The 144,179-nt window shown below is 36.9% G+C and overlaps 8 protein-coding genes and 1 long non-coding RNA gene across 9 annotated transcripts; 8 read left to right on the top strand and 1 right to left on the bottom strand.

Annotated features, from left to right (window-relative positions):
* The first annotated feature begins 15,149 nt into the window (after nucleotides 1–15,149).
* LOC115928532 (transmembrane protease serine 9-like) lies at nucleotides 15,150–18,034 on the top strand. The gene is made up of 4 exons (XM_030995826.1): nucleotides 15,150–15,342; nucleotides 15,784–15,982; nucleotides 17,118–17,386; nucleotides 17,868–18,034. Exons 1-4 carry the CDS (start codon nucleotides 15,150–15,152, stop codon nucleotides 18,032–18,034), a joined length of 828 nt encoding a protein of 275 aa, XP_030851686.1.
* A 324-nt stretch (nucleotides 18,035–18,358) lies between these two features.
* LOC115928813 lies at nucleotides 18,359–19,316 on the bottom strand. Its single transcript, XR_004066229.1, has 2 exons — nucleotides 19,130–19,316; nucleotides 18,359–18,441 (listed from the first exon to the last, which is right to left on the bottom strand). It is a non-coding gene; the product is annotated as an uncharacterized LOC115928813 (long non-coding RNA).
* Nucleotides 19,317–20,196: 880 nt separating this feature from the next.
* On the top strand, nucleotides 20,197–28,083 carry LOC105446325 (tolloid-like protein 1). Its single transcript, XM_030995827.1, has 6 exons — nucleotides 20,197–20,276; nucleotides 20,962–21,350; nucleotides 21,543–21,926; nucleotides 22,280–22,393; nucleotides 25,438–25,551; nucleotides 26,331–28,083. The coding sequence occupies exons 1-6, from the start codon at nucleotides 20,197–20,199 to the stop codon at nucleotides 26,333–26,335; spliced, it is 1,086 nt and encodes a 361-aa protein (XP_030851687.1). The 3' UTR covers nucleotides 26,336–28,083.
* A 3,939-nt stretch (nucleotides 28,084–32,022) lies between these two features.
* On the top strand, nucleotides 32,023–49,595 carry LOC115928533 (low-density lipoprotein receptor-related protein 12-like). Its single transcript, XM_030995828.1, has 3 exons — nucleotides 32,023–32,134; nucleotides 48,708–49,067; nucleotides 49,477–49,595. The coding sequence occupies exons 1-3, from the start codon at nucleotides 32,023–32,025 to the stop codon at nucleotides 49,593–49,595; spliced, it is 591 nt and encodes a 196-aa protein (XP_030851688.1).
* A 4,047-nt stretch (nucleotides 49,596–53,642) lies between these two features.
* On the top strand, nucleotides 53,643–56,875 carry LOC115928534 (chymotrypsin-like elastase family member 2A). The gene is made up of 3 exons (XM_030995829.1): nucleotides 53,643–53,899; nucleotides 55,185–55,456; nucleotides 56,856–56,875. Exons 1-3 carry the CDS (start codon nucleotides 53,643–53,645, stop codon nucleotides 56,873–56,875), a joined length of 549 nt encoding a protein of 182 aa, XP_030851689.1.
* Nucleotides 56,876–58,950: 2,075 nt separating this feature from the next.
* On the top strand, nucleotides 58,951–59,376 carry LOC105442203. The gene has a single exon (XM_011674111.2). The coding sequence runs from the start codon at nucleotides 58,951–58,953 to the stop codon at nucleotides 59,374–59,376; it is 426 nt and encodes a 141-aa protein (XP_011672413.2).
* A 426-nt stretch (nucleotides 59,377–59,802) lies between these two features.
* On the top strand, nucleotides 59,803–71,364 carry LOC578210 (fibropellin-1). The gene is made up of 11 exons (XM_030996460.1): nucleotides 59,803–60,174; nucleotides 60,367–60,750; nucleotides 61,089–61,202; nucleotides 62,029–62,148; nucleotides 62,556–62,663; nucleotides 63,631–63,750; nucleotides 64,476–64,586; nucleotides 65,251–65,364; nucleotides 66,196–66,324; nucleotides 67,124–67,322; nucleotides 68,959–71,364. Exons 1-11 carry the CDS (start codon nucleotides 60,096–60,098, stop codon nucleotides 69,017–69,019), a joined length of 1,539 nt encoding a protein of 512 aa, XP_030852320.1. The 5' UTR covers nucleotides 59,803–60,095; the 3' UTR covers nucleotides 69,020–71,364.
* A 3,771-nt stretch (nucleotides 71,365–75,135) lies between these two features.
* Nucleotides 75,136–114,966, top strand: LOC582746. Its single transcript, XM_030995830.1, has 29 exons — nucleotides 75,136–75,287; nucleotides 81,144–81,239; nucleotides 81,903–82,259; nucleotides 82,680–82,787; nucleotides 86,444–86,562; nucleotides 87,705–87,939; nucleotides 89,210–89,411; nucleotides 95,000–95,268; nucleotides 96,147–96,286; nucleotides 96,776–96,935; nucleotides 97,394–97,753; nucleotides 98,392–98,769; nucleotides 99,320–99,433; nucleotides 100,838–100,960; nucleotides 102,034–102,393; nucleotides 104,757–104,864; nucleotides 105,234–105,352; nucleotides 105,888–106,122; nucleotides 106,552–106,750; nucleotides 106,930–107,198; nucleotides 108,011–108,150; nucleotides 109,053–109,212; nucleotides 109,937–110,296; nucleotides 110,483–110,866; nucleotides 111,205–111,318; nucleotides 112,146–112,265; nucleotides 112,880–112,987; nucleotides 113,955–114,074; nucleotides 114,800–114,966. Exons 1-29 carry the CDS (start codon nucleotides 75,284–75,286, stop codon nucleotides 114,964–114,966), a joined length of 5,628 nt encoding a protein of 1,875 aa, XP_030851690.1. The 5' UTR covers nucleotides 75,136–75,283.
* Nucleotides 114,967–115,574: 608 nt separating this feature from the next.
* LOC115928667 (fibropellin-1-like) lies at nucleotides 115,575–117,678 on the top strand. The gene is made up of 3 exons (XM_030996340.1): nucleotides 115,575–115,688; nucleotides 116,520–116,648; nucleotides 117,448–117,678. Exons 2-3 carry the CDS (start codon nucleotides 116,615–116,617, stop codon nucleotides 117,648–117,650), a joined length of 237 nt encoding a protein of 78 aa, XP_030852200.1. The 5' UTR covers nucleotides 115,575–115,688; nucleotides 116,520–116,614; the 3' UTR covers nucleotides 117,651–117,678.
* Nucleotides 117,679–144,179: the final 26,501 nt, after the last annotated feature.

Below are 144,179 nucleotides of genomic sequence, written 5' to 3' on the forward strand. Positions count from 1 at the left end.
CAAGTATTGTAAAAGTGTAACCCCGGCCTTGAGCATTTTGAAGTGCGCGATAGGGATTACCATATAAGTTGTAGACAATGTACACAATATACAAAAATCAAATTGCGCTTCAGATGTAAAATTCACAACGTAAACATCTATTCCAGTATAGAAGCAATATCATCTACCTTTCCACTTCCAAATGGCATTGGATTTTAATGCACAGCCACCATATATCCTTGGCTTCGAAAAAAATGATTAAATTCGGGGTTGTCGTAAACCCCGGTCGTAAACAAGCAATTATTCACATGCCGGTACGGAAATTATAGTGGTTTCTTGACATTGGCAAGCTTACGTTACCGAAGGTTATAGATAACCAGCTTCCAGACCAGCTTTAAATTCGGAGTCGGTATCTAGAAAAATACCGCTAAACGCGTACAGCAGTATTTTGAAAACTACCCTTCTTCTTGAAAATTGACGTTTTTTAACCAATTAACAATCATATACAAACACCCCTTCATACGCGTTTTCTTGGTCACGCATGATTACAGTATTTATATTTGACTGAGACCTCAGGGCAACAAGCTACTGAACCACTGCAGGAGCCCGTTTCATACAACTTTTTATCTATAACAAATGCTAAATTTCTATGACAAATTTGGTCTCAGCCATTCAGATGCGGCCATGATTTCAGAAGCTTATAACAGTAGCTTGTAACTTGTTATGGATATCAAGTTTATGAAACGGGCCGAACTAATTCAACCTTAACTTTACTATAGCACATATGAAACTTTCAGCACGATGTGTTACCCCGTGCATAATATTTACGAAACTGTCAATAAATATATATCTATATCATCACACAGATCCTCAGTTAAATAATGACCTAGGTACTTAGCCTCTTTACAAACATCATGTTTAGCAATACACAAATACAAATCTGGAAATACCAACTTACAATGTTCTTTACAATTCACAATCATAACGTGATTCTTTTTCGCATTACATTTAACATCATTTTCTATACCAAACTGAGAACAAACATTTAGCAAGCTCTGTAAACCTGCAGATGATAGACTAAAAATTAAACGAAATCATTATAAGCATACATTAAATGATTAACTTTGGTACTTCCAACAGAACAGCCAGTACCACACTTATTCCATTTTACAGATAAATCATCCAAATACAAATTAAATACGTGATGAGACAAATATACCTCCTTGCCGAACACCATTATTAACCTGAAATGTGCCAGAGAGATAGTTACCCCCATTTCACCGGGATCTATTCGCTATTCGTAAGGACCGTTATTCATAAGGACCGCTATTCATAAGGACCGCTATTCATAACGTGGAACTTCCTATACCTGCAGGTCCGCTATTCATAATGGGAGAAGAGGGTCGCTATTTTTAATTCATATTGAGTGTCATTAATCGTAAGGACCGCTATTCATAATACGAAATTGGGGTCGCTATTCATAATACGAGAAGAGGGTCGCTATCCATAATTTATATTAGGGGTTACTAATCATAAGGACCGCTATTCATAATACGAAATGAGGGTCTCTATTCATAATATAAAGAGAGCCGGGGTCGCTATTTATAATACGAAAGGAGGGTCGCTATTCATAATACGAGTAGAGTGTTGCTATTCAAAATAGGAGTAGGGGGTTGTTATTCCTTTTCATAATAGGAATAGAGGGTCGCTATTTATAATAGGAGTAGAGGTTTGATTTTAATATACGAAAAGAGGGTCGCTACTCATAATACGAAATGAGGGTCGCTATTCATAATAGGGTCACCATTCATAATACGAAATGAGGGTAGCTGTTCATAATAGGAGTAGGGTGTCGATATTCATAATAGGAGTAGGGGTTCGCTATTCATAATAAGAAATGAAGGTCGCTATTCATAATAGGAGTAGAGGGTCGCTGTTCACAATAGGAGTAGAGGTTCGAAATTCATAATATGTTTTTGTAGAAAGTAGCTTTTAGTAGGTTTTTATTTTGGAGTGGGATATCAAGCCCTCGTAGCAACAAGGGGGGGCAGGATACAATAATAAATACAGAACAAACACAGGAAAAATACGGTATGTTAACATAAATATTAACCATTAATTAATTCGAGACATGGTAAATTCAAAGCAAACACAGAAAATAAATGTAATATTCATTCAAGTCGATATATACACGCTTAAAGGTTCACACACGAAATATAAATAATCAATTACTTTAAATAGCCAAACCATAATAAGAAGAAAAATTAAATAAAGGGATCAAATAGAACGAAAATTAAGGCTGGTGTAAGTTGTCATGAAACAAGATAGATAATTACAGAACAAACACATCATAATATACCTGTTGTCAATTCATCATACACATTGAGAACAGGAATATATTGTTTTATTTTTTATTTTTATGTTAACCCTATTAAAACTTTATGGAATCTAGTATTGTAAAAAGCATTATATATTGTCATCCCATACTCACTGTCTCCCACGAGTTTGGAATAGTGTCTTATTGTCGGGTTCATCTTGTAAGAGAGGTTGAATATTCATAAAGCATATACTTTATTCCCCCTCTCCTCGACTCCCCTATAACCTTACCTCAGCACGATCACAAAGACTTGAAGAAAAATAATCAAACCTAGGGCAGTCGCACTATTGCTTTACCAATATATAGATTATAACTCATCATTGTCATATTGAAATGCTTCAGTAGGTAATTATCTCAAGGCTATAGAAATTGCCTTTGGTCAATTGACTTTTATTTGTTTGAAATAAAGTTTTGCCATCATGTTCCTCCCTTTTTCACATTCCATTATTCTTTAGAGTCATGTCTGTCTGTCTGTCCATCTCTTTTTCCAGCTTTCTCCACTCTTTCTTTCTACACACCTCCCTCTCTCTGCTCATATATCCCTTTCTCTATTCTTCAATTTCATCCTCATTAAGTGATCAGTATTGGAGTTGGAAAAGCTGAATATTTACTTGTTGGTTCCCAAAGTCATTTTAAATGTTTAAACAGAGAATTCTCTTTTGGCTTTTGGAAAGCTTGCTAAACTATATGTTGGAGTTGTAAAAGTATTACCTGTAATATATATATATATATATATATATATTACAGGTAATATTTTTACAATATTTGTTCCTTTCTTTATCTTTTTTCTATTCAAATAAAAAGGAAAACAAGGAAAATATATACGACATGACAGTAAGACAATATATAAATTGAATAGCGACCCTCATTTCGTATTATGAATAGCGACCCTCATTTCGTATTTAGGAATAATGACCCTCTTCTCTTATTATGAATAGCGACCCTTACGAATAACGCCCCCGATTTTGTATTATGAATGGCACCCTCTTGTCATATTATGAAAACAGACCTCTTCCCTAATTATGAATAGCGTTCCTTATGAATAATGAACCTTATAAATAATGACCCTTTTCACAAATTATGAAAAGCTGTCCTTATGAATAGCGGTCCTTAAGAATAACAGACCTTATGAATAACGGACCTTATGAATAGCGGTCCTTATGAATAGCGATATTGACCCTTATAATGCACCTAACAAAATAACACATAAATATATGTTATGGATAAAACGTATAAGGCGCCATGCAAAGGCCTACCACCTATAGGCGAGTGCCCCCCCCGCAAGCCTCAAACTGTTCAGGGAACTGCAACAGCTAGGGGCAGTTAGCCCCCCCCCCCCCGTCGAAATGGCGTACCTTTATGTTCTTCTTCTTCTCCTTATGGAATTCTTAATACTTATTCTTCTTATTATTATCATTGTTATTATCATCATTATTGTTAATATTATCATTATTATCATTACTATTATTACTGTCATTACTATTATCGTTATTATTATTTTTCTTCTTCTTCTTCTTCTTCTTCTTCTTCTTCTTCTAGTGAGTTTAATTCATATTTCCTGCCTCCTCAAAATGCATGCTCGCGCTCCTAATTAAGCCCCCCCCCCCTCCCCTTGAAGCATTGACACGCATCACTGAAACCAGTGCACACCTCAGCTCCTCGTGCAGCGTGCTTCGTGGAAAATCCCGTAATATATCTCTACATCAGCTAGGTCCGCCTCTAATGTAATTCATTCCCATGAGGTAAAAAATATCTCAGTGAGAGAGAGAAAGAGAGAGAGAGAGAGAGAGAGAGAGGACAGAGAGAGAGTGTGTGCGTGTGTGTGTGTGTGTGTGGCGGGGGACTGGTGTTAGTCTGCAAGTACAGACCCTAATTTGACACTCTATCAAAAATCATTGTGCCTTGATAGAAGCCTAGCCCAGCTATCTACTGGTTGTGTCAGAAGCAGCTATAGTACATGGCCTATGGTAGTCTTATAGTGCAGACTCTCTTTTACGACTGACCAGGGTTTGTGCTTGCAGACTAGAATGGTGTGTGCGTGTGTGAGCACGCGCGCGTGCGCGTGTGTGTGTGTGTGTGTCCTTTCCATTTTAATCGTGTTTGTCAGTCGTCGCTATGCAGAACTGATTTACTCGATCGGTTTCTCCTTCTGCATGTTGGATGTCCACCTCGGTTGCTGGTGCACCCATCGAGATCCGTGTATTCGCAGGCTCTTGCTCGGCTGTACAGACCCCTTTCTGGTTATGGGTAAGTGAATAAGGCATGATTGGACATATAGTTGGGTTTCTTTCAGCTAAATCTTGTATAGCTTGGCGGTAAAGTTGAACAAAATTGCACTTTTGTCTAAAATCACCAACTTTGGCACATTTGTGCTAAAAATTTGAAAGAATTTTTTTTTTTAAATTAAAAAATTGTTATCACTTTTGTTTTAATTTTTATTATGAGTTTGAAGTAATGAACCTGTTTAATGTAAATTTGAAATTTGAAATTTTGATAGGGCCCTTGGAGCCTCAAGCCATGTGAACCAACAAGCTTTGTTTTTTCTTGTGGGTTCCTTAACTTAACTTGGTCTTTGATTTACAAGTGAATATAAACAAATCAGTTGACTGAATATAGTTTTTATACTTGAGTTTTTATCTAAAATACCTTTTTTCTTACTTAAACAAATAATAATTTCCTCTTCAGAGGTATTTATTCGGGTATAAAATATATTTAACAACAAATAATTCAAACAAAGATATACATTTTCTTTACACCTCAAATCTTGAAATCTTTACAATCAGATAAAATCAAGGGGTATAATGTTGAAGGGCATTTGATATAACATCTGAAATGTTATCCAAACACAGTAGTTTTAAAAACATGCCATATTTCAAGACTGTTGTGCGTTTTTCCTGAAAGTAGTACATTTGATATATTGCATATTGTGCATATGTAATAATGACGTTTATATCTTTAGTGTTTGAACAATTAGAATCTGCACCATCAGTCAGGTATTTTTTAGTTTATTATCAGCGTTTCTTTGAAGATATAACAAATAAATGCAACACCGTGTTTCCAGAATAATACTTCTTCGGGGCATTCTAAAAGAACATGATCAAACGATTCAGTTACTTTGCAAAAAGCACATGAGTTTTCATTTACAATTTTCCATTTACATAAATTATATCTGAACGGTAAAATTCGATGAAGTGTTTTAAAATTTACTTGCTTCACTTTATTGTTTTTCATTGTTTTAAACTTAAATTTCAATATCTCTTACCCGTCAAAATCAATTGAAAGGTGAAATTTTTCTTCCCAGTGTGTTAATACAACTAAATCACTTTTCCTAAGATCACTCATTAAACTATAGAAATGTTTCGATTTTATTGTTGACAATCTAATGACATCACCTGTTTTAATTTCGCAGAAATCATTGTCATAATGTTGTATAGTATCTCTATCGTCATCTGCATGCTGGTTGACTTCATGAATTCGTTTTTTCCAAATTTTAGGGATCGTCTTTTTGAGATCGTATACATAAAGTCAACCAATAAGGAATTCGAACCAAATACATTACAAATATGATCTTACATTACAAATATGATCTCCTGACGACGGATAGTCAACCTGTTCGAAACGTCGAGCCACTCCCGCCACTCATTCTATCCAAGCTAATATAAGAAAGATAACCAACAGTCTTTTTCAAGACTACAGAAATAGTCCTTTTCAGGACTACACACCCTCAAGAAAGATTACCGAGAGTCCTTTTCAAGACTCCACAATCATCTCTCTCTCTCTCTCTCATGGTGCACCCGCAAGCCTACTGTAAATATGATATCGTGTCTTAAAATGACGATTTTCTACAATATTATTAACTAGTACGATACCATTTTGAAACCATTCTTTAAAAAAGGGTTAACTATCAAATTGTATGTTACTGTTGTACCATAACACTTCATTTCTAACATCTTCGACATGCAAAATGTCAATATATTTAAGTTCACTCCAGCATACGAGACAATTAATATAAAACTCAGGTAGATTGTGTTTTGAACATAAAATCAAAATATCTTTGCGAGAACAGTTTGATTTTAAAATCAATGACAACGGACATATTTTCTCCAATCCAGAATTTAAACATACATTTCCATGGTGTATCATGGAACTTTAGAACTTTGATAACCATGCTAAATGCAGGGATTGGAACTTGGAATCCAAGACTTTCTTAGGCTTGCATTTTCAGTTGCATTTATTAAGACTGATCTCTTTATCTTGTCTCTTTTTGAATTCCAAAGGAAATTATAAATCAATTTGTTCAAGTCAACAATTAGTTTGTGAGAAAAAGGGTAATACCGAAGCAACATACATAAATTATGAAATTATAAGTGATTTAATTATAACAACTTTACCATAAATGGTTACATTTCTTATCTTCCAGATATTTAGGATAGATTTAACCTTTTCAAGTTTCACTGACCAGTTCAATCGTTCACATTCTTTTTTAATTTCTAGTTAGGTATATACCTAAATACTTGAGTGGATTATAATTCCAACTTAATGCTTGTTATTGTTATTGCATTTGTTTTCATAACATTTAAGCTTGGCCCAGCAAAATGTCCAAACCTTCTGACTTCTTCAACTTAAATGTTAGCAGATTCAATGGAATTAAGTAAAAGGACAGCGTCATCAGCTAATTGCGATATTTAAAAAACTTTCGACATACCATTATTTTCAGAGACGACCATGATACCATGTATTTCATTATTTTGCTTGATTTTTAAGGCCATTACTTCAACAACAAGGATGAATAGTAACGCAGAAAGCGTCTTTTACCTAACACCTTCGCTAAGATCTTGTAGTCAGTGTTCAGTAACGATATTAGTCTCCAGTTGTCCAAACTCTGTTTATCCCCTTTCTTACATAACAAAGTTAGTATAGCTAATCTTTGGGATTCAGATACTTTCTCTTGTTGAAAACCCTCATTTATACATACAGTCTTATAGCATATATTTTACGTCGTTCCCAAAACATTTAAAAATTCCACAGATAAAACATCACTGCCAGGTGACTTGTTGTGTTTCATGGATACAATAGCCTGCCGACATTCTTCTTCAGTAACCAGTCCTTCACATGACATTATATTATAAACATATACTTAGTAAACAATCTGATATTGTGCAATGTGGAATATAAAAATAAGTCGTAACTGAAACGGGCACAGAGCTGAGAATGTTCTCTCGATGTTGTGCCGCAACGAATAAAGGATTACAGTCCTGAAGTAGAGTCTCATTGAAAAAAATTAGTATGGTCTATTATTTATTTAGCTTAATATAAAAATTGAAGGCTAACCCTGGTGTTCGACAACACACGTTGTTGGATAAATACCCGAGTGGTGTTGAATTCTCCATGGAGAGCCCACTACTATGCCTCTTTAACTTAATCGTTATTCCTTCTCTGTATTCCTTTCTCCCCCGATCCCTCCCCACAGTGAAGGATGATTTTGTTTTTCAATCTCAATGTTGATTTAAGAAATATACTATACTATATCATCTCCCTCTCTTCCTTATCACTCTCTTTTCTCCCATATATATATATCTATTATACCCTTTTCCCTAATGTACGCACATCAGTCGCATATACTATCACCGTAAGTTGTTTTGCAAAGCCAGGCTTCAGAGCTAGAGTACACTGTTTAAAAACAAACCCTCACTTCCAAGATCAACAAAGAGGAAACAAACGTTCGAAGAGAAAGTTCCTTTCTTCGCTTGTTTGACAGGCCTTTATATCTCCTTCCAATATATCTGATGGACCGATGTCACCCATCCCCTCACAATTAGTCCCTTGTATTAAATATTCCGCGTTTGTCTTTTTGCTTTGAACAAGAATGTGGTTGACTAATTGTTTATAATAAATCATTTCTTTTTAATTACTGCTTAAAAACGTATTTGAAAGATATGGTCTCACTAATTTTATTTGCCGTAAAATGAATGCGTTTCGCAAATGTATACTGTGTAAATTTACAGGCATTAAATGCCGAGTAATTGTAACTATTTTTTTTGATAAATTAAGCTTAAGCATCGACTATTCGCTCCATTGCAATCCTGTCATATCACGGTAGCTTACAGGCCCTATCTCACTGAGCTGCGAATGCTTGCGAGGGTAGCGAATTTTGGATTCGCCAACTTTTCTGACGAATGTTGGCGAAAACTAGCGACTTTTAGCGATGTTTAGCGTCGATTAGCAACATTTGAGAGAATGTTTGCGAAAGGCAGTTGGTGTCTATTAGCGACTATAAGCAAATGTTAGCGACAGTTTTTGCGAAGATTAGCAACTATTTGCCAATTTTTTGCCACTAATTGTGAATGTTTGGGACCTTTTGCTAACTCTTGGTAAGCAATGGATCGATTTTGATATAGGAACCATATGGTAACGTGGTCGCTAGCATTGGCGAATCAAAAAGAACTTCAGCGACACCGTCTTACAACCGTTTGCAAAGGCTTACGACTGTTTTGCAAACGCTCGCAACTGTTTGCGGAAAATAAAGTCGCAAAGAAATTTTGAACGTGTTTAAAATTTCTTTACGACAATGAAAACTGTTTGCAAACTCTCTTGCCATCTTTTACGAACCCTGGCGAACCCCCAAATTCGCTACGTTTGCAAGCATTCCCTGCTCAGTGAGATAGGGCCTTTACCAATGTCCCAAAGAATCCCATCAATACCACTGGAGTACATGAGTAAATTGGCAAAAATATCCATGCAGAACCAAAACAGGTGCTGGTATAGGCACAGGCCTTACCAATCCAATGCTGTCAGGCTTTACGAAAATTGCATACGTTTTCTCAAAAAGGGGCTCGATTGCTGGATAGTTGATGATCTAAATGGCAAGATTTGAAGAAAAAAAGGAAGGTTTCACCAAGGGTAGAACAAAAATTGAAAACCTTCTTCTTCTGCAGAGTTAAATATATGGTATCGATCGAAGTGGAAAGAGTGGGAGGAATATCTATTGTAATTTTTCTTCGTAATGACATTACCAGAGATTGAGAAAACCTTTAAACGCCAAGAATTCATCATTACATCATACAGTATTGTTTAGTTACTATTTGGAGTTTATATACCAAGTTGGGGAGAAAAAGTTCTATATGGAGGTTAATAGTTATAATATACGCCTGAATGCCTCTTTTCCTGAGCGTTTAAAGAATATTATATTGTTTGTAATGGTTGTTTAGGCAATTAATGTAATTTTGCGGTGAGCAGCGTTATCTTTTATATTTTTGTTTTCGTTGTTGTTGTCGGTTTTCGTTGGTCTCCATTTGGGGTGCAACTCCGAGAAGGGCACTTTTCCAATCGTGGAGAAAATGAATCGAAAGTGGGATTTTCCTGACCTATCCTCTATTGCAACTTACTTAATAACATTATTTGTACCATCTCCACTGATACGATAATCATTTTACAGCATGCCCTTGCGCAACTATACAGTGCGTCCCAGAAAAAACGAAACCGAGAATTATCGATGATTTATCATAACTTAATCACAATTATAATTGATAAATGACACATATTTGTAGATCTTAGATCCACCTCTTTCATTTGATGCAACTCATATATATAATGCATATTTCGCGCATGAGTGATTAAAATGAATTTGAAGAGAGGGAACCAAAAATTAACTTGGCGGACGGTATCTAAATTGAAAAAAATGAGCTAGTAATAACAAAGTTCTGTTTGTTTAAAGTAGTGCTTGCATTTCCATAATTTTATTACACGAATTCGTTTTCACTGGCTGCCTGCCGTAGCAACAAACGGAATTATCAAAAGACATAACTCCGTTTCGTTGACAATCAGCCGTAGACGAAAGAATGCATGCATGGCTTATTGTCAACGAAACGGAGTTAAGTATTTTGGACAAATGACTTTTTGGTTTCCTCTTTTCAAATTGATTTTAATCACTCATGCGTGAAATATGCATCATATGAGTTGCATCAAATGAAAGAGGAGGATCTAAGCTCCTCTAGTATGTGTCATTTATTAATTATAAATGTGACTATTAAAGTTATGATAAAACATCGATAATTCTCGGTTTCGTTTTTTCTGAGACGCACTGTACTATGAATCATTAGAAACTTTTACACGATAATCAAACATTCTTTTATTTTCATAGGTGGAGAAGTTTCACGAAGAGAAATGGGGATAATGTTCATCGTGTTTGGGTTATTGGCTGTCTCTGTTCTGCCGTATACATCTGCACAAAATACAGGTAAGATCATTCTTGAACTAGTATTATTCCAATTCAACTGACCAATGAAAACGATATGCTAAATTGCTGAATGAATAAGTATTTCGTCGTCAAAATGTTTCTTAATTGGACACATTAATATTTTACTTACAAAATGTCATGTAGTTGAAACTTGATAGAGGACAAATTGCAACAAGGAATTTAAAATAAAAAAATGTATAAATATTGCTGATTTGAAGTTATTAAAGGTAATACAAAGTTTTGGTATGGGGTCATGATTTTGGTTCAAATGAACATATTGGAAGCGTATGCGATCCCACAATATTCAGTGATCGTTGTCGCGGTTGAAATCGAGTCTAAAGTTATGAAATTATAAATAATAAACTCTTTTTGTTGTATAGCTCCCTCTCAAGGTCAAGATATTAATTAAGCTATCAAACGATGTTTCTTGACTAAAATCGACCGATTAGCTATTCCCGTTTGGAAGTTATATATTACAACTACATATTCAGAAATGTTCATGTTCGCAGCTACCATTGTACGGCCGTAGGCGCTATTTGAAATTTATCAAAATTTACCGGGAGCACCGGTAAATGTTTATATTCAATTTTTCTCGAAAGCAGAAGTGTTTTAGGGGCTAATTTTTTTAGTGCTTATAATACCTCCACAGGGGCATCCAAATACATCAAAATTGTAAAGAATCACTATCCACCCAATTTTCAAAATTTCCCAAAACTTAGTATTACCTTTAATGCGTACTTCGTAGAAATGATTAATATCATACGCATTAAAACGTGTTCTTCGCTATTGTGGATTTGGTATACATTGAACTTAATAATGTCTATGTATCTGGTCATTGTTTATGAAAAAAATAGCATATTTCATATAAATTTGAATACATGATTATATTTTACAACATAAAAATTGCACACAAACGTTGCATTTTTTCAAAACTTAACTCCCTTGGGGATCATTCCGGCCAGGCGACATTTTACAGACACAATGATGAACAAATTACAATGTGTATCTCATATACTTAAGGGCTACACATTTGACCTGTCGGCTAAAACAAGAGTAGTACTTAGTGATGGTTCAGTGGTAGAGCAGTTGTCTCGTCACCTGGAGGTCACGGGTTCGAAACCAAGTCGACGCTTGTGCTCTTCGGTAAGGTATTAATCCTCATTAGCAAGTATCTCGGAGAGGACTTAAAGTCGGCGTTTCCCTGGTTCCCTACTTACAAGCATACACATACTTTCTTAGCAGTCAGGTTAAACAAAACAATTGGAAGTTATTGAGGAAGAAAATATTATTTATACCCCGTCCTTTATTGCGGTAGACTTTTTAATTTGTGAATATTTTGTACATGGATGAGGATATGAAACGGCATTATTACAATTTTTTGTCATGGGGGGGGGGGGGGGGCAGGAATTCGATTGAATCTAGTCATTCCTTAGTTTCCTGTTCTTTATGCATGAGACAATTTTGCCTAATTAGCGGGATTGCAAACAGAATATTAGGCGTTTCACTTAAGTTACAGAGCTACAGGAACCTTTTTCGTATCTGTATAGGTAAACATGGAACTGGGAGGACTTTTTATGCTTCTTGAATCTGCGAATTAGGTCCGCCCTCTTTAAATACGTTTTAGAGATGTCTCTCTCCGTTTCATTTCCTTTAGATATGCTTTTATTCAATCCATACAAAATAGATTTGACTTCCTTATTGCTATCAGATCACGATGAATGTGGTGGGTTCTGCAATGGAGGATCCTGCAACACTGATTTCGGATATATCTCTTGCGAATGCCCCGAAGGTTTTACGGGATACCTGTGTGAGAATAAAGTTGGTAAGTTTAAATGTTAGTATATATGTTTGGTGGCCGTACATTATTGCTAACCTCAGATGGAAATAAGTATGATTGTACATAGGTAATATCAGACATATGGTTTTGTAACGGTTTCATACTTTTGTAGGGTTTAAAGTGATCTAATTAAACTCGTTCAAGTTCTGAAGTACATTACACTTCATTTCCTAGAGATGGGATGGGTAGAGAGTTCATGAAATGGAATTTTAAATTCCTGGCTGTTTTGTCTTCAGTGTATGTATCGTTGTGAAGAGGTTCTTTCACTTAACTCTTTTGGATTGAGGGTTCAAACACCAGCCCATTACTCCACATTTGCCAATCTCCGCCCAGCTGTAAACGGGTGTCTGTCAATTCTATATATCTATCAAGATATCTTCTCTCAGCTTGGAGGCTGATTGTAACATTTTTACACACATCTCTGTTTTCTGCTATCTTTGTATACTCTCGCATTGTCATCGCACACCATGTCGCAATGTTCCCCTTCTAGTTACTTTAACTGTTTTCCATCTTAGTCTGGTACCTTCTACTTTTCCTTCAAAAAATCTTTCACGATTCTGGCAATTGCTGGGATAAGAATAATTGCAGGGCTCTTAGGAAGAACATCGTTTATGCCTTGGCTTCCTTGGCTTCAAGATATTATTACTTTTTTTAATTACTCTTGTACCATTTCAATATTATTTTATTATTTTCATCGTTATTATTTCTATTACTATTATTATTATTATAATTATTATTATTATTATTATTATTATTATGAATTCATTGCACAGATACCAGCATCACTGTGATAGAAAGTGAATGGAACGGAACCACCGTCATATCTTCACCCGGCTATCCATCCTACTACGACTCGAACCTCGACCTTACTTGGGTACTCACGGCTCCAGAGGGTCACATCCTCCAGATACATATTCTAGACCTGGCCGTAGAGACGGACTACGACTACTTGTTCATTGGTTATGGGCCTGGTCCCAATGAACCTGGTTCTTGGGAGCTTCAGAAACTGACTGGGTATAACTATTCCAGTGACCCCGCTACACCCGGTCACTCTATGTGGGTCAGGTTTACCACGGATGTCTCAAGGGGAGATATTGGCTTCAGTCTTCGTGTCACAGCTATACTAAACCCTGGTAAGATCATATTAGCCATAGGTTCTGCTTCTTAAGAGGTGTCGTGGTCTTGTGGATATGTCACCAGGTTTGCGTTTCGAGTCCCACCGAGGCACTAATGCCCTTTGGCAAGACATTAATATACCTTTGTTAATATCCTTCCAGACATAGTAAATGGCAATCCTGTAGAAATGTATTCCTTGAACACTTTGAACGCCTTTGAGAAAGGGCAACTGGGCTAAAGCCAGGGTAATAATATTACTTTGTAGGCGCCTTGAGCTTCCTCTGGGATGAATGAGTGTGTAATATAAATGTAGCTATCATTCTTCTTACATTGTTATTCAAAATCTATCAGTTAAAGTACACGATAACAAATTGTTTACTATAATTGAGATTATCTATAATTCGATGCTTTAAATACTTCATGACAGAATGTAGCAGCGGTCAAATGCAATGTTCTAGTGGACTGTGTATCAGCGAATCGGCAAGGTGTGACGGAAATAACGACTGTCTCGATTTCTCAGATGAGGAATACTGTCGTAAGTTTTGATTTAACGTTTACATTCGCTTCTCAATTAATTCCTATCGTTATACATGTAGTTACATAACATTTACATTTCCTTAAATTGAATTGTACACCTATCTATGAACTTCTATGTTATATCTATATATTGAGGGAGTTTTACACTTCTTGATTTTTACTTTAGAGATAGGTTTTTTTCTTCCCTGAGTTTTTGTTTACCAGTTCCCCCAAAACATTAAGCCTTTCATGACCTTCAGCGGTTGAATTATTTTGATGTCTCTTTTTGTTGTTGCTGTTAATGTGTCTATATGTTGTCTGCGTTCATGATTTCTCTGACATGTTATCGCTGTTTTTCATCCTTCTTTGATCTATTTTCTCCTACCCAGCGTACTGCGAACAAGTTCAATTTGATAAATGTAGACAGAACCTGGCCTACAGTGTGACGTTTTTCCCGAATGGGAACGCAGAGACAGCGGACGCTGCGGCAGAAAGCTTTACAGAAATTGTAAGCATCGGAGAGTCTTTTCGATGCTTTATTTTAAAAATATTTTTCAGTTGATTCTTTATTAATGGTGGGTTATGTCGAGCTTGTTGATGATTTTCATAGATAATGCCAGGAACGATTAATTAATTAGTTTTAACTTCAGTAAAACATTGCCTTACTACGATTATTGACCTGCATATCAACCAATGAATTTGGTATTTGTTAATACGCATTAAATAATTTAGTTTTTTGTGTGAGTGATTCTTTTCGAGGGGATATGCATGGTAGTAAGGGCAATCACACAGAAGAATGTATATTTCAGAGACGTAACGACTGAAAATATGTTGAAGATCTTTTTTGATGTAATATTTATTGTGTGTCTGAAAATACATAATTTATGTTATATTTGTCGGCACAAGTGTGGTCCACCCCCACCACTTGCAAGAGCTGCTGGCTACACTGACGTTGTTGATGTACCATACACATCTACGTTGCAATTGCCTTTGACAATCCTGACGTGAAATCCTCAAAGTTTATACTTTCTAATGACCTACCATAGGAAGCTACTATATCATCGTGCCATGATCACCTGATCCCCTTCATGTGCTCCGTTTACTATCCGGAATGCACCCATGACGGCCCCACCCATCGGGTGTGCTACTCCGACTGTTTGGCAGTCACTGATGCCTGCAAGGCATCCTTTGAGCAACTCCTCGACCCTCCTTGGCCCGTCAACTGTTCCATGTTTACCGATGAACAGGAGGAAGATGGGAGCTGTTTTGGCCCTGCGGGAGGTAAAGACCATGCAGCCATATTCATGTAGATGATATCGAGTTAAGAATATGATTGGACTTAAGAAGATGCACTAAGTGTTTATATATGATAGTTCATAAAACCGAAGAAAAGATGTCAGCATGTTCTATTGAATTCATCACATGTGACAGTGGCGTGTAGCTATAAGATGGGGATGGCGGCACTGATCTTACTGCCAAGTGGGTTTTTAGAGAAAAATGAAAATCAGCATCCAAAAAGGAGGTGGATTGGAGGGTATCCAAAGGTGGTCTATCATCTTCTTCGGGCATCCTTTTCCCTCCTCTTTTCATTTTATTTTCGATTTATGCTTTGTTTTGTTTCATTTGCTTTGGGGGAGGCAAAGGGGTGCTATTCGAATTGGGTGGATGTCCCTTCCCTTCCCGTCGTTGTGCCACTGACTTGCGACTTTATCCCTCCCCCAGATATTTTCGATACCAACATATGCGGGACACGCCCTGCATACGCACCAGACCAATACAGGGTTCTTGGTGGTACCAACGCACGCCAAGGGGAATTCCCTTGGATTGGTTCACTCCGCATCGAAGGATTGGATTTTGGAGGACATTGGTGTGGGTCTACCCTGATCAACTCTCAATGGGTTCTTACCGCCGCTCACTGCGTGTAAGTATGATGCCACTATTAAATCGTTTGCTCTGTGGAAATGAAAGCAAATTGACACCTTACCTTCCCACGGATATTTACTTAGTTTAATTTATATAGAAGCGAACGTGTTTACCTCTAGAGTGCATGTACTACAACTAAACAAATTATGCACTGAGTTTTCGTCTAAATAATCATAGTCATGAAGATATATATATATAAAGTATCACTAGTAGTCAATATCTGTACACCCAATTATATATCCGTTCTTTAGAACAGATCAACCCATTGGCAATTACAATATCATGTAAAAGGCATTAAGCAACATTTTATTGAACTTTGCGCTATATGAAAAGTAATTGTATGTATGTATGAAATAAATAGAAAAAGTTAACCCAAAGCATAGCATCCCCTTGCAGGGTATAATGGCCTAATACGTCAGAACAAGTTACCTCCATTAGAATATACTATTATATTATTAGGCAAGGAAGTTAACCACATTTTCGCATAACAATTATGTATTTTCGCATAGAGTTATGACCATTCAACATTGACCTACATACTCCGAAATCGAACTTAGGCTGTATTTTCATGCATGTACCTTCATATCAAATTTCATTAAAATCCGTAAAACATTACTAAAGTTATCGAACGGAAACCCGATTCGCATATTTAATGAGCTATGAACTTTGACCTACATACTCCGAAATCGAACTTAGGTTGTGTTTTGATACCATGTACCTTCATATCAAATTTCATTAAAATCCGTCAAACATTACTAAAGTTATCGATCGGGAACCAGATTTGTTACGGAAGGACGGACGGCAGCGTTGCTATACCCCCTCCGACTATAACTACCAGATGACGGGATTTCACTTCAGTGTTGTTACAGAATTATGTTTAATTTAGAGACTTACATTTACATGACCGTATAACGTCTGATGTATCAGGAGCTAGTTAATTCCCCTGTGAGACATAGCAGATACAACGTTTGTAATATATAATGAAATCATGATGTACATGTATGAAACTACAGTTAATATATAATATATATCATGCTCAAATAAATGCAGCTCCGTTGAGATGTCCTTTTGATATACATGATTATATTTCGCCCTAGTAAAAATCACTGATTTAAATCCACTATCATTTATAGTGATTACTACGTCGATCGTGTGGTTTTTGGGAACGCACACTTGACGGATGACTCCGACAACGAGGTAGCGGTTGAGGTGGCTGATATTTTCGTCCATCCCGAGTACGACTCTTATTGGCTCTTCAACGACATCGCTCTGATACGACTTGCTGAACCAGTGACATTCAGTGACTACGTTAGACCCGCGTGTCTGTCGGAATCCTCGGACGAACTCAAGGACTATCGTCGCTGCCTCGTCGCTGGATGGGAAACTACACTGGATGGCCCACGTATGTACTGCTTTACTTATATTTGATAATAATAATAATAATTACATTAATGTATATAGCGCAGCGACTCTACTGCTCTGTAATGAAACAGTGCTACTAAACAGACAAACAATAATGAATAAACCTTTAGCCAATCAATTCTCTAGGTTATCTGATTGAAAGAAATGTGATATCCAAAAGGCCTCTTTCAAACAGGGAAGCTTTGAACATGCCCTTCAGTAGTTCTTCTTCACGTAGATCTGTAAACTTATAACCAATATGATTTCATCCACCTAACTTGATACCCTTATTCACCTAATTATTATTAATTAATGTATTTATTGGATGGTTTAAAAATTAAAAATCATGCTAAATAGCAGTGCTGAATCCATTATACCTTTCTATAGCTCTTTAAATGGTTTCAAACGTTTGATGATAATTTGACTTGAAATTCGTTTGCTTACAGAAGATGTAAACGATGATTTACTTTAATATTTCGCAGCGTTGACGCCAAGCTTGAAAAAAGCAGTGGTGAACCTTCTTGACCAAGACTGGTGCAATTCTGAACTTTTCTACAACGGGTCTCTGACAGAAGAAGATATATGTGCTGAATATGCGCCAGGTGGAATTGATACTTGTCAGGTAACTGCTATCTATGGCGTAGCCTGAGTTTAGCCATGTGTGCGGGGGGGGGGGGGACATGTGTCATGGGGGCGGGTATCGGACACAATATGAGGTTTGAATTAAAGCGAATACTACTACTACTTCTACTACTACTAATACTACTACTACTACTACTACTACTACTACTACTACTGCTACTATTTACACTTCTACTACTACTACTAAAAATGAATATAATGACAAATCTAGATTTATACATGGATAGTGCTTAAGACAAAATACCGTGTCTAAGCGCTTTAAAAATATTATTATCCCGGACACCGGATTCATTCATACGCAAAATGTGCGGCATCTCCACTCTTTGGGGAGTGTGACTTCCAAAACACCTCGACACCATCGACGACAGAACTTGACAAACCATGAAGATACCGTGCAAACAATGCAGGTTCAATCTGCAATTTAATGTAAACATATAAACATTTGTTTAGTCATATGTCGCCATTATTCATGAAATAATATATTTCTAGATGTAATAAACTCTACCTCAGTGAAACACAATACTGCAACCCTAGTTCACTTGTTTGTATTAATTTCTATTGTTATTTGCTTAAACCAAGATAAATTGTCATAATACTCTGTGGGTCTTTCCACACTTGTTACAATTAAACAAACCATTAAATTCCTTCATCTTATATGAACTGAATAGATTGTGATTAATGTAGAAGTCTACAGGCCTATACCTTCATAATCACAACCTTGACATAACAAATCAAATCATGCACTGCACCAATGTTTCTAGTGCTGCATGGTAGTAATTTTGTCTCCCTTTTGTAGAGAGCATGCACACTTATAATTATCCAACTGAGCTACAAAACTCCATAATATGCCTCTTATAATTTCATATCATTCATCTTTACTTTGATAGCTAAACAATACCTAAACGTAAATGCCCACATACGCCTGATTCATTATCAAAGTGCATTACACGTACTGACAAGTACATTACATAATACATGCACACAAACCCGTGCACTTTCACATACACGTGTACTCTCGGCCTTTCATTTATAAGGCATCACAAATGTCACTTAAAGATACATTAATGCTTTAAATTCAAGATAACATGCATAGTTTACTCACATCATTGGGCTTGTATCGAAATTAGACAAATATCAATGGCATCTCCGGTTAACATAACATTTCCAAAACAGGGAAATTAGCAGCACGCCTAACAGCGCCTCCAAGCGGCCAAATCAATACTAGCTTCTTATTTATCGGTAGTGACGTCACAGTCTTGCCTAAATCTAACCAAAAGGGCTTTCTACACACGACAGGGAGTATTCCTACCACAGGGTCACCGTTAGGGCATAACGAAATAACTATCACACAGGCTTCGTGCACCTACAGTGTCCAAATTCAATCCTGGGTATGGAGTGGCAGATGTAGATTAATGCCTTGTCAAAGGACATCAGTGCCGTGCCGGAGTCAAACCCATGACCTTTGAATTTCCAGTATAGCGGTTAAACCTCTCTACTACGACAGCATGGAAGGAGATAAGGGCATAGGATTGAGTCATTACCTTTTACTTTAACCCAAGTTGCTTTTCTGCTCTCCCATCATATTTTATTTTCATTAGACCGATTATTTGGGCTGTACTCCCGTTTCCCTCATAACTGTGACACTGACTGCAGTGGTATTTTGTTTTACTCAGTTATTTTCAATTTTATATCCTTTTTGTCTTTGTTTCAGAATTTGGACACACTGACTTACACACCCCTTTAATATATATCAAACTGCCATGTTCCGAATACATGTACTTTTTCGAAAGATACACATGTGTGTGGTCCTATGTGCAGGCCCGTAGCCAGAGTTTGATTTTTTTTTTGATTTTTTTTTTTTTTTTTTTTTTTTTTGGGGGGGGGGGGGCACATACATGTAATCGATCGAGGTAAAAAAGGGGTCTAAAAAAGTTCAACCGATCTTGGAATTTTTTGGGGGGCACGTGCCCCCCGTGCCCCCCCCCCCCCCCCCCCCGTGGCTATGTGCCTGCCTATGTAGGATATTTGTTTAGTTTGCAAGTCATCCAATTCAATTTTATTATCTCGTGTTTATTATTACAAAAATTAGGGAGACAGCGGTGAGCCTTTGACCTGTGAAGGTGATGATGGTCGATGGCATCTGGTCGGATCAAGAAGCTTTGAAGGAGGATGCGCAAGACTACGCTTGCCCAGCGTCTACACCCGAATCTCACAGTTCCAGTCATTTATTACAGCTGTAGTTTCAGGAGGTGAGTACACCTGTGCAGGAGAATCATGATCGGAAGACTTTCAACAACAACAACAACAACATAAAAAACAATAGACGGCAATTTTAAAAGCCTTTGTTCACCACCTACTGAAATGTGCTTGCATTACAATGGCGTATTACAAAATACAATGATTTTCTACATGCCATTGAAATTGATGAGGAGTTGATTCTTCGAAATATTTTGGAATTTTATGGAGAGGACTTCGGCTAAAGGTTAAACCAATGAATGTATTTGCGACTGGCAAATCATAGCTTTCTGAAGCCTTCTGGTTCCCATCATTGTATTTGATCAACTGGCCCCTTTGACCGTGTATAATGATCATAATAATAATAATAATGTATCTATATAGCGCATTTTCCATATACATGTTCAAATGCGCTTTACAGTTATATTGTTAACTGAGATTGAGACAATTTTTGAAGGTATTGACAGATTGGTGGTTACGAAGAGATCGGTAGGTTATTCCACAGTTTGGGAGCAGCATCTGTGTAGTGAAGTGGCCCTCTGGCCAGCACATCAACCTGCCCTTCGATAGGAGTCCGAATTCTTCCGATTATAAGTTCACAGTAGTCAAACTTCAAGGTTAAATTTTCCGTCTTGAAATTGTGGTCTCAAAAATATGTTTTGGCGTTATTCATTGGATTAAACAAACAAAAATCGTAAGTATTCTGGTTACATTTATATTTCTTTCAGCAATAACACCGGGTGTTACTGAAATCACCCTTGAGCGTGCCGTCCCAGTGAACATCACTTCTCCAAATTACCCTTCCGACTACAACATCGGCGATAACATCGTCTGGAAGGTATCAGCCCCTGTCAACCACAGCGTCAGGCTGGACATCGTCGACTTCGCTACCCAATTGAACTTCGACATCTTGTTTGTGGGCGATGGACTGACGCCACTGAGTTACACAGAGCTTGCGAGGCTCACGGGCTATGGGTTAAGGTCAACTGTGACGTCACATGGCCGCCATATGTGGCTCAAATTCACCAGTAATTTCGGAATTATTGACGTTGGATTCATGGCAACACTGAACGCTGTGGATCCGAGAGGTAATAAGATTCGTCTTTGTACCATGGTGAAATTCTAGGGATTTAGGAATCTTCAGAATGATCAGATGATTTAAAATTATTTCACAACAAACATACAATTTCTTAATATATTTTCGTATGTCTTTTTTTGTAGAAAAAAAACATGCCAGTATTTCAGCCTCATTTAGTGTTATAATGTTTTTGTTGTAACAGATGACAATCCTCTAATCTTGGTGAACGAGTCTACGGTCCAACAGCTCCGCTCACCAGACTTCCCTCTTGATGCAAGCGACAGCGTGCACGAGATTTGGCGGGTAATGGCTCCTCGGGATCACAGCGTGAGGGCGCGTTTTGACTTCTTTAACCTCACCGACGGTTCTTCGCTTACCGTGGGCTACGGCTCGAGTCCTTTAATGACCACAATCCTAGTGGAGTTGACTGGAAGTGAATTGCCTGAAGATATTACCTCCCCCACTCGAGAATTGTGGTTTAGATTTGTGTCGGATACTGGGGACTCCAGTAGAAGGAAACGAAGAGCGGTCGGTTCGCTTATGGAAAGTGGATTCTTGGTGAATCTAACAGCAGAAAGGACTGAAGGTGAGATATGTATCTTTTTCTAACTTTAAAACATTAATAAACTTAATCATTAATCTATAAAAACGAACATGGAAAACTCTTTTAACCTCGAAATACGTTGAAATAGTTTTAAAAAGGAAGTTTTCTGACGAAAAAAGCACGACAGTTAATTGATTAACAAATAAGATAAACAACTAAAACATAATTGATCTTTATCACTTCATGAAAGTTATGAAATCCACGAGGTATTTTGCAAATTTGTGGCTTTTCTCCACCAAATCACCAAAAACTAATGACAATATTATAGCCATCTTGAGGTGAAAGAATATCAATATTTTCAATACTTTCACTAATTGAACAATGCTCCTTTCCAGATATCAACGAGTGCCTGAGTAACCCTTGTCAGAATGGAGGCACATGTTCAGACATCCATGGAGGTTTCCAGTGCTTCTGTCCCGAAGGCTTCAAAGGAGATTACTGTCAAACAGGTATGTCTCCACCCTCATACTTACAATATTAGTTTTCCTTTCTTGTAAATCGTGTATCACATAATGATAGAACCTCTCTATGCGCTCTTAAGGGATACTCTTTGGATAGTTTTACCCCTTCTTTAGCTCCGGAAAATATAGGCGCTCGGTGCATTCAAGGAATAAATCCTACCAGGTATCCACTTCCTACACAGTGACCTTGGTCGAATGTAGATAAATGTCTTGCTTAAGTACATTTGTCCAGCAATAGGCATTCGAAGCCCGTACGTTATGGTTCACAGTCCGGAAACACCAAGTACAACACAACATCTCTGCTAACCGAGCTCTCATAATTTTTACCTGAATATAAATATATGTTTATATATATAAATAATTTGCAGAAGTACCTATTTCAAAATTAAGACCAACATTTTTTGGCAAGAGCACTATACGATTTTGTGTGCGATGTGTTTGCTTACTTATGGGTGAGGGTCTTTTCAAACGGATAGCACTAAAAATATTGATAACATTTAATGCTTGAGTGAGCACTGGCTAATTTCGAAAAGCTCGTGAAAATTGGTCTGCGCAAAAATGTTTCAGTCTTGATTTTGAACATAGTTCTGTTTTCCGAGTTACACTTTCATCGTTTTGTACAGAAATGTCACACAAAGTCTCATTTTTCTCACGTTGACTGTGCAAGGATGACTAAATCACTTATTAAGTGATTACAAAATATAAAACTTACGACTCTCATTTTCAAGTCGTGGAAAGCACCGTTTTATATTTTGTACATATCTTTATTGTGACCTTGTTCTCTTCTCCAACGTTCAGGTTAGGACAAAACAAATGGACTCAATACCCTCAAGACATAGCACCACGAAGAGATAGCTAGACAAGAATATAATAATTCAGTTAGGCAGTGGTGTAGCGGGGGCCTCTGGCATTACTGGGATTTGGAGTAATTTTATTAGATGGATGAAGTATAAATTGTCGAGGCTACCTACGAGGGGGAACGAGGCAGGAGACTTTATTTACTTCTTTTCACTTTTCCTTTCCCTTTCGTTTTATGTTGTATACATCGTGCCCCTTGCATCTACTTCATTGGAGAGATTTGTTCTTCAAAGTCATGAAAAAGATATTGAATACGGGAAACGGGATACATGTGTATATTAAACCTTTCTATTTACCACATGAAAATGTGGCAGATCTCTAATTGGCTCAAAATACTGAACCATAACTTGAATGATAATATTTTGTTCACGCTGTTTGTTATAATAGACATTGAATAGAACATATCAAACTAGTTTACCCAATTCACATGAGCTACAATGATGAAACTTGGTCAGGTTTGTTTTCCCCTTCAATACTGACATTATTACAACATATTGCTTTTTCTATTACGGTAATGGGGTTTGGTCCTCTCAACAATACGTCAATATGTCAAAACATCTGGAATTGAATAGAAAATATACGAGATAATACCGAAATTTGTCTATCAAAGTCCAAATGTTTTTGTTTTTTTACATATCCCTTACAAGGTATATGTGCATTTGTATAGATGAAATAAATCAGATGAAATAATGATGTATTCCGGGGCCTACTAAACGCCCACGAACTGTTTTTGTTGTAGGTCTGCTGGTTTCCAAACACGTCAAATTCCCCTGTTCTTTTTGTTTGTTTGTATTCTCTTATATAGAAATTATATATTAAATGTTTCATATTTGTGGTGATAGAGAAATAATTATAACATATATAACAAATAATATTTCTATATGTAGTCTAACACATTCAGGCTGCACTCGTTGTTTTGTTTTTATGTTAAAGCCAGGTGATGTTTATCACTACTGGGAAAATTAGATTTGTATAACTTATTTAAAGAGAGTAATCTGAAATTAGAGTGTGGTGAATTTACACTTTCTCCTTTAACAATTTTAATGTGTATGGTTCATGGTTCATGTCCTTGACTTTGAATCGGGAGGTTGAGGGTTCGAATCTTTGCCGGATGCGTACACTGGCATTTGACTAGGCATTTGATCAATACTTGCCTCTCTCGACGTTACTATGAACATGGCACATGTATAAGGAAAACGATTACATGTCGTTTTTTTTTATTTTTTTAACGAAGGCTCATATTCACAAGTATGTCGATGTCACATGAATGTGTTATCGAGCTTTATTTTGTGTGTACAAGCTTTATTTTTTGTGTACTGGGGGCATATTTAACTCTACTCTCGATCTATTTTTCGTTATTTCTTTGATATAATCCCCTTGATCCCTTTTCTTTTTTTCTTTTTCTTTCCCATCTGTACATATACCATATATTCCTACTTGACATCTGCACTCAGAGAGCAATAACTCATTGATGTCTCGATTTGGTGTCAGCTTGGGTTTGTCCATATTAGATCACCCTCCCATGGGCGGGTTGATTTTTGCTCATATGATACATATTTTCACACATACGTTGAGTTTGTTAGCTCACCCGGTGTGATGGGGATGTGCGCATCTTCGGGTGTACTTGTTGTAGTCATCCATGCTGTGGTCGATGCATCGTTGAGTAGTTGTTCTCTGAGAGTATTTTGTAAATAGCTTTATATATTCCATATTTGTTGTTGTATTCATGAATCAGTTATCTTTGTCACATCACATGAGGGGGCCTTAACTTATATCAAGCTGTGCTTCAACCAAGGTCTCCTCGTCTTTCTTTATTATACTTTGTACTGTTATGATTATACTCTATTATATTTTTTCACATGTGTTTTTCTGGATGACAAATAAACTTGATACTTGATGCTTGATACTATGAACATGGTATATGTATAAGAAAAACGATTACATGTCGTTTTTTAAATATTTTTTAACGAAGGTTCATATTTCAGAATGCTCGTTATTCCTCAAATTCATTCCGAAGGTTCGTTTTTCCCCAAGGTTCGTTGCTCCAAAGTTTCGTAATTCAGAAAAATGAAAGAGGGCACACAATTCCGGAGGTTCATTATTATAGCCATCTTGAGGTGAAAGAATATCAATATTTTCAATACTTTCACTAATTGAACAATGCTCCTTTCCAGATATCAACGAGTGCCTGAGTAACCCTTGTCAGAATGGAGGCACATGTTCAGACATCCATGGAGGTTTCCAGTGCTTCTGTCCCGAAGGCTTCAAAGGAGATTACTGTCAAACAGGTATGTCTCCACCCTCATACTTACAATATTAGTTTTCCTTTCTTGTAAATCGTGTATCACATAATGATAGAACCTCTCTATGCGCTCTTAAGGGATACTCTTTGGATAGTTTTACCCCTTCTTTAGCTCCGGAAAATATAGGCGCTCGGTGCATTCAAGGAATAAATCCTACCAGGTATCCCCTTCCTACACAGTGACCTTGGTCGAATGTAGATAAATGTCTTGCTTAAGTACATTTGTCCAGCAATAGGCATTCGAAGCCCGTACGTTATGGTTCACAGTCCGGAAACACCAAGTACAACACAACATCTCTGCTAACCGAGCTCTCATAATTTTTACCTGAATATAAATATATGTTTATATATATAAATAATTTGCAGAAGTACCTATTTCAAAATTAAGACCAACATTTTTTGGCAAGAGCACTATACGATTTTGTGTGCGATGTGTTTGCTTACTTATGGGTGAGGGTCTTTTCAAACGGATAGCACTAAAAATATTGATAACATTTTATGCTTGAGTGAGCACTGGCTAATTTCGAAAAGCTCGTGAAAATTGGTCTGCGCAAAAATGTTTCAGTCTTGATTTTGAACAAAGTTCTGTTTTCCGAGTTACACTTTCATCGTTTTGTACAGAAATGTCACACAAAGTCTCATTTTTCTCACGTTGACTGTGCAAGGATGACTAAATCACTTAACTCATTTTCAAGTCGTGGAAAGCACCGTTTTATATTTTGTACATATCTTTATTGTGACCTTGTTCTCTTCTCCAACGTTCAGGTTAGGACAAAACAAATGGACTCGATACCCTCAAGACATAGCACCACGAAGAGATAGCTAGACAAGAATATAATAATTCAGTTAGGCAGTGGTGTAGCGGGGGCCTCTGGCATTACTGGGATTTGGAGTAATTTTATTAGATGGATGAAGTATAAATTGTCGAGGCTACCTACGAGGGGGAACGAGGCAGGAGACTTTATTTACTTCTTTTCACTTTTCCTTTCCCTTTCGTTTTGTGTTGTATACATCGTGCCCCTTGCATCTACTTCATTGGAGAGATTTGTTCTTCAAAGTCATGAAAAAGATATTGAATACGGGAAACGGGATACATGTGTATATTAAACCTCTTTATTTACCACGTGACAATGTGGCAGATCTCTAATTGGCTCAAAATACTGAACCATAACTTGAATGATAATTTTTTTTCACGCTGTTTGTTATAATAGACAATGAATAGAACATATCAAACTAGTTTACCCAATTCACATGAGCTACAATGATGAAACTTGGTCAGGTTTGTTTTCCCCTTCAATACTGACATTAGTACAACATATTGCTTTTTCTATTACGGTAATGGGGTTTGATCCTCTCAACAATCCGTCAATATGTCAAAACATCTGGAATTTAATAGAAAACATACGAGATAATACCAACATTTTCTATCAAAGTCCAAATGTTTTTTTTTTTTTTTTTTTTTACATATCCCTTACAAGGTATATGTGCATTTTTATAGATGAAATAAATCAGATGAAATAATGATATATTCCGGGGCCTACTAAACGCCCGTGTACAGGTTTGTTTTTGTAGCTCTGCTGGTTTCCAAACACGTCAAATTCCCCTTTCTTTTTTGTTTGTTTGTATTCTCTTATATAGAAATTATACTTTAAATGTTTCATATTTGTGGTGATAGAGAAATAATTATAACATATATAAAAATAATATTATTTTATGTAGTCTAATACATTCGTGCTGCACTCGTTGTTTTGTTTTTATGTTAAAGTCAGGTGAAAATTTGATTTTTATAACATATTTATAGTGAGTAATCTGAAATAAGAGTGTGGCGAATGTACACTCTCTCCTTTAACAATTTTAATGTGTATGGTTCATGGTTCAAGTCCTTAACTTTGAATCGGGAGGTTGAGGGTTCGAATCTTTGCCGGATGCGTACAATGTACCCTCTGAATAGGCATTTGATCAATACTTGCCTCTATCGACGTTACTATGAACATGGTACATGTATAAGGAAAACGATTACATTTTTTTTTTTTTAACGAAGGCTCATATTCACAAGTATGTCGATGACACATAAATGTGTTATTAAACTTTATTTTTGGTGTACTGTACCATATTTAATTCTACTCTCGATTTATTTTTCGTTATTTCTTGACTTTGACATAATCCCCTTGATCCCTTTTCTTTTTTTCTTCTTCTCATATATTCCTACTTGACCTCTGCACTCAGAGAGCAATAACTCATTAATGTCTCGATTTGGTGTCAGCTTGGGTTTGTCCATATTGGATCGCCCTCGCATGGGTGGGTTTATTTTTGCTCATATGATACATATTTTTAAACACACGGTGAGTTTGTTAGCTCACCCGGTGTGATGGGGATGTGCGCATCTTCGGGTATACTTGTTGTAGTCATCCATGCTGTGGTCGATGCATCGTTGGGTAGTTGTTCTCTGAGAGTATTTTGTAAATAGTTTTATATATTCCATATTTGTTGTTGTATTCATGAATCAGTTATCTTTGTCACATCACATGAAGGGGCAGGCGCGTACGCAGGGGGGAGGGGGGGGGGTTGTGGGTTGAACCCCTCCTTCGGTTTTTTGTATGTGTGTATTTTGGAACACACCCCCCCCCCCCCCTTTGTGATTTTGTTTTTTAAATTAAAAAAAAAAAAAAAAAAATTATGCCAATGGCTGACCTAAAAAAGGTGACCTCCCCCCCCCCCTAAACGGAACAAAATGTCAATTTTTCAAATTTCGAGACCATAAACAAAAAAGTGTCCTCTTACCCCCCCCCCCCCCCCCCCGCTTATTCAGCGGCTGGCTAAGTCGTTGCGAAATTTTCGGCCCGATTTAAAAATGTTAACCCCCCCCCCTTGAAAAAATCCTGCGTACGCTACTGTGAGGGGGCCTTAACTTATAACAAGCTGTGCTTCAACCAAGGTCTCCTCGTCTTTCTTTATTCTACTTTGTACTGTTATGATTATACTCTATTATATTTTTTCACATGTGTTTTTCTGAAAGACAAACAAACTTGATACTTGATACTTGATACTATGAACATGGTTCATGTATAAGGAAAACGATTATATGTCGTTTTTTTAATTTTTTAACGAAGGTTCATATTTCAGAATGCGCGTTATTCCTCAAATTCATTCCGAAGGTTCGTTTTTCCTAAGGTTCGTTGTTCCAAAGTTTCGTAATTCCGAAAAATGAAAGAGGGCACACGATTCTGGAAAGGTGATAGAAGTATAGAACCATATGTAATCTTTGGAATCATGAACCCTGTATATTTCATTTTCAGAATTATAAACCTTGTTTAATTTCCCAATTATGAAGCTTAGGAATTACGAACCTTCAGAAAAATGAGCCGTCGGAAAATTGCGCGCCATCTCTCCCTCTAGAAAACCATGATTCTTGTAAGTGGTTGAACTTGAGTATCCTCCATTGTGTCCTCTTTGGCAGGACATAAAATCTACATTTGCCACTCTACACCAATGGCAAGTGGGTAGTTGTTCTCTGAGAGTATTTTGTAAATAGTTTTATATATTCCATATTTGTTGTTGTATTCATGAATCAGTTATCTTTGTCACATCATATGAGGGGGCCTTAACATATTAACAAGCTGTGCTTCAACCAAGGTCTCCTCGTCTTTCTTTATTCTACATTGTACTGTTATGATTATACTCTATTATATTTTGTCACACGTGTTTTCTGAAAGACAAATAAACTTGATACTTGTTACTTGATACTTGATAAATGGGTATTACCTTGTAAAATTCTTTCATTCGAACACATAAGTATGAGCCTAAAACGGTTGCCGTAGCTAATGCCGGGATACTTTTACAAGGTAATTTTCTTAGAACTTGGAAGCGCATATAAACGGAATATTGTAATGTGATATGCGCCATATAAAACGGAATGATATCATTGATGTTATTACTACGTAATAATGTATTGTCTTTGTATTGATATTCCACATAATTATGCCTTTTCAATTGTGTTTGTTGAATACTACTTGTTTTTCTTTTCTGGGAAAAAATAAAGCAATTATAAACAGCTGATTGCGTTTTTGTCCATTGTTTCATGATTACAATATCACAATTTTTGGTATGAAATGATTTAATATATTGTACAGTTTAAATAATATTGAATGAGGCAACTTAATGGGTAAAGAAGTGGCGATATAATATTTTATGTATAATTCTTTGTGTGCTCAATTATAATATATTAGTTGGATAGGGGAAATGCAAATCGTTAAAAAGTACAGTTTACATTACAGGCGATAGGTCTCAGTTTTACCTAAATCCTTAAGGTAAGCCTCAAGACTTAAAGTAAAAAATAAAGCCAATCATCATCACCATCATCATTACCCTTATCATCATCATCATCATCATTATCATTATTATCATTGTTATTATTATTATCATTATCATCTTAATCATTATCAGCATTATCTGCATCAGCATTATTACTAAAACTATACTGCTAATACATGCGGCTGCTGTTGCTGCTACTTGCTTTTAGTGTTGTTCTTACTTCTTCTTCTTCTCCTTTTCCTCCTACTTCTTTTTCTTTCTTCTTTTTCTTCTTCTTCTTCTACTTCTATCTTTTCTTCTTCTTATTCGTCTATTTCCTCATCTTCTTCTTTATTTTTCGTCCTCTTCTTCTTCTTTTCTTCTTCATTATCTTCTTCTGAAAATCTCACTTCTGCTTCAAAGAGTCTTGTCTTTTCTTGCAAATAATTAATTTATTACATCCAATTCTCTGTTTTAAAATTGAGACATCTAATACATACATAGAGATCGACATGTATGTGAGATCTGTGAATAGATGACATCGTCTTGGACTGACTATGTAAAGATGGGTCCAATTTTCCATTTTTCATTTGATGCATAAGTTTATCTATTTTGTAACACAGCATTACAAATAAAATGTAGCTCACTTATTTATCGTAGCAACAGGCAGTTAATATCTTTAGTATAATTATGACTTAGCCCAAATTAACTTGCTGCGCCTTTACTCAGTAATGTGATTTTGTACAGTAAACAAGGAGTGGCATTGGTATTCAATTATTATTCAGAAAAAGATGGATGGTTAATCGATCGCATGTCCAGACCTTGACCTCGGGAGGAGCAATATTTCACAAGTTTATACTTTAAAGAATCCACCTGTGTCAGGGTCTTGCTTTGCATTAAGGGGTGGGGTATCACTCGTAATGAACTATTTTGATAATTTCCTGAAAATCCTTGCAGAAGTCAGTGTTAATTGACATCCTCTTTCACTGTCTTCATTATAAAATTGAAGATAATTTTTGCCTTCAATTTTTGGGGGCTCTTAACACTTTAGAGAGGCTTTAACAAGATTTGATTTGAACATGGATTATTTATTATAGGTTTAAAATCAAGGAGAAAGTATGCTTCACAGAGAGAAATGAAGATAGGGGAGATGGAGAGATGAAGGATGGAGAAAAAGAGAGAGATAGAGAGAGATATGGAAATAAAGGAAAGGTACGGAGAGAGAGTGACACATTGAGATGGAAGTGAGGGACGGAGAGAGAGAGAGAGAGAAATTGAAATAGAGGAAGAGGGGCAGGGAGTTAGAGAGAGAGAGGGGGCGTTGACTGGAGAGAGCATGAGGGAGAGAAAGGCGGAAAGGTAAAAATGGATGACATAGGGGGAGAGGAAAGGGATGGAGAGAGATTGAGCTGGAAGAGAGGGACGGAGACAGAGAGAGAGAAATTGAAATAGAGGAAGAGGGACAGAGAGTTAGAGAGAGAGAGAGAGAGAGAGAGAGAGAGAGAGAGGGGGGCGTTGAATGGAGAGAGCATGAGAGAGAGAAAGGCGGAAAGGTAGAAATGGATGACATAGGGGGAGAGGAAAGGGATGGAGAGAGATTGAGATGGAAGAGAGGGACGGAGACAGAGATAGAGAAATTGAAATAGAGGAAGAGGGACAGAGAGTTAGAGAGAGAGAGAGAGAGAGAGAGAGGGGAGCGTTGAATGGAGAGAGCATGAGAGAGAGAAAGGCGGAAAGATAGTAAGGGATGGGAGGGGGAGAGAAAGAGTGAGAGGAAGGGCGGCGGTGGATGTTAATTTGCAGACATGACGGTAAAGCACAGACATGGGGAGAGAAAGAAGTGTCGGAGACCAAAAAACAGAATCGTGGAATTAAAGAGGGTCAGAATATAGGAAGGGGTGGGTTGGAGAACAGTGAGCGAGGTCAGATATTTGAACAGGGTTAGAAATTATTTTAAACAATCTCTAAAAATGTGTAGTTACCTTAATTCCTGTCTTTTGAAAATGGTACCTAGACCTCTGAACGAAATAACAATTATCGTGTATTTTGATTTTGACTAGTAGTCCTACGTTCCACCTACTTTATGGCATCAATTAGAGGTCACTTTTGCCATTTTTACCAGTGGTAAACTTTCTCATTTATTAACAGTCCTACTCTGCACTTACCTATGACATCAGTTAGAGGTCCATACCCATATAGTTCCATCCTCAATACAGGAGACCGTGATTGGTCTTTGGATGGACCCGGAAAGAGCGTCCAACTAACGGCCTTGCAAGCGTGTGAGTCACATGGCTATCATTCAATGGGAATGATCTTAAGTAATATTGCAAAGAAAAACTCATTCTTAATGAAGCTAATCGTTAGTCCATAACTCTACACGGCCTGTGTATTAATGCAATGCTGACTGCACACATTGTGGTTATGAAGAGCCAGTTATGATAATCATGGCAATCGGCTTTTTCTCGTTTTTTCCGTCTCATGGCCATATCCATATGTCAGTATCCTGAGCAGTAATGTCTAAAATAGCGAAGAGCTATCCGAGCTCCTGCGCCCGGGGTGGGTAGAAACTTCCCTATCTGCATGGCTGGATCAACTAAGATGTCATTTTCGTAAGTTGTGATTCATGTTTTTCATAACTCATTTTGAAAAATCCTTATTAGTTTGTTAGATAAACAAAGGCCTATATCATGTATATTGCTATTTGTATTCTTCTTCTGCCAATTATACTTTTTTGTCACCTATTTATATACATAAAAAAAAAAAAGGAAGTTCCTTTTCCCTCTTTCCTGTTCCCCAGTTTTAGAACTAAAACTAAAATATGGCACTATGTAAACTTATTGTTCGTAAAAAAAACACATGTTAACTTAATAATTTTGTATCTCCACGTGAGAGAGGCGGTATATAATTTTCTGCATGTTATTGATAATAGAATATGAAGGATTTTTTCTTTCTTTTTGCATCTGTATAAAAATCCCTCTATGTTACACTGGAAAATTCTATCTTTATTTGGTTGTATTATTTTTTTTATTATTAAAAAGAAAATGAATTAATAACAGTAATATAAACAACAGTGGGGCCTCGTTATTTCAAAACATTGTTTTATAAACTTTTACTTCAGCAAGAGACTCCAAATGATTTTTATTCCTTAATAATATATACCGTTTTTTTTTTTTTTTTTTTGTCAGCCCTGGCACAAATAAGTTGTATTATAGCGATCAATTTTCCAAAGTCCCATGGAGTTCTTACGAAGTTACACTGTATATTTCTGAACATAAATACCACTGATTAATTTTTGTTAATGTAAATGAGGAAACCGCGGTTTTGTATTCACCTCAACTGATCCAGAGTAAACGTTCAAATAATCAGTCCAAGCCATGTTGTCAAAACTAGACGAACAAGTGTATGACGTCACCCACTGACCAACGTTATTTCTACCCTGAGTAGTATACGACCGTTACAATATAACTGCACTCAGATTGGACCTGCATCCATGGGTTTTGGTCGGACAAGTATGTGATCCAGGCTGTGTCATCGTTCAGGCGGCCAAAACGGCTGCAGAAGGCCGCCGAGTAGCAGGATGATTCGGAGAAAGCCGAATCGGGAAGAGCACCACTTTCAAGGCCGAATGGTTGACCAGATATATTACACGGGTTCACTCTTGGAATTAAAGTCAATAAATAATACAAACATATTACAGAGGCATAGAAGTGCAAATAAAACACGAGAGTAAAAATTATATTTCACACCATACACAAAAAAACAAGAACTCCCAGTTTCGAGTAAAACCCCAAACTCATATAGTCGGGTGAATTGCAGTTCGAAAATGTGATTTTTACACCTAAACTGGAGTACATGACCAAGCATCACATTTGTTACCGCCTTGGTGAGTTTCATTTTACTCGATGATATATAAACAAAAATCACTTGAACGAGTATTCTCAACTGGTGTAGAAAAAAAGTGAGAAAACATTCTCAGTTGTTGATGAAAATTATGTTAAATTAGTAAATCTACTGCCTAGTCAGTAAACCAAGTCATTAACGCATCACTGAGTTTTCATTAAACTGTGGGATATTTACTCATTGACTCGTTCTTCGAAAACTTCCAATACCATCAAGTGAGTGATCTCACTCATTTCATGTGTATAGGATCTAGCGTCGGAGAAAATTATTCACGAATCTGAGTACGACGGCCACGTGCGTGAGCTCGCGCATGCTAGCGCCAAGCAATGCAATATACATGCAATATATACTGCAATGCAGAAGAATAGACTCCATATAATCTATGGCTGACGTGGGAAGAGCGAAGACGTAAGTAAGAGTTTGTTTCGTTTTTATTTGAATACCCGTAAGTTTGTTTGATGTTTACGTTTTTAGGGGAAAAAAAGACGTACTTCTAATTGATAAGTGAGCACTTATTCTAACACTGCTCCGTTTACTATAAGTTAATGAAGTCTCATTTGTTTGTTTTTTCTTCCAATTTTTGTTTTGTTCCACTCGAGTATTTTTGTGTGATCAACATAAGGTACCGTTGCTAAAATCAAAATTATATAAGCTAACCCACTTATACATGGAGATAAGCATATTTCCATGTATAAGTGGGTTAAACAAGATTCACAATCATGAGTATGTTGAAGAATACTCATGAAGAATACTCACTTGTGTGTCATTATAGTGTCAATTGTAAAAACTCACTTTATCTCCATTACAACGGGAACTAACATGGTGAGTACCAAGAGAATAAAAACTAAATGGGATGAGTAAATTTTACTCATTTAGTGTATCATTATAGTGTCAGTAAATTAACACTTGTTTATGTGCAAACTTACACGAATTTTTGTTTGTGTGCGGTCTCCTTGATGAAATACATCATAAGTATCACCATGACACCATTGCCCGTAAAACGATGACACCACACCACACCTCAGCTTAGTGCTTTGGGGAAAATCCCGGAATCTATCTTTACTACACGTCCGCCTCTTAGTCAATTCTTTCTCATGAGGGAAAAGTGAGAGATAGAGCGAGAGAGAGAGAGAGAGAGATATATACAGTGTGCGTGTGTGTGCGTGTGTGTACGCGTGCGCGTGTGTGTGTGCGCGTGTTTGTGTGAGGGAGGGGGCAGGGAGGAGCAGGCATTGTACCGGTTAAAACCCCACTGCACTACTTATAGCTACTTGCGCCCTCTATATAGCAAACAATGCATAATCGGTGACCGTTGGTCCATCATGGTCCCATTTTTCTTATGTTAATTGAGAGCCGATTTGATGAGATAACCACCTGTCAGTGACCATGCAAGGAGGTCTAATCCCTCCTGGCCAAACTAGTGCAGGTAGGCTTTAAATAACCTCCAGATTTTTTAAAATTATAAGTGAATAACATTTACAATTGACATATGAATTATGTTTACTCTGGCGCTAAATTATATAAAGTATACTGCAAATTATATTTTTCTTTTATTTATGTTTATGTATAAACAAACAATTATTGAAAACGTTTATTTTATTCAATTGTATGTTTTCGTTTGTATTACACATTTGGAGGAATAAAAAAATAAATTACTATACAAATTTAAAACAGTTTTTTTGTGTACGTGTGTGCGTCTGTGTGTGTGTGTGTGTATGCGTGCGTGTGCGTGCGTGTACTACAACCCTAGGCATGCTTGCCTGAAGTGAGAAGAAACATTTCTTTCAAAACATGCTTATTCAGTATATTGACTATTTCATTATTTTGCAACGCAAGTCTATGTAAATTCAGATAGAGGGGTAAATGTATGGATGGTCTGTTGGGGATTTGTATTAGTAATATTTCATTTTACTTTGTTGCTTTTAAGGTATTAAACATGTTGAATAATTAAAAGTTAGACAGTACCACCTGTGCGCTTAGAAACATCTGTATAAAGCGCCCTATAAATGTTATTATTATTATTATTATTTCACGATATTTAAGTACTTTGTTGTAACGCGTATTTATGCAAAACATAATATCTGGGTAACGACGGCTCTTGGTATTACAATGAGCTTTATTGCTAGGTACTTTTCATAAATCTTTGTTAACATAGCATTACAAATTCAAATGCAAGGCCACGTCTGAATTGAAAGGGTTCTCGGACTGGCGTTAATGGTTTTAATTCGGGTCTCGGAAACGCCCTTTCTTTTAGGGTATGAAATTATGATTGGTGAGAGGGCCTGTCCGTTCATCATTTGTAACTCATGGTATGCAAATTATATAACTTGGTATAATGGTAGAAAATGGTAGCAGGAATCCTAAGCACGTCTTAAGTGAGAAGAGACATTTCCTTCACAAGGTGCTTATACAGTATATCGACTATTTCATTATTTTTAAACACAGTCTATGTAAATTCAAATAGGTTGGTAGATGTTTGAATTCTATTTTGAACGTCCGCTTTCTTTCACGATGTCTACTGCAACGCCTTTATACAATGCCATGGTATCTGGGTAACGACGGCTTTTTTTATATTACAATGAGCTTTATTTCAAAGTACTATTCAAATACCATAGTAAACATTGCATTACAAATTCAAATGCAAATGCAAAGCCATGTCAGAATTGAGAAGGCCCTCTACTTTCATGTGTTGCTATCGATAAGGCAATCTAAAATTCACATATCTTAGTAAATGAATGATACATGTTTAATTGTTTTCTTCTGTAAAGTGAAAACAATTTGAGTATCTAGATAATGGTCCGATCTGCTCACCCAGCAAAAACTTTTTTAAAGCCAGGTGGTGGTGTGATATTTTGAGAGGGAGGAACGTGTTGGGATCCGGTATGCATGCTTGCCTATCATTATGTCGGGCGGATGTTTGGTGTTCTTTCGAGTTGTCGGAAACGCCCTTTGGGAGTTTGTAGGGAGGTGCGTGAGCCGGTCTATTCATTTATTGGTGAGGCATATTATGCAAATTATATAGCTTGGTAAATGATAGCAACTTTTTATTACAATGTCAAGGCACGCCTTGAAGAGAGAAGAGACTTTTCTTTCACGTGGTCTTTTCTTTGACCGTTGTAAATCCATATATTTTAGGTAAATTGGATTTTGCAGAATCAAATGCAAATGCAAATCAGATCAGATATGGGGCGAAAAGGCTCTTTTCAGAGGTATATGCATATAGTTAATATTGTTATGCAAACTCTATCTTAGTAAATTACATCATGCTCTGTCATACATTTATACATTTATTTATGAAGTGGAGACAGCCTTTTCTATCATGAGATCAATATCTTTCGAGTATTGACCGTTTTGCTCACCCAATCAAAACTCTTGTCTTTGAGGCCTGGTGGCGGGGTATTATTTAGTGAGGGGTTGACAGTGCTTTGGGTTCGGTTTGCACGAACAGTTTATTGCGATGCCGAGCTAGTGTCGTTTTTAGGGGAATTTGGTTTATTGGGATCGTGTGTTTATTTTAATGAGAAGGTGCATATTGTGATCAGGTGCGCGGGCCGGTCAATTCACTGCAATGCATTTTAAGCAAATCATTTAACTTAGTTATGACAGAGAGTTCCGTATCACAATTCAAGGCATTTCTAAAGGGATAAAAAGTACCTTTGTTTGTCTTTTTTCTTCTTATTCTTATTCTTTTCGCCAGATGCATAAAGTAATTATATTTCTTTAATTATATTACGGTTATTTAACAATAAAAATTATTTCGCATCAACTTGTGAGGGAAGAAATGTTTAGAATTAAGATAAGGAGTTCTATCATTGGTCTAGTTAACTGACAGGGAAAGGGGGAGGCTCTTGCACTCGGTTTTACATACCGAAGAGCAGATTTGGGTTGTTCTGTGTGGGGATGTTGTGTGTGTAGTGAATATGCTTGTGTGTATGAATGCGGTGGGTTGTGTGGTACGGGGTGGAGTCTGTTTACATTTTTTTTAAAATTTAGTTCGACGATAAGTATACATGTATGTTTGGCTGCAGATAGTTTTCTCAATACATTTGCTCACGGGGGAAATAGATTATGTGGAAGTTTCTTTAGAGTTTATGGATGTAAGGTTATGGATACAATTACACATACAATAACATGGCAGTGAAATTATCTTTCATGACATTAAATGTTAGAGGAATAAGAGATAGGTTAAAAAGATTGAATATTTTTGAATGGTGCAAAAGTAAAAAGAATAGTATAATTTTCTTACAAGGAACATATGGTACAGTAGAGATAGAAGAGCGGTGGAAACAAGATTGGGGAGAGCCAATGTTTTTTAGTCATGGGTCAAACCATAGTAGAGGGGTTCTTATTTTAATTTCTAATTATTTAGATTTTGAAGAAGAAAAAATTAAAGTAGATGAAGAGGGTAGATACATTATTTCTAAAGGTGAAATACAAAGGGTTAAAATGATAGTGGGTAAAGTTTATTTTCCAACTAGGGATAAAGAAACAAATTGAATTTTTGAAGAAGTTAGATGAAAGTATTTTTGATCAGTGTGATCGAGACTATTTAGTTTTATTAGGAGGTGGTTTCAATAGTACATTGGATGGAAAATTAGATTATATGGGGTCAAAAACACATGTGAAATCTCGGGTTATTGATTTAACTAAGGAATTTTTAAATAAATACGATTTAGAAGATATATGGAGAAAAATAAATCCGAATGTAAAGCATTTACTTTTCGACAAAAGTGGCCGTTTGTGATTAGATTATTGGTTTATACCTTGTAGTGTTGAAAAATTGGTGGGTACGTGTGAGATTTTGACATCTATTACGCCAGATCATTCTGGCGTTAGGCTAGAATTTAATTATTTGGTTGATAAGTTTGTTTTGGGGAAATCATATTGGAAATTTAATGGTAGTTTATGTATGGATAAAGATTTTGTTGAAGGGATGAATAAGGAAATACAGGAATTAAAAAAATGAATGGTCATTACAGATTTTGAATAAATTAGTATTTTGGGATTTTTTTTAAGATGAACAATGAGAGAATTCATTTTAACATACTCGCGGAAAAAGGCAAAAGTAAGGAGGGTTGAAATAGAACTGTTAGAGAAACAAATTAAGGATTTAGAAGGCGAACTGTTAGTGGGACCCACTAAATATATTGTTAATTGTATTGAGGATGAAAGGGATAAATTAAACAAATTGCACGATTTTCTCGACAGGGCATTAAAATAAGATCAAGAGCAGCTTGGTTTGAAGACGGAGAAAATAATACGCAATATTTTGAACAGTTGTTAAAATCGAATGAAAGGAAAAGCGTAATTAGGGAGGTGTATAAAGAAAATAAAGAAAATAAAGAAAATGGGGAAACTACTAGAGATAAGGAGGAAATCTTAAAAGAAATTAAAATATTCATTAAGGGCTGATATAAATCAAAACGACACTTTCTTTTGTAATGATATTTCAAAGTTAAATGAATACAATAGGGAAATCTGTAAAGGTAAATTAACTAAAGAAGAATGTTTGAAGGTCTTAAAAGAAATGAAATTGAATAAAACCCCGAGAAATGATGGGTTAACAGTTGAATTTTATTATACTTTTTGGCCAGCTTTGGGTGATTTGTTAGTAGAAGTATTGAATGAAACATATGGAAGCGGTGAATTAACAGCATCTCAAAAACAAGGAGTTATTACCTTAATTGAGAAAGAAGCGAAAGATACTCTCCATATTAAAAATTATCGACCCATCACGCTTTTGAATGTAGATTATAAAATTGTATCTAAAGTTCTAGCAAAAAGAATGAAAGAAGTTTTAAATGAAATAATTCATCATGATCAAGTTTGATATGTAAAAGATAGAGTATCGGGGAAGCTGTACGATTGATAGCTGATATGTTATTTTATTCTATGCATTATGGGGAACAAGGGAAAGGTTTTTCGTGTGCAATGGATTTTGAGAAAGCTTTCGACTCTGTATCTCATAGATATTTATTTCAAATATTGAAACTGTTCGGTTTTGGAGATTCATTTTGCTCTTGGGTAAAATTATTGTATAAGGGATAAGCAGTTGTGTTATGAACGATGGTCACTCCACGGGGTACTTTGAAATAGAAAGGGGAGTAAGGCAAGGGGATCCATTGTCGCCATATTTGTTTTTGGTTGCCATCGAAGTTTTGGTGCATGCAATAAGGAGGGACAACGGTATCAAAGGGATTACATTTGGAAAATCTGAAATTAGGCAAGTGTTATATGCAGATGATATGACAATATTTTTGAAAGATATTGATTCAGTTAGAAGGTTGCATTATATTTTTGAATCATTTGAAAAAAATAGTGGTCTTAAAGTAAATAAAACAAAGACACATTTTATGTGGATGGGTGAAGATGCGAACAAACCGGATGGGCCTTTATTTGGAAATTTGGTTAAGGAAATACACATTTTAGGGGTTAGTTATTCATTAGATCGAAGATTAAAAGTAAAAAAAAAAAAAAATGCTTGTATGGTGGAAACAAAGAGATGTAACTATTATGGGTAAAATAAATTTGTTATTACTTATGCGCTTTCAAAATTAAATTATATTTCATCTCTCGTTATTGTCCCTCATTGGGTATACAAAGAAGTTGCAAAAATTTCATTTGAATTTATATGGAGGGGGAAAGATCGAATCAAACGGGCAATAATGTATCAGGATTATGACTTTGGAGGATTAAGAATGATTAATTTTGAAACGTCGGTTAAAATACAGCGCATAATGTGGATAAAACCTCTTTTATATGGAGAGAAACATTTGGGATGGAAATTGCTCTTAATCATTGCTTATAGTTTGTTGGTGGTAGAATTTTTATTTTTATGTGATTATGATTTAAAAAAGATTAAACCCGTTTTAGTTATTCCACCATACTATATGAAAATGTTGCAAGCATGGCAAGAGACAAGTAATTTAAGATATTTGGAGGGTTATATTAATCCAATTATTTTTAATAATCGGAATATATGTATAAATGGAAAAACTATATTTGATAGATACTTGTTTGAAAGAGGGATTGTTCAATGAAAGTGATGCCTACAGCAAGTATTATGTTGGGATTAGCGGAGTGACAGAATGAATTGAATGTATCAAATGAAATGCATTGCCTATGCTTTTGTAGAAGCAAAGTCACACACGCACACACACGCGCGCACACATGTTCGTTGATATTTGATATTCGATATTTGATATGTGTGGCATGATTACATTTGCATATTGCTCCGTTTAGTCTCATTTCACAACGCCCCCTATCGTCAGAGTCAGCAGCCTAACATGTTAGCCTATGGACGTTTTTTGTTAAAATCGTTAAAAATTCATTTTTTTGTTTAAACGAAAAGCACATCTACCCCGACGTACGTTATCACTAGCTCTTTCATTGGAGCCCTCATGTCTCATTGACTTTTGAAAGTTCACCCACCGTAATTTTTCAAAATAGGTTGCAAGCTCGCCATTGCCTATAATACACATGTGAAACAAGACGAACTTTGGACTCAGTCTTCCAAGCGATTGTAAGATTATAGGTTAAGCACACGAAGGATAAGAAGCATGAATTATCAATTATCACTTCTGCTATGTTCATTATGTCCATTTCATCCAACCCCCCACCGGAATTTTTCAATTTAGTAAAAGCAAACTTTTAGCCGAGGTAAGCAAAAACATGAATATTCATGACACACCATGGACTATTCGGTTATTAACAGAGGGGTGCAATCGGTCATCACGTCAAACTCCCCTAATTGCCACCAAGTATTTCATATCATTACATAGTTTGGTATGTTTCTTTTACTCACTCATGAATTATTAAATATCAATGATGGTTTAAAGATATTTTAAAGAAATTTTAGTTGATGTTTATTAACAAAGTAATTTATATTTAGCAAAGCAATCTCACATACAAAATTACTATCAAGTGTCGTCTGCTACGCCGATTGTCGCCTGCTTCGTTTAAGGAACATATTTATCGTTTGGACTGTAAGGTATACCAGGGAGATTTGTATTTTCCTGCGGTACAACGTATAGCAGGAAAATGTTGTATATGCGGATCCTTTTAATGATTACGTAATGGAAGTGGCGAGACGCCACGATTCCGTATGGTTTGAATAACTTAGGCAGGTGAAAGTAATTGTATTGAGAAGGAAAGGAATGTTCACACCCGACGGCGCGGCGGCCTGTACTTTTTGCGAATAAGAAGAAGAATGTATAATTCGCGCCATTGCCCGCGAACACATCACACCCAATGGCATACACCCGGTACCCTGCAACACAGTGGAACATTCTAAAAAAAAAAAAAAAAAATTATCTACAAAATAGACCTCTTGAATCATCTGAGAGGTAACTTACCCTATTCTGATGACTTCAATGAATTTCAAGATAACAATGGCTGCGTTTCCATCCAAAAATAAAACTAGTTTGCAATTTGCATCCATTTCTCGATAATTTCACAAAATATATTTGCCGCCGCATTCAATATGACGTCATTGACAGCTGATTGGCTAGTTTGGTAGTGACGTCGTACGAGCTATGTTTGTGCTGCAGTGATCCAGCGAGCGAAAATGAGACAATCGGAGCAATATGGAAGTGATGTTATTTGGATCTGCAAAAACCGATTTGAAACCCAAACCCCATCTGTTTTATTTAAACATCACATAAGCAACTTTGGCGCAAGTCGATTTTTGCACTCTCGCAAACAATGCCTCCTGTTCATCCAAGCGTGAACACATACTACACAAAAATGATATCTAATGATTTGGGATAAAACACTCTTTCATAAGATATATAATCATTTACTGTTCAAAGATGATTTTTAAAATAATTAGCAATTTTCTAGGTGTAAACTTTTTTTGACTCACATTGTATAGTCAGCATTTGCACACATGAATAGTCAATACACTTATAATGCACAAATGCACACAATTATGCCGATGTGGCTGATCGGCAAGTTTGACAGTAGACTAACAATATACATTTTTTAATTATTCTTTTAAACATCGGTAAGTTGAAAAAAATTGTATTTTACTGCTATTTAGGTGTCATCAATTGTCACTAAAGTACCGATTTTGAGTGAAATCAGTTGAGTTTTGTACAGTGATGTTTGAAATGTTAAGAATCAATAGCACAGCAATTAATACACAGCCAGGATAGTAATGCAGCTTTGTGATTGTAAATAAGGTTAAGTGATTGTAAATAAGGTTAAGTTTTTTCTGCCAACCTCCTCCCTGCTAATGCTTTACTCGACATTAATTTTGCCCTACTTAAATTATGGTATTATTGTTTGGGGTAATACAAACGATTCTTATCTTCATAGAATACTACTTCTACAAAAAAAAGCTATGAGTGTTATTTGTAACACTTCCTGGAGATCTCATACTGATGTTTTATTTGTTGAAAATAATGTGTTGAAAAAAAAAGATTTATATCGTTATAGCCTCGGTCAGTTTATGTACCAGTAATAATACGCTACCCTCAGTCTTCAATTTAATATTCATCAAAAATAAAACTATACACAAATACCCTACGCGCCAATCTGACAAATTCCATCTGCCATTAACTAGAACTTTACTTGCTAAATCCACATTCACTTACGCAGGCCCGAAGCTATGGACCATTCTTGATGTTAGCATCAAGAATGCCCCCAGCTTAAATTCTTTTAAATTCAAATTAAAAAAATCTTTTTGCGTGATTATCAAGCGTCAGCTCTCCCTCATTAAATTTATTTCACTCAATAAAATACTTTTTTTAATATTTTGATTCATTTTGTACTGGCCATCCGTATTCCAGTCGGTCCGTGTTGTGTTGTGTGTGTTATAGGTAAGAATACTGCCCTCTCTCGTTCCTTGTCTCTCTTCTTTCCATGTCCCTTTCACTCCTTCTTCGTTATGTTTATGTGGTTTATGTATTTGTGCGTTCCTTTATTATTGAGATACTATTTTTGCAACTATAAGTTATAGGGGGCTGCAATCTACAAGCCCAGCTTTTCAGCAGTCCCCTCCATGACCAACCTGTTTTATATGCCTGTTGTACAATGTGGACCAATTACAAATATATTGTTAAGTTTCATTGTTTTACTATGTACAATGCAATCCATTGTGCTTTATTTATGTTGTTGGAAATTGAAAAAAAACGAAATGAAATGAAATGAAATTTGTGGATACAAACAATGCACACAAATAAGAGGGGAGCACATGCATACAGATACCAGAGAAACAAAACTAAACTACTTTAAACAACCTCTGCCGACTGTGACAACAAGCCCCAGAGGTCTGAGTCATATAGAAATATGTTTTCCAGACACCCTCTATACGAGGATTTCTTCTGAAGCCAAAAACACCCTCAATGAGGATTTCGCGTGTTTTTCCCCCCGAACTCACACCCTAAACGGGTATTTCACAAAAGTGTACTCCTAAACAAGTATTGTAAAAGTGTAGCCCCGGCCTTGAGCATTTTGAACGGCGCGATAGGGATTACCATTTAAGTTGTAGACAATGTACAAAATATACAAAAATCAAATTTGGCTTCAGATGTAAAATTCACAATGTAAACATTTATTCCAGTATAGAAGCAATATCATCTACTTTTCCACTTCCAAATGGCATTGGATTTAATGCACAGCCACCATAATGTCCTTGGCTTCGAAAAAAATGATTACATTTCGGGGTCGTCGTAAACCCCGGTCGTAAACAAGCAATTATTCACATGCTGGTACGGAAATTATAGTGGTTTCTTGACATTGGCAAGCTTCCGTTACCGAAGGTTATAGATAACCAGCTTTAAATTCGGAGTCGGGATCTAGAAAAATACCCCTAAACGCGTACAGCAGTATTTTGAAAACTACCCTTTTTCTCGAAAATTGACGTTTTTTAACCAATTAACAATCATATATAAACACCTCTTTATACGCATTTTCTTGGTCACGCATGCTTACAGTATTTATATTTGACTGAGATCCCTGAACCACTGCAGGGGTCCGTTTCATAAAACTTGTTATCTATAACAAATGCTAAATTTCTATGACAAATTTGGTCTCAGCCAATCAGATGCGGCCATGATTTCAGTAGCTTATAACAGTAGCTTGTAACTTGTTATTGATATCAAGTTTTATGAAACGGGGCCCTGAACTTCCACAAATCTGAGGTGACCCTTGTACTGCTTTGCAATGGGTTAGCCAACATTTTAACAATCATATTTTCTGAAGTGTCAGTCAATTCTCTGAATAAACTTGAAAATTATATTTCTTACAACAGCTTGACATACAGGTATATTCACATTTAGGTATTCGTAAGAGCATCCTCATAGCATCATTATAGGCTACCGTGAGCTTCTTTTTAGGCCTACTGCTCTTTTTATACCAGCTTTATACTTATTCAAAAGATGTGTAGTATATAACGGTGTACAATTAGCTCGAAGTAATTCAACCTTAACTTTTAAGATAGCACATATGAAACTTTTTGCACGATGTTTTACCCTGTGCATAATGTTTAGTCAACGAAACTGTCTATAAATATCTCTATCATCACAAAGATCCTCAGTTAAATAATGACCTACGTACTTAGCCTCTTTACAATTAAGTTTAGCCCCACACAAATACAAATCTGGAAATACCAACTTACAATGTTCTTAACAATTCACAATCATAACGTGATTCTTTTTCGCATTACATTTAACATAATTTTCTATACCAAACTGAGAACAAACATTTAGCGAGCTCTGTAAACATGCAGATGATGGACTAAAAATAACAAGATCATCATAAGCATACATTAAATGATTAACTTTTGTACTACCAACAGAACAGTCAGTACCACAGTTATTCAATTTTACAGATACATCATCCAAATACAAATTAAATAAGTATGGAGACAAATATACCTCCTTGCCAAACATCATTACCAACATGAAATATGCCAGAGAGACAGTTACCCCCATCTCACCGGGGTCTATTCGCTATTCGTTATTCGTAAGGACCGTTAATCATAAGGACCGCTATTTATAATACGAGTAGAGGGTCGCTATTCATAATTTATATTAGTGGTCACTACTCATAAGGACCGCTATTCATGAAACTAAATGAGGGTCGCTACATATACTCAGTGGCTGCCGGGCTCACGATCAATTGGGCAAAAACAATTTCCATTTTCGGTTTAATAAAATTTGGAGTGGACTAAAAGATTATTATTATTATTATTATTATTATTATAATACGAAATGAGGGTCGCTATTCATGATATAGATTAACGGTCGCTATTGATAATGGGAGTAGAGGGTCACTATTCATGATAGGAAATGAGGGTCACTATTCATAATAGGAATAGAGGGTAACTATTCATAGGGTCACTATTCATAACCCGAAATGAGGGTCGCTTTTCATAATAGGAGTAGGGTGTCGCTATTCATAATAGGGGTAGGGGTTCGCTATTCGTAATAAGAAATGAGGGTCGCTATTCATAATAGAAGTAGAGGTTCGCTATTCATAATACGAAATGAGGGTCGCTGTTCATAATATGTTTTTGTAGAAAGTAGCTTTTAGTAGGACTTTTGGACCTACAAATTATACAGTGCGTCCCAGAAAAAACGAAACCGAGAATTATCGATGTTTTATCATAACTTAATCACAATTATAATTGATAAATGACACATATTTTTAAATCTGAGATCCTCCTCTTTCAATAGATGAAGCTCATATAATGCACATTTCACGCATGAGTGATTTAAAAAAAGAAGCCATTTTGTGGACGGTATCTGAATTTCGAAGAGAAAATCACATTTCTAGAGAGTTGGGTTTCTGCCCTTTCATATGACATCTCAATCAGGCAAATTGAGCTAGTAATAACAAAGTTCTGTTTGTTTAAAGTAGTGCTTGCATTTCCATAATTTTATTAAACGAATTCGTTTTCACTGGCTGCCTGCCGTAGCAACAAACGGATCAGCCGTAGACGAAAGAATGCATGCATGGCTGATTGTCAACGAAACGTAGTTAGTTTTTTGTACATTTTGCTTGTTGCTACGGCAGGCAGCCAGTGAAAACGAATTCGTTTGATACACTACACTACTTCGCACTACTCTAAACAAACATAATTTGTCATTATTTGCTCATTTTTCCTGATTGAGGTGTCATATGAAAGGGCAGAAACTCAACTTTCTAGAAATTTCATTTTCTCTTTGAAATTCAGATAACGTCCGCCAAATGATTTTTTGGTTTCCTCTCTTCAAATTGATTTTAATCACTCATGCATGAAATATGCATCATATGAGTTGTATCAAATGGAAGAGGAGTATCTAAGCTTTCCAAATATGTGTCATTTATCAATTGTAAATGTGACTAAGTTATGATAAATCATCGATAATGCTCGGTTTCGTTTTTTCTGAGACGCACTGTACTATGAATCAATAGAAAATGTACACGATAATCAAACATTCTTTTATTTTCATAGGTGGAGAAGTTTCACGAAGAGAAATGGGGATAATGTTCATCGTGTTTGGGTTATTGGCTGTCTCTGTTCTGCCGTATACATCTGCAGAAAAAACAGGTAAGATAATTCTTATACTAGTATTATTTTAATTCAACTGACCAAGGAAAACGATTTGCTAAATAGCTGAATGAATAAGTATTTCGTCGTCAAAATGTTTCTTAATTGGACACATTCATATTTTTCATACAAAATGTCATGTAGTTGAAACTAGATAGAGTACAAATTGCAACAAGGAATTAAAAATAGATGATAATCTTTCATAAAAATGTATAAATATTGCTGATTTGAAGTTATTAATGCGTAATTCGTAGAAATGATTAATATCATACACATTAAGACGTGCTCTTCGCCATTGTGGATTTGGTATAAACTGAACTTAATAATTTCTATGTATCTTGTCATTAATGCTAAATATATTACTCATTGCGGATATAGTATCGAAAATAATATCGCTAGTGATATTCGTTTGTCTCGCAATGTGGTCAATAAGGAATCTAAAAGATCACGACGTTTCGTATGCTACTGCGATGTGATCTTTTAGATTCCTTATTGACCACATTGCGAGACAAACGAATATCACTAGCGATATTATTTTCGATATCTTGTCATTGTTTATGAAAAAAATAGCATAATTCATATAAATTTATAAGTTTTGACGGGAGGGATTAGAGCTCCCACTTGGTCACTGACAGGTGGTTATCTCATCAACTAAGCTCTCAATTAACATTTTAAAAAAGAGGGTCATGGGGGACCAACGGGCACTGCTTAGGCATTGTTTTCTATATAGAGGGAGCAAGTAGCTACAAGTAGTGCAGTGGGGCTTTAATACAAATATTATTACATTTTTTTTGTCATGGGGGGGGGGGGGCAGGAATTCTATTGAATCTAGTCATTCCTTAGTTTCCTGTTCTTTATGCATGAGATAATTTTGCCTAATTAGCGGGATTGTAAACAGAATATTAGGCGTTTTACTTAAGTTACAGAGCTACGGAAACCTTTTTCGTATCTGTAGGTAAACATGGAACTGGGAGGACTTTTAATGCTTCTTGAATCTGCGAATTAGGTCCGCCCTCTTTAAATACGTATAGAGATGTCTCTCTCCGTTTCATTTCCTTTAGATATGCTTTTATTTTTTCTGCTATCTTAGTATACTCTCGCATTGTCATTGCACACCATGTCGCAATGTTCCCCTTCTAGTTACTTACTGTTTTCCCTCTTAGTCTGGTACCTTCTACTTTTCCTTCGAATTTTTTTTCACGATTCTGGCAATTGCTGGGATAAGAATAATTGCAGGGCTCTAAGGAAGAACATCGTTTATGCCTTGGCTTCTTTGGTTTAAAGATATTATTATTTTTTTTTTAAATCACTCTTATTACCATTTCATTATTATTTTATTATTTTCATCGTTATTATTTCTATTACAATTATTATTATTATTATTATTATTATTATATTATGAATTCATTGCACAGATACCAGCATCACTGCAATAGAACTTGAATGGAACGAAACCACCGTCATATCTTCACCCGGCTATCCATCCTACAATGACTCGAACCTCGACCTTACTTGGGTACTCACGGCTCCAGAGGGTCACATGCTCCAGATACAGATCCTGGACCTGGCCCTAGAGACGGACTACGACTACTTGTACATTGGTTATGGGCCTGGTCCCAATGAACCTGGTTCTTGGGAGCTTCAGAAACTGACTGGGTATAACTATTCCAGTGAACCCGTTACACCCGGTCAGTCTATGTGGATCAGGTTTACCACGGATGTCTCAAGGGGAGATATTGGCTTCAGTCTTCGTGTCACAGCTATACTAAACCCTGGTAAGATCATATTAGCCATATGTTCTGCTTCTGAAGAGGTGTCGTGGTCTTGTGGATACGTCACCGGGTTTGCGTTTCGAGTCCCACCGAGGCACTAATGTCCTTTGGCAAGACATTAATCTACCTTTGTTAATATCCTTCCAGACATAGTAAATGGCAACCCGGTAGAAATGTATTCCTTGAATACTTTGAACGCCTTTGAATAGGGCAACTGGGCTAAAGCCAGGGTAATAATATTACTTTGTAGGCGCCTTGAGCTTCCTCTGGGATGAATATGTGTGCAATATAAATGTAGCTATCATTCTTCTTACATTGTTATTCAAAATCTATCAGTTAAAGTACACGATAACAAATTGTTTACTAGCATTGAGACTATCTATAATTCGATGCTTTAAATACTTCATGACAGAATGCAGCAGCGGTCAAATGCAATGTTCTAGTGGACTGTGTATCAACGAATCGGCAAGGTGTGACGGAAATAACGACTGTCTCGATTTCTCAGATGAGGAATACTGTCGTAAGTTTTGATTTAACGTTTACATTCGCTTCTCAATTAATTCCTATCGTTATACATTTTATAGTTACATAACATTTACATTTCCTTAAATTGAATTGCACACCTATCTATGAATTTCTATGTTATCTCTATATATTGAGGGAGTTTTATACTTCTTGATTTTTACTTAGAGAGAGGTTTTTTTTTCTTCCCTGTGTTTTTGTTTACCAGTTCCCCCAAAACATTAAGCCTTTCATGACCTTCAGCGGTTGAATTATTTTGATGTCTCTTTTTGTTATTGCTGTTAATGTGTCTATATTATGTTGTCTGCGTTCATGATTTCTTTCACATGTTATCGCTGTTTTTCATCCTTCATTGATCTATTTTTCTCCTACCCAGCGTACTGCCAACAAGTTCAATTTGATATATGTAGACAGAACCTGGCCTACAGTGTGACGTTTTTCCCGAATGGGAACGCGGAGACAGCGGACGCTGCGGCGGGAAACTTTACAGAAATTGTAAGCAACGGAGAGTCTTTTCGATGCTTTATTTTAAAAATATTTTTCAGTTGAACTTTATTAAAGGTACTATGTCCCATTTGCAGGCCAAAAATATGAAAAAGTTAAATTCCAACTGCATTTGAAAGATAATACTAATTTAGAACTTCCCTAAAAAAGGTGGGGCTTGAAAATGTCTTCAAGTGGGAAAATAACGACTATTAGTTGTCAAATCGACTTTAGGGCTATAGAGCCCAAAATTAATAGTCTTGATTTTCAGACAATTGTACCGAATGGTCACGCTTTATGCTGCGAAAAAAATCTATCAGTTTAATCTTGGCCATCACAAGAAGTGGGTTATTGATGTAGACAAATGCTCATGTAGCCTTTACAACTCTTTTCATGTATGTTATTACCAAAGAAGAAAAAAAGCCAGTCAGTCACTCAATAGTGCCTGACAGTGAAGTCTAGCAAGTAAATGGGTTTCCTTGCATAATTTGAATATGAGGACACTGCTAACGTTTAAATTTCACAGATAGGACATACATGATAATATTCATAATTCCTGCAAAGTTCTACAGAATTTGAGGTTGGCTGCAAAAGGGACATAGTACCTTTAATGGTGGGTTATGTCGAGCTTGTCGATGATTTTCATAGATAATGCCAGGAACGATTAATGAATTAGTTTTAACTTCAGTAAACCATTGCCTTACTATGATTATTGACCTGCATATCTACCAATGAATTTGGTAGTTGTTAATACGCATTTGTTTTTTGTATTGGTGATTCTTTTTGAGGGGATATGCATGGTATTGGTAGTAAGGATAATCACACAAAAGGATGTATATTTCAGAGACGTAACGACTGAAAACATGTTGGAGATATTTTTTAATGTAATATTTAGTGTTTGTCTAAAAATACATAATTTATGTTATATTTGTCGGCACGTGGTCCCAGACGCGGATCCAGGATTTCTAAGGGGGGGGGGGCAAATTTGAAATTATGCGAGCCAAATATTAGTGCGTAATGGTGACCAGCAGTGGCGTAATAAACTAAATGTTTAGGGGGGGTAGACAAAAACATCTGCATTACCCCCACTCTTTCATGCAGGCCCCGCTGAACGTTTTTCAAAGTGGGTGGGGGGGGGAGGCTAAAGTATTTACAAACAGGTAGAGCGTATTAAACGTACATTGGCGTGGGGTCTAGGGGCAAAGGCCCGGCGGGGATCAAGGGGCAGAGCCCCCGGAAGCTCAGGGGGTATGGGCATTTAATTACGGTCATATGAGCATATTTTGATACCTTATTCATGACACTGGCAGGTCACTAATAGGCGTGGGGTCAAGGAGGCTGAGACCCTAAAACTCAGATGAGCATCTAAGGACCCGCCTTAGGGCCCGCTGAACGTTTTTCAAAGTGGGTGGGGGGGGGGGAGGCTAAAGTATTTACAAACAGGAAGAGCGTATTAAACGTAAATTGGCGTGAGGTCTAGGGGCAAAGGCCCGGCGGGGATCAAGGGGCAGAGCCCCCGGAAGCTCAGGGGGTATGGGCATTTAATTACGGTCATATGAGCATATTTTGATACCTTATTAATGACACTGGCAGGTCACTAATAGGCGTGGGGTCAAGGAGGCTGAGACCCTAAAACTCAGATGAGCATCTAAGGACCCGCCTTAGGGCCCTATAGGTGAGGTCCAGGGGGCAGAACCCCCGGAAGCTCAAGGGTTTGAGGCAATAAATTACGGTCAGATAAGCATATTTTGATACCTTATTTGTGACACTGGCAGGAGACTAATTTGCGGAAACTCAGGGGTTTTAGGCATTTAATCACGGTCAGATGAGCATATTTTGATACTTCATTATTTTGTAACACTGGCAGGTCACTATTATTTCTTTCTTTAAAGTGGGGGGGGGGGGGGTGTGGGGGGCTCGAGGCCCCCGAGTCCCGCCGTTCCGCGGGCCCTGACATTCAGGCCTCTAAATAAGCATACTTCTTTCCTGACTGAATATTTAGGAATTTTTTGAAAAAGCATAGAAAAGTATAATTTACGAAAAAGTGAGGAAAAATCTCGGAAAATTAAGTCATGTAATTATTTCAGGAACATTTTTAAACACCGGTATCGAATTAGAAGTACGTTTGATTTTTGATTTTTGATTTTGATTTTGATTTTTTTTTTGGGGGGGGGGGGGGGGGGGGAAGGAGGGGGGGACTGCCAGTGCATTGCGTCAGTACGCAAGTGCATTGGGCCTCCATCTACACGTTGTTGGCAGGAAAATTCGGAACTGATTTCCCCTACCTTTCTTCTTTCTCTTTTTCTTTCTTTCCCTTCCCTTTCTTCTCTCTCTTTTAGGTTTGCTGAGGTGGGGGAGGGGAAAGCAAGGGCCTTTCGGCCCTCCGATCCGCACGTTGTTGGCGGGTTGACTGATCTCCCCTTCTTTTCACCCTTTTCTTTTCTTCTTCATCTGTTTTGTTCCCTTTTAGCTCTCCTCATTCCCTTTTCCTTCTTCTCTCTTTTTTTTTTGGGGGGGGGGGGGGGGGGGGAGAGGGGGAGGCAAGGGCCTTTTGGCCCCCCCCCCCCCGTCCGATCCACAATTTGTTGGCGGGAAAATTGATATCCCCCTTCTTTTCTTTTCTTCTTCCTCTTTTTTCCTTCCCTTTATCTCCTCTTTTCCTTTTTTCTTGCCCTTTCTTTTCTTCTTTCTCTTTCTTTTCTCTTTCCCTCCTCTTTCCCTTTCCCTTCTTTTCCTTCTCTCTCTCCCTCTCGCTCTCTCTTTTTTTTGCGGGGGGGGGGCAAGGCCCGCTCGGCTCCCTGGATCCGCGCCTGCGTGGTCCCCCCTACCACTTGCAAGAGCTGCTGGCTACACTGACGTTGTTGATGTACCATACACATCTATGTTGCAAATACCTTTGAAAATCCTGACGTGAAATCCTCAAAGTTTATACTTTCTAATGACCTACCATAGGAAGCTGCTATATCATCGTGCCATGATCACCTGTTCCCTTTCATGTGCACCGTCTACTATCCGGAATGCACCCATAACGGCCCCTCCCATCGGGTGTGCTACTCCGACTGTTTGGCAGTCACTGATGCCTGCAAAACATCCTTTGAGCAACTCCTCGACCGTCCTTGGCCCGTCAACTGTTCCATGTTTACCGATGAACAGGAGGAAGATGGGAGCTGTTTTGGCCCTGCGGGAGGTAAAGACCATGCAGCCATATTCATGTAGATGATATCGAGTTAAGAATATGATTGGACTTGACAAGATGCACCAAGTGTTTATAAATGATAGTTCATAAAACCGAGGAAAAGATGTCAGCATTTTATATTGAATTCATCAGATATGGCAGTGGCGTACAGCTAATGATATGGGGATGGCGGCACTGATCTTACTGCCAAGTGGGTTTTTAGAGAAACATGAAAATCAGCAACCAAATGAGAGGTTGATTGGAGGGTATTCAAAGGTGGTCTATCATCTTCTTTGGGCATCCTTTTCCCTCCTCTTTTCATTTTATTTTAGATTTATGCTTTGCTTTGTTTCATTTGCTTTGGGGGGAGGCAAAGGGGTGCTGTTCAAATTGGGTGGATGTCCCTTCCTTTTCCCGTCGTTGTGCCACTGACTTGCGACTTTATCCCTCCCCCAGATCTTTTGGGTACCAACATATGCGGGACACGCCCTGCATACGCACCAGACCAATACAGGGTTCTTGGTGGTACCAACGCACGCCAAGGGGAATTCCCTTGGATTGGTTCACTCCGCATCGAAGGATTGGATTTTGGAGGACATTGGTGTGGGTCTACCCTGATCAACTCTCAATGGGTTCTTACCGCCGCTCACTGTGTGTAAGTATGATGCCACTATTAAATCATTTGCTCTGTGGAAATGAAAGCAAATTGACACCTTACCTTCACAGGGATATTCAATTCGTTTAATTTATATAGAAGCGAACGTGTTTACCTTAAGAGTGCATGTACTATAACTAAACAAAGTATGCACTGAGTTTTCGTCTAAATAATCATAATAAGGGAAATATATATATAAAGTAGTCTATCACTAGTAGTCAATATCTGTACACCCAATTATATATCTGTTCTTCTGAACAGATCAACCCAATTACAATGTCATGTAAAAGGCATTAAGCAACATTTTATTGAACGTTGCGCTATATGAAAAGTAATTGTATGTATGTATGTATGAAATAAATAGAACCAGTAAACCCAAAGCGTAGCATTCACTCGCAGGGTATAATGGCCTAATATGTCAGAACAAGTTACCTCCATTAGAATATAATATTATATTACTAAGAAAGGAAGTTAACCACATTTTCGCATAATAATTAAGTATTTTCGCATATTTAATGAGTTATGACCATTCAACATTGACCTACATACTCCGAAATCGAACTTAGGCTGTATTTTCATGCATGTACCTTCATATCAAATTTCATTAAAATCCGTCAAACATAACTAAAGCTATCGAACGGAAACCAGATTCGCATTTTTAATGAGCTATATGACATTTGACTTACATACTCCGAAATATAACTTACGCTGTGTTTTGAAACCATGTACCTTCATATCAAATTTCTTTAAAATCTGTCAGACATTAATAAAGTTATCGAATGGAAATCAGATTCGCATATTTAATGAGTTATGACCTTTGACCTACATACTCCGAACTCGAACTTAAGCTGTGTTTTGATACCATGTACCTTCATATTAAATTTTATTAAAATCCGTCAAACATTACTAAACTTATCGATCGGGAACCAGATTTGTTACGGAAGAACGGACGGCAGCGTTACTATACCCCCTCCGAGTATAACTATCAGATGACGGGATTGCACTTCAGTGTTGTTACAAAATTATGTTTAATTTAGAGACTTACACTGACATGACGGTATAACGTCCGATGTATTAGGAGCTAGTTAATTCCCCTGTGAGACATAGCCGATACAATGTTTGTAATATATAATGAAATTATGATGTACATGTATGAAACTACAGTTAATATATAATATATATCATGCTCAAATAAACGAAGCTCCATTAAAATGTCCTTTCGATATACATGATTATATTTCGCCCTTGTAAAAATCAGTGATTTCACATCCACTTTCATTTATAGTGAATACTACGTCGATCGTGTGGTTTTTGGGAACGCACATTTGACGGATGACTCCGACAACGAGGTAGCGGTTGAGGTGGCTGATATTTTTGTCCATCCCGAGTACGACACCAATTGGTTCTTCAACGACATCGCTCTGATACGACTTGCTGAACCGGTGACATTCAGTGATTACGTTAGACCCGCGTGTCTCTCGGAATCCTCGGATGAACTCAAGGACTATCGTCGCTGCTTAGTCGCTGGATGGGAAACATTGACATTGTATAGCCGACGTATGTACTGCTTTACTTATATTTGATAATGATAATAATAATTACATTAATGTATATAGCGCAGCGACTCTACTGCTCTGTAATGAAACAAAATCCTAACAGTGCTACTAAACAGACAAACAATAATGAATAAACCTTTAGCCAATCAATTCTCTAGGTTATCTGATTGAAAGAAATGTGATATCCAAAAGGCCTCTTTCAAACAGGGAAGCTTTGAACATGCCCTTTAGTAGTTCTTCTTTACGTAGATCTGAAAACTTATATCCAATATGATTTCATCCACCTAACTTGATACCCTTATTCACCTAATTATTATTAATTAATGTATTTATTGGATGGAATACAAATGAAAAATCATGCTAAATAGCAGTGCTGAATCCACTCTACCTTTCTATAACTCTTTAAATGGTTTCAAACGTTTAATGATAATTAGATTTGAAATTCGTTTGCTTACAGAAGATGTAAACGATGATTTACTTTAATATTTCGCAGCGTTGGCAGAGAGCTTGAAAAAAGCAGTGGTGACCCTTCTTGACCAAGACCGGTGCAATTCTGAACTTTTTTACAACGGGTCTCTGACAGAAGAAGATATATGTGCTAGATATGCGCCAGGTGGAATTGTTGCTTGTCAGGTAACTGCTATCTATGGCGCAGCCTGAGTTTAGTCATGTGTGTGGGGGGGGGGCACAGGTGTCATGGGAGCGGGTATCGGACACAATAGGCAACTGTTATGAGGTTTGAATTAAAGAGAATGCTACTACTACTTCTACTACTACTTCTACTACTACTACTACTACTACTACTACTACTACTAATACTGCTACTACTTACACTTCTACTAGTATTACTAAAAATGAATATAATGAAAAATCTAGATTTATACATGGATAGTGCTTAAAACAAAATACCGTGTCTAAGCGCTTTAAAAATATTATCATCCCGGACACCGAATTCATTCATACGCAAAATATGCAGCATCTCCAATCTTTGGGGAGTATTCCTACCACAGGGTCACCGTGAGGGCATAACGAAATACTATCACACAGGCTTCGTGCTCCTACAGTGTCCACATTTGATCCTGGGTATGGAGTGGCAGATGTACATTAATGCCTTATCAAAGGACATCAGTACTGTGCCGGGAGTCAAACCCATGACCTTCGAATTTCCAGTATAGCCATCAAACCTCTCTACTACGACAGCATGGAAGGAGATAAGGGCATAGGATTGAGTCATTACCTTTTACCCAAGTTGCTTTTCTGCTCTCCCATCATTTTTTATTTTCATTAGACCGATTATTTGGGCTGTACTCCCGTTTCCCTCATAACTGTGACACTGACTGCAGTGGTATTTTTTTTACTTAGTTATTTTCAATTTTATATCCTTTTTGTCTTTGTTTCAGAATTTGGACACACTGACTAACATACCCCTTTAATATATATCAAACTGCCAGGTTCCGAATAAATGTGCTTTTTCGAAAGCTACACTAATGTGTGTGGTCCTATGTACAGGCCCGTAGCCAGAGTTTGATTTTTTTTTTATTTTTTTTTTTTTGGGGGGGGGGGGCACATACGTGTAATCGATCGAGGTAAAAAAGGGATCTAAAAAGTTCAACCGATCTTGGATTTTTTTTTTTTTGGGGGGGGGGCACAATTTTAAAAGCCTTTGTCCACCACCTACGGAAATGTGCTTGCATTACAATGGCGTATTACAAAATCCAATGATTTTCTACATGCCATTGAAATTGATGAGGAGTTGATTCTTCGAAATATTTTGGGATTGTATGGAGAGGACTTCGGCTAAAGGTTAAACCAATGAATGTATGTGCGACTGGCCAATTATAGCTTTCTGAAGCCTTTTGGTTCCCATTATTGTATTTGATCAACTGGCCCCTTTGACCGTGAATAATAATAATATTAATAATAATTATAATGTATCTATATAGAGCATTTTCTATAAACGTGTTCAAATGCGCTTTACAGTTATATTGTTAACAGAAAAGTAAAGTTTTGAGATAATTTTTAAAGGTATTGACAGTTTGGTGGCTACGAAGTGATCGGTAGGTTATTCCACAGTTTGGGAGCAGCATCTGTGAAGTGAAGTGGCCCTCTGGCCAGCACATCAACCTGCCCTTCAATAGGCGTCCGAATTCTTCCGATTATAAGTTCACAGTAGTCATACATAGCTAGCAAATTATCGGCGTGTGGAAAAGATCCCAAGCGTCTCTTCCAGATGATTAATGACCTGTTGAGTCCATCCAAGTCTGTTGCTCTTCCTTCTCACGATGATGATGAGGAGTTAGCTAATCAGTTTAGTGCATTCTTCTTGGATAAGATTCGGTCAATACGAGAGACTATTGAGAGTAGATAAGAGCGGCCCGAAAACCGCGGGCTGAGAAATGCATCGGCTTGTGATTCTGAACTATCAACATTTGAGCCTGCTGAGATTGAAGACATTATAAGGATAATACGTACTACTCCAAACAAATCTTGTCAGTTGGATCCTGTTCTAACATGGATCATTAAACAACTATCAGCAACTTTTGTTTGTGGTATCATGAACATAGTGAATTCATCTCTTCAGGCCTCAGAAGTACCTGATGACTTCAAGCATGCCGTGGTCATTCCCCTGCTGAAAAAGGTTGGCTCAGATCCTGAACAGCTTTCTAACTATAGTCCTGTTTCAAATCTGCCATTCGCTTCAAAAGTTCTTGAGAGAGTTGTTTTCATCAGCTGGTGGACTACATGGAATTCTACCACCTCATGGAAGTCATGCAGTCGGCGTATAAGATCGGGCATAGTGTTGAAAGTGCTCTTTTGAAAGTTTCAAACGACATTCTCACTGCTATCGACAAGCACCAAATGGTGCTGCTTGTAATGTTGGACTTATCCGCTGCGTTCGACACCATCGATCATCAAGTCTTACTTAAAAGACTTTCCGAAAGGCTTGGTGTAAAAGGTTCAGCTTTGCGTTGGATTGAATCATACCTTTCTGGCCGATCTCAGGTGGTGCGTTTTGGTGACAATATATCTGAACCTTGTCCTCTCAAGTGTGGGGTACCTCAGAGGTCGGTCTTAGGCCCGCTACTCTTTACTATCTACATATTACAACTTGGATACATCACTTGTTACCATCAGGTTTAGTTTCATTTCTACGCTGATGACACCCAACTCTATCTCACATTTCGTCCAGGGGATGCTTCGGCTAACTTCGATCAGATGGAATCATGTATGAGTGACATACAAGCATGGTTGAGTTCTAATTTCCTTAAAGTGAATCCAGAAAAGACTGAAATGCTGGTGCTTGGATCTCGTCACAATTACTCAATTGTTTAACCTCGAAATCTGAACAATGGTGGTCATACTATCTCTCCATCAAGTTCAGCTAGGAATTTGGGAGTCGTCTTTGACCATCTGTTCAATATGGAAAAGCATGTTTCTGTCATTTGCAGAAGTTCAAATTTCCACCTTCGGAATGTCAGGAGAATCCGTAAATACATGTCGAAGCAGACTAAAGAACAGATCATCCATGCCTTGGTAACTTCCAGATTGGACTGCTGTAACGCCCTCCTGGTCGGTGTCCCTTCCTCAGCCTTTTCTCGTTTGCAGCGAGTACACCACAACGCAGCCCGTGTTCTTACTAAGACAGGGAAGTATGCTCGAATAAGTCATATCCTTCGTCAATTGCACTGGCTACCGGTAAAGAGGAGTATCGTGTTCAAGATTTGCCTGACTACCTTCAAATTTCTGCATGGTCAGGCTCCCCAGTACCTCTCTGAGATGGTATCAGTAACGCAGTCAGTGAGGTCACTTAGGTCTTCAGAGGCTACGAGACTAGTCGTGCCAATGACAAGAACGGTGACGTATGGAGACAGGACCTTCACAAAAGTCGCACCTCTGGAACTCTCTTCCTTCTCATCTTAGACAATTAGAATTCACAGAACAATTTAAATCACAGTTGAAAGCGTATTTATTTATCTGATGTTTAAGTTTCATGACCTAAAGAACTATATTATGTTGAACTGTATTATATATATATATATATATATCTGTTTATCCAATACTTGAATTTATGTTTATATAATTTTTTAATTCCTGTTTATCTAAGATTTAAGTTTAATTACGTGTAGAAATAATATCTGTTGAACTGTTTTGAGTAATCTGCTTATATATGTTGTCGCGCCTTGATCGGAAGTTTCGGATACGTGCGCGTTATATATTTATATTATTTTTTATTATTATTATACTTCAAGGTTCAATATTCCGTCTTGAAATTATGGTCTCAAAAATATGTTTTGGCGTTATTCATTGGATTAAACAAAAAAATCATAAATATTCTGGTTACATTTATATTTCTTTCAGCAATAACACCGGGTGTTACTGAAATCACCCTTGAGCGTGCCGTCCCAGTGAACATCACTTCTCCAAACTACCCTTCCGACTACAACATCGGCGATAACATCGTCTGGCAGGTATCGGCCCCTGTTAACCACAGCGTCAGGCTGGACATCGTCGACTTCGCTACCGAATTTGACTTCGACATCTTGTTTGTGGGCGATGGACTGACGCCACTGACCTACACAGAGCTTGCGAGGCTCACGGGCTATGGGTTAAGGTCGATTGTGACGTCACATGGCCGCCATATGTGGCTCAAATTCTTCAGTAATTACAAACTTACTGACGTTGGATTCATGGCAACACTGAACGCTGTGGATCCGAGAGGTAATAAGATCGTCTTCGTGTCATGGTAAAATTCTAGGGATTTTATAATCTTCAGAATGATCAGATGATCATAAAATTATTTCACATCAAACATACGATTTCTCAATTTATTCTGTTCTGTCTTTTTTTTTAAAGACAAAACATGCCTGTATTTCTGACACATTTATTGTTTTAACACTTGTTTGGTAACAGATGATAATCCTCTAATCTTGGTGGACGAGTCTACGGTCCAACAGCTCCGCTCACCAGACATACCTCTTGATGCAAGCGACAGCGTGCACGAGACTTGGCGGATAATGGCTCCTCAGGATCACAGCGTGAGGGCGCGTTTCGACTTCTTCAACCTCACCGATGGTTCTTCGCTTACCGTGGGCTACGGCTCGAGTCCTATAACATTCACAATCCTAGTGGAGTTGACTGGAAGTGAATTGCCTGAAGATATTACCTCCCCCACTCGAGAATTGTGGTTTAGATTTGTGTCGGATACTGGGGACTCCAGTAGAAGGAAACTAAGAGCAGCGTGTTCGCTTATGGGAAGTGGATTCTTGGTGAATCTAACAGCAGAAAGGACTGAAGGTGAGATATTTCTTTTTTTCTTTGATTAAAACATTAATAAACTTATTCATTATTCTATAAAAACAAAACACGAAAAACTGTTTTAATCTCGAAATACGTTGAAATAGTTTTAAAAAGGAAGTTTTCTGAAGAAAAAAAGTTTAATTAACAAATAAGAGAAACAAATAAAACATCATTGATCTTTAACACTTCATTACAGTTGTAAAATCCACGTGGTATTTTGCTTATGTCTTGCTTTTCTCCACCAAATCACCCAAAAATCAGACAATAGTGATTTTGAGGTGAAAGAATATCAATATTTTCATTACTTTCACTAATTGAACAATGCTACTTTCCAGATATCAACGAGTGCCTGAGTAACCCTTGTCAGAATGGAGGCACGTGTTCAGACAGCCTTGGAGGCTTCCAGTGCTTCTGTCCTGAAGGCTTCAAAGGGGATTACTGTCAAACAGGTTTGTCTCCCCCTCATCATTACAATATCAATTTCCGTTCTTGTAAACTGCGTGTCACATAATGATAGAACCTAGCTATGCGTTCACAAGGGATACTCTTTTGATAATATTACCCCTTCTTTAGCTCAAGGAATAAATTCTGTCAGGTATCCACTTCCTACATCTGGGTCAAATATAGATTTATGTCTTGCCAAAGTACATTTGTCCTAGAACAGGCATTCGAAGCCCATACCTTGTGGTCCACAGTCCGGAGACATCCAGTACAACACAACACCTATGCTAACCGAGCTCTCATAATTTCCCCTGAATACCATTGTTATTAAGTGCATTACACGTTGACATCATTACAAATTTGAGTTTCTGAACCGTTTCAATGAAATACAAGCAAATACTCAACATTACCGTTGCGAACAAAATCAATTTATAAATATAAATATATATACATGTATACATATTTATATATATATATATATATAAATATTTTTCGGACTGGAGTACTTATATACAAATCAAGACCAACATTTTTTGGCAAGAGCACTATACAATTTTTTGTATGATGTGTATGGTTAATTCTTACACTATTAAATGATTTTTTTAGTTCAGGGCGTGTCAATAATTGCGGTGTAAAAGAGGGTCATAAAGACCCATCTAGGAATAAGATAGTCATACTAATATAAACAAAAAAATTATATAGGTAATTGTACACGTCTAGTTGTTGGTTTTTGTTTTATTTCTTGCTAAACACAAAGTTTTCCACGTTAAACGCAAAGACTTTATTCTTGAAATCAACTCATGTGATCGTGTTTTTAATCAATCTTTTCTGCAGATGAGTATGAGTGTCAGAGCGATCCGTGCCAAAACAATGCTACCTGCGAAGATGGAATAAACACTTTTACTTGCCAATGCCCCTATGGTGTCACTGGATTGTATTGCGAGACTATCTTAGGTAAGTACTTTTGAATCCCTGCATAATGTAAGCATGATAAGTAGTAACTTTCGACAGATGGGGGGGCGGAATGTTCTCTGTTTTAATCACCGAAGATAACAGAAAGAAACACACCAAAAAATCTCGATTAGTGAATGAAATTACCAAAGAGCAGTTGGCACAGGAGCCTGTAGAGGTGCTGTTGTCGAGTAGTTAAGTCGCCGCGGCACTAATGTCCTTTGGCAAGACATTGATCTACAATTGCCACACTCAACCCAGATGTAAATGGGTACCTGGCAGGAATTAATTCTTTGAAATGGTAATAATCTCCAAGTTTGGAAGCGCTTAGTGATTGTAATAAGCGCTATGTACAAACTGAGTATTATTATTGTTACTATACAACCTTGACTGAACTTGTTTCTTTACAGATGTATGTATTGGAGATCCCTGTATGAATGATGCTACATGCATGGAAGTAGGCCAAGGATACCAATGTCAGTGTGCCTCTGGTTTTACAGGTTCACGTTGCGAAACAGGTATGTTTATTTATTTATTTATATATATATTTGTATTCTATTTAAAACTATTTAAGTGTGAGTTTAAACATCATACGTGACCCGTGAGTGAGATCAATTGTACAGTTCTCGTTGTCGAAAGGAGATTAATTACTAAGTACAAGAAGCAATGTTCTAAATAAGTATAAGTAGCGGTGGTTATTTTACCTGACTGTTAAGAAAGCATTAATGCTTGTTAGTAAGCAACCAGGAGACCGACGGATTTAGGTCCTCTCCGAGTTGGATTTACTGGAAGTAGATAGACACTCTTTTGTATGGCATTGGAAATTGCATTGCAAATAATACGTGAATTATAAATACGTGGTGAAAAATTAATTTTTATTTTGCTCTTGACCTGTACCTTTTTTCGATCAGAGTCATATCGGATTCCCTTGAACTGTTTGTATTTGCTGCAACTATTTTTCAACTAAGTTCAAAATTACATGTGAATGGGTGGAAAATCCATTCCAAGTACTGTTAATTACTAGTCTGACGATGAATCAGATTCTGCTGAAATGAGTACGTACCACAAGAAAATAATCAGGCGACTTCAATAGTAAATATAATGTACATAGATTTAATTAAGAGCCACCTGCTCAATATAGTACGCTCTTTTAAGAACTAAAAGGATAATGTTATCAATGATTTCATTTTACCTGACTGCTAGCCTGTAAGAAAGTGTTATTTATTTCTTCGTTTTTAAGTACTATCTGAGATATTTGGTGAGCGATAATTAATAAATTACGAAAGGGAACAAGCATATTGACTAGGTTTCCAAACCCTTTTCGAACTGTAGCCTGTGAGACGGATCTACCCCTGAACCATCATGCCTTCCTAAATTATTGAATGATTGATTTTAAAAATGGAAGAAGTTATTTTCACAGCAAAGTAGTAAAATAAATAACAATATTATCTGGATTTGAGTACATTTATCTTTGTCCTTTTTCAGAATTTGCATGCAGCAGCAATCCGTGCCTAAATGGAGGGTCTTGTATACAGAGCGGGTCCGTGTATGCGTGTCGCTGTGCTACAGGCTATACCGGACAGAACTGTGAAAGTATAGTGATAGGTAATTGTTTTGTAAAAGAACAAGTTTGCATGGCGAGAAGATATCTTAGAGAAAGCATTTCATGTGGGTAGGCCTTAAAATGACTGTGTTGTAATCTGTCGTGATAATTCAGAAGTCCTTGAAAGGACTGAGAATTAATTGTTGTTAAATACAGTTTACAGCTACCCTTGAAGTGGAAAATGCAGAAACTGACTTATGTTGAGGTTTTGTTTGCATTCTGGTTCAGTAGTTTACATACAGATTTAGTCAGTATCGTATATGTTTATTGTATAGGCCAGGCTGCACTTGTTAAAACAATAAAGTTATATTTAACACAATATTCGTAATAATATGTCATTTTAACCGATGGAACACTTACAAGGTAGCAACTGATTCTTTTATTCAGCACAGTTCAAGTTTCGCTTGACTAACTACTAACGTCATAAAAGAGGGTGTGACAAATTTAGTAAGTAACGTTTATAGAATCAATAGTGTTAAAGCTGCGTCATTTAAGCATGATTCCGAAGTCGACTCAAGGAAGCAGGGGGCGATTCCCGGGTCAGTTTCCGATTGTGTCGACTCAATTTTTGACTAGTCTACTTAACGAAATGTTAACTTAAAGTCATTATAATATTCACAATTTCAAATGCAAAAAACGTGAAAGATATTCTACTAAAAGATTAAAGATGGATTGTTGTCTGCTTTTAATACACTAATTTTTCTGCTGCTTTCCTGTTTTAATATAGATCCTTGTCAGAGTAACCCTTGCGATGGTGCGGCTATGTGTGAAGTATATTACGGGGGCAGTTATAGATGTGTGTGCAGACAGGGCTTTACAGGGTACAACTGTGATATTGGTAAGCTTATGAATCTACACACAACCAACAGATCAAATGTATTACTTATGGGTTGAAGAATAGTATATTATTCACTTTTCTCACAATGACAGGCAGAGTAATCCTTAAACGGGGGGAATCCACTCTATTGAAACGGGACTGCACTATTTTAAGTGCAGACTTGTTTACCCCCCAAAAAGTGGGTTTACACTCTGGTACATTAAAAGAGTAAGCACGTATTATCCCAGGATTTTCAACATTTTATGAAGTGATATAATAAAATATACACATTCAAATCACACAAACTTAGAAACTGAAATAAGATGAAAATCTTGAAAGACTTACCAAATTGAATAATACGTACATTCTTTGTTTCTTTTTTAGTAATGTTATGGTGCAAGGGTGTCGATATAACAAGTATACATTTATAAATATATATATACTTTATATTTATAAGATCGTACCACACGTGCAGGGGCGGGTTGTGATGAAATTCACTTTGGGAATGAGATGCGACCGGCTCAACTGGCCCTTAAACCACAATGCAACCGACTCTCAGGCCAAAATATTGAGCTTCCTCCTGGGAGCATTCTCCAAACTTACCCATGGCACACCCCTCTAACTCTGCACACTTGATACAATCATTTTAATCACAATAAAATTCCAAATTTTCATACACATCTAGATGTGAACGAGTGTTCAAGCCTTCCTTGTCAGAATGGAGGGCGCTGTGACAACGGTCAGGGCCGGTACACCTGCGAATGCCGTCTAGGATATTCCGGCGTGAACTGCGAAAAAGGTAAATATGTTGATCACATGACTAAAGGCATGAATGGTTATGTGACAGTGCTTTACAAGTTTGACGTATATGTCACTCTATTTCAAACGAAAGATAAAGATTTCTAATTCAATATCCAATCAAATAAGAAGATATGCAATGTCATAAAAACCTAATATTATCATATGAAAAGCCACATAGCCCCCAAATTACATAATAATTTCTGATGACTCACATTAAGGCAGATAACAACTTTCATTTGTTTATATATACCAATATTTTGTTGCTCATAAGTATTTAACAACTAATGGGTGTATCCCATTTTTATTTGTGTACGTTTTGTTCAGAAGATATTTAATCTTTTAGACATTTATTTTGGGAATGTCCCTTAACTTGTCGATTCTTAAAGATTTTGTCAAAATGAAATTAAATTAACAGCTAATAATTTAATCTTTGGCATCCCAGGTGGAAATTATTCCTATTTTAATTTTTTTTAGTATGCAAAGTATCATATATTTTCAACTAGACATTTTATAATTTCCATTTTTTTAACAACAAAAAATAAAAAATAAATAATAATTAAATTGAACAAACAATCTAGGCTCAACATTTGCTCATAAATTGGCTTATAAAGTGAGAAAAGTTGAATAAATACTTTATTTGAAAAGAAAAAAAAACGCAAAAAAAAAACGCAAAAAGGTTTTGATACGAGCTCGTTAGTAGCCTCATCGAAATAACTTTTTCCAAATAAACATATGTAATATTGACAATCTACTCGTTTACAAACTGATTTGCTATTGTTCCTTAAACTATACGTTTGTACATGTGTTAATGTCTTCTTCAATTCAATATTTGGTTACTGTGATTTAGACGGGGAGTGGTACAATGATTGCAATGACAAGATAACCATCGTGAAGACATCAACCGGTCTTCTTCTTGGAGATTATATGACCAATGAAGAGATCCTTCTTGGCTCCTCAGGTAAGACCGTCATTCCCTTTAGCATTTTCACTCGATCATGTTGGCCCACTAAGAGACCATTTTGTAATGCAGACAAACTTAAGTTATATGAATAGCAAGCGTGCTCAAACAGGGTCCTGCCTGAATTCACAGAGCTCCGTGTTATAAGAAAAATATATGTGAAGCGTATTACAATAACGTCATCATAACAATTATAAAAAACGCCGCTGTTTACTGCGGCAAATCTGAACAAGGTTTGCTGCATGCCTTTTCCTAAAGTACTTTGCAACGAACTGTGTTTGTATTCGCATTATTATAATATTATTGTATTTTATGTAATCATTGCATAATTTTCATCGGACATTACAATGTCTGGTTAAAAAGATATCATAGTATCAATTCTTGGTGATTTACTTTTTTCTTCTTCTGTAAAACAAACAATCAAATTGGGTGGTGTAGGACTATGCAATGGACTACTATACACTTTCACAGTCGAATAGCTAAATCATGTTAGATTTGTACGCGGCATGGAAGAGAAATTAACACGACACCTAAAATTTAAAAAATAGGAAAAGAAAGTATTTGCCTAATTCTTGAATATAATTTTATTTATAATTATTTAATTACTGACAAGAAACACACAACAGCATCAAATTGGTAAAGTGTGTTATAATCATAGTAGGGTTTCTCTTAAAAACAGGTCCTTCGTGGTTCTGACTGGAATCACTCTCAATTGTAAAGAAAAGTTGAATGAATAAATGAATGAATGATTGAATGAATGAATTAATTAGTGTTGATTTTTTTTCTCATCTTCTCGTAGCGCCCACAGTTGTGGTGGGTTACGCCAACCAGAACGAGGACTTCCCTACCTTCGGGTTTATGGTAGGGAGAGACAATGGGTTATCAACTACCAGCTGGTCCGGTCAGTGTCACCTCTGTGACGGGGAAGAAGTCCTGTATACGACCTGGACCAACACCCGTCAGGTCAACACGTGTTTCGAAATAAAACGATCGACGCGGTAAGCTCTCAAAATTTCACTTTCGTATAATAACACAAAAAGAAATGATGATGTAAATAGGTGGGGAACCTTTAGTGTAGTATTCATTAAATTGTTAACAATCAGCTGCGCCATTAACTTGGAATAATTCGTTCTTAACTATTTCCCGAAATGATTATGACAATATAAATGATTCTTGAGAGATAAAGTTTATATCTGCAATCTCTATGACTCTTTAGATTGTTTGATCTATAAAGTTCTGAGACGGTATAAACTTTATCAATCAAGAATATATCATATTGTCAAAATCCTGTCATGAAAAGAGGTTTAAAAAACTGTATTCCAATTTGATGGCCAACATTGTATGTCTTCTTTCTTTAATTGTTTTACTCAGTGTGCTTTCTCAAGGCGAAGTCTACCTTGACATCAAGTTGAAAAGATAAAGGTGGAAAACTAAAAAATCAATGCGCCATTTATTGAAAAAAGCACCATACGATTCCAGACATCAACATATGGCTCCGGTTAGTCTCATTTCACAACGCCCCCTATCGTCAGAGCATGATCTGAGTCGGCAGCCTAACATGTTAGCCTATGGACGTTTTTTTAAAAAATCGTTAAAAATTCATTTTTTGTTTAAACGAAAAGCACATCCAACCCGACGTACGTTATCACTAGCTCTTTCATTGGAGCCCTCATGTCTCATTGACTTGTGAAAGTTCACCCACCGTAATTTTTCAAAATAGGTTGCAAGCTCGTCATTGCCTATAATACACGTGTGAAACAAGTCTAACTTTGGACTCAGTTTACCAAGCGATTTGAAGGTTATAGGTCGAGCACACGAAACATAAAAAGCATGAATTATCATAGATCACTTCTGCCTATTTCATTATGTCCATTTCATCCAACCCCCCACCGTAATTTTTCCATTTAGTAAAAGCAAACATTTTGCCGAGTTTAGCAAAAACATGAATATTCATGAACGGTCAGACAATACAGCCTTTATAGTACGTAACGTATAGTGAATGGAATGGGCGATGATCCGTTCAGAAGGCAGAGGTCAGTGGTTTGTGCTGGCAATGTTCACGCGAGCGAAAATGAGACAATCGGAGCAATATGATTTAAAGTACAATAGGGTTTATAATCCGCACGTTAATAAAGCGATCGTGAACAGAGTTCATTGAAAAAAAAGTTGATAAAACAAATCAACTGAACACATTTGATTTAAAACTCCGTCAAAAAATAAGAAAAATGGTTTAATATGACTTGTATGAAGTTATACAAATCAGTACACAAACTGGCCACTCTACAGTGCGTATAAAAAAGGACACAGTTTGAAAGTATCGTCCCAGTTTTAATTTCATAATATCCGCATGATTTTTTTCTTCCTCATGGGTGAGGGTCGATTCAAACGGATAGCACTAAAAGTACTGACAATATTTTGCGCTTGAGTGAACTCTGACAAATTTCGAAAAACTTGTGAAATTTGGTGTGCGCAAAAATGTATCAGTCTTGTTTTTGAACATCCCATTTTTTTAATTTGGCTGTGCAAGGATGACCAATTCACTCAACTCATTTTCAAGGCGTGGAAATCCTGAGCACCGTTTTATATGTTAAACATATCTTTATTAGTGACCTTGTTCTCTTCTTCAATTTTCAGGTTGGGACAAGATAAATGGACGCGATACCCTCAGGACATAGCACCACGAAGAGATATCTAGACAAGAATATAATCATTTAGTAAAGCAGTGGTGTAGCGGAGCCCTTTGGCATTACTGGGATGGGCACCAGTTTTTTTATGGATGAGGTGTATTAAATCTTCGAGGCTACATAGGAGAGGGTAATGAGGCAGGTGTCTTTATATCTTCTTTTGACTTTCCCTTTCCCCTTCTCCTTTTCTTTCTTTTTTTACCATCGTGTCCCCTGTATCTTCACCAAAGAACAGATTTGTTCGTCAAAGTCATGAAAATGATATAAAATACGGGAAAATAGATATATGTATACATATGAAACCTCACTATCTTCGAATATTTACCACTTGACAATGTGGCTGATATCTGAGTGGCTCAAAGTACTCAACCATAACGATTGATGGTATTATTGACATTAATTATAACATATCAAACTAATTTACAATGATGAAACGTGGTTAGGCTTTTTCATCAATACTGACACTAATACCGTATATATTGCTTTTTCTACTACGGTAATAGGGTTTTAATAATTCCCTCAAAAATACGTCAATATGTCAAAATATCTGGAATTTGATAGAAAAATGTACGATATAATACCCATATCAAATTCCAGATGTTTTGACATTCCCCTAAGAAAGTTTATGTGTTTATTTTTAAGATGAAATAAATAACATAAATAATGATATATTCCCGTGCTTACTATACGCCCCTGTTTTTGTAGCACCAGTTGTTTCCAAACACGTCAAATTTCCCCTTTCTTTTTGGTTGTTTGTATTTTCTTATGTAGAAATTATATTTTAAATGTTTCAATTTTTGGTGATAGAGAAAATGTTATAATATATATAAAAATAATATTAATAAATGTCGTCTAATACATTTGCGTTGCACTCGTTGTTTTGTTTTTTTATGTCAAAATCAGGAGAGTTTTATATCAATACTTGGAGAATTTGATTTGTATAACATGTTTATAGAGAGTAATATGAAATTAGAGTGTGGCGAATGTACACTCTCTCCTTCAACAATTTTAATGTGTATAGTGCATGCATGGTTAATGTCCTTAACTTTCAATCGGGAGTTAGAGGGTTCGAATTTTTGCCGGATGCGTATAGTGTGCCCTCGAACTAGGCATTTGATCAACACTTGTCTCTCTCGACTTTACTATGAACATGTCGTTTTTGTATTGCTTTTTTTTTACGAAGGTTCATATTTCACAATGCTCGTTATTCCGAAAATTCTTCACGAAAGTTCGTTATTCTGAACATGAAAGAGAGCACACGATTCTGAAGGTTCATAATTCAGAATAGGCAATATAAGTATAGAAATTTTTTTTTTTGGAATAACGAACCTTTGGAATCATGAACCCTATATATTTCATTTTCAGATATATCAACCTTGTTTCATTTTTACAATTTTGAAGATTAGGAAATACGAATCTTTAAAAAAAAAATACCCTAGGAAGAACGAGCTCCATCTCCCCCTCCCCTCTCCTATAGAAAACGCACCATGAGTCACGTAATTGGGTGAACGGTAGTATGATTATCTTCCACTGTGTCTTCTTCGGCAAGACATCAAATCTACATTAGTCGCTCTCCACGCAAGTGTATAAATAGGTATTACCTTGTAAAATGCATTCATTCGAAAACATAAGTATGAGCATATAACGGTTGCCGTAGCTAATGCCAGGATACTTTTACAAGGTAATTTTCTTAGCACTTCAAAGCGCATATAACCGGAATATTGTAATGTGATATGCGCCATATAAAAACGGAATGGTATCATTGTTGTTATTACTACGTAACAATGTATTGTCTTTGTATTGATATTCCACATAATTATGCCTTTTCAATTGTACTTGTTGAATACTATACTTGTTTTTCTTTTCTGGGAAAAAAGAAAGCAATGATAAACAGCGGATTGCATTTTTGTCCATTGTTTCATGATTACAATATCACCATTTTTGGTATGAAATGATTTAATATATTGTACAGTTTAAATCAAATTGAATGAGGCAACTTAATAGGTAAAAAAGTGGCGATATGATATTTTCATGTATAATTCTTTGTGTGCTCAATTATAAAATATTAGTTGGATAGGGCAAATGCAGTTCGTTCAAAAGTACAGATTACATTACAGGCGATAGGTCTCAGTTTTACCTAAATCCTTAAGGTCAGCCTCAAGACTTAAAGTAAAACTAAAGCCAATCATCATCATCATCATCACTATCATTATAATCATCATCACCATCATTATCATTATTATCATTGTTATTACTTTTATTGTTATCATTATCATCTTAATCATTATCAGCATTATCTGCATCAGCATTATTACTAAAACTATACTGCTAATACATGCGGCTGCTGTTGCTGCTACTTGCTTTTTATTGTTGTTCTTGCTTCTTCTTCTTCTCCTTTTCCTCCTACTTCTTTTTCTTTCTTTCTTCTTCTTCTTCTTCTTCTACTTGTATCTTTTCTTCTTCTTATTCGTCTACTTCCTCATCTTCTTCTTTATTTTTCGTCCTCTTCTTCTTCTTTTCTCCTCATTATCTTCTTCTGAAAATCTCACTTCTGCTTCAAAGTGTCTTGTCTTTTCTTTCAAATAATTAATTTATTACATCCAATTCTCTGTTTTAAAATTGAGACATCTGATATATACATAGAGATCTACATGTATGTGAGATCTGTGAATAGATGACATCGTCTTGGACTGACGATGTAAAGATGGGTCCAATTCCCAATTTATCATTTGATACATAAGTTTATCTATTTTGTAACACAGCATTACAAATAAAAATGTAGCTCACTTATTTATCGTAGCAGCAGGCAGTTGATATCTTTATTATAATTATGAATTAGCCCAAATTAAATTAATGCTGCACCTTTATTCAGTAATGTGATTTTGTACAGTAAACAAGGAGTGGCATTGATATTCAATTATTATTCAAGAAAGATGGATGGTCTATCGATCGCATGTCCAGACCTTGACCTCGGGAGAAACAATATTCCACAAGTTTATACTTTCAAGAATCCACCTGTTTTAGGGCCTTGCTTTGCATTAAGGGGTGGGGTATGACTCGTAATGAACTATTTTGATAATTTCCTGAAAATTCTTGCAGAAGTCAGTGTTAAATGACATCCTCCTTTACTTTCTTCACTATACAATTGAAGAGATTTTTTGCAATCACTTTGTTTGGGCTCCCAACACTTTAGAGAGGCTTTAACAAGATTTGATTTGTAGGATTTGTAGGATTTGAAGGATGGAGAGAGAGAGAGAGAGAGAGAGAGAGAGAGAGAGAGATATTGAAATAGAGGAAAGGTACGGAGAGAGAGTGACAAATTGAGATGGAAGTGAGGGACGGAGACAGAGAGAGAGAAATATAAATAGAGGAAGAGGGACAGAGAGTTATAGAGAGAGAGAGAGAGAAAGGGGGCGTTGAATGGAGAGAGCATGAGGGAGAAAAAGGTGGAAAGGTAGAAAAGGATGATACATGGGGAGAGGTGAGAGATGGAGAGAAAGAGAGATAGAGATATTGAAATAGAGGAAAGGGATGGAGAGAGATTGAGATGGAAGTGAGGGACGGAGACAGAGAGAGAGAAATAGAAATATAGGAAGAGGGACAGAGAGTTAGAAAGAGAGAGAGAGATAGCACGAGGGAGAGAAAGGCGGAAAGGTAGAAAGGGATAGGAGGGGAAGAGAAAGAGTGAGAGGAAGGGCGGCGGTGGGTGTTAATTTACAGACATGACGGTAAAGCACAGACATGGGGAGATAAAAGAGTGTCGGAGACAAAAAAAAACGGAATCGTAGAATTAAAGAGGGTCAGATATTTGAACAGGGTTAGAAATATTTTAAACAATCTCTAAAAATGTGTATTTACCTTAATACCTGTCTCTTGAAAATGGTACCTAGACCTCTGAACGAAATAACAATTATCGTGTATTTTGATTTTGACTAATAGTCCTACTCTCCACCTTCTTATATGGCATCAATTAGAGGTCACTTTTGCCATTTTTACCAGTGGTAAACTTTCTCATTTATTAACAGTCCTACTCTGCACTTACCTATGACATCAGTTAGAGGTCCATACCCATATAGTTCCATCCCCAAGACAGGAGACCATGATCGGTCTTCGGATGGACCCAAAAAGAGCGTCCAACTATCGGCCTTGCAAGCGTGTGAGTCACATGGCTATCATGGTCATAATTTCCCGGGAATATCTATACAAAAACATATTTAATGGGATTGATCTTAAGTAATATTGCAAAGAAAACTCATTCTTAATGAAGCTTATTGTTAGTCCATAACTCTATACGGCCTGTGTATTAATACAATGCTGACTACACACATTGTGGTTATGAAGAGCCAGTTATAATTATCATGTCAATAGTTTTTTCCCCCGTTTTTTCCGTCCCATGGCCATATCCATATGTCAGTATCCTGAACAGTAATGTCTAAAACAGCGAAGAGCTATCCGAGCTCCTGCGCCCGGGGTGGGTCGGAACTTCCCTATCTGCATGGCTGGATCAACTAAGATGTCATTTTCGTAAGTTGTGATTCTTGTTTCACATAATTCATTTTGAAAAATACTTATTAGTTTGTTAGATAAACAAAGGCCTTTATCATGTATATTGCAATTTTATTTTTATTTTGCCCATAATAAGTTCCTTTTCCCTCTTTCCTGTTCCCAAGTTTTAGAACTAAAACTAAAAATATGGCACTATGTAAACTTATTGTTCCTTAAAAAATTGTTCCTTTTTTTCAGCCCTGGCACAAAGAAGTTGTATTATAGCGATCCATTTTCCATAGTCCAATGGAGTTCTTACGAAGTTGCACTGTATATTTCTGAACATAAAGACCACTGATTAAGTGTTTTTTTTAATGTAAATGAGGAAACCGCAGTTTTGCATTCACCTCAACTGATCCAGAGTAAACGTTAAAATAACCAGTCCAAGCCATGTTGTCAAAACTAGACGAACAAGTGTATGACGTCACCCACTGACCAACGTTATTTCTACCCTGAGTAGTATACGACCGTTACAATATAACTGCACTCAAATTGGACCTGCATCCATGGGTATTGGTCGGACGAGTATGCGAGCCAGGCTGTGTCACCGTTCAGGCGGCCAAAGAGGCTGCAGAAGGCCGCCGAGTAGCAGGATGATTCGAAAAAAGGCGAATCGGGAAGAGCACCACTTTCAAGGCCGCGTGGTTGACCAGATATATTACACGGGTTCACTGTTGTAATTAAAGTCAAGAAATAATACAAACATATTACAGAGGCATAGAAAAATGCAAATAAAACACGAGAGTAAGAAATATATGTCACACCGTATGGTCTCCTTCATGAAATACATCATAAGTACCATCGTTTTAGACGCAAAGAACGATCAAGTCTACGCTGACAACTGCAGTTCATCCTGCAGTTAACCCTAACCCTAACCCTAACCCTAAGATATGTGAAAGTGACAGGTGGAGAGGAAAGGGGGCGGGCTTGGATTTACAATGTATAGTATAATAATACACACTGTCTTTATAAACAAAGGTGAGCCCCCCCCCCCCCCCCCCCCCCCCCTCCGCACTCCCGCCTCGAAGCATTCAGAGCACTGAAACCACACCTCAGCTATCCCGGAATCTATCTCTACTACACGTCCGCCTCTGAGTCAATTATTTCTCATGAGGGAAAAGTGAGAGAAAGAACGAGAGAGAGAGAGATAGACAGTGTGCGTGTGTGTGGGTGTGTACGTGCGTGTGCGTGTGTTTGTGTTTGAGTGCGTGTGCGTGTGTGTACGTGTGTATGTGTGTGTGTTTGTTTGAGAGAGAGAGAGAGGAACTCGGGGGAAAGGGGAAGAAAAAGTAGTTAAAGAAGAAGAAGAAGAAGAAGAAGAAGAAGAAGAAGAAGAAGAAAGAAAGAAAGAAAGAAAGGAGAAATAGAAAAAAATGAAGCAGGAAAAAAGAGAAAGACGAAAATTAAAGAAAAAAAACAGATAGGTCTCTATCCTACACTCAAGGGTCAACAAAAGCGGGATTAATACTAGAAGATAAACAGAATCGATACGTCTCACTAACTGCTACGCGTCGGAAAACAACAACAACAAATGGACTCGAAAGTGTTCCTGTCTACTTTCCATGTTAATCGTGTTTGTCCAGCCGTTGATCTTTAAGTCAGTCGAGGCTATGCAGAACTGATTTACTCAGTATCTCCTTCTGCATGCTGGATGTCCACCTCGTTTGCTGGTGCACTGCGATCCGTGTATTCGCAGGCTCGTGCTCGGTGGTACTGACCCCTTTCTGGTAATGGGTAAGTGAAGCCATTATTGGAGATATAGTTGGGTTTCTCTAAGCTAAAGCTAGTATGGCGGTGGAAAAATGCATTTTTGTCTAAAATCACAAACTTTGGCACATCTGTGCTTAAAATTTGAATGAACGGAAAAAGTCTTTTTTTTTTTTTTTTTACCAAATAGGCCTATGTTTGATCAGAGATAGACCTTTCAATTTGTTATAATTTTTATTATGGGTTTGAAATAATTAAACTGTTTAAATTTAAAAGTTTGATATCACTGGACTTAGCATATTTTAATGTAAATTAACGAGTGCTTTGTCCACACACCAATCCTGCAATTCATGACACTCCTTGTAATTACTCGCCTCACAAACCATCACAGTATAGCTTCCTGAGTGAGCACTCAAAGGGATTACCCAACCAAGTACCAAGTATTATGTAAGGCGCAAAGAGACATAAAAGTATGAATTACTCTCTATTTTGGAGTTTTTGATAAATCAAACTTCCTATATTTCCAAGTCAATTTGTACACACCATTAATTTGACCATTAAAACGCTTTTTCTTGATTAAACATTGTACGCATTTGTTGTCATGCAACACACAGAAAGGAAAATGATCATATAGTATGATGGATACGTAATTCGACAATTTCCTCATGGCTGGACTATCATCAGACCATGTGCATAAAAACAGAAAGTTTTTTCGACCGAGGTTCACCAACGCATTCAGTAGTGCCTTATGAGTTTTTTTATTTTAATCATAACATAACATAACGGACACTTATTAGGCGTTTGTTTTCATAGACCTAGTTATGTGTAACTCGTAAGAACTACAACAGCAATGTCACACTGAAGTACAAATGCATGCGACAGATCGATTTTTCGAATTTAAGAAAGTTTTCATTCTTGAACGGTTTCAGTTTTGCACAAAAATAGACCCTTTGCGGATTTGTCGCCGTCATAGGCTGCGGACATGTCGTACGTGGTCGGGGAGAAGAGTTGACATCTTTTCCTGATTTACAAACAGTGCGAGTGAGCGAAGTGAGGGAGCCAAAATATATACACTTTATGATAGTCAATTTAAGTTGTTGCATCGAACTATCGTAGATAGGGTTTAGTAATAGCCACTGATCGCCCTATTTGAGTAAGGAAACTTGCCGGGGGGGGTGCTACCCTCCCCCAACATCATACGCATTAATTATGCTAGCCGCCAAAATGTTCTGATTTTGTGGTGAAAAAACACTGTTTACATATAGGATCACAGTCTGCAGATCCAGCGAGGGCCATTGGAGCCGCAAGCCATGTGAGCCAACAAGCTTTGTTTTTTCTTTTGGGTACATTTACTTAAAGGGATAGTTGAGTTCTGGTGCAGAGGGCGCTACACAAAATAATTTTTTGTGAGATAATGAAAAACCGAGTGTCTAATTTGAAAGAACATGATATTTTAAATGACAAAATCAACTTTGTTTGATCAAAATCGGTTCAGAGACGGCTGAAATATAACGATTTCTAATACTTGTGTACCACCACAAATATTAGATATTTTGAAAAAAATTGAAAAAACCGTTGAAAAAAAAAAGAAATTACGCCTTTTACGTCGTATTTCAGCCAATGCCGGTATTGGCTTTTTTGTTGGCATTTTCGTGTTGCTTACCCACAATTAGCCGGTTATTTTTAATTAAATAATTAAATAACGGTAACCGTGTTTTTTTTAAAGTGGAGCTGAATTGGTATGATCGTATTGGCTAAATTTCACACATTTTGGGGTCTTAAATTACCTTCATAGCAATTTTAGGTTCTAAAAGGGCACTATAAATGTCAAAGATAAGAATAAGAGCAATAACCATGCACTTTGAAGGCATTTGCGGTCTGAAAACAGAACTCAACTATCCCTTTAACTTGGTCTTTTATTTACAAGTGAATATAAACAAATCAGTTGATTGACTTTATTTTACATACTTGGGTTTATCTAAAACACCTTTCTTATTATAAACATAATTGCTAAACAATCTGAAAATGTGCAATGTGAAATACGAAAATAAGCCGTATAAAACTAACTGAAACGGGCACTGAGGTTTGAATGTTCTCTCGATGTTGTTCCGCAACGAATAAAGGATTACAGTCCTGAAGTTGAGTCTCATTGAAAAAAAATCGAGTAGGGTCTATTATTTAGCTGAGGCCTCCTTTATAGGCCTTCATGTCTACCTTTCATAGTATCCATGGATAACGTTGCCTTGTTAGTATTGATGCTCCTGTGAGGTGAATGTATCTTAATACGTCTGGATAAGATTGCGCCGACCCGGTTGGTTGACTGGCATTGGATTATAAGGACCTATTCTCTCGTAAAGACTTAAAAGAGAAACGCATGAACAACAACTTATTTACCTTCTTAGGATTACATTTACCATTTATTTAAAAGCACTTCATGCCCCCCCCCCTTCCCCCTCTCTCTCTCTCCATATAATTATGTTTGTGCGTGTGCGTGCGTGCGTGTGTTTGTGTATATACTCTATCTCTCTTCCTCTCTCTTCCTCTCTCTCTTTTTCTGTCTGTATGTGTATGTGTGTGTGTGCGCGCGTGATTGTGTGTATGTCTCTCTCTCTCTCTCTCTCTCTATTATATTATGTCTCTTCCTCTTCCTCTTCTCTTCTATTCTCTAAGAGAGACGTTGCACTCATTTAAATGCATTATCTCTTACAGGTTTGTTTGGATATACTAAAAACATCTTCAATAAATACCCTCCTCCTATAAATCCTAAGTACATAAGGCATAATTAGTCAATTTTGACTGAATTGCTTTAAATAATCTAGCAACAACATCTGTTTGGAGCAAGAAGGGCGTTAACTCGTATTCTTTTATACAGACTTAATGACCTTCTGGCTCTGAACAGTGTGTGCGTATTGGGGTTTTACAGACGTGTATCAATCTGATGTGTTTACGCTTGGAGACCGACCTTTAAAGATCACCATCCGAGATCAAACCTGCGTCCTTGGCTGAATCAGTTTGTAACTTGCATTGTTAGCTGAATTACAGGCGCACGCCACAACGCACTGAACAGACAAAACTTACTCTCTATTACGGGTCTATATTGTCGTATTTTAAGGCAGTTCTAATACATTGTTTGTTTTCCAGTATTATGGTAAGCCTCGTACAGAACAATACGACGCCCTTATGATGATCCTCTTTATTATATAGAGAGGTCATTTTAGGTAGACAGTGTCTAGAGGTTTTGAATTGTTTACATATCATCGTTTGGTAGGAAAATAATTTTCGTTTGCCTTCTTAAAAGAAGGTCACCCCTTTTCGTGCTATAGTGTCCTTTCAAGCGGCAATGTTGGTCTCTCACGGAATAACATGGCAATATAACTGCTGATGCGTGATAAACCTATAGGCCAGAATTCACAAAGGAGGTTTGTCGACAAACCGAGTTTTATGTACGTCATATGACGCGTTTTGACGCGTTTTTTACAAACCTCTTTTGTGAATTCGTGCCATTATGGTGTACACGTATTTACAGGGAGATGGTAGTCAGTTTCCATGTACAGTAGGTCACAATTCGCTGACTCCATGCTTGTTGGAAATACAATTAACGGGTGTACAAGTCTGCACACAGCAGAACCGTAGTCCCATCAAGAAATATCCACAGTCTCTCAGAGAGTTGAGGGGAATTTATGAATATGACTATTCCATGTAGGGGCGCTTGGTTGAAAATGAAGAGCATTACATAAGAGCTGTTGGTCATAAAGCTGAAAGCTAATCCTGCATGGTGTTTGACAACACACATGATGTTGGGTAAATACCCGAGTGGTGTTAAGTTCCGGATGGAGAACCCACTACCCTGCCAATCACTATCGCTATTCCTTCTCTATATTCCTTTCTCACCCAAACCCTCCTCAAGGGCCCCATTCCCAATTTAAATGTATGAACCAGTTAAAGAATGTTGATTAAAAAAATACGCTATACCGTACAATCTCCTCCTTTTCCTTCCTTGATATCACTCTCCTTTCTCCCCTAAATATATGCCCTTTATCATATGTGCGCACATCAGTCGCATTTATGATGGTAAGTTGTCGAACAAAGCCAGGCTTTAGTACTAGAGTAAACTGTCCGGAACAAACCCTCACTTCCCAGATCAACAAAAGGGATCAAGTGTTTTTTATGACAGTCTGTGTAAATGGTACTCGAAGAGAAAGTTCCGTTCTTTGCTTGTTTGATAGGCCTTTATATCTCCTTCCAATATAAATGCCGGACCCATCCCCTCACAATTAGTCCCGTCTATTAAAAGTTACAAGAATGTGGTTGACTAAATGTTCAATATAAATCTTTTTCATTTTAATGACTGCTTAAAACGTATTTAAAAGATTTAGCCAAAAAGTCCGCCATTTGCTTTACAGTATTAATCAGATTTCGTCTCAATAATGTTCTTTGCTTTCGGAGTGAATGCGTTTCGCAATTGCACTCTGTGTACAGATTGCAGGCATTAAATGCCGAATAATTATGTTTTTTTTAAAATAAATTCCCTAGTCATTTTGGATATACGAATATATATCTTTTTGATTTTTAGTAATAATTAAATCACTGATATTCATGGGCTTTTTAGAGTATTGATATCCTTCCCACCGGCGTTGTAAAATTATACTTTTTCATGTGATGTGTATGAAATAAATACGAATTTAATAATTGGTATCATTATTCGTAGGACTGGGGCTTAAGCATGGACTATTCGCTTCGTTGCAATCCTGTCACATTACGGTCGGTGATAAATGCCCAAAGATTCCCATCAGTACCACTGGAGAACATTAATCAGTTCGCACAAAATATCCATGCAGAACCGAAACAAGGCCTTGCCAATCCAATGATGTCTGCCTTTACGAAGAATAGCGTATGTTTTCACAAAGGGGTCTCCATTGCTGGATAGTTGATGATCTAAATGGCAAGCTCCTGATTTGAAAAGAAAAGAAGATTTCACCAAGAGTACACAAAAAGAGAAAGCCTTCTTCTTCAGCAGAGTTAAATATTAAATACCGGTATTAGCACAGGCCTTGCCAATCCAATGCTGTCTGGCTTTACGAAAAATAACGTATGTTTTCACAAAGGGGGCTCCATTGCTGGATAGTTGATGATCTAAATGGCAAACTCCTGATTTGAAAAGAAAAAGAAGGTTTCACCAAGGGGTACATAAAAAGAGAAAGCCTTCTTCTTCTGCAGAGTTAAATATATGATGGCGATCGAAGTGGAAAGAGTGGGACAAATATCAATTACAATTATTCTCTGCAACGAGATTACCAGAGATTGAGAAAAGTTTAAAACACCAAATAATTCATCATTAAATAATACAGACATGTCTGTGTCGTTTAGTTAATATTTGGAGTGTACACTAACACACCATATTGGGAAGTAAAAAGATTTATACGGAGGTTAAAATACGCATAAATGTTATTTTGACTGAGCGTTTAATGAATATTATATTATTTTAAAAGGTCAATGTAATTTACCAGTTAGAAGCAATATTAATTTTGTTCATGTTTTTATTTTTTTGAATATTTTTGTTTCCTTTTCAGGTACAACTCCAAAAAGAGCAATCTTCCAATTGTAAAGAACATGCATCGAAAGTGGCCTTTTCCTGAACCCTCCTTAATAATGATAATAATAGTGATACGAAAAATGTATATCGCGCTTAACATTAAAGTTTCAAAGCGCTAACAAATTATATTGACAATTATTTTATATTGACAAATGACAAATTATATTGTAAGATTTTCCTACCATCTTCACTGATACGTTAACCATTTTACAGCATGCCCGCAGGCAACTTCTATGAAACATTAGAAACTTTTACACAGTAATCAAACATTCTTTTATTTTCCTCAATAGGTGGAGAAGTTTCACGAAGAGAGATGGGGGAAATGTACATCGTGTTTGGGTTATTGGCTGTCTCTGTTCTGCCGTATACATCTGCACAAAATACATGTAAGATAATACTTATACTAGTATTATTTCACCTTAACTATTATGTAGTTGAAACAAGAAAGAGGACAATTTACACACGAAATTCAAACTAAATGATAATTTAACATTCAAAATAATGTATTGCCGATTTGAAGTTTGAAATGCGTACTACTTTCGTAGAAATTAGTTATATCATAACACATTAAGACGTTCAATAGGCTTGCGGGTGCACCATGTGAGAGAGAGGGAGGATTGAGGAGTCCTGAAAAGGACTCTCGGTAATCTTTCTTGAGTGTTTTGTAGTCCAGAAAAGGACTGTTGGTGTAGTCTTGAAAAAGACTGTTGGTTATATTTCTTAGCTTATACTTCTAAGGAGAACTATAGCGCTTGGAGAGGATGAGTGGCGGGAGTGGTCATTAAGACATGCACATTAAGACGAGCACATTAAGACGTGCTCACCGCTATTGTGGATTTGCTGTAGATTGGACTTTCTATGTATCTAGTCATTGTTTATGAAAAATACAGCACATTTCATATAAATTTGAATACATGATTATATCTTACCGGCAGAAATTGCACACAAACTTTGCATTTTGTTATAGTGCTTAGAGACTTCGGTGGTAAGCGATTCATAAGCACCGTTTTCATTCCCCCCCCCCCTTATACAATTTTATTTTTATGCAGACGACATCTACCCCATTTCTCTATCTCATAACTCGGAAACCGAAATATCGTCCCCTAACTATCCGATCAACTACGGCGACAACCTCAACATCCTATGGCGGGTACAGGCACCCGAGAACTCCGGAGTTGTCGCCACTTTCAACGATGTTTCCCTCGAATATTACTATGATAACCTCATCGTCGGTTTCGGATCTGGTCCCGATGGTGCCGGATCTGGCGTACTGGTCCGGTTTACTGGTACAAATTTCACGTCTGAAGTAAGATCCCCTGGTGATACCATGTGGATTTTATTTACCAGTGATGTCTCAAAAACAAATCGAGGATTTGATGCGCGCCTGACTGCTGTTGAGCTACCAGGTAATTATTATGATGATAAATAATATTTGTGATAATGGGCTAATTGTTGCTATTATTTTAGATGTCATTATGGGTAGGATTATGCTAGACTAAAGCATACGAGGATATTGAACAGATGTCTGTATTTTAAGCCTAAATATATCATTTTCATAAGAATATTGTATAAATGATAATAGAAAGTTACAAAATAAACGCACAACGTGGAATATTACGAATTTAAAGAATAAACAAAATGTTATGTACATACATACGTAAATAACTATGTAATGGCTACAATCATATAATATTACAACAAACATAAATAGGTAAGGTGGGTATGACTTTAAGAAATTATGACGACGATTGCCATTACATCATCGATCTCTATAGACCTTAACGCACTATTCCTCTCTATTATTCTCTCCTAACTTGAAATTCCAGTTTGCCAAGGTGATGAGTTTCAATGCAGGAGCGGGCTCTGCATTTCTCCATCACAAATATGCGACGGCTTCAACGACTGTCTGGACTTCTCAGACGAAGATTCATGTCGTAAGTCACACAAATTAGTTATGTTTACACGGCACTGTCGCAGTTATACACTCTAAACAATGAAGTGCTAAATCACGGGTGCTGAGTGCTGAGTGCCAAGTGTAGCCCTTGTCGTGCATGCAGCGTTTGGGAAGCGATGACGAGCAGAAAAATGAGTGCTGGAAACACGTGCTATTCGAGAAATTGCACCCGAAGTGTGACCCTGCCTGTTTGAGCACTTGAAGAAACTACGGTAGTGCTGGCGCTCCATGCGCAGGCGCACCAGCGTTCCAGGTGCTAACGCAGTGCTTCACACAAAAGAAATTCAAAGTAATTTAAAATTCAAATGAAATAGGTCGCCACTCGGCTATAAAAGAGCGGGGATCTGAGAAGGTATTCTTTTCATTGCCTAATAATTCTGCTTGTGCATGATGATACCATTTTCAACATTCTACATGGCAGCAAGACTACCACTGCATGTAATTGACATAGAAATGTGCAATCTCAATGTAACAGTAAAAACTTCCCATTCGTTACCATGAGTGTGACATGTGGCGTCTCGAGGGGTATGTTTTAGGTGCTTAAAGTAGGCTGAAACTAACGTTAGGGCTTTTTAACAGAATGGTGATTTTTCAGCACTACAGGTGTGATTTTGTGCATGCTGTTCGTGTGTGTTCTTTAGCACTATCACTATGAACATGACAGACAATAAAAGCGGACAAAATATACAGTTCCTCAGGTAGACAAAGGAACATCCCTTCACTGCTATTATGTAAAAATGTGTAGAACAGGTGAATATGCATGTGACACCTGTTCTACCCATTTTTACATAATAGCAGTGAAGGGATGTCCATTTGTCTACCTGAGGAACTGTATATGTTGTCCGCTTTCATTGTCTTTCATGTTCATAGTGTATATTGGGTGCAAAAGTGTTAGCACTAGTGGTGCCGTTTTGGGGGCTCTAAAAGGGGTTATTTAATGCACTAGAAGTGTGGTTTTTGCGAGCTGCATGCGTCTAATAGCACCAGAAGTGTAACAAGGCTTACACTTAAAGTGTTTGAAGTAGCACTTGGACTGGTGTTGAATTATGGCACGTGTACAAGTGCTACTTTAGCACAATTTGGGCAGTCCCTTGTGTGCCCTTACAGGTGCTGCCTCTAAATCTTGAGGTGCTAAAATTAGCACTTGAATTTTTAGAGTGTACAGTGCGTCCCAGAAAAAACGAAACCGAGAATTATCGATGTTTTATCATAACTTAATCACAATTATAACTAATAAATGACACGTATTTGTAAAGCTTAGATCCTCCTCTTTCATTTGATGCATTTTTCACGCGTGAGTGATTTAAAACAATTTGAAGAGAGGAAACCAAAAAAAAGTCATTTGGCGGGCACACTCAAAAAAAAAAGTGCTAAATTTAGCACTTAAAGATTCAATTTTAGCACTTTTTAGGAGCTCGCATAGTGACTGCACTCGAAGTGCTGAGTTAGAACTTGCACCCGGGCTACTTTGCTAGCACCCAAAGGAGCTGACTGTTGTGCTAAATTTAGCACTTAAAGATTCAATTTTAGCACTTTTTAGGAGCTCGCATAGTGACTGCACTCGAAGTGCTGAGTTAGCACTTGCACCCGGGCTACTTTGCTAGCACCCAAAGGAGCTGACTGTTGTGCACTTAAAGTGCCAAGTTTTGCTCTCTTTTGGGTGCTAGCAGAATAGCCCTTGTGCAAGTGCTAACTCATGCGTTGTTTGACATGCCCCATCTACATTTGGTATGTGGTCAAGGTGGATGTCCTTCGTCATTTACCACTTTCAACTCTTACAGGAAACATTTATTAAACCAACATCCACAAAAGAACCTGAACCTGAAGTTGTACAGGGTATGGAGGGTCTAGTTGATGCTGATTTGGGTGTTGCTGTTGGTGAAGTGCATAATCCTGCAGCAGATGATGCATTTGATGATGATGATGATAGGATAGGCCTCCTACAAGAACAAGATGGAGCAATGCATAATGACAGTATAAGACACTATGAATATGACAGACAATGAAAGCGGACAAAATATACAGTTCCTTAGGTAGACAAAGGAACATCCCTTCACTGCTATTATGTAAAAATGTGTAGAACAGGTGTCACATGCATATTCACCTGTTCTACACATTTTACATAATAGCAGTCAAGGGATGTTCCTTTGTCTACCTGAGGAACTGTATATTTTGTCCGCTTTCATTGTCTGTCATGTTCATAGTGAGACCAGCTGCATTTTTCATTGGTTCTCTTTTATCAAACACCAACATGCCCCATGCTATGACAAACAGAGTGTTATCTGCTGCAACAGCTTTGAATACTGATGCTGTTGACAGTTTAAGGAGCAAAGTTATTCAGACTTTTGAGGCCTTGGGTATTGACCTGGAGAATGAAGAATGTAAGAATCTCTTAGCTGAATTTGATTCAAAAACAAATATTCACAAGGTAACAGCTATTATACTAACCGACCAATCAGATCAGGTTATGCAGTCAGCACTCGATGTTAAGTGCTGCATATTGTTATAGCACTCGTTTTCTGCACTCAAATATTCAGCACGTTTCGGTTTCCTTGTTAAAGTTAACCCGTCAAGTGCTGATTTTGGCACTTCAAGTGCAGAGTCTCACTCAGCACCCAACATTTAGCACCTCAGTTTTTTGCGTGCAGTATCTGAATTTCGAAAAGAAAATAACATTTCTAGAAAGTTCAATTTCTGCTCTTTTATATCAGGAAAAATGAGCCAGGAATAACAAATTTTTGTTTGTTTAAATTAATGCTTGCATTTCCATAATTGTTGACAAAGACTTAACTCCGTTTCATTGACGATCAGCCATGCACAAAGAAGACGAAAGACTTGATGCAAATTCAGATACCGCCCGCCAAATAACTTTTTGGTGTCCTCTCTTTAAATTGTTTTTAACCGCTCATTTGTGAAAATATCATCAAATGAAAGAAGAGGATCTAATGTGTTTATTATAATTGTGATTAAGTTATGATAAAACATCGATAATTCTCGATTTCGTTTTTTTTGGGACGCGCTGTAAGTTTGCAAAACCTCGTAGTTGTTTACAATGATGCACTACCACGAAGAGGGTTCACACGGGAACGAAACAACGAGTTTTCAAAGTTAGCTATACGCTGGGGAACACATCAAACCTTTTTTGCTTGGTTTTTCCGACTTTGCTGCTTCTATTGTAAGTAAGTTCATTTCGAAGTGGACTCGCCCTTTAACTACAAGATAACTTCGAAGTATGTAACTATGACCCTTGTCAATATGGCGCCTAGTTTGACGCATTAAAAAATGATTATGTGTTCGAAATTAACCAATTAATCCGGCAGTGAAGAAATGTTCATGCCATCGAAAAACATGTTTAGTTCATATCCTTCTTTATCCAAACCAGCCGAAGCTGAAATTTCATATTGACATATTTGCGTCGGCATTATAAAAATTAATGACATTTCCTATACCAACATGTTAATAACAGATAAATATATACGCAAACATACTGATCTGCTATATGAGTATAAGTGTTATTCGTTGAAATATACGTTTTGCTTCCCGGATGACTGAAACGTATCTTACCTAATGACAATGCTACTTTATTAAACGAAATATTGTGACTTCTAAACATCTATTTTTCTTTCCGACTTAAAGCGATTTGTGAGCCAGTACAGCTAGAGGTTTGCAGGGAAAGACTGGCTTACAACACCACCCTCTTCCCGCATCGCTTGGCACAAAATGCACAGGACGCAGAGAGAAACTTTACAGAAATAGTAAGTTTACCCTCCTCCCCCCCCCCCCCTAAAAAAAAGAGGATTAAAAAAAACATTACATGGATCTCGTGGACTAGTGGATAAGTACACGGACTAAGAAGCACAGTACTAATCCTTGTCACGGCACTACTATCTTATGGCAAGACTTTTCTCTTCATTTGCCACTCTCCACCCAGGTGAAGCAAATAGGTACTCTGAAGGAATTAAGTTCCTTGAATAGCAAGAGCTCCATAACAGAGGCATGATAAATCCGGGGTAATATTAATGGAGCGCCATGAGAGTCGAGTATAACAGACAGTGGCGTACGCAGGATTTTTTCAAGGGGGGGGGGGGGGTTAAAATCGGGCCCGAAAAATTTGCTCCCGAAAATTTGGAAAAATCGCGCCGGCCGAAAAGTCGCTCAGTGGGGGGGGGGGGGGGGGGGGGGGGGGGGGGGGGTAAGCGGACACTTTTTTTGGGGGGGGGAGTCCAAAAAAAATCGTAATGACTCAACCAGCCGAAAAGTCGCTCAGTGGGGGGAGGGTGGGGGGGGGGGTAAGAGGACACTTTTTTTATTTTGGTTTCGAAATTTTAAAATTTGACATTTTGTTCCGTTGGGGGGGGGGGGGGTAAGGTCACCTTTTTTTTAGGTCAGCCATTGGTATAATTTTTTTTTTTTTTTTTTTATAAAAAAAAAAAATCAAAAGGGGGGGGGGTTCACAAAAAACCATACACAAAACATATACATAAAAAGACTCAAGGGGGGTTTAACCCCAACCCCCCCCCCCTGCGTACGCGCCTGATAACAGACACGAGCGCTATACAAGAACCCTATGTCCGTAATATAATTTTTTTAAATACTGATTTTGAGAATAAATTGCTTGATGAAACACAACCTGACCTATCTCGTCTAGCTGAATATACAACAATTATGTTTGTAATAAAATACCTTCCATGCCTTTCATATAAATACTAATATTAGACCTTATAGCCTGTGGGCTATTGTTCACTTTATTGAAATTGTAAAATCTTCTGTCATACTTATGACTAATAAAGGCTTTAGGCCGACCTTAGGTCTGAGGTATATTTTGGTTTTCAAATGAAAATGGATAAGACATTTGCATGGTCATAAATGGTTTCATCCAATATTGTTAATTATCCAGGTATCCAGCATTTCGTCCTGTCACGAAAATCTCCTGAGCCTGACTTGCAACCTACTGTATCCAGAATGCACCCATAACGGCCCCGCCCAAAGGGTGTGCTACTCGGATTGTGTCGCCACCACTGATGCCTGCCAAGACCCCTTCGAGCAGTCCCTCAACCGTCCCTGGCCCTTTGACTGCTCTCAGTTGACAGACGACTATGCTGGTGAAGGTCTATGTTTTGCTGCAGAAGGAGGTAAGGTCAACATCTAAATATCATGTCTAATTTTGTGTTGAACATTCAAAGGTTTTGGAGGCCACACTACATAGAATAAGGAAGGATTACTAATAAACCATCGAAAAAATCTCGGCCACCTATGAAGTAATAACGAGAAAAAATGAAAGAGAGTTATGTCCATCTTTGTTTGAAGTATGTTTTATTTTGTCCGATTAAAAATAGACAAGTTATCAAATATCCCTAACTGTTTAGAACTTGTTTTTTTCAATGAATAGGAATGACAATATTAGGGGGGATATGGGACATCATTCTCTTAATCTGATCATTCCAAACAAAACATATATTTCTAAAAAGTCAGTGTTCTGGCTAGTGGCTAGTTCTACATTTCGTAAAGAGAACACTACATAAGAGCTAGGCCAATTTCTGACAGAGCGACATGACTGTCTAATTTCAAATATGACGTAGTATATCAAGTATAATGCAGTCCACCAAGAACCATGAACGCATTCTTTTAAACAACACGATGAATAAGGTTGTTTCGTACAACCCTTGACTGTAATTTATATTGTATTCAGCATCATTACTTCAAAGATCTTTTCGATACCAATTATGATGACTAACGGTCATCCCCTTCGGAACAACAGTGTGTAGAAGTGTCATAGTATAGTCGGATGGTTTAAGCACTTGACTTGAAATTCAAAGGTCGTGGTTTGATTTCCGACAGCGCACTAATGTCCTTTGGCAAGGCATTACTCTTCATTTGCCTCACTCGACCCAGGTAAGGTAAATGGGTACCTGGCAGGAATTAATTCCTTGAAATGTTGGAGCGCTGTAATGGCAGCTAGGCTAAAGCCGGGGTAAAAAATATTGCGCCTCGGAATAGAATTTCTAGATAGACGGCGCTATAGAAATGCCTCATATTATTATTTCATCAGGCCTCCATCTCACTCCGCATAGCCTGATTCACCAGTCCTTCTCAGGACTTCTCTCACGAAAGAAGAACTTTCTTATAAATTTATCTACCTCTTTCCGTGCAATACCAAATAATTCTCCACATGACAAAACAAAAATAAAAATATCGCCATCACTCTCTTTCTTTTCTATCCCTTTTCAAACCCAAACAGTTCTATCAGGACTATCCATATGGTGAAACTGCAAAGTTATGAATTTATGACAAATAATTATTCTAAGAATACCGGTAAGTTACGAAGCAAAAAGGTCGTTTCGCATAACCCTTGACTCTTGACTGTAATTTATATCCTATGCAACATAATTAATTTCTTCACAGATCTGCTTGATACCAGTATCTGCGGGACACGCCCTGCCTACTCGCTGGGCCAATCCAGAGTTGTTGGGGGTATCAATGCACGCCCAGGGGAATTCCCTTGGATTGGATCTTTGAGGGTAGACGAGGGGTCCGATAGAGGTACTTTCGCATGCGGGGCTACCTTGATTAGCTCACAATGGGTGCTCACGGCTGCCCATTGCGTGTAAGTATTATACAATAACGGCCCTCTGTTCTGACACTCATCTTTACCAACATCCCTATGTCCTATACCCCTTTATACAATGATGACGTAGATCCAAATCAAATGATTAGGTGAAATCGTACACGTGATCATGCATTTATTTAGCCTAACGCGAAACTACCGGTCATTATCCTATGGTAATGACGGTCATTGGCGATCATGTTTTGATCGCCAATGATCGCCAATGATCGCTAATGATCATGTTTTGATCGTCAAAAAACTAGAAATAGATCTTAACTAGATCTAGATCAGTCACAGATGTAGACCTACAATTAGTAATGTATGGACTTTGAGATGAGGATGATTTATCAAATAGTCGGGATCCACGCCATACTTTTATAAAACATATAATACACAGCATTTTGTTTGGGCAAAAGTAAAATTACCCACACTCACTACCTTTGAAACAGTCCAAACACCCTCGGCTATCGCCTCGGGCGTGTTAGACTGTTCCAAAGGTACCTTGTGTGGGTAGTTCTTACTAATGCCCTCACTGCAGTGCATTATTTGTATATTAACCTCACATCCATAAACATTAATACTTCCATGAAAGTTCATCTGTATTGGTGATATTTGTTTTAATAAACTCCCCGAATGTCTTGTTGAATACATATTATTTCATTATTATGTTCTTTTGTTATTGCGTACTGTACATATTTTGTGTTTTTGATAGGTAAAAGAATTCTCAATTCGGCTTTTAGCCGCGATTCATTTTAAAGAATAATAACATGTTTTTTATTGATAAACCATTGCAGCTTTAACATCGTCAATTTCAATTTCAATAACAGAGGTTCATAATTACCATCATTTCAAATTTTACTCAGTCCTTAATCTACCTTAAGCTAAAAGAAAACCAGAAGGATTTAATACATTAGATGTTTTTTTAAGAATGTTATAATAACAACAGTGGGTTCTGGTATAGCGCTCATCTCTGTCAGACTTGACACTCCTGGCGCTCCGCAATTATTACCCGGCTTTTCTGTTGAAAAGATCCTGAAATATAATGGACTACGATTTTAAGTGATCCTGTTCAAAACTGGAAAATAATGCTTCTACCCTTTCAAATGTTGCTTTCCACAAAGCTTTTTTTATTTTCAATTCAGAATTTAATACTTGGGGTCAACATATATTGTTATACTTCGGGTTCGGCTGATTCTAATTTATGTACATTTTGCTTATCCTCTGTCAAAAGTATTTTCACACTTATTTTGGGACCGCCCTTCTACCCATTAATTTATTCAAGACTCCCAAAGCTCTCTTCTTAACAATGCAGTGCATTTGAATAACGATTCTTGTTTTGTTTGATTTTCTAGATGGTAAACAATGTAGCTTTAACCTTTTCATTTTTTATGAAAAACAATTTATATTCTCTACACAATGGAAAGGAGAACGGTTTTCATTAGGTTCACTCAAGAATATCTTAAACGTTTTGTTGAAGTTGAGCGGGTTCTTTGTATAAAAAAACGATTATGTAGTTCGTTTTATCATCAGATAATGACACATGTACAACTGCTGTAACTATGTTTGTTGTTTTTTCCATTACCGTAAATCGCCGTGTATAACACGCACTTTTTTCCGCCAGAAAAATCGAAAGTTGGGGTGCGTCTTACAGACAGGTACAGGATGTTTTGAGTCCTCAAAATACTACTTTTTAGTGGTTTTAGACCATCACTGTGTCTCAACATAAATAACATAATGCAAATAAAGAATAGGATCTACTATTTGAAGTTAACTTACGTTCCTAATTTGAAGGGAAGATATTTATTTTTTTTATTTTTTTTTAAGTCTCGATTTATGCAACTTCACCTAGCTAGCATGCAGTAGCATTCTTCCGGCCGACGCTCACCTGTACCCGGTAGAGCACCGGCATGGCCTCAGCTCACTCACACATGGGATGTAGACTCACCAATCGGAAACTAAAACCAAACTAGCCTATGTCCGAATTTCTGTTTGGACTCGGAGGAAATTTGTCTGTCATCTTTAGCTTTAAAAACGGCATTTTTACTATCATTTGTGACAAGTTCACAAGCACAAATCGGTGCCTTCAATTTCGACTTGTCTTGTAGGAAAATTAAGGTTTTCTAACGTACTACGGTGTCTGCTAAAAATCAAAACAGCGAAGCTGCTTCTTCTTCTTCGTTTGGTATTATAATGGCAATTAGTCAAATTTGACTATTGTTGCCAATTTCTTCGCATCTCTTTCTTTTAATGTCTTGGTAAAATAATTATTTATTTTTGTCCAATCTCATTTTAATATAATATTAGTCATAGCCTACCCAGTGTACGGAGATGTACGGTATGTCATATATACAATGCGACCCAGAAAATGAAACCGAGAATTATCGATGTTTTATCATAACTTAATCACAATTATAATTAAATTGACGCATATCTGTAAAGCTTAGATCCTCCTCTTTCATCTGATGCAAATCATATGATGCATATTTCACGCATGAGTGATTAAAAGCAGTTTGAAGGAAGGAAACTATAAAAACGGATTTGTTTTCACTGGCTGCATGCCGTAGCAACAAACGTAATCGACAAAAGACTTAACTCCGTTTCGTTGACGATCAGATATAGACGAAAGACTTCATGCATGGCTGATTGTCAATAAAACGGAGTTAAGTCCTTTGTCAATTCTGCTTGCTGCTACGGCAGGCAGCCGATGAAAACGATTTTTTTTTTTTTTTTTTTTTTTTTTTTTTTTTTTTTTTTAAATCAAATTATGGAAATGCAAGCATCACTTTAAACAAAGGAATAACGCTGTCGAAGTGACGCATCGTGCGCAACGGCTGTACCCTCGAACAATTGCTTTTTAGGTGGTCTGTCAACGACAGATCACCTATTGATTTCGCTAGAATTTTCTTTCTTTCTTTCTTTCTTTCTTTCTTTATTTTTATTTCTTCCGTACACTTTTTTGTGCACACGTTTACTCGAAATCGACATGGTCAATTTCCTTTGAATTTCTGTCAGTCATCAAGCCCTATGATTTCAAGTCTAATTAACTTTTTCAAGTTCATGGGATCATCGTGACGTCATCCAGGCGCCATTTTGTAAAAATCAGGTCATTATCATATCTCGATAACGAGTTATCAAAAATCAACCATATTTGGTATACATCAACTTCAGGTCAAAGGTCAACGAAAAATGTCAAAAAATTCTGAGCGCGCACCTCGACGCGCACGTACGCGCGCATTAACATTTAAAAATGGTCAAATTCGTTCCAAATTAATTTTGCATACGTTTCAGGCCATTTTAAGCATTTTCAAAATTTGCGCGCGCGTAATTATGCGCGCGCGTATCCGCGCGTCCTGGCATTTTGCAACATAGAATCGCCAAATTTTTTCTGTTATCATATTTATTACATTTTTCCAAGCATTTTGATACCTTGTTTACCTGTTTCCGACCAGTAATACCGCAATTAGCGGCTGTCAAAGTTGAACGCACGCGCCGACCTGCGCTATCTGTATCCACAATACATGGGCAAAAACATGCCTATACAAAATTCATTTTAACTCTTCAGAATTGATAGATAACCCCCAATTTCTTTCATATTTAAATAGATTATGAGTTGGAGGTATGATTTCATGTCTCATTTGACCCTCAATTAACTCATGACGTCATCATAATGGCCTCCGAACTCAAAATTTCAATTTGCATATTATGACGTCAGCAGATTTTTGGAAAATTGATTGTATCTCTGTAAATATGAATCAATTTTGTTTCAAATTTTAATATGTTCTACCTGAGAATATTCTCTACAAATACAGTCACCACGAATTTTCATTTTGACAATGGTATCATGGCGTATTTTTGCGATTAAAGGAGGCATGTCAATTTTTTACATTTTGCGTGTATTCTCTATGGGACATGACTTTTTCTCAAAACTGGATTCTACATTCTCGTCTTTTGCGAGCAATATCTCCGTCGTTGTATCTTTGTTTACGCTGAGCTTTGAGTATGTTGTAGCTGAGACAATACGCTATCACAAATGTGCCCTTTATTTTTAGATCAGATGCCGGGATCATGCTCATATTTCACTTACAAAGTGGGATTTGAGAATTCAGTTTTCAGTTTACGTGTAATCTCTATGGAAATGTTTTGGTATATCGGTAACGCACTTGACTTCCGACCTCGAGGTCCCTGGTTCGAGTCCGGGCGTTTCCAACAATTTTTTTTCTTCACTTTTTTTTCTTTTTGACCTTTCACTGTACCATCTCCTTTGAATATTAAAACACGTACAATCGCAAATAATGTAATAAACAACCATATTTACTTTAATATTACCCTATTATCACTTGATCCATTACTTTTGGCGTGTAATCCTTATGGGAGATGACTTTTTCTCAAATCTGGATTCTACATTCTTGTCTTTTGCGAGCAATATCGCCGTTATTTCGGCTTGATTTTTGTTGATTTTGGAGTATGTTGTAGCTGAGACTATATACTATCTAAATGTTCTCTCATTTTTTTCAGTCTGATGTCATCGTGGTCTGTTGATGATAATCATCAACATCATCATGATCATCATCATCATCATCGTCATCCCCATTACTATCAAGATCATCATCATCATGATCATCATGATGATCATCATTGTTTACATGTCTATATAACTTCTCCCTTTCTCAATATAGTAAATATTATAATCTATCATAAGACTTGAAGACAGACCACCTTAATCGTCCTTGTGACGATTTAAATTCTATTTTTTTTTAGGTTTGATTATCATATAATAACGAAGTCACAATAGCGTCTTTTCGATTTGCACTTTCATAAGTGGACTGCGACGTATGCGGTCACTTTTAAGCAGGGTTGACGAGGCACGCTGACTGTTGTTCGTTACCTTTTCGATGTTACACAACTACGACGCTCGCTTAGTGAGCGCGAAACGCGATCGAATAGCTAAAGATATAACTCCAAATTCGGTGGATGGCACTGTTCTAAAAAAATATGCTGCAGCAGATTAGCGTTGCATGAATAAAATGTGTTCAATTTATGATAGATTCTGCTTAGTGAGCGCAAAATTCGATCGAAAAGCTAAAGATTCAACACACCAAATTCGGTGCATGGGACTAATCTCGAAAATAATGCTGCAACAGATTGGCGATGCACAAACAAAATGTGTTCATTTCATATATAATTATGCAACAATTTTGATTTAAGAGAAATTACAGACACGAAAATGTGTTAATTTAAGAGAATTCACGCTTCCACCACTCTCCGGTTCTAGAATTAGGTCAATTGGGTCCATTTTGTGACTTCAATTTGAACGTGCCTACAAAAGATTGCTTACGAACATGTATCGTCACAGTTTGGGAACGACGGCAAAACAAGGGCGAACACGTTCGAGAATTCTGCTACGAACGATGAGCTCGTCGATGCGCATGCGCACTGCTTCAAAAGTGACCGCATACGTCGCAGTCCACTAGTGAACGTGCAAATCGAAAAGTCCCTAATGACGCCTCGTGTGCAACGCGCATTATGGTTTTATCGCAATTATGTCATAGGTCCTGAATTGCTCTTTCGTTTTTATATTTTCCTCCTAGACAATACTACCTTGATCGGGTGATCTTTGGAATACTTCGGCTGTCAGGTGAGTCCGAGTACGAAGTGAATGCCGAAGTGGCCGATATCATCATCCATCCCGACTACGACGGCGAGACCTTGGACGCGGACATCGCTCTACTGCGTCTGACTGAGCCGGTGTCTTTCACTGATTACGTTAGGCCAGCATGTCTAGCCTCATCGTCAAATGAACTGAGTGATTATCGTCGATGCCTCGTTGCTGGTTGGGGGGCTATCTCTGAAGGGGGAGGTACGGTATTTTAATCTTTGATATTTAGCGTTGATCAGCCTATGTTCTAACAAGCCTATGTTCCAGCAATATGTATGTGACTGCATCCATGGATAAGTTTTGCGTAAACTGACCCATATAAGAATTGGTTAATTAAGCAAGTGCTTGCGTGGCCTGTGTTGTAGAGAAGGCGACACATGGGGTCGTCGGAACAGATGGGTGTCGTATGCCATATACAATAGGGGCACCTGCGCACAGGGGTGTCGGAATATTGGCATTTTTTAAGCATAGGACTATCAGTACATATAGGTATCGGCAGACAGAAGAGCGGTCTGAACTAAGGGGTGAAACCAGAACGTAGGGGTAAAAGAGGACCATATGGATGAACCCATACAACGTAGGGGGAGGGGGCGGGGGTAAACTGAAACATAGGGATGGAAAAATACAGGGATGACGAAGAATAGGGGTATAAAAACGCGGGTTACGTAACTTAGAAATTTCAAACATAGGGTTGTCGAAACGTAGAGATATCGAAATATAGGGTTGTCGAAACATAGGTTGTCGAAACATAGGGATGTCGAAAACTTAATGTTGTTGAAACATAGCGGTTACGTAACATAGGAATGTCTGAACGGCGGGATTGCGAAAGATAGGGTTGTCGAAAAGTAAGGATGTCGTAACATAGGGGTGACGAAACTTGAGGTGTCGAAACATAATGGTGACGAAACTTAGACATGTCGAAATAAAGGGGCGTAGCATTATAGTTGTTTTTGTAACCGACCTTTTGTTGAGAGATAATGCAACATAAATACAAACAGTTTCGTATTATGGAAACATGGGTCATTTTATTTACTCATCAGCATCATCAAGAAGGCTAAGTTTATGAAAAATGTATACAGATCCTTCGGAGACTTTACAAAAAGCGGTGGTTAACCTTCTGGACCAAGAAAGGTGCAATTCCGACGTTTCTTACAACGGTACACTGACGGATAACATGATATGTGCTGGGTACGAACGAGGAATAATTGATACCTGTCAGGTAAATAAATGTCAAATTACTTTAATTTGTTTAAAAAAGAGGGATAATTTTGCACAGTCTCCTATGATGGTCATGAATAGTCGAGATCTAAGAACGAGGAGGGGGCGGGAGATGTTGAAGAAGGAAATGTACGATGAGGAGGAAGTGGAGAGGAGGACAGGGGGAGGAGGAGGAGGAGGAGGAGAACAGTCAGCAACAACTTACAAACACTCCAAATGAGAGACAAATGCAGACACGGCTATTTTCTATGTATTTTCAAAGTGCCAAGGAGGAAGGAAGAGGATGGAGGAAAATGAGGGGTAGAGGAGGAAGAGAACGAGGAAGAAGGGGAGGGCAAAGACAATACATGTGACGAGGAAGAAGGGGATGAGGAGGGGACGAGAAGGAATAGGAGCAGAAGGGGTTCGGGGTGAGAAGGAGTAGAGTAGAAGGAGGGGAGGAGGAAAACATTCTTTAATTCCAATAATAATGTTTACCATATGGCGACAGGGCGACAGCGGTGGGCCTTTGACCTGTGAGGGCGATGACGGTCGATGGCATCTTGTCGGAGCAACAAGCTTTGGAGATGGATGCGCAAGACCACTCTTCCCGGGTGTCTATACCCGAATCTCACAGTTCCAAGATTTTATTACAGCTGTGGTTTCGAATGGTAAGTATAAGCTGTTATGCCATCGCGCTCTTTACGATCAGACTACACCGAAATTTTGGAAGAAAGCGATTGAATAGTTGCCACTTGCTCATTCTCGGGAAGTTAGAATAATATACTGATGTCTATTTTTGAAATCTGTTTATATAAACTTTCTAATTAGTCTTTTTTAACACGTGGAGATCAATTCACGATTCAAACCATTCAATTTTTATCTGTAGAAATTATGCCATTATTAAGCTTGGGGTCAAGCAGTTTTCTTTCAAAATCACTTTTTCTTTTTGTTAATGTGAATCATCAAAATGTCTAGAATGATAATAAGATCATATTATTACAATTTAAATTTGATTTTCATGTGACAGTTAATAATTAAGTCTCGACCAACTCAAGAAAAATTGTGAAACATCAGTCATAAATGAGAAAATGACAATGATTTGATACTAACTTTATTCTCCCATCAGCATACTCACCGGGGATATACGAAGTTGACCTTGACAACGGCGTTCCCACATCCATCGCGTCTCCGAACTACCCGATGAACTACGACACCAATGACGTCATCGTCTGGAAGATATCGGCCCCAGTCGGCCGCAGCGTAAGGCTGGACGTCGTTGAACTTTTCCTAGAGAGCAACTACGATTATCTGTACGTGGGCGATGGACTGTTTCCTCAAAGTTCTACCGAGTTGGCGAGAATGACGAGTTATGTCGTCAGCAGGTCTGTGACGTCACTTGGACGTCACATGTGGATGAGGTTTGTCAGTGACTACTTATATACTGACGCCGGGTTTGAGGTTGAAGTGAACTCCGTGGATCCAATAGGTAATTATCTAACCCCCTGCAGAATATTTTCGTTTTTTTTTACTCTCAAAGCTTGTCGGGATATTTCATCTTCTAACTTTGTATGGTTTTCTTCTAAATCGTAGGTAAAAAGGATGTATAATCATGGTGATTTTAAAAGAAATATAACCTCAGTAGTCATAAAAGATATACCATCATAATAGTTTTAATCGAAAATGTAAGGCATCATTTGCGTCTGGCTGACAGCTTATTGATATTGATTCTTTGAAGTACAATGATCATAACTACAGATCCCCTTTGGAATGTGTCTCAAGTACATGTTTCTCAAAAGAGTACAGGTATTCCTTTTCCCACCACTGGATAGCGATGTTATTTAAGATACAGAATGTAATGTTGTGTATAAGCCGTGGGTAAATTTGTTGTAGACTTGTGACAGTTGGTATTCATAGCAAGGTTAATGAAACAGTGCCCAGAAATCGATTCACTCGATTACTCAACCAATAATTATCACTGACGCCTTTTTAAACCAAAACAGCACTGTTAAAACACTTGTTATTTTCTTCTCTCTCTATCTTTATCTCTTTCTCTCTCCCTCTATCTCTCTATAACTATCTATATTTGTTATCTCTCTTTCTATCTCTATCTCTCTCTCTGTATAGATGATAATCCAGTCATATCCGTCATGGCCAACATGCATACCAACACGGTACAGATCTCTTCCCCCAATTACCCTGCCAACTACCCTGCCAACTTTTACGACATCTGGCGAATCGTTGCCCCGACCAATTACACGGTCCTGGCCCTGATCTTTGATATTGATCTCGGATCCGAGGATGGTACCCTGATCGAGATAGGCTACGGGACCAGTCCTCACTGGCAAACGATCCTGCAACCCGTCATGCATTCGCTCACCGCTGATGACGACATTGTGGGGTTCGTCGTCTCACCGATCAACTCCCTCTGGATAAGATTCCAAACAGGGAATCAGACAAGCGGAAGGGGTTTCGCCATGTATGCACTCGCTGAACGAATAGCAGGTTCTTGAACATTTTATTTTGGGAATCATTAAACGTACTTTATCCAGGCTTGCCTTTTGAATAAACCAACATCCAAACTATATCATGTAAACATCATACAATGAGAAATAACTATACGACCTGATAGTTTTAAATGTACATTTGATTAACGAGTCATTTAAAAGTTAAACTCATCAGAAACGTGCAAACAAAAAAACGTGTAAGATTCATAATACGAAAGTATATTATTCTACATTATATTTAAACATCCCATCAATCTGTTCTGATTCTTTATTAAGAGAACAATGAAATAAAAGATGATTCTGGGGCGAATGCACATTTTAATACAGTACTTACTAGCGGGTGTTAGATCTCATTTGGTATTTTAGAGTACCATTATATGCTCATAATTGTGTGTACACTTCCTGAAATTGACTCCACTATGATTTAATCCTATCCGATGTTCAACAGTCAAATTTCCTAACTTGATCTTTCTTAATAATTTTGTTATCATAACTGCTTCATGTAATTCAGTAACGAAATGTCATGTTCTATGTTGTTCTATCTACAGATCTAAATGAATGCGAGAGAGATCCTTGTCGAAATGGAGGCACTTGCATGGACCTCATAGATGGTTACCAATGTAGTTGCCTGGATGGATACAAAGGAAAGGATTGTACTCAAGGTCAGTCATATATGTGGAAGTGTCGTGGTTGAGTGGTTCTTTTGCTTGTATTTCAATAAAGGGGGTTGAGAGTTCAAATCCCGACCCGGGACAAACGTCCCTTGACCAGAAATTAATAACTGTTGCATGACAGCAGCATGACATGCAATAACGATATGCTATTATGATATGTCCTTTGGAAAGACATCTACATTTGCCACACTCAACCCAGGTGATGTAAATGGGTACCTGGCAGGAGTTAATTCCTTGAAATGCTAGACCGCCTTAATGGCAGCATAGCTAAAGCCGGGGTAATAATCTCCAAGTTTGGAAGCACTTAGAGACTTAATTGTAATTTGCGCTATATAAAAACTGAGTTATTTTTTAATAGATTTCCACTCTCAATCCAGGTGTAAAATAATAATATTCTGGGTCTATATAGTGCTTGATGCATCGGCGATGTCTCTAAGCGCATTACATATATATATATATATATATATATATATATATAGGCGTGAAGAAAAAGGTCTAGGAACGTGAGACGTAGCTGTACTTTACAAGTTTATTACGAGCTTTCGGCTTGTGAGGCCTTCTTCAGGTTCTGAAGTGCAAACACATACAAATACAAATACATTGTATGAACAAATATACATGGCTTACAAGGCATAAGAGGCATACAAGGCCTCACAAGCCGAAAGCTCGTAATAAACTTGTAAAGTACAGCTACGTCTCACGGTCCTAGACCTTTTTCTTCACGCCTACATATTCTGGAACACCCGTTGTCATGTCAGAGTTGAGAATTCTCGCACTTGTATATATACACCTAAGTTTGTCGTCGAATTTAGGCTTGCCTACAGACAATGTATGCACATTCTCCATTTCCTGGGGAGCTTTCCAGTCAGTCGCATAATAAAAATATTATTCATTTATTTTTTTGTTTTGAGAAATTACATTAAATCAAGTCATTCCTTAGTTTCGTTTTCTTTATGCAAAAGACAATTTTATTATTGCCTAATTAATGGGATTACACAATAAATATTAGGTGTTTTATTCAACTTACAGAGCTACAAGGCCCTTAAAAATATCTGTAGGTAAACCTATAACAAGAAGGACTGTTTGATGAATGTTGAATCTCCCTGAAAACAATGAAAATACTTGTTAAATCTGTGACTGTGGTCTGCCCTTCTTCCAAACGTTTAGAGACGTTCTCCCCGTTTTTTATCCTTTAGATATGCTTTTATCAAATCCGTTCATAACAAACTTTCTTTACTTAGTGATCCCAGGTAACAATGTTTGCTTGTTAAATATGTAAATACGGTACATCCTCCTCCAAACTTTTAGAAATGTCTCTCCTCGTTTTCCTCTACTTCAAATATGCTTTTATCCAATCCATATATATTACATTTCCTTACTTGCTGCTCCCAGATAACGATGAATGTCGGTATGAGAACCCCTGCTACAATGGAGGATCCTGTAACAATGATTTTGGAAATTTCTCTTGCGAGTGTCCCGAAGGGTACACGGGATCACTGTGTGAGATTAACATTGGTAAGTGTACATGTTGGTATGGATTCCTGGTGTCCGTACACTATTGCTATCCTAAGATGGAAATAAGTATGATTGTACGTAGGTAATATCGGACATGAACGGGGAGTAGGCCTTGAAGAACCCGGTAGAAACTGGCGAAATGTCGCGAAAAGAAGTTGTAAGTAATTCCAGTAATTGATTTATAGCATCGCTAACAATTTATACGATACCGGATGAGTCATAATCTTCATGAAAGTAATATCTCAATCATTGAATATAATTTTGATAGGATCGTTGAAAATTAGAAGTCAAATAAACATTTGGCAAGTGCACTACATCAAATCATCTTCTCTGTGAAAAAGCAAAACTGTCAGAATAAGATTTAATTTATCAAATTAAGTATTTAAAAGAAAAATTGTTACCTTTTTTTTTTTTTTGTATTGTTCAAAGTGACCTAATTAAAATAGTTCAAGCTCTGAAGTACATTACATTTCATTTCCTAGATATGGGATGGGTGCGCTGCGGCTAGAGTATAGAGTCCATGAAATGCAATTTTCAATTCGTAGCTATCCTGTCTTTAGTGGACGTATCGTGGTGTGGAGGTTCATTCACTTAACTTTCAATCCAAAGATTGAGGGTTCAAACCCCAGCCCATTAATCCACATTTGCCAATCTCCACCCAGGTGTTAAGGGGTGTCTGTCAATTCTAGATATCTATCAAGGTAGTATCTTCTCCCAGCTTGGATGCTGATTGCAACATTTTGTCCACACATCTCTGTTGGCTGCTATCCTAGTAGACTCTCGCGTTGTAATTCCACTCCATGTCGTTGTGTTCCCCTTCCAGTTAGTTATTGTTTTCCCTCTTAGTCTGGTACCTTCTACTTTTCCTTCCAATAAATCTGCTATGATTATGCAGGACTCTCTTGAAGAACGCCGTGAATGCCTCGGCTTCCTTGGTTAAAAATATTATTACTATTATTTGTATTTTTGTATCACTCTTATGATCATTATCATTATTATTTTATTATTTGTATTGTTATAATTTGTATTACTATTATTATTATTATCATCATTATTATCAATTCATTGCACAGATACCAGCATCACTGTGATAAGACTTGAAGGGAACGAAACCACCGTCATATCTTCACCCGGCTATCCATCCTACTACGACTCGAACCTCGACCACACTTGGTTAATCATGACTCCAGAGGGTCACATCCTCCAGGTACAGATCCTAGACCTGGCCCTAGAGACGGACTACGACTACTTGGACATTGGTTACGGGCCTGGTCCCAATGAACCTGGTTCTTGGGAGCTTCAGAAACTGACTGGGTATAACTATTCCAGTGAACCCGCTACACCCGGTCACTCTATGTGGATCAGGTTTACCACGGATGTCTCAAGGGGCGATATCGGCTTCAGTCTTCGTGTCACAGCTATACTAAACCCTGGTAATTAAGATAATATTATCCTAGGCCTGCTTCTGCTTTAGAGGTGTCGTGGTCTAATGGATACGTCACCGGACTGTGGATCACATGGTTTGATGTTCGAGTCCCGCCGAGGCACTATGTACTTTGGCAAGACATAGTCTAAATTAACTACTATTCATCCAGGTGTAGCAGATGGGAACCGGGTAGAAATGTATTCCTTGAATAGTTTGAACGCCTTTGAATAGGGCAACAGGGCTAAAAACCAGGGATTTAATTTTACTTTGTTTGAGCTTTCTCTGGGATGAATTTGCGTGCAATATAAATGAAGCTATTCTACTTATTATTACTACTAAGTTAAGTAATATTATTCTTATTGGCAGCCCATAGACCACACGGGGCATGCAATAAGATATGATGCGACCCGTCAACCTCGGGGGGGGGGGGGTGGGGGGGGGGGGAGTACTCGCTTAATACGGTATACGGGGATGTGCCGCTCTAATGGGTTACTTTTTTGTCAAAAATTTAAAAGTCAGGAACGTATCTCGCTATAGTGAAAATTCCAAATGCAAAGTCCCGCAAATTCTTTTTAAAACGATTTCGCTTTTTCATCCAAAGTCCTCGCCGATAGTCGTACAGATTTATCAATATCATTAATTTGAGCACCGCTTCTGACTAATTTATAAATGGGTAATCCCACCCCCCCCCCCCCCCTCGAGCGTACCAAAACAAAATTCTGTGTAAGCTATACACAAAGGATCACAACTTAGCCTATGCCACTACAACTTCCGGGTACATCTTTCTGAAAGGAGCATGGAACTTGCTTTCTAGACGCGCCATAAGATAACGAGGGGGTAGGAATTCTTCAGAAAAGACCTCCCCCCCCCCCCCCACACACACACATTTTGAATGGAAGTCCCTAATAATGTGAACAATTTTTTGCCAAAATGACCCTTAAAAATGAGTTTGGGTTTACACACTTCAGCCACACATCCCGTCCAAACCAAATCTGAGTAACCCCCCCCCCCCCCGGGCCATCAACATTAAAAAAAATCCCCCCCCCAAAAAAAAAAAAATCCGCTGCTGTAAGTGGATACGTAATATATCACAGGTTAGTAACGCATCAAATATTTACCTCCCTCGCTCAAATTAAAAGTCAATCGTGTTATATTATACCTAGTATGCTTAAAACAAATCAATTCATCAAAGATGAAAGTAAGGATATTGATTATCCTTTTTTTTCTCATATGAAGCAGGAGGGAAAACTTTCCATATTGAATAAAGGGACTGGGTAACATTGTTCAGATGAGAGATAGTGGTTCTAAGGTAGTGACTTCAATGCTAGATGTTCAATTAAAGATAATCTGAAAATTTGAGTGAAAACGGACCATTATTCATGGTACAAATTGGGAAAAACTGATCTGATCGATTCCTTAATTCTCCCAACTAGGTCTAGATCTAGATCTATAGAACAATTTAATTACATTTTAGGTGAATGGAAATCTCACAAAGCAATAAAATGGCTCTACATTCCATTCCAGACATTTAAGTGTTGACAGATTTTTTATAGCCTGTTTTATGTCTTTTTTTCATGGAAAAACGGTTGGGAAAATTCAAAAATGTTTGGGAGAATTTATTGTTAATCACTGTTAGAGGGTGCCTCACATCGACGCCTTCACAGAAAACCATAGATATCTTTGTGGTTTGAGAATTTGTTCAGGATTTTTTGCCTGTCAGAGGGTTAGTACAGTAGAAGGAATATAGTAAGTTACATTTTATACAAAAATTAAGCAATTTTTTTCATCAACCTTCAACAATGTTACCCAGTCACTTTAAAGTGTAATACGCAGAGGCCTTCAAATATAATTTTAGAAATATTCCTAGCTCGCCTGATAATTTCCCCAAAACAACTGACCTAGATTCTATGCTTACAGAAGCTGATGAAGAAAGGTAGGCCTACGAGACAGTTAAGAACAGTTATGTTTTAAAAGATATTCCCAAGTAATCTGATGAAACTTACTTGTATATTATAAAATTGAGGTCGTGCCTCGATCATAATATATTTTTTTCCAGAGTGATTATTTCAATCATGCTTAAAAAAATGTTCCATTAGGGCCCCGTCTCAAAAAGAGTTGGGATTGATCCGAATCCATCGCAAGTCCTCCTATCAATCTCAAGTTTGCTGTCTCCTATCTCTTATGTACATACTTGCGATTGATATCAATGGCAAACAAGTTGCGATTAATATCAGCTCTTTATATGACGGGGCCCAGACGTTATATTGCTATTCAAAATCTATCAGTTAGAATCCACGATAACAAATCGTTTACTAGAATTGATATTATTGAGATTATCTAAATTTCGATGCTTTGAATATTTAATGACAGGATGCAGCAGCGGACAAATCCAATGTTCAAGTGGATTGTGTATCAGCGAATCGGCAAGGTGTGACGGAAATAATGACTGTCTCGATTTCTCAGATGAGGAATACTGTCGTAAGTTTGGATTTAACGTTTACATTCGCTTCTCAATTAATTCCTATCATTATAGTTAGCCTACCTAAAATCTACACTTCGCTAAATTGTATAGCACACTTATCTATACATTTTTATGTTATATCTAGGCCTATATATTCAGGGATTTTCTATATTTCTGGATTCTATTTTAGTTTTTTTTTCTTCCCTGAGTTTTTATTTACCAGTTCCCCAAACACATAAAGTCTTTCATGATCTTCAGCCGTCGAATTATTTTGATGTCTCTTTTTTGTTGCTGTTATTGTGTCTATATGTTGTCTGCTCTCCTGATTTCTCTGATATGTTATCGCTGCTTTTCACCCTTCATTCATCTATTTTTCGCCCACCCAGCGTACTGCGAACAAGTTCAATTTGACATATGTAGACAGAACCTGGCCTACAATTTGACGTTTTTCCCGAATCGGAACGCAGAGACAGCGGACGCTGCGGCGGGAAACTTTACAGAAATTGTAAGCAACGGAGAGTTTTTCCGATGCTTTATTTAAACAAATATTTTTCAGTTGATTCTTTATTAATGGTGGGTTATGTCGAGCTTGTCGATGATTTTCATAGATAATGCCAGGAACGATTAATTTATTAGTTTTAACTTCAGTAAAACATTGTCCTTCTACGGGTATTGACCCGTATATCAACCAATGAATTTGATATTTGTTTATACGCATTAAATAATATTTTTGTTTGTATAAGTGAGTCATTTCGAAGGGATATGTACGGTAACAACAACAGGCCCACAAAAGGGTATATATAACAGACACGTAACGACCAAAAATATGCTGGAGATCTTTATTTAATGTAATATTTATTGTTTGTCTGAAAATACATTATTTATGTTACATTCATCGGTACGAGGTCCCCCGTACCACTTGCAAGAGCAGTTGGCTTCACTGTTGATGTTGATGTACCGTACACATCTACGTTGCAATTGCCTTTGAAAATCCTGACGTGAAATCCTCAAAGTTTATACTTTCTAATGATCTACTATAGGAAGCTGCTATATCATCGTGCCATGATCACCTGTTCCCTTTCATGTGCTCCGTTTACTATCCGGAATGCACCCATAACGGCCCCACCCATCGGTTGTGCTACTCCGACTGTTTGGCAGTCACTGATGCCTGCAAGGCATCCTTTGAGCAACTCCTCGACCGTCCTTGGCCCGTCAACTGCTCCACGTTGAACGATGAACAGGAGGAAGATGGGAGCTGTTTTGGCCCTGCGGGAGGTAAAGACCATGCATACATGTTAATGATATCGAATTAAGAATATGCTTGGAATTAATAAGATCCACTAAGTGTTTAAAAATAATAATTCATAAAACAGAAGAAAAGATGTCAGCATTTTCTATTGAATTCATCACATGTGGCAGTGGCGTAAAGCTAATGAGATAGGGATGGCGGCACTGATCTTACTGCCAAGTGGGTTTTTAGAGAAACATGAAATTCACCAATCAAACGGGAGGGGTATTCAAAGGTTGTCTATCATCTTCTTTGGGCATCCTTTTCCCTCCCCTTTTCATTTTATTTTCGATTTATGCTAGTTTTGTTTTATTTGCTTGGGGGGGGGGGGCGCAAAGGGGTGCTATTCGAATTGGGTGGTTGTGCCTTCCCTTCCCGTCGTTGTGCCACTGACATGCGACTTTATCCCCCTGCAGATCTTTTCGATACCAACATATGCGGGACACGCCCTGCATACGCCCCAAACCAATCCAGGGTTGTTGGTGGTATCAACGCACGCCCAGGGGAATTCCCTTGGATTGGTTCACTCCGCATCGAAGGATTGGACTTTGGAGGACATTTGTGTGGGTCTACATTGATCAACTCTCAGTGGGTTCTTACCGCAGCTCACTGCGTGTAAGTATGATGCCACTAATCAGACTCGTTTGCTCTGTGGAAATGAAAATTAAATTTACAACTTGACTCAACCAGGGATATTTACTTAGTACAATTGTTATAGTAGCGAACGTGTTTATCTCTAGATGATATTTCGCCCTTGTAAAAATTACTTTTTTTACACCCCATATCATTTATAGTTATTACTACGTCGATCGTGTGGTTTTTGGGAACGCACATTTGACAGATGACTCCGACAACGAGGTATCTGTCGAGATGGCTGATATTTTCGTCCATCCCGAGTACGACCCCTATTTCCTCCTCAACGACATCGCTCTGATACGCCTTGCTGAACCGGTGACATTCAGTGACTACGTTAGACCCGCGTGTCTGGCGGAATCCTCGGATGAACTCAAGGACTATCGTCGCTGTCTCGTTGCTGGATGGGGAGCTACACAGGAAGGCTCACGTATGCCTTGTTTTGTAAAGCGAAGTTCCCAGATGAAACGATGTGTGTGTGTGTGTGTGTGTGTGTGTGTGTCCTTAAATGCAATACGATTTCCTAAGTTTTATCCGGGTACCGTTATCACCTAACAGTGCATTTCAGTGTATAGATTACACCAATACCCATTCACTACGCCTGGGTCAAGAGAGGCGACTGAAAATGAAATATTTTATCTATGGATATGCCCAGCGGGGAGAGATTCAAACTGTCAACCACTCTTTTTAAATGTCATGTGAATCAATAACTACACCACTGTGTTTCACTATTTAGTGCTGATATAGGTTGCTCCATTCTTACAGGGGTTATTGAAACAGTACACTAGGTTATCTGATTGAAAGGAATGTGACATCCGCATGCCCCTTTCAAATTGAGAAGCTTTTTAACATCCTTTTCAGATTTTCTTGATCACGTAGGCCTGAAAGTTCATAACGAATTTAATTTCACCCACTTAATTTGATTCGCATTCTGACAATTGAAATACAATTACGCGTAACATCTAAATGAAATACTTTGTAACGAAGCACTTAACAACGATTTGTGCATCAAATTTGATAACTTTACGAATACTATCTATTGTGATTATATATTGCATTTTAATTATTAGATAGTCACAAAATTAAAAATCATGCTAGATAGTAGTGCTACAAGATTTCGACCTTTTAATAGCGGGAGCACTCATCTCTTTTGAAATGGTTTAAAACTTTTGATGACAATTAAACTTGAAGTTCGTTTGCTTACAGAAGATGTACACGATGATTTCTTTTAATCTTTTACAGCGTTGACAGTGAGCTTAAAGAAAGCAGTGGTGAACCTCCTTCATCGAGACTCGTGCAATTCTGAACTTTCCTACAACGGGAATGTGACAGAAGAAATGATTTGTGCTGGATATGAACAGGGCGGCATTGATACTTGTCAGGTAACTGCTATCCATGGCGTAGCCTGGCCTTAGCCATGTAGTGGGGCGGCGGCATCGGACATAATAGGCAACCAAAAGGAGGTTTAAATGCAAGAAAATACTACTAACTAGTAGTACTACTACTACTACTACTTCTACTACTACTTATTATGATAATATTAATATTGATAATAATAACAACGAAAATAATTAAAATCTAAAAGTATAATATCAGAAATGATAACAATACTACTACTAATTAGTATTATAAATCTGGATTTATATTGGACGAAATACCGTCTGTTACCACTTTAAAGATATTATTATCCCGGTCACCAGATTCATTCATCCGCCAAATTTGCAGCATCTCCATTCCATGAGGAGTATTCTTACCATACGGTCACCGTGAGGGCAAATGGCTATTTCTATCACTAGGGCTTCGTGCTTCTATAATGTCCCCAGTCTCTTCTGAGTGGAATGAAAAATGTCGATAAACATGCCGTACCAAAGGACATTAATGCTTTGCCGGGGGTCGAACCCATGACCTTTGATTTCCAAGTATAGTGCTCATACCGTCCTCCTACGACAGTATGGACTGAGGGGGGAGGAGGAGTATTGGATTTGCTAATTATCTTTAATTCCCCCCAAGTTGTGTTTCTCCTTACCCGTCATATCTATATTTGTTTCATTTGACCGGATATTTGGGCTGTAACCCTGTTTTTTCACTTAGTGATTTCCAATGTTATAACATTTTTGTCTTGGTTTCAGAATTTTAAGTATCCTATGAATATATCAAATGTCAAAGTTCCTAGTACTTTATTCGAAAACGACACCTGTGTGTGGTCCTATGTAGCATAATTCGTTTGGTTTGCAAGTCATCCAATCAAATTTACTCTCTCGTGTTTATAACCAAAAAAAATCAGGGAGACAGCGGTGGGCCTTTGACCTGTGAGGGTGATGATGGTCGATGGCATCTGGTAGGAGCAACAAGCTTTGGATATGGATGTGCAAGACCACTCTTCCCGGGTGTCTATACCCGAATCTCACAGTTCCAGCCATTTATTACAGCTGTGGTTTCAGGAGGTAAGTACACATGTGCAGGAGAAACATGATCAGATGACTTTCGGCATGAACAACATCAACAAAAAACACGGCAATTTCAAAAGCCTTTTCCATCACCTATTGATATGTGCTTACATTACAATGGCGTATTACGTTATCCGATAATTGAAAATATGATTCATGTGTACTACATAATCGGAAAATCGCGTTGAAAACAGCCATACTTAAGCAATTCGTCCTGCACTCGTCAGAGTTAAACGCAAGAATGAAACAGAAAGCCGAAATCGAACAATATAAACGGAAACTAAAAGTAACGAGGCGTGAATATAACGAGCTCTGATTGGCTGTCTAAGGTATCGGTAATCCGATAATTGTCTACATGCCATTAAAAGTGCCGTTGAATTAATTTCTCAAAATACTTTGCGCTTGTATGGAGACCACTTTGGCTAAAACATGACCTATGAATGTATGTACGACTGGCCAATAGCTTTTTGAAGTTTCTGTTTTCCATTAATGTATAATGATCATCTGGCCATTTGACCGTAAATGAAATGACGATCTGGCCAGTATATCAATCAGCCCTTTGAGAGGAGTCAAAATTCTTCAGATTATAAGTTCACAGTAATCATACTTTAAAGTTCAATTTTCCGTCTTGAAATTATGGTCTCAAATAATATGTTTTGGCGTTTTTCATTGGATTTTTTTAAAATCATAAGTATTCTGGTGATATTTATATTTCTTTCAGCAATAACACCAGGTATTAATGAAATCACCCTTGAGCGTGCCGTCCCAGTGACCATCACTTCTCCAAACTACCCTTCTGACTACAACATCGGTGATAACATCGTCTGGAAAGTATCGGCTCCTGTCAACCACAGCGTCAGGCTGGACATCGTCGACTTCGCTACCGAATTAGACTTCGACACCTTGTTTGTGGGCGATGGACTGACGCCACTGAGTTACACAGAGCTTGCGAGGCTCACGGGCTATGGGTTAAGGTCAACTGTGACGTCACATGGCCGCCATATGTGGCTCAAATTCTCCAGTAGTTACGAACTTACTGACGTTGGATTCATGGCAACACTGAACGCTGTGGATCCGAGAGGTAATACGATTCGTCTTTGTACCATGGTGAAATACGGGGGATTAAGAATCTTCAGAATGATCAGATGGTTTTATAATATAACAAACATACAATTTCTTAATTTATTCTGTTCTGTCTTTTTTTTTAAAGACAAAACATGCCTGTATTTCTGACACATTTATTGTTTTAATCCTTTTTTGGTAACAGATGATAATCCTCTAATCTTGGTGGACGAGTCTACGGTCCAACAACTCCGCTCACCAGACATACCTCTTGATGCAAGCGACAGCGTGCACGAGATTTGGCGGATAATGGCTCCTCGGGATCACAGCGTGAGGGCGCGTTTCGACTTCTTCAACCTCACCGAATCTTCTTCGCTCACCGTGGGCTACGGCTCGAGTCCTATAAGATTCACAATCCTAGTGGAGTTGACTGGAAGTGAATTGCCTGAAGATATTACCTCCCCCACTCGAGAATTGTGGTTTAGATTTGTGTCGGATACTGGGGACTCCAGTAGAAGGAAACGAAGAGAGGCGTGTTCGCTTATGGGAAGTGGATTCTTGGTGAACCTAACAGCAGAAAGGACCGAAGGTGAGATATTTCTTTTTTTCTTTGATTAAAACATTAATAAACTTATTCATTATTCTATAAAAACAAAACACGAAAAACTGTTTTAATCTCGAAATACGTTGAAATAGTTTTAAAAAGGAAGTTTTCTGAAGAAAAAAAGTTTAATTAACAAATAAGAGAAAGAAATAAAACATCATTGATCTTTAACACTTCATTACAGTTGTAAAATCCACGTGGTATTTTGCTTATGTCTTGCTTTTCTCCACCAAATCACCCAAAAATCAGACAATAGTGATTTTGAGGTGAAAGAATATCAATATTTTCATTACTTTCACTAATTGAACAATGCTACTTTTCAGATATCAACGAGTGCCTGAGTAACCCTTGTCAGAATGGAGGCACGTGTTCAGACAGCCTTGGAGGCTTCCAGTGCTTCTGTCCTGAAGGCTTCAAAGGGGATTACTGTCAAACAGGTTTGTCTCCCCCTCATCATTACAATATCAATTTCCGTTCTTGTAAACTGCGTGTCACATAATGATAGAACCTAGCTATGCGTTCACAAGGGATACTCTTTTGATAATATTACCCCTTCTTTAGCTCAAGGAATAAATTCTGTCAGGTATCCACTTCCTACATCTGGGTCAAATATAGATTTATGTCTTGCCAAAGTACATTTGTCCTAGAACAGGCATTCGAAGCCCATACCTTGTGGTCCACAGTCCGGAGACATCCAGTACAACACAACACCTATGCTAACCGAGCTCTCATCATTTCCCCTGAATACCATTGTTATTAAGTGCATTACACGTTGACATCATTACAAATTTGAGTTTCTGAACCGTTTCAATGAAATACAAGCAAATACTCAACATTACCGTTGCGAACAAAATCAATTTATAAATATAAATATATATACATGTATACATATTTATATATATATATATATATAAATATTTTTCAGACTGGAGTACTTATATACAAATCAAGACCAACATTTTTTGGCAAGAGCACTATACAATTTTTTGTATGATGTGTATGGTTAATTCTTACACTATTAAATGATTTTTTTTAGTTCAGGGCGTGTCAATAATTGCGGTGTAAAAGAGGGTCATAAAGACCCATCTAGGAATAAGATAGTCATACTAATATAAACAAAAAAATTATATAGGTAATTGTACACGTCTAGTTGTTGGTTTTTGTTTTATTTCTTGCTAAACACAAAGTTTTCCACGTTAAACGCAAAGACTTTATTCTTGAAATCAACTCATGTGATCGTGTTTTTAATCAATCTTTTCTGCAGATGAGTATGAGTGTCAGAGCGATCCGTGCCAAAACAATGCTACCTGCGAAGATGGAATAAACACTTTTACTTGCCAATGCCCCTATGGTGTCACTGGATTGTATTGCGAGACTATCTTAGGTAAGTACTTTTGAATCCCTGCATAATGTAAGCATGATAAGTAGTAACTTTCGACAGATGGGGGGGGGGCGGAATGTTCTCTGTTTTAATCACCGAAGATAACAGAAAGAAACACACCAAAAAATCTCTTTATCAGCAGCATTATAAATATTTTTGGGGGGAATTTATAGTAGCTGCTTATATGAAATGTGAAATTCAATATGGTATCAAATGACTTGTTATGCCAAGGTTAGCGTAACGCTTAAATGTATCAGCTTCTTTCCTCAAGCGTTGTGGTTTAGGTTCAGGGTTAGGTACAGTGATTGCTCTATGGTTAAAGTAAGGAACTCGATTAGTGAATGAAATTACCGAAGAGCAGTTGGCACAGGAGCCTGTAGAGGTGCTGTGGTCGAGTAGTTAAGTCGCCGCGGCACTAATGTCCTTTGGCAAGACATTGATCTACAATTGCCACACTCAACCCAGGTGATGTAAATGGGTACCTGGCAGGAATTAATTCTTTGAAATGGTAATAATCTCCAAGTTTGGAAGCGCTTAGTGATTGTAATAAGCGCTATGTACAAACTGAGTATTATTATTGTTACTATACAACCTTGACTGAACTTGTTTCTTTACAGATGTATGTATTGGAGATCCCTGTATGAATGATGCTACATGCATGGAAGTAGGCCAAGGATACCAATGTCAGTGTGCCTCTGGTTTTACAGGTTCACGTTGCGAAACAGGTATGTTTATTTATTTATTTATATATATATTTGTATTCTATTTTAAACTATTTAAGTGTGAGTTTAAACATCATACGTGACCCGTGAGTGAGATCAATTGTACAGTTCTCGTTGTCGAAAGGAGATTAATTACTAAGTACAAGAAGCAATGTTCTAAATAAGTATAAGTAGCGGTGGTTATTTTACCTGACTGTTAAGAAAGCATTAATGCTTGTTAGTAAGCAACCAGGAGACCGACGGATTTAGGTCCTCTCCGAGTTGGATTTACTGGAAGTAGATAGACACTCTTTTGTATGGCATTGGAAATTGCATTGCAAATAATACGTGAATTATAAATACGTGGTGAAAAATTAATTTTTATTTTGCTCTTGACCTGTACCTTTTTTCGATCAGAGTCATATCGGATTCCCTTGAACTGTTTGTATTTGCTGCAACTATTTTTCAACTAAGTTCAAAATTACATGTGAATGGGTGGAAAATCCATTCCAAGTACTGTTAATTACTAGTCTGACGATGAATCAGATTCTGCTGAAATGAGTACGTACCACAAGAAAATAATCAGGCGACTTCAATAGTAAATATAATGTACATAGATTTAATTAAGAGCCACCTGCTCAATATAGTACGCTCTTTTAAGAACTAAAAGGATAATTTTATCAATGATTTCATTTTACCTGACTGCTAGCCTGTAAGAAAGTGTTATTTATTTCTTCGTTTTTAAGTACTATCTGAGATATTTGGTGAGCGATAATTAATAAATTACGAAAGGGAACAAGCATATTGACTAGGTTTCCAAACCCTTTTCGAACTGTAGCCTGTGAGACGGATCTACCCCTGAACCATCATGCCTTCCTAAATTATTGAATGATTGATTTTAAAAATGGAAGAAGTTATTTTCACAGCAAAGTAGTAAAATAAATAACAATATTATCTGGATTTGAGTACATTTATCTTTGTCCTTTTTCAGAATTTGCATGCAGCAGCAATCCGTGCCTAAATGGAGGGTCTTGTATACAGAGCGGGTCCGTGTATGCGTGTCGCTGTGCTACAGGCTATACCGGACAGAACTGTGAAAGTATAGTGATAGGTAATTGTTTTGTAAAAGAACAAGTTTGCATGGCGAGAAGATATCTTAGAGAAAGCATTTCATGTGGGTAGGCCTTAAAATGACTGTGTTGTAATCTGTCGTGATAATTCAGAAGTCCTTGAAAGGACTGAGAATTAATTGTTGTTAAATACAGTTTACAGCTACCCTTGAAGTGGAAAATGCAGAAACTGACTTATGTTGAGGTTTTGTTTGCATTCTGGTTCAGTAGTTTACATACAGATTTAGTCAGTATCGTATATGTTTATTGTATAGGCCAGGCTGCACTTGTTAAAACAATAAAGTTATATTTAACACAATATTCGTAATAATATGTCATTTTAACCGATGGAACACTTACAAGGTAGCAACTGATTCTTTTATTCAGCACAGTTCAAGTTTCGCTTGACTAACTACTAACGTCATAAAAGAGGGTGTGACAAATTTAGTAAGTAACGTTTATAGAATCAATAGTGTTAAAGCTGCGTCATTTAAGCATGATTCCGAAGTCGACTCAAGGAAGCAGGGGGCGATTCCCGGGTCAGTTTCCGATTGTGTCGACTCAATTTTTGACTAGTCTACTTAACGAAATGTTAACTTAAAGTCATTATAATATTCACAATTTCAAATGCAAAAAACGTGAAAGATATTCTACTAAAAGATTAAAGATGGATTGTTGTCTGCTTTTAATACACTAATTTTTCTGCTGCTTTCCTGTTTTAATATAGATCCTTGTCAGAGTAACCCTTGCGATGGTGCGGCTATGTGTGAAGTATATTACGGGGGCAGTTATAGATGTGTGTGCAGACAGGGCTTTACAGGGTACAACTGTGATATTGGTAAGCTTATGAATCTACACATAACCAACAGATCAAATTTATTACTTACGGGTTGAAGAATAGTATATTATTCACTTTTCTCACAATGACAGGCAGAGTAATCCTTAAACGGGGGGAATCCACTCTATTGAAACGGGACTGCACTATTTTAAGTGCAGACTTGTTTACCCCCAAAAAAGTGGGTTTACACTCTGGTACATTAAAAGAGTAAGCACGTATTATCCCAGGATTTTCAACATTTTATGAAGTGATATAATAAAATATACACATTCAAATCACACAAACTTGGAAACTGAAATAAGATGAAAATCTTGAAAGACTTACCAAATTGAATAATACGTACATTCTTTGTTTCTTTTTTAGTAATGTTATGGTGCAAGGGTGTCGATATAACAAGTATACATTTATAAATATATATATACTTTATATTTATAAGATCGTACCACACGTGCAGGGGCGGGTTGTGATGAAATTCACTTTGGGAATGAGATGCGACCGGCTCAACTGGCCCTTAAACCACAATGCAACCGACTCTCAGGCCAAAATATTGAGCTTCCTCCTGGGAGCATTCTCCAAACTTACCCATGGCACACCCCTCTAACTCTGCACACTTGATACAATCATTTTAATCACAATAAAATTCCAAATTTTCATACACATCTCGATGTGAACGAGTGTTCAAGCCTTCCTTGTCAGAATGGAGGGCGCTGTGACAACGGTCAGGGCCGGTACACCTGCGAATGCCGTCTAGGATATTCCGGCGTGAACTGCGAAAAAGGTAAATATGTTGATCACATGACTAAAGGCATGAATGGTTATGTGACAGTGCTTTACAAGTTTGACGTATATGTCACTCTATTTCAAACGAAAGATAAAGATTTCTAATTCAATATCCAATCAAATAAGAAGATATGCAATGTCATAAAAACCTAATATTATCATATGAAAAGCCACATAGCCCCCAAATTACATAATAATTTCTGATGACTCACATTAAGGCAGATAACAACTTTCATTTGTTTATATATACCAATATTTTGTTGCTCATAAGTATTTAACAACTAATGGGTGTATCCCATTTTTATTTGTGTACGTTTTGTTCAGAAGATATTTAATCTTTTAGACATTTATTTTGGGAATGTCCCTTAACTTGTCGATTCTTAAAGATTTTGTCAAAATGAAATTAAATTAACAGCTAATAATTTAATCTTTGGCATCCCAGGTGGAAATTATTCCTATTTTAATTTTTTTTAGTAGGCAAAGTATCATATATTTTCAACTAGACATTTTATAATTTCCATTTTTTTAACAACAAAAAATAAAAAAATAAATAATAATTAAATTGAACAAACAATATAGGCTCAACATTTGCTCATAAATTGGCTTATAAAGTGAGAAAAGTTGAATAAATACTTTATTTGAAAAGAAAAAAAAACGCAAAAAAAAACGCAAAAAGGTTTTGATACGAGCTCGTTAGTAGCCTCATCGAAATAACTTTTTCCAAATAAACATATGTAATATTGACAATCTACTCGTTTACAAACTGATTTGCTATTGTTCCTTAAACTATACGTTTGTACATGTGTTAATGTCTTCTTCAATTCAATAGTTGGTTACTGTGATTTAGACGGGGAGTGGTACACTGATTGCAATGACAAGATAACCATCGTGAAGACATCAACCGGTCTTCTTCTTGGAGATTATATGACCAATGAAGAGATCCTTCTTGGCTCCTCAGGTAAGACCGTCATTCCCTTTAGCATTTTCACTCGATCATGTTGGCCCACTAAGAGACCATTTTGTAATGCAGACAAACTTAAGTTATATGAATAGCAAGTGTGCTCAAACAGGGTCCTACCCGAATTCACAGAGCTCCGTGTTATAAGAAAAACATATGTGAAGCGTATTACAATAACGTCATCATAACAATTATAAAAAACGCCGCTGTTTACTGCGGCAAATCTGAACAAGGTTTTCTGCATGCCTTTTCCTAAAGTACTTTGCAATGAACTGTGTTTGTATTCGCATTATTATAATATTATTGTATTTTATGTAATCATTGCAAAATTTTCATCGGACATTACAATGTCTGGTTAAAAAGATATCATAGTATCAATTCTTGGTGATTTACTTTTTTCTTCTTCTGTAAAACAAACAATCAAATTGGGTGGTGTAGGACTATGCAATGGACTACTATACACTTTCACAGTCGAATAGCTAAATCATGTTAGATTTGTACGCGGCATGGAAGAGAAATTAACACGACACCTAAAATTTAAAAAATAGGAAAAGAAAGTATTTGCCTAATTCTTGAATATAATTTTATTTATAATTATTTAATTACTGACAAGAAACACACAACAGCATCAAATTGGTAAAGTGTGTTATAATCATAGTAGGGTTTCTCTTAAAAACAGGTCCTTCGTGGTTCTGACTGGAATCACTCTCAATTGTAAAGAAAAGTTGAATGAATAAATGAATGAATGATTGAATGAATGAATTAATTAGTGTTGATTTTTTTTCTCATCTTCTCGTAGCGCCCACAGTTGTGGTGGGTTACGCCAACCAGAACGAGGACTTCCCTACCTTCGGGTTTATGGTAGGGAGAGACAATGGGTTATCAACTACCAGCTGGTCCGGTCAGTGTCACCTCTGTGACGGGGAAGAAGTCCTGTATACGACCTGGACCAACACCCGTCAGGTCAACACGTGTTTCGAAATAAAACGATCGACGCGGTAAGCTCTCAAAATTTCACTTTCGTATAATAACACAAAAAGAAATGATGATGTAAATAGGTGGGGAACCTTTAGTGTAGTATTCATTAAATTGTTAACAATCAGCTGCGCCATTAACTTGGAATAATTCGTTCTTAACTATTTCCCGAAATGATTATGACAATATAAATGATTCTTGAGAGATAAAGTTTATATCTGCAATCTCTATGACTCTTTAGATTGTTTGATCTATAAAGTTCTGAGACGGTATAAACTTTATCAATCAAGAATATATCATATTGTCAAAATCCTGTCATGAAAAGAGGTTTAAAAAACTGTATTCCAATTTGATGGCCAACATTGTATGTCTTCTTTCTTTAATTGTTTTACTCAGTGTGCTTTCTCAAGGCGAAGTCTACCTTGACATCAAGTTGAAAAGATAAAGGTGGAAAACTAAAAAATCAATGCGCCATTTATTGAAAAAAGCACCATACGATTCCAGACATCAACATATGGCTCCGGTTAGTCTCATTTCACAACGCCCCCTATCGTCAGAGCATGATCTGAGTCGGCAGCCTAACATGTTAGCCTATGGACGTTTTTTAAAAAAATCGTTAAAAATTCATTTTTTGTTTAAACGAAAAGCACATCCGACCCGACGTACGTTATCACTAGCTCTTTCATTGGAGCCCTCATGTCTCATTGACTTGTGAAAGTTCACCCACCGTAATTTTTCAAAATAGGTTGGAAGCTCGTCATTGCCTATAATACACGTGTGAAACAAGTCTAACTTTGGACTCAGTTTACCAAGCGATTTGAAGGTTATAGGTCGAGCACACGAAACATAAAAAGCATGAATTATCATAGATCACTTCTGCCTATTTCATTATGTCCATTTCATCCAACCCCCCACCGTAATTTTTCCATTTAGTAAAAGCAAACATTTTGCCGAGTTTAGCAAAAACATGAATATTCATGAACGGTCAGACAATACAGCCTTTATAGTACGTAACGTATAGTGAATGGAATGGGCGATGATCCGTTCAGAAGGCAGAGGTCAGTGGTTTGTGCTGGCAATGTTCACGCGAGCGAAAATGAGACAATCGGAGCAATATGATTTAAAGTACAATAGGGTTTATAATCCGCACGTTAATAAAGCGATCGTGAACAGAGTTCATTGAAAAAAAAGTTGATAAAACAAATCAACTGAACACATTTGATTTAAAACTCCGTCAAAAAATAAGAAAAATGGTTTAATATGACTTGTATGAAGTTATACAAATCAGTACACAAACTGGCCACTCTACAGTGCGTATAAAAAAGGACACAGTTTGAAAGTATCGTCCCAGTTTTAATTTCATAATATCCGCATGATTTTTTTCTTCCTCATGGGTGAGGGTCGATTCAAACGGATAGCACTAAAAGTACTGACAATATTTTGCGCTTGAGTGAACACTGACAAATTTCGAAAAACTTGTGAAATTTGGTGTGCGCAAAAATGTATCAGTCTTGTTTTTGAACATCCCATTTTTTTAATTTGGCTGTGCAAGGATGACCAATTCACTCAACTCATTTTCAAGGCGTGGAAATCCTGAGCACCGTTTTATATGTTAAACATATCTTTATTAGTGACCTTGTTCTCTTCTTCAATTTTCAGGTTGTGACAAGATAAATGGACGCGATACCCTCAGGACATAGCACCACGAAGAGATATCTAGACAAGAATATAATCATTTAGTAAAGCAGTGGTGTAGCGGAGCCCTTTGGCATTACTGGGATGGGCACCAGTTTTTTTATGGATGAGGTGTATTAAATCTTCGAGGCTACATAGGAGAGGGTAATGAGGCAGGTGTCTTTATATCTTCTTTTGACTTTCCCTTTCCCCTTCTCCTTTTCTTTCTTTTTTTACCATCGTGTCCCCTGTATCTTCACCAAAGAACAGATTTGTTCGTCAAAGTCATGAAAATGATATAAAATACGGGAAAATAGATATATGTATACATATGAAACCTCACTATCTTCGAATATTTACCACTTGACAATGTGGCTGATATCTGAGTGGCTCAAAGTACTCAACCATAACGATTGATGGTATTATTGACATTAATTATAACATATCAAACTAATTTACAATGATGAAACGTGGTTAGGCTTTTTCATCAATACTGACACTAATACCGTATATATTGCTTTTTCTACTACGGTAATAGGGTTTTAATAATTCCCTCAAAAATACGTCAATATGTCAAAATATCTGGAATTTGATAGAAAAATGTACGATATAATACCGATATCAAATTCCAGATGTTTTGACATTCCCCTAAGAAAGTTTATGTGTTTATTTTTAAGATGAAATAAATAACATAAATAATGATATATTCCCGTGCTTACTATACGCCCCTGTTTTTGTAGCACCAGTTGTTTCCAAACACGTCAAATTTCCCCTTTCTTTTTGGTTGTTTGTATTTTCTTATGTAGAAATTATATTTTAAATGTTTCAATTTTTGGTGATAGAGAAAATGTTATAATATATATAAAAATAATATTAATAAATGTCGTCTAATACATTTGCGTTGCACTCGTTGTTTTGTTTTTTTATGTCAAAATCAGGAGAGTTTTATATCAATACTTGGAGAATTTGATTTGTATAACATGTTTATAGAGAGTAATATGAAATTAGAGTGTGGCGAATGTACACTCTCTCCTTCAACAATTTTAATGTGTATAGTGCATGCATGGTTAATGTCCTTAACTTTCAATCGGAAGTTAGAGGGTTCGAATTTTTGCCGGATGCGTATAGTGTGCCCTCGAACTAGGCATTTGATCAACACTTGTCTCTCTCGACTTTACTATGAACATGTCGTTTTTGTATTGCTTTTTTTTACGAAGGTTCATATTTCACAATGCTCGTTATTCCGAAAATTCTTCACGAAAGTTCGTTATTCTGAACATGAAAGAGAGCACACGATTCTGAAGGTTCATAATTCAGAATAGGCAATATAAGTATAGAAATATTTTTTTTTGGAATAACGAACCTTTGGAATCATGAACCCTATATATTTCATTTTCAGATATATCAACCTTGTTTCATTTTTACAATTTTGAAGATTAGGAAATACGAATCTTTAAAAAAAAATACCCTAGGAAGAACGAGCTCCATCTCCCCCTCCCCTCTCCTATAGAAAACGCACCATGAGTCACGTAATTGGGTGAACGGTAGTATGATTATCTTCCACTGTGTCTTCTTCGGCAAGACATCAAATCTACATTAGTCGCTCTCCACGCAAGTGTATAAATAGGTATTACCTTGTAAAATGCATTCATTCGAAAACATAAGTATGAGCATATAACGGTTGCCGTAGCTAATGCCAGGATACTTTTACAAGGTAGTTTTCTTAGCACTTCAAAGCGCATATAACCGGAATATTGTAATGTGATATGCGCCATATAAAAACGGAATGGTATCATTGTTGTTATTACTACGTAACAATGTATTGTCTTTGTATTGATATTCCACATAATTATGCCTTTTCAATTGTACTTGTTGAATACTATACTTGTTTTTCTTTTCTGGGAAAAAAGAAAGCAATGATAAACAGCGGATTGCATTTTTGTCCATTGTTTCATGATTACAATATCACCATTTTTGGTATGAAATGATTTAATATATTGTACAGTTTAAATCAAATTGAATGAGGCAACTTAATAGGTAAAAAAGTGGCGATATGATATTTTCATGTATAATTCTTTGTGTGCTCAATTATAAAATATTAGTTGGATAGGGCAAATGCAGTTCGTTCAAAAGTACAGATTACATTACAGGCGATAGGTCTCAGTTTTACCTAAATCCTTAAGGTCAGCCTCAAGACTTAAAGTAAAACTAAAGCCAATCATCATCATCATCATCACTATCATTATAATCATCATCACCATCATTATCATTATTATCATTGTTATTACTTTTATTGTTATCATTATCATCTTAATCATTATCAGCATTATCTGCATCAGCATTATTACTAAAACTATACTGCTAATACATGCGGCTGCTGTTGCTGCTACTTGCTTTTTATTGTTGTTCTTGCTTCTTCTTCTTCTCCTTTTCCTCCTACTTCTTTTTCTTTCTTTCTTCTTCTTCTTCTTCTTCTACTTGTATCTTTTCTTCTTCTTATTCGTCTACTTCCTCATCTTCTTCTTTATTTTTCGTCCTCTTCTTCTTCTTTTCTCCTCATTATCTTCTTCTGAAAATCTCACTTCTGCTTCAAAGTGTCTTGTCTTTTCTTTCAAATAATTAATTTATTACATCCAATTCTCTGTTTTAAAATTGAGACATCTGATATATACATAGAGATCTACATGTATGTGAGATCTGTGAATAGATGACATCGTCTTGGACTGACGATGTAAAGATGGGTCCAATTCCCAATTTATCATTTGATACATAAGTTTATCTATTTTGTAACACAGCATTACAAATAAAAATGTAGCTCACTTATTTATCGTAGCAGCAGGCAGTTGATATCTTTAGTATAATTATGAATTAGCCCAAATTAAATTAATGCTGCACCTTTATTCAGTAATGTGATTTTGTACAGTAAACAAGGAGTGGCATTGATATTCAATTATTATTCAAGAAAGATGGATGGTCTATCGATCGCATGTCCAGACCTTGACCTCGGGAGAAACAATATTCCACAAGTTTATACTTTCAAGAATCCACCTGTTTTAGGGCCTTGCTTTGCATTAAGGGGTGGGGTATGACTCGTAATGAACTATTTTGATAATTTCCTGAAAATTCTTGCAGAAATCAGTGTTAAATGACATCCTCTTTCACTTTCTTTATTATATAATTGAAGATAATTTTTACTTGTTTTTGTTTGTTTGGGCTCCCAACACTTTAGAGAGGCTTTAACAAGATTTGATTTGTACATGGAATAATTTATTATACGTTTAAAATCAAGGAGAAAGTATGCTTCACAGAGAGAAATGAAGATAGGGAGAGGTGAAGAATGGAGAGAAAGAGAGAGAGAGAGAGAGAGAGAGAGAAAGAGAGATATCGAAATAGAGAAAAGGTACGGAGAGAGAGTGACAAATTGAGAAAGGGGGCGTTGAATGGAGAGAGCATGAGGGAGAGAAAGGCGGAAAGATAGAAATGGATAATATAGGTGAGAGGTGAGAGATGGACAGAAAGAGAGATAGAGAAATTAAAATAGAGGAAGAGGGACAGAGAGTTAGAGAGAGGGGGCGCTGAATGGAGAGAGCATGAGGGAGAGAAAGGCGGAGAGGTAGAAAGGGATGGGAAGGGATAGAAATAGTCAGAGGACGGGCGGTGGTGGGTGATAATTTGCAGACATGACGATAAAGCACCGACATGGGGAGAGAAAGAAGTGTCGGAGACCCAAAAAACGGAATCGTAGAATTAAAGACGGTCAAAATATAGGAAAGGATGGATTGGAGAACAGTGGGCGGGGTCAGATAATTGAACAGGGTAAGAAATCATTTTAAATAATTCCTGTCTCTTGAAAATGGTACCTAGACCTCTGAACGAAATAACAATCATCGTGTATTTTGATTTAGACTAATAGTCCTACTCTCCACCTACTTATATGGCATCAATTAGAGGTCACTTTTGCCATTTTAACCAGTGGTAAAATTTCTCATTTATTAACAGTCCTACTCTGTACTTACCTATGACATCAGTTAGAGGTCCATACCCATATAGTTCCCTCTTTGTTACACACACTGGAAAACTCTATCTTTATTTGGTTGTATTATCTTTTTTTATATAAAAAAAGAAAATAAATTAATAACAGTAATATAAACAACAGTGGGACCTCGTTATTTCAAAACATTGTTTTATAAACTTTTACTTCAGCAAGACACTCCAAATTATTTTATTCCTTAATAATAAATACCGGGGGTTTTTTTGTTTGTTTTTTTTGTTTTGTCAGCCCTGGCACAAATAAGTTCAATTAAAGCGATCAATTTTTCAATTTTAATATACTCTGAAACAAATTACAATTTCATATTCCTTAGTATATAATTAATTCATAAATTAGAGGTCTGTTGTTTTTTTTACAAGTTAGTCATTGTATTTTATATGACATGAAGAATGCGATGCATATCTATATCTATATTTTAATATCTCTAATGTCCACCTTATAATATTCATATTTGTCTTGCAATGTATCTTTGTATTTTATCAACATGTACATAATTGTTTTCCCTCTCTGTCCATCTGTCCCCTTTCTCCCCTCTCTCTCTCTCTCTCTCTTTCTCTCTTTCTCTTTCTCTCTCTCTCTCTCTCTTTCTCTCTTTTTTTCTCTCTCTCCTGCTTTCCCATCTCTCTTTCTTTTTAACTCAAATTTCTAAATTAAGATAATGTATAAGATTAATTGTATATAGTATATACACGCTCTTCATAATTATGTAGATTGTAGTGTGACATCTTGAAATGTATACTTGCTTTTTTCCAGCAATTTACTCATGTACAATTCAGTTACTTTTTACTGTGATATCACTTGAAATGTATAATTGTCTTCACCATCAATGTTTTATTCATGCACAATTCAGTTGCTTGTAACTGCGATACATGGAAATGAATCAATAAATACCATTTATCTATTTATCTATCTGAAAAAGTGTATGACGTCACCCCCTGACCAACGTTATTTCTACCCTGAGTAGTATACGACCGTTTCAATATATCTGCACTCAGATTGGACCTGCATCCATGGGTTTCGGTCGGACGAGTATGCGATCCAGGCTGTGTCATCGTTCAGGCGGCCAAAACGGCTGCAGAAGGCCGCCGAGTAGCAGGATGATTCGGAGAAAGCCGAATCGGGAAGAGCACCACTTTCAAGGCCGAATGGTTGACCAGAGATATTACACGGGTTCACTGTTGAAATTAAAGTCAATAAATAATACAAACATATTACAGAGGCATAGAAGTGCAAATAAAACAAGAGAGTAAAAATTATATTTCACACCATACACAAAAAACACAAGAACTCCCTGTTTCGAGTAAAACCCTTAACCCTAAAAAGGCCGGGCTATTTGAGGTCTTAGTATGGCCGGGGGGGGGGGGCATTACGCCCCCCCCCCCCCATAAGATCTCGGCCGTGAAGCGGCCGATCTCCGCGAAAATTTGCACGCATGTCAAGTGAAATGTATAGAATACTATGATAATTTCAATTCATTGAAAAAAGTCACTTATTTGCATATTTATGGTAATTTATGCAAATAAGGTCATACAAATCACATTTTTACCCATAAATCATATATGATTCATATTTAAGCATTCTTTTTCACTACATATATTCATTAGACTATTCTGAAAAAGAATACGACAAAAAAAATTGAAAGAGCCAGCTTATTCCTTATGTTATCCCTTGTTTTGATAATTTCTTATATATTTCATTGTTTTTTTACCTTATGTATTTTATTGTTTTTGTTGTTTTATTTCATTTCTTACCCCAATTCAACTATTTTGACTCCTCAAAACAACCACTTAAACTTCAAACAAGACCCAATAACTCATGTTTGATCTGTTTTTAGGACAAATGAATTTTCCATATGTTTTGTACACAAATCACGAAAATGAGCGATTTTCGGGCTGACATACAAAAACAAAGGTCATGTGACCTTGTAATCGTAGGTCCGATTTTTAAAACAAATATTTTAAAAGTTGCGCAAGACTCGAAAGAATAAAGTCAGCGAGCGGCGGGGCGCCATCCATATGCGTTCCCGAACAATCAGACAAATCGTGGAGGGGGGGGCATGATGCCCCCTCCCCCCGGCCCTATTAGGGTTTAACTCATAGGCCCGAATTCACAAAGGAGGTTTGTCGACAAACCTCCTTTTGTTTCGACAAACCTCCTTTTGAAACGCGTCGTATGAAGCACATAAACCTCGGTTTGTCGACAAACCTCCTTTGTGAATTCGGGCCATATAATCGGGTGAATTGCTAAACTGGAGTACATGACCAAGCATAAATTTGTTACCGCCTTGGTGAGTTTCATTTTACTCGATGATATATAAACAAAAATCATTGGAACAAGTATTCTCAACTGGTGTAGAAAAAAAGTGAGTAAACATTCTCAGTTCTCGATGAAAATTATGTTAAATTGGTAAATTCATTGCCTAGTCAGTAAACCAAGTCATTAACGCATTACAGTTTCCGTTAAACTGTGGGATATTTACTCATTGACTCGTTCTTCGAAAAATTCCAATACTATCAAGTGAGTGATCTCACTCATTTCGTGTGTATGGGACCTAGAGTCGGAGAAAATTATCCACGAATCTGAGTACGACGGCCACGTGCGTGAGCTCGCGCATGCTAGCGCCAAGCAATGCAATATACATGCAATATACTGCAATGCAGAAGAATAGACTCCATATAATCTATGGCTGACGTGGGAAGAGCGAAGACGTAAGTAAGAGTTTGTTTCGTTTTTATTTGAATACCCGTAAGTTTGTTTGATGTTTGCGTTTTTAGGGGGAAAAGACGTACTTCTAATTGTTAAGTGAGCACTTATTCTAACACTGCTCCACTCGAGTATTTTTGTGTGATCAACATAAGGTACCGTTGCTAAAATCAAAAATATATAATATAGTAGAAGAATACTTACTTGTGTGTCATTATAGTGTCAATTGTAAAAACTCACTTATCTGCATTACAACGGGAACTAACATGGTGAGTACCAAGAGAAAAAAAAAACTAAATTCGATAAGTAAATTTTACTCATTTAGTGTGTCATTATAGTGTCAGTACATTAACACTTGTTTATGAGTAAACTTACACGATTTTTCATGCAAAGCCATGTCAGAATTGAAAAGGCCCTCTACTTTCATGTGTTGCTATCGATAAGATTCAAGATTCAAGATTCAAGATTTATTCATTCCATTCAATAAAAAACATATATGTATATAAAAGATAATACAAGTGTAAAAAAGAAAAGAAAAAAAAATACAAGTTATACAAACATCAGAATGTCACTAATCAGTATATTTAAAGGTAAAGAAATCAAATGGAATTTGGGTCACTGCAAAAGTTCAAATAAATTTGAACTTGTCGAGGCTGTGCCAAAGGTTTGAATTAAAATATTTTTGCAATAGATAACTACATGTATGTACATAAATAATTTACTGGACAATAACAAAACAATACAAAACGAAACAAATATATATATATAAGTGAAGAAGGAACAAAAAACCCAAAAATGAAATTCTTTTTATCACATAAAATAGTATACAGGGGTTATGTACCCGCTAATAAATAAGATTTGAGTTTCCTTTTAAATCCATTAAAATTTCTAGTTCGACATATTTCCTGAGGGAGTGCATTCCAGACAAGAGGTGCAGTATGTTTAAAAGAAAAGGACACAAAGTTTGTTGTACATTTGAATATATGAAATTTCTCTCTATGACGAGTGTTATAGTTATGGATTTCATTGTTAAAAGTTAATAGCATTTGCAGATTTTCAGGCAGTAATGTGTAAACATATCTAAAGAGCATTAATCCTACTAAATACTTATTAAGCTGATATATATCAAGTACTTTCAGTTTGAGAAATAAAGGTTTAGAATGTGCATGGAAATCAGATAAAGTACAGCATCTAACTACTCTCTTTTGTAATTTTAAAAGTTTATCTAACTTTGATGGATATGTAATTCCCCAAACAATATTTCCATAACTAAGATGAGGCAAAACCAATGTATTATATAGTAGAATAAGAATTTCTTTAGGTAAGAGATAACGTAGTTTGCTAATGATACCAACACCTTTTGAAGTCTTATTAGTTACGGCAAGAATTTGGCTATTCCAAGATAAGTTTTCATCAATTACAATACCTAAAAATTTGGTAGAAAAGACTCGTTTTATATCAAGTTTGTTGATTTTAACCACCAGATCATGTGCATTGTTTTTGTTACTTTTTAAATTATAGAAGTACATATATACAGTTTTTTCTACATTAATAGATAGCTTATTTAAATTGAACCATGTAGATACATTTTGTAGTTCAGTATGAAGCATAATTTGTAACTGTGTAATATCATTATGACTAATCAAAATGTTGGTATCATCAGCAAAGAGTACAAGTTTAAGAACAGATGAGCAATTGGAAAGATCATTAATATAGAGTAAAAAAAAGCAACGGACCCAGGATTGAACCCTATGGTACACCACACACAATTTGTAAATTATTTGAAGTAACATCGTTGAAATATACCACTTGACTTCTATTTGTTAAATAATTCTCAAACCAAGTTAAAACAAGCCCGCGAAATCCATAATTTCTTAACTTATAAAGCATTATATTATGATCAATTGTGTCGAAAGCTTTGCTTAAATCTAAAAATAATCCGATAGTGTGACATTTTTTTGCAATACATGAAATCAAATAATTATGCAAATCAATCAATGCCATTTCAGTCGATCTATTTTTCCTAAAACCATATTGGCATGAATTCAATATTACATTATCACTAAGGAAACTATGAACACGTGTAAATACAATTTTTTCTAATACCTTTGAGAAAAAAGGTAATATAGAAATGGGTCTGTAATTCAATATATTGCGGTTATCACCCTTTTTGTACACTGGGATTACCTTTGCAATTTTTAGATTTGTAGGAACTATTCCAGTTGATAGTGAAAGATTGAAGATATAAAGTAACGGTTTGGTTATGTAAAATATAATTTTCTTTACAACAATGGAACTTATGTTATCAATACTTGTGCTTTTACTCTTCTTTATTCCGCTGACAATATTGATTAATTCGTTTTCAGTAACAGTTTTAAAATATAATGACTATTCGCAGGGAGGTGGTAAAAAAGATTGATAAGATATGTCACTATCAACTGGAATAGTATATGACATAGATGGACCAATGTTGATAAAAAAGTTATTAAATATATCAGAAATATCTTTACTATCATATATGTCACGACCATCTACATTGAAGCTAGCAGGTGTTTTATTTAAAGATTTTCCTAGAATATCTCAAATAACATCCCAATTACCTTTATGTTTTTTAAATTCATTGAAATAATGTAATCTTTTAACTTCTTTTAGACATTTATTTACACTATTTCGACATTTTTTATATCTCATCTTGTTATTGTTTGACGGATGTTTACAATATAATTTATACATTATGTTCTTTTTATTTACCATCTTTAACACTTTTTTTGTCATTCAAGGTTTTTTACAAATTGCATGTTTTTTTTAGAGAAATATTTTTTACTAAGAAGTTTTTCTCATATTTGGACAGAAATTGTTTCAAAAAGTGTTGATAAGCTATATCGGCATTTGAACAATTATACACATCTTCCCAGACTGTGTTATCTAGATCTTGCATGAAACAATTTATGTTTTTTTTATTGATAACATATCTATGAATATTATTATTATTTGTATTATGATTAAGGTTATGGTTAGCCGTTATCTGAAATACTGGTAAATGGTCGGTCACATCAGTGTAAAATATACCCGATGAAATATTAGAAGATAAATTATTTGTAAAAATATTATCTATAAGAGTAGCGCTAGTTTCTGTTATACGTGTGGGTTTATCGATTAATGGTAAGAACGATGATGCATATAATACATTCAAAAATTCATTAACATATTGTTGACTATACATTAATAAATTTATATTGTAATCACCCATTATATACACCAGTTTATTTTCATTGCTTAAACTTTTCAAACAATTATCAAATGTTTCTATAAAATTCTTAATACTAGATTGGGGCTTTCTATATACAATACCTACAACAATATGTTTACCTCTTGGTACATGTATTTCTATAAAAAGTGACTCATAGTCATCAGAATCAGTTAGTATATGTTTTCTTATATCAAAATTTACTGTATTAGAAATTAAAAGTCCAACACCGCCTCCTCTCCCTACTCTCCTATCTGTATGAACAAATGAGTAACCATCAATACAAAAGGTACTCAGATTATCACTATTGATCCAAGTCTCGGAAAAACTATAGACTGTAAAGTTTCGAGATAGAGAATGTATAAACTCTGATAAAGAACTGAAGTTCCTGTTGAGACTGCAAGAATTGAAGTGCAATAAACTTAAACTATTTTCAAATGTTTGAAACACAGATTTAAATTCACATTCAGTATAATACTTGCATTCTATTAGGTTATTAAACATATCGTATGAAATATTGTAATAATTATTGTCATATTTTTCATCAGAGTCATCATTTATTGCGCAAAAGACATTATTAAGATTGTTTACTTCATGCATTATATGATCTTTGTTCTCTTTAAATGTATTGAGTTCAATAAATTCATCATCTGGTAATTGTTGAAAAGGGAATGTATAGTATTTGCATAGGAAACACATCTGGCAGAGTGATGAATCAGTTGATGTACATATACCTATTGAATCATTGCAAGTAACGCAATGTCCAACATGACATTGTTTACATATATTTAATTGGGTCTTCACTGAATTTGGACCGACACTACAAAACATTGGACAACAAGAAAGGTTTAAACAAAAACTACACAAAAAGGCTTAATATGTAACACTATTATGAGTTCAGTTCAGATAGATTAATATCTCGTTCAAAGCAGGAGTGGCAACCAGGAGATGCTTTCTTTATTAGACTTTCAGAGTATCAAGGTCATGTTTGTTCTTTATTAGATGTTTCCTGTTTTGCTGGTCCAATATCAATACACGACCATCCCGTGTCCATGATGATTTTACTTTTCTTGATACTTGGACATATTTGAGTAGTTCCTGATTTCTCTTCGTAAGATCCTCTTGAATTGATTTTCTGGTACCAGCTAATTTACGTCGGGCACTGATCACTTCTTGTCGTTTCCTGTATGTGTTGAATTTTGCTATGATCGGTCGCGGTGTGTTGGTGCTTTTGTGTTTAGCTTTAGATCCGGTCCTATGGCTACGTTCAATGTCATTCCTCGTGAGATTAACTTGAAGTTTTTCCTTTGCTAGCTGAAGTATGACGTCATCGGTGTTTTCATCCGCTGATTCATCATGACCAAAGAATAAGAGGCAGTTTCTTCTTGAGTATTGTTCTTGTTGGTCAAGTTTCCATGATAGATCTTGTATTTGATTTGTTTGTTGTTCCACTGTGACTTGTAGATGTTTTATTTCATGTTGTTTTCTGTCATCTGCTATCTCAAGATCAAATATGCGACCTTCTTGCTTTTCAATTGATTTCCTCATATCAGAAAGTCTGCTCTCAACATGGGTCTCTATCAATTCAAGAAATCTTTTATCTTGTAGTATGTCTTTGATGACTGAGCTGAGTAGAGATGCCTTATCCTTTTCTATTCCCCTGGTTACAATAGAAGAGCTTTCAGTAGTCATAGTGATCCAGCAGAAGAATATAACTCGGCGAATAAGCAATTAAGATTGTTGAAGACATTCACAATAGAGATCCTGAGTACTCATGATAAGCTCCAGTGAATATCAAATAGCTGTGATTCTCCTGAAAAGCTGCTTGTTAGAGTGACTTTTGCTTTTCACCAAGCATATAGGTGGGACTGAAGTAAAAAACGAGTAGCTTCAGCTATGATTTTGAGGTAGAAAAGTCAGGATTTTACTCACTTATCCTCAGTTGAATTTTTTTCCAAATGCTCCTGGTTGCTGATGAAGGTAATCCACAAGTATTACATTACAGGTAATCCACAAGACACTACAATAATATCAACGTATTACAGCAATGATAATTGTAAAATGATTAAACCAAAAAATTGAGTCCCTGATATCGATGGTTGTTCTGCTGTCAATCTAAAATTCACATATCTTAGTAAATTACTGATGCATGTTTAATTTTGTTCTTCTGTAAAGTGAAAACAATTCGGGTATCTAGATAATGGTCCGATCTGCTCACCCAGCAATTTTTTTTTAAAGCCAGGTGGTGGTGTGATATTTTGAGAGGGAGAAACGTGTTGGGATCCGGTATGCATGCTTGCCTATCATTATGTCGGGCTGACGTTTGGTGTTCTTTCGAAAACGCCCGTTGGGAGTTTGTAGGGAGTGCATAAAAATTATGATCAGGTGCGTGAGCCAGTCTATTCATTCATTGGTGAGGTATATTATGCAAATTATATAACTTGGTAAATGATAGCAAATTTTTATTACAATTTAAAGGCACGCCTTGAAGAGAGAAGAGACTTTTCTTTCACGTGGTCTTTTCTTTGACCGTTGTAATTCCATATATTTTAGGTAAATTTGATTTTGCAGAATCAAATGCAAATGCGAATCAGATCAGATCAGAGGTATATGCATATAGTTAATATTGTTCTGCAAATTCTATCTCAGTTAAATACATCATGCTCTGTCATCAATTATACATTTATTTATGAAGTGGAGACAGCCTTTTCTCTCATGAGATCAATATCTTTCGAGTATTGACCGTTTTGCTCACCCAATCAAAACTCTTGCCTTTAAGGCCTGGTGGCGGAGTATTATTTAGTGAGGGGTTGACAGTGCTTGGGGTTCGGTTTGCACGAACAGTTTATTGCGATGCCGAGCTGGTGTCGTTTGGGGGACTTTGGTTTATTGGGATCGTGTGTTTATTTTAATTAGAAGGTGCATATTGTGATCAGGTGCGCGGGCCGGTCAATTCACTGCAATGCATTTTAAGCAAATCATTTAACTTAGTTATGAAAGAGAGTTCCGTATCACAATTCAAGGCATTTCTAAAGGGATAAAAAGTACCTTTGTTTGACTTTTGTTTCTTCTTCTTCTTTTTCTTTTCGCCAGATGCATAAAGTAATTATATTTCTTTAATTATATTACGGTTATTTAACAATACAGAGTATTTCGCATCGACTTGTGTGAGAAGAAATGTTTGGAATTAAGATAAGGAGTTCTATCATTGGTCTAGTTAACTGACAGGGAAAGGGGAGGCTCTTGCTCTCGGTTTGATGTATACCGAAGAGCAGATTTGGGTTGTTCTGTGTGGGGATGTTGTATGTGTATAATCATGAACCTATTACGAATTGACATTCATCGTTTTCTAAACGAATTCATTGTGATTGTCTCCGTCAATGTCCTCTCAATAGCATTTCGTACATGTTTCTTCACTTTGATCTCATGATGGTCACCGAGGTTACTAGAGAAAAGGAGGAAATCTTAAAAGAAATGAAAATACTTTATAAAGATTTATTCACTAAGGGCTGATATAAATCAAAACGACCCTTTCTTTTTTAATGATATTTCAAAGTTAAATGAAGACAATAGGGAAATCTGTGAAGGTAAATTAACTAAAGAAGAATGTTTGAAAGTCTTTAAAAAAATGAAATTGAATAAAACCCCGGGAAATGATGGGTTAACAGTTGAATTTTATTATACTTTTTGGCCAGCTTTGGGTGATTTGTTAGTAGAAGTCAGGCGCGTACACAGGGGAAGGGGGGGTGTTGAACACCCCCCTTTGGTAATTTTTTGGATGTAAACCCCCCCTAAATTTTTCTAAGACCCCCCCCCCCCCTTTAGGATTTTTTTATTTTTTTATTTTTTATTTTTTATTAAAAAAAAAAAAAAAAAAAAAAAAAAATCCCATGGTTGACCTAAAAAAGCTGACCTTACCCCCCCCCCCCCCCCCCCAACGGAGCAAAATGTCAAATTTCCAAATTTCGAGACAAAAAAAAACAGCGGTCGGCTGAGTCGTTGCGATTTTTTTGGGACCAAAAAAAAAAAAAAAAGTGACCTCTTACCCCCCCCCCCCCCCCCCCCCCCGCTTATTCAGCGGCTGGCTGAGTCGTTGCGAAATTTTTCGGCCCGATTTATAAATGTTAAACCCCCCCCCCCCCCCCTTGAAAAAATCCTGCGTACGCGCCTGGTAGAAGTATTGTATGAAACATATGAAAGCAGTGAATTAACAGCATCTCAAAAACAAGGAGTAATTACCTTAATTGAGAAAGAAGCGAAAGATACTCTCCATATTAAAAATTATCGACCCATCACGTTTTTTAATGTAGATTATGGTATTGTATCTAAAGTTCTAGGAAAAAGAATGAAAGAAGTTTTAAATGAAATAATTCATCATGATCAGGTTGGACATATACAAGATAGAAATATTGGGGAAGCTGTACGATTGATAGCTGATATGTAATTTTATTCTATGTATTATGGGGAACAAGGAAAAGAGTTTTCGTGTGCAGTGGATTTTGAGAAAGCTTTCTACTCTGTATCTCATAGATATTTATTTCAAATATTGAAATTGTTCGGTTTTGGGGATTCATTTTGCTCTTGGGTAAAATTATTGTATAAATGGATAACCAGTTGTGTTATGAACGATGGTCACTCCACGGGGTACTTTGAAATAGAAAGGGGAGTAAGGCAATGGGATCCAATGTCGCCATATTTGTTGTTGGTTGCCATCGAAGTTTTGGCGCATTCAATAAGGAGAGACAACGGTATTAAAGGGATTACATTTGGAAAATCTGAAATTAGGCAAGTGTTATATGCAGATGATATGACAATATTTTTGAAAGATATTGATTCGGTTAAAAGGTTGCATTATATTTTTAATTAATTTGAAAAAAAATAGTGGTCTTAAAGTGAATAAAACAAAGACACATTTTATGTGGATGGGTGAAGATGAGAACAAACCTGATGGGCCTTTATTTGGAAATTTGGTTAAGGAAATACACATTTTAGGGGTCAGTTATTCATTAGATCGAAGATTAAAAGTAAAATTTAAAAAAATGCTTGTATGGTGAAAACAAAGAGATTCAACTATTATGGGTAAAATACATTTGTTATTACTTATGCGCTTTCAAAATTAAATTATATTTCATCCCTCGTTATTGTCCCTCATTGGGTATACAATGAAGTTGCAAAAATTTCATTTGAATTTATATGGAGGGGAAAGATCGAATCAAACGGGCAATAATGTATCAGGATGATGACTTTGGAGGATTAAGAATGATTATTCTTTAAACGTCCGTTAAAATACAGCGCATAATGTGGATAAAACGTCTTTTATATGGAGAGAAACATTTGGGATGGAATTTTTTTTTTGATCATTGCTTACAGTTTGTGGGTGGTAGATTTTTTATTTTTATGTGATTATGATTTTAAAAAGATTAAACCCGTTTTATATATTCCACCATACTTTATGGAAATGTTGCAAGCATGGTAAGAGACAACTAATTTAAGATATTTGGAGGGTTATATTAATCCAATTATTTTTAATAATCGGAATATATGTATAAATGGAAAACTATATTTGATAGATACTTATTTGAAAGAGGGATTGTTCAATGAAAGTGATGCCTACAGCATATATTATGTTGAGATTAGCGGAGTGACAGAATGAATTGAATGTATCAAATGAAATGCATTGCCAATGCTTTTGTAGAAGCAAAGTCACACACGCACACACACGCGCGCACACATGTTCGTTGATATTTGATATTCGATATTTGATATGTGTGGCATGATTAAATTTGTAAGTGATGTTATTTGGATCTGCAAAAACCGATTTCAAACCCATATCCCAAATGTTTTTTTATATTTAAACATCACATAAGCAAGTTTGGCGCAAGTCGATTTTTGCACTCTTGCAAACAATGCCTCCTGTTCATCCAAGCGTGAACACATACTACACAAAAATGATACCTAATGATTTGGGATAAACACTCTTTCATAAGATATATAATAATTTACTGTTCATAGATGGTTTTTAAAATAATTAGCAATTTTCTAGGTGTAAACTTTTTTTTGACTCTCACTGTATAGTCAGCATTTGCACACATGAATAGTCAATACACTTATAATACACAAATGCACACAATTATGTCGATGTGGCTGATCGGCAAGTTTGACAGTAGACTAACATTTTGATTTTTTTAATTATTTTTTTGAACATCGGTAAGTTGAAAAAAAATTGTATGTTACTGCTATTTAGGTGTCATCAATTGTCACTAAAGTACCGATTTTGAGGTTCCATGACACATGCTCCGCCGACGATTGCTCCGCCGACATTTACTCCGCAAAACGCGACAATTGCTCCGCGACATTTGCTCCGCGACATTTGCTCCGACGTCAAATGCTCCGCCGACAGGTGCTCCGCCGACAGTTGCTCCGCCGACAGTTGCTCCGCCGACAATTGCTCCGCCGACAGATGCTCCGCCGACAATTGCTCCTCCGACAATTGCTCCGCCGACAATTGCTCCGCCGTCAATTGCTCCGCAAAACGCGACAATTGCTCCGCCGACATTTGCTCCGCCGACATTTGCTCCGCCTGAAGCGACACTTGCTCCGCCGACATTTGCTCCGCCGACATTTGCTCCGCCGACATTTGCTCCGCCGACATTTGCTCCGCCGTCAATTGCTCCGCCGACAATTGCTCCGCCTGAAGCGACAATTGCTCCGGTTTCATATGCTCCTCCGACAATTGCTCCGACGACATTTGCTCCGCCGACAATTGCTCCGCCGACAATTGCTCCGTCGACAATTGCTCCGCCGACAATTGCTCCGCCTGAAGCGACAATTGCTCCGGTGACATTTGCTCCGCCGACAATTGCTCCGACGACATTTGCTCCGCATGAAGCGACACTTGCTCCGGTGACATTTGCTCCGACGACATTTGCTCCGCCCAAAAAGTGTCCCATTAAATACAAATGCTACTAGTACTACGACAAATGCTTCGCCGACAATATTTTTTTTCACGGGTTGTTTTTGTTTCTTTCTTTTTTTCTTCATTTTTTGAATGCATTTCATGACATTATGTAAATGAAATGAAATGAATGAATGTTGATAATGTGGGAGGAAAAAGCAGTTGCCTAAAAGTCATTTCGAATATACTGAAATAACTTTCCATCTATCACTGTACGTCCCACATAATGTACACTAAACACTTATTACATGTCATGGGAAGTTTTTTTTTTAAAGTAGAGCAGCAAGCCACATTCCCCAATACGCGCATACCTCCTAGTTAATTTCAAACAGTTCATCAATATGTAAGACCTGAAATTACCTCAATGAAAGAAGACTAATAACATGAGAGGAAAGAAAAGAGCAAAAAAGACAACCGTTTTTTGCTATTCCCCATAATGTTTGATTTAAAAAAATAAAAAATAAAATTATAGCTCCTTACGCAAGTTCTCCGGCGAAAGATAATTACTCCGCTCAAAATCTGTTTCATGTATTACTCATTAGCTGATCCAAAGCTCAAGGCTATCTCTCTCTCTCTCTCTCTTTCTCTCTCTCCCATGCTCCTCCTTTTCCTGTTTACACCGTTTTCTTGTCTTCTTTGCTCTTTTCTTTCCTCTCATGCTATTAGTCTTCTTTCATTTCCATCACTTCTTCTCTGCTCCCCCTCTCGAGTTCTATTTCTCTCGTGAAATTGAAAAGTAAAGTTATACAATCATGTAGTACATTCTTGTTTAGAATAATATTTTCAATAATATCCAGTCCATTTACTAAAGGTTTCTTTCCTTTAGTTAAGTGTATGTAGCTTTAATATATATATGTTAGTGTGCAAAACACTCCGTTTCATTCGAGTACTTTGTTTTCACTAAATAATTTAAGGGACTCACGAAGCCACCGGAAGAAGAGCAATTGGCTTATCATGAAGAACTAACATCAAACTGCAACAAAATGATTTGTATAAATGTGAATAAGCAGAAAGGCTGCCATCTCATTTTCCCGTCTGAATGGGTTCTCTTCCTTACGTATAAGTGCCCTTATTTTCTAAACTTTTTTTTTTTTATATTTGTGTGTTTATTAAATTTTCAATCATATAAAAATTAAATATTTACAAGTCATTGGTAATAATTAGACAAACAAAAAAAACAATATGTATAAGAACAACTAACAATAATGAAAGGACAAGAAAGTTATAAAAAAAAAAACATTATAGTAAAAAAAAATACACTGTACACATATAAATCGTAGTTTGAACTCCAGTGCATAAAGGGGGGTGAGGAGGCACAGGAATAAAAGTTAAATCAACATGAGTATCATAAGTCAAATCGCCATTTCTTAAAATGCGAAACAAGCTTGTTCCTTTTTTTCGCTGAGAAATATTCAATATCTTTTTGTTTCTTTATAAAACTCTTAAAAAGATCAACACTTGGTAAATCCCCCTTACTTATTTTCTAAACTTCCATGATGACCTATTACATTGTATAATGCTTTACCTAGTAAGATGCATTGATCGAGGTAATTTCAGGTATTACATATTGATGAGCTACTTGAAATTAACTAGGAGGTATGCGCGTATTGGGGAATGTGGCTTACTGCTCTACTTTTTTTTAAAAACTTCCCACGACATGTAATGAGTGTTTAGTATACATTATATGGGACGTACAGTGATAGATGGAAAGTTATTTCAGTATATTCGAAATGACTTTTAGGTAACTCCTTTTTCCTCCCACTTCATCAACATTCATTCATTTCATTTCATCTACATTATTTCAAGAAATGCATTCAGAAAATGAAGAAGAAAAAAAAGAAACGAAAAAAATAGGTGTAAAGAAAATATTGTCGGCGAAGCATTTGTCGTAGTACTAGTAGCATTTGTAGTTTATGGGACACTTTTTGGGCGGAGCAAATGTCGTCGGAGCAAATGTCGGCGGAGCAATTGTCGCTTCAGGCGGAGCAATTGTCGGCGGAGCAAATGTCGGCGGAGCAATTGTCGCTTCAGGCGGAGCATGTGTCGGCGGAGCAATTGTCGCTAGCTTCAGGCGGAGCAATTGTCGGCGGAGCAATTGTCGGCGGAGCAAATGTCGGCGGAGCAAGTGTCGCTTCAGGCGGAGCAAATGTCGGCGGAGCAAATGTCGGCGGAGCAATTGTCGCGTTTTGCGGAGCAATTGACGGCGGAGCAATTGTCGGCGGAGCAATTGTCGGCGGAGCAATTGTCGGCGGAGCAACTGTCGGCGGAGCAACTGTCGGCGGAGCAACTGTCGGCGGAGCATTTGACGTCGGAGCAAATGTCGCGGAGCAAATGTCGCGGAGCAATTGTCGCGTTTTGCGGAGTAAATGTCGGAGCAATCGTCGGCGGAGCATGTGTCGGGTTACCGATTTTGAGTGAAATCAGTTGAGTTTTGTACAGTGGTGTTTGAAATGTTGAGAATCAATAGCACAGCAATTAATACACAGCCAGGATAGTAATGCAGCTATGTGATTATAAATAAGGTTAAGTGATTGTAAATAAGGTTAAGTTTTTTCTGCCAACAACCTCCCTGCTAATGCTTTATTCGACATTAATTTTGCCCTACTTAAATTATGGTATTATTGTTTGGGGTAATACAAACGAATACTACTACTACACAAAAAAATATATGCGTGTTATTTGTAATACTTCCTGGAGATCCCCTACTGATGTTTTATTTGTTGAAAATAATGTGTTGAAAATAAATGATTAATATCGTTATAGCCTCAGTCATTTTATGTACCAGTTAAATAAAAATACGCTACCCTCAGTCTTCAAATTGATATTCATCAAAAATAAAACTATAAACAAATACCCTACGCGCCAATCTGACGAATTCCATCTGCCATTAACTAGAACTTTACTTGCTAAATACATATTCACTTACGCAGGCCCGAAGCTATGGACTATTCTTGATGTTAGCATCAAGAATGCCCCCAGCTTAAATTCTTTTAAATTCAAATTAAAAAAATCTTTTTGCGTGATTATCAAGCGTCAGCTCTCCCTCATTAAATTTATTTCACTCAATAAAATACTTTTTTATATTGTGATTCATTTTGTACTGGCCATCCGTATTCCAGTCGGTCCGTGTTGTGTTGTGTGTGTTATAGGTAAGAATACTGCCCTCTCTCGTTCCTTGCCTCTCTTCTTTCTCTGTCCCTTTCACTCCTTCTTTGTTATGTTAATTTGGTTTATGTATTTGTGCGTTCCTTTATTATTGAGATACTATTTTTGCAACTATAAGTTATAGGGGGCTGCAATCTACAAGCCCAGCTTTTCAGCAGTCCCCTCCATGACCAACCTGTTTTATATGCCTGTTGTACAATGTGGACCAATTACAAATATATAGTAAAGTTTCATTGTTTTACTATGTACAATGGAATCCATTGTGCTTTATTTATTTTGTTGGAAACGGAAATAAACGAAATGAAATGAAATGAAATTTGTGGATATAGACAATGAACACAAATAAGAGGGGAACACATGCATACAGATACCAGAGAAACAAAAGTAAACTACTTTAAACAACATCTGCCGACTGTGACAACAAGCCCCATGGGTCTGAGTCATATAGAAATATGTTTTCCAGACACCCTCTTTACGGGGATTTCTTCTGAAGCCAAAATACACCCTAAATGAGGATTTCGCGTGTTTTTCCCCCCGAACTTACACCCTATAAACGGGTATTTCACAAAAGTATACTCCTAAACAAGTATTGTAAAAGTGTAACCCCGGCCTTGAGCATTTTGAAGTGCGCGATAGGGATTACCATATAAGTTGTAGACAATGTACACAATATACAAAAATCAAATTGCGCTTCAGATGTAAAATTCACAACGTAAACATCTATTCCAGTATAGAAGCAATATCATCTACCTTTCCACTTCCAAATGGCATTGGATTTTAATGCACAGCCACCATATATCCTTGGCTTCGAAAAAAATGATTAAATTCGGGGTCGTCGTAAACCCCGGTCGTAAACAAGCAATTATTCACATGCCGGTACGGAAATTATAGTGGTTTCTTGACATTGGCAAGCTTACGTTACCGAAGGTTATAGATAACCAGCTTCCAGACCAGCTTTAAATTCGGAGTCGGTATCTAGAAAAATACCGCTAAATGCGTACAGCAGTATTTTGAAAACTACCCTTCTTCTTGAAAATTGACGTTTTTTAACCAATTAACAATCATATACAAACACCCCTTCATACGCGTTTTCTTGGTCACGCGTGATTACAGTATTTATATTTGACTGAGACGTCAGGGCAACAAGCTACTGAACCACTGCAGGAGCCCGTTTCATACAACTTTTTATCTATAACAAATGCTAAATTTCTATGACAAATTTGGTCTCAGCCATTCAGATGCGGCCATGATTTCAGAAGCTTATAACAGTAGCTTGTAACTTGTTATGGATATCAAGTTTATGAAACGGGCCGAACTAATTCAACCTTAACTTTACTATAGCACATATGAAACTTTCTGCACGATGTGTTACCCCGTGCATAATATTTACGAAACTGTCAATAAATATATATCTATATCATTACACAGATCCTCAGTTAAATAATGACCTAGGTACTTAGCCTCTTTACAAACATCAAGTTTAGCACTACACAAATACAAATCTGGAAATACCAACTTACAATGTTCTTTACAATTCACAATCATAACGTGATTCTTTTTCGCATTACATTTAACATCATTTTCTATACCAAACTGAGAACAAACATTTAGCAAGCTCTGTAAACCTGCAGATGATAGACTAAAAATTAAACGAAATCATTATAAGCATACATTAAATGATTAACTTTGGTACTTCCAACAGAACAGCCAGTACCACACTTATTCCATTTTACAGATAAATCATCCAAATACAAATTAAATACGTGATGAGACAAATATACCTCCTTGCCGAACACCATTATCAACATGAAATGTGCCAGAGAGATAGTTACCCCCATTTCACCGGGATCTATTCGCTATTCGTAAGGACCGTTATTCATAAGGACCGCTATTCATAAGGACTGCTATTCATAACGTGGAACTTCCTATACCTGCAGGTCCGCTATTCATAATGGGAGAAGAGGGTCGCTATTCTTAATTCATATTGAGTGTCATTAATCGTAAGGACCGCTATTCATAATACGAAATTGGGGTCGCTATTCATAATACGAGAAGAGGGTCGCTATCCATAATTTATATTAGGGGTTACTAATCATAAGGACCGCTATTCATAATACGAAATGAGGGTCTCTATTCATAATATAAAGAGAGCCGGGGTCGCTATTTATAATACGAAAGGAGGGTCGCTATTCATAATACGAGTAGAGTGTCGCTATTCATAATAGGAGTAGGGGGTTGTTATTCCTTTTCATAATAGGAATAGAGGGTCGCTATTTATAATAGGAGTAGAGGTTTGATTTTAATATACGAAAAGAGGGTCGCTACTCATAATACGAAATGAGGGTCGCTATTCATAATAGGGTCACCATTCATAATACGAAATGAGGGTAGCTGTTCATAATAGGAGTAGGGTGTCGATATTCATAGTAGGAGTAGGGGTTCGCTATTCATAATCAGAAATGAAGGTCGCTATTCATAATAGGAGTAGAGGGTCGCTGTTCACAATAGGAGTAGAGGTTCGAAATTCATAATATGTTTTTGTAGAAAGTAGCTTTTAGTAGGTTTTTATTTTGGAGTGGGATATCAAGCCCTCGTAGCAACAAGGGGGCAGGATACAATAATAAATACAGAACAAACACAGGAAAAATACGGTATGTTAACATAAATATGAATACAGGTTCAAGAAAATTTAACCATTAATTAATTCGAGACATGGTAAATTCAAAGCAAACACAGAAAATAAATGTAATATTCATTCAAGTCGATATATACATGCTTAAAGGTTCACACACGAAATATAAATAATCAATTACTTTAAATAGCCAAACCATAATAAGAAGAAAAATTCAATAAAGGGATCAAATAGAACGAAAATTAAGGCTGATGTAAGTTGTCATGAAACAAGATAGATAATTACAGAACAAACACATCATAATATACCTGTTGTCAATTCATCATACACATTGAGAACAGGAATATATTGTTTTATTTTTTATTTTTATGTTAACCCTATTAAAACTTTATGGAATCTAGTATTGTAAAAAGCATTATATATTGTCATCCCATACTCACTGTCTCCCACGAGTTTGGAATAGTGTCTTATTGTCGGGTTCATCTTGTAAGAGAGGTTGAATATTCATAAAGCATATACTTTATTCCCCCTCTCCTCGACTCCCCTATAACCTTACCTCAGCACGATCACAAAGACTTGAAGAAAAATAATCAAACCTAGGGCAGACGCACTATTGCTTTACCAATATATAGATTATAACTCATCATTGTCATATTGAAATGCTTCAGTAGGTAATTATCTCAAGGCTATAGAAATTGCCTTTGGTCAATTGACTTTTATTTGTTTGAAATAAAGTTTTGCCATCATGTTCCTCCCTTTTTCACATTCCATTATTCTTTAGAGTCATGTCTGTCTGTCTGTCCATCTCTTTTTCCAGCTTTCTCCACTCTTTCTTTCTACACACCTCCCTCTCTCTGCTCATATATCCCTTTCTCTATTCTTCAATTTCATCCTCATTTAGTGATCAGTATTGGAGTTGAAAAAGCTGAATATTTACTTGTTGGTTCCCAAAGTCATTTTAAATGTTTAAACAGAGAATTCTCTTTTGGCTTTTGGAAAGCTTGCTAAACTATATGTTGGAGTTGTAAAAGTATTACCTGTAATATATATATATATATATATATATATACATATATATATATATATATATATATATATTTATTACAGGTAATATTTTTACAATATTTGTTCCTTTCTTTATCTTTTTTCTATTCAAATAAAAAGGAAAACAAGGAAAATATATACGACATGACAGTAAGACAATATATAAATTGAATAGCGACCCTCATTTCGTATTATGAATAGCGACCCTCATTTCGTATTTAGGAATAATGACCCTCTTCTTTTATTATGAATAGCGACCCTTATGAATAACGTCCCCGATTTTGTATTATGAATGGCGACCCTCTTGTCATATTATGAAAACCGACCTCTTCCCTAATTATGAATAGCGTTCCTTATGAATAATGAACCCTATAAATAATGACCCTTTTCACAAATTATGAAAAGCTGTCCTTATGAATAGCGGTCCTTAAGAATAACAAACCTTATGAATAACGGACCTTATGAATAGCGGTCCTTATGAATAGCGATACTGACCCTTATAATGCACCTAACAAAATAACACATAAATATATGTTATGGATAAAACGTAAAAGGCGCCATGCAAAAGCCTACCACCTATAGGCGAGTGCCCCCCCCCCCCCCCGCAAGCCTCAAACTGTTCAGGGAACTGCAACAGCTAGGGGCAGTTAGCCCCCCCCGTCGAAATGGCATACCTTTATGTTCTTCTTCTTCTCCTTATGGAATTCTTAATACTTATTCTTCTTATTATTATCATTGTTATTATCATCATTATTGTTAATATTATCATTATTATCATTACTATTATTACTGTCAGGCGCGGATCCAGGATTTCTTAGGGGGGGGGGGGCCCAAATTTGAAATTATGCGAGCCAAATATTGGTACGTAATGGTGACCAACAGTGACGTAATGCGGGGGGGGTCGATGCAGGGAGGGGCGAGTTTCCCCCTCCCTCCTCCACGAACGCGGAAGTTTTGAAGTTTCATTAAATCATTAGAGAAAGAAGACGATTCATTGTACCGTTTTCGACTCTAATCCTCGCCTGAAATCTGTTTTCCCCCTTCCGCGCGAAGCGTGGAAGCTTTTACGATTCATTGAATCAGAG

Source organism: Strongylocentrotus purpuratus, unplaced genomic scaffold (assembly GCF_000002235.5).
Source record: "Strongylocentrotus purpuratus isolate Spur 01 unplaced genomic scaffold, Spur_5.0 spur5_scaffold_3, whole genome shotgun sequence".
Taxonomy (NCBI): Eukaryota; Metazoa; Echinodermata; class Echinoidea; order Camarodonta; family Strongylocentrotidae; genus Strongylocentrotus; species Strongylocentrotus purpuratus.

Coding starts and splice junctions, on each gene's coding strand:
- LOC578210 (XM_030996460.1), top strand. CDS start 60,096: ATGTGGCTCAAATTCTTCAGTAATTACAAACTTACTGACGTTGGATTC. Junction 60,175..60,366: donor GAACGCTGTGGATCCGAGAG/GTAATAAGATCG, acceptor GTTTGGTAACAG/ATGATAATCCTCTAATCTTG. Junction 65,365..66,195: donor CGGCGTGAACTGCGAAAAAG/GTAAATATGTTG, acceptor TCAATTCAATAT/TTGGTTACTGTGATTTAGAC.
- LOC115928534 (XM_030995829.1), top strand. CDS start 53,643: ATGTCCCTTCCTTTTCCCGTCGTTGTGCCACTGACTTGCGACTTTATC. Junction 53,900..55,184: donor CTTACCGCCGCTCACTGTGT/GTAAGTATGATG, acceptor TTTCATTTATAG/TGAATACTACGTCGATCGTG. Junction 55,457..56,855: donor ATTGACATTGTATAGCCGAC/GTATGTACTGCT, acceptor TCTTTGTTTCAG/AATTTGGACACACTGACTAA.
- LOC115928667 (XM_030996340.1), top strand. CDS start 116,615: ATGACCAATGAAGAGATCCTTCTTGGCTCCTCAG. Junction 116,649..117,447: donor GATCCTTCTTGGCTCCTCAG/GTAAGACCGTCA, acceptor ATCTTCTCGTAG/CGCCCACAGTTGTGGTGGGT.
- LOC105446325 (XM_030995827.1), top strand. CDS start 20,197: ATGCGCAAGACTACGCTTGCCCAGCGTCTACACCCGAATCTCACAGTT. Junction 20,277..20,961: donor TACAGCTGTAGTTTCAGGAG/GTGAGTACACCT, acceptor AAAAATCGTAAG/TATTCTGGTTACATTTATAT. Junction 21,927..22,279: donor AACAGCAGAAAGGACTGAAG/GTGAGATATGTA, acceptor GCTCCTTTCCAG/ATATCAACGAGTGCCTGAGT.
- LOC115928532 (XM_030995826.1), top strand. CDS start 15,150: ATGTGCTCCGTTTACTATCCGGAATGCACCCATGACGGCCCCACCCAT. Junction 15,983..17,117: donor CTTACCGCCGCTCACTGCGT/GTAAGTATGATG, acceptor TATCATTTATAG/TGATTACTACGTCGATCGTG. Junction 17,387..17,867: donor AACTACACTGGATGGCCCAC/GTATGTACTGCT, acceptor AATATTTCGCAG/CGTTGACGCCAAGCTTGAAA.
- LOC115928533 (XM_030995828.1), top strand. CDS start 32,023: ATGACATCAGTTAGAGGTCCATACCCATATAGTTCCATCCTCAATACA. Junction 32,135..48,707: donor ACTAACGGCCTTGCAAGCGT/GTGAGTCACATG, acceptor TTCATTGCACAG/ATACCAGCATCACTGCAATA. Junction 49,068..49,476: donor CACAGCTATACTAAACCCTG/GTAAGATCATAT, acceptor ACTTCATGACAG/AATGCAGCAGCGGTCAAATG.
- LOC105442203 (XM_011674111.2), top strand. CDS start 58,951: ATGTCGAAGCAGACTAAAGAACAGATCATCCATGCCTTGGTAACTTCC.
- LOC582746 (XM_030995830.1), top strand. Junction 102,394..104,756: donor CACAGCTATACTAAACCCTG/GTAATTAAGATA, acceptor ATTTAATGACAG/GATGCAGCAGCGGACAAATC. Junction 110,297..110,482: donor GAACGCTGTGGATCCGAGAG/GTAATACGATTC, acceptor TTTTGGTAACAG/ATGATAATCCTCTAATCTTG.